At 37.4% G+C, this 144179-nt stretch overlaps 1 protein-coding gene across 4 annotated transcripts; it reads left to right on the top strand.

Moving 5' to 3' along the window:
• Window positions 1-218: 218 nt before the first annotated feature.
• Window positions 219-66866, top strand: SNX13 (sorting nexin 13). Of its 4 annotated transcripts, none has more exons than XM_005518855.2 (26): window positions 219-347; window positions 21943-22055; window positions 26595-26697; window positions 31576-31665; window positions 32102-32223; window positions 34565-34686; window positions 34833-34934; window positions 35587-35675; window positions 36123-36206; window positions 38574-38712; window positions 39154-39242; window positions 39904-40003; window positions 41498-41691; window positions 42745-42849; window positions 44432-44564; window positions 45301-45338; window positions 49920-49989; window positions 52546-52685; window positions 55056-55163; window positions 55889-55999; window positions 57305-57466; window positions 58671-58742; window positions 59603-59748; window positions 61502-61570; window positions 62699-62811; window positions 63286-66866. In XM_005518855.2, the coding sequence occupies exons 1-26, from the start codon at window positions 336-338 to the stop codon at window positions 63531-63533; spliced, it is 2874 nt and encodes a 957-aa protein (XP_005518912.1). In that variant the 5' UTR covers window positions 219-335; the 3' UTR covers window positions 63534-66866. The 4 variants fall into 4 exon arrangements, 3 of the variants coding, with proteins under 3 accessions (XP_005518912.1, XP_014104161.1, XP_087913598.1); XM_014248686.2 differs by having other exon boundaries at window positions 228-347; window positions 52513-52685; XM_088057472.1 differs by lacking the exon at window positions 219-347 and adding an exon at window positions 19031-19077 and having other exon boundaries at window positions 52513-52685.
• Window positions 66867-144179: the final 77313 nt, after the last annotated feature.

The following is a 144179-nucleotide window of genomic DNA, read 5'->3' on the forward strand; positions in this document are numbered from 1 at the left end:
TCCGTGCCCTGCGGCCGGAGCCTGCCGAGGGCCGCCGGGCGGGGCGGGGAGCGCAGCGCCGGCCCCGGCAGGGGCGGCCCCGCTGGGCGGGCGGGGCGCGGCGGCGGCTCACGTAGCCGTCCCAAGATGGCGGGCGCTCCGGACCGGGCTGCGAGGGCGGCGGCGGGGCCGGGGCCGGCGGGCGGGCGCTGGGCGGGGCGGCGGGGGGGCCGGGCGGCCCCCGCCCCGCCTCGCCCCCCCGCGGGGTGCGGGGTAGCTTTCCGCGCGGCCGCCAGGCTTCATCATGCTGCGGGGCTAGAGCCGCCGAGGCGCCGCCGCAGCGCAGCGGGGTAATAATGTTAACAGAGGTAAGAGCGCTGCCGGCGAGGTGCGGGAGCGCGGGGAGCGGCTCTCTGTCCGCCCGAGCGGGCAGCGCTCAGTGCCGCGGCTCAGCCCTCAGCCGGGGCCTCCGGGTTGTCTCGGTGGCTGGCAGTTTCCCCCTTGGCCGCGGAGGGCAGAGGCGCTGGCCGGCTCGCCCAGGGCAGCGCCGGGCTCCTCTTATCAGCCTCCCTCCTCTCCCGGCAGGGCGGGACGGGAGCGGGGCGCTCCGTCTCCGCGGCGGAGCCCGGTCCGCCGAGCCCCCTCCGTGCGACAGCTGGGCCCGGCCTCTGTTCCGACGCGGTCCGCAGACGGCCCGGCGAGGGCCCGTGGGGCCGCGCCCCCGCGGCGGGCCCGTGTCTGGAGGAGCGGAGCGCACCTGGTGAGGGGGAACCCGCCTGGGCCCTGAGGCGCGCCGGGAAGATGCCCCCGCCTGGGCCCGCACACCCGCTCCGGCTTCAGCCCCTGTGGCCTCCTTCTCCGCCGTGGCTTCGTAAAGGGAACGTGTTTGTTTTCTTCTTGGAGGATTTAAGCCTAGCAGTTCGGCTGTGCTTGCAGGAGTTTGTGGCACTAGATAATCCTGAGAAGTTGGTTTCCCCGGTTCACCTCTGCCTGGTGAAGGGTTTCTGTTCTGAAGCAGCTCGGCTGTGAGGAAGGCGGCTACTTGAGGATTAGCGTGGGCTATAAAGGTCTGCTGTGTCCAAAGGCATTCTAAAAGGTGGAATCTAGCAGTGCTTTCCAGTTGCTGGAAATTAGACTTTACCCCGTATTTTGTTTTGTCTACAAAGAGCAATTGATTTTCTATTTTTAATGTGAGCAAAGTGTCCTGAGTGCAGGTACTTGTGCAACAGAATGACTGTTACCCGTGTTTTATAATTTGTCATTTTATTCTACAGTGGATGTTATTCATACTAAAGTGAGTTGTCTTAAGTCTTGCAGGCTAAAGTCTTGCTTTACAACACCTGAACATTTCAGCTTTGGTTTCCTGAATGATATTAAACAGTACCTTCCACGTTTTAATTTACATCAGTTCAAAGTTTCAGGACATTAAGAAAGCAGTTCCATCGAGCCATGAGCTCTCAGATTTCCCCAGGACAGTAAAATTTGCAGAATGAGTTAAACCTGTAAAAATATATGACCTATTTTTGTGTTGAGAGTATTTGGTGGGTGGTCAGGATTAATAAGCTGCATTAAAGAGAGTTGGTGAGTGTTATGCCATAAGAATTAGCCATAGTAATTTAGATTATTTTAAGAGTAGCATAGAACGTTCTGGGTCAGTGCCTCCTACTGGACTGTTTGTTCCTTTTGATGGTGGCTGTGTGTGCCCATCCAAGACACTTTATCTTGAAACTGAATTATTTTTTTTTAAACAGTGTTGGAATTCTGTGAATTGCAGTATGGATGACAATACACTGGCTTTTTGAGGTAAAGCTTAGTGATTTCATGTGTGATGATCAGTTATGACACTTATCCTTGGTGTCAGGAGGAGAGGGCTCTAATGTCCCCCACTTCTAGTTCCTGTACATTATTTGTAGACAAGATGCTTCAAGAATAAGTATTCTATCCTTGGTCTTTGCCTAGGAGATGAATTTAAATTTTAAGGGAGTCTAGCAAAATTGCAGGCTTTGCCTGCCTGAAAAGCAATGGTGGGGAGTTCTTCTGGCAGTCAGACAGCTCTAGGCTGTCAGGAGTACCCAACCAAGGTGAACTGGAGGAGTCCTTTCCCAGTGCACTTTTCTGGGTGTCCCAATGGTGACTTGGTAGCTACAGCAGCCTGGGGAAACTGCTCACAGTCGTACCCATGAACCCTTGCCACGCTTTGGAGGAATGTGCAGCTTGTTTCAAGTCTACTGATACATTATTTCTTTGAATATGGAAATAGGGATTGGCTGTATGGTGAACTGACATTAGAAGCAAAAACTGCACTAGTTTTTGGTGCTGGATATTTGTGGCCTTGTCGAGTTTGCTACTGCCTAGAGTGGCCAAAATCACTGCAAATATTTTTTTGGCCATTAAAAATTTAGGTCCATTTTTCCTACCATAGCTGCTAGTTGTATAACTTAAAAACACAGAAAATATTTTTTATTAAATATGTTTAAGAATAAAAGGCAGGTCAAGTTTTATGTGTATTGTTATCATGTAATAACACAGTGTTGAGTTTCTCAAGGTCAGTTTCCTACATCCTCTGACTGTATCCGTATATGCAGACCCCAGCAGATTTGTTTCAGTTTTGTGTGAACGCAGTTAGGATTAGGAGTTCGTAATCAGTAATTTCAGGGGAAGATCATGCTTCCTGTCAGGAAAAAATACTCTGTGTAGTTTTTTTTTGGCCCTTTCTGCCCATCTTATTTTAGTTGTATTAAAAACACATGCTGTTGGATGCCAAGTACATACATTTATTTACCTAGCTGGAAAATGCCATTTCCAAATTTTTCACCATAAAACATATTTCTGCAGTAATGTTGAATACATTCTGTCAAGATGTGTTTATAGTCCTGCTGTGATGATAATTTTCCTAGTCTGTGCCTTTTCACTTGTTCCCCTTTTCTTGTTCATCAGATGTCTCCTCTGCTTTCCAGGCCAGTGTGGCCTGTTCCCGTGTGACTTACTGCCTCAGCACTTTCTCATCTGGCAAGGTCATGATGGACACAAGTTGCAGTGGTCATTCTCTTGTTTTTTTGGACAACTGGCTTTGTCATGCTCGACTCTTGCGCGGTGGTAACTGCACTGCATGGACTATAGGGAAGCAGCTGGTGTTTTACAGCTTTGACTCTTGGTGGTCACTAGTGTCTTAAATTCGTTTGGAACAAACATTCAGTAGGATTTTGACTTAATTTACAAGAAGTTTTAGATGTCTTTCAAATTGATGGCCTGTGCTGTCTGCATTTGCAGCCTGTGTTATCTCTGAAGAAAGCACTTTATCTCAGCTGAAAAGTAGGTTCCTTTTTTTTTCTCCCCAGCTAATCATTAAACTGCTTGGAGATGCTTAGGGAGGACTTCAGAATTTACCAGCAGCTAAATTTTTGGCAACTTAATTCTCAATTTAGCAAGAGTAACTTGTTGCAGTATTAGTGGCAGTTGAGATTTTTTTAAATTTGATGAAGTAGGAAAACTTTTTTTCTTATCCACAACTACAAATGAGCCATACTAAATGAGCTCTGATGTGCTGGTATTTCTTGTTATTGCAACTGGTCAAGATAATTCACTAACTACATGCAGTATTTCCTATCCATTAAACAATCTACATTTTATTTATAAGAGCAGTTTAAAAACTTTTTTTTTTTTGTTAGATTTTGGTAACTACTAGCCATTGAGAACTGTTTCTGGGCAAAACCAAGAAAATTAGCCTGATTTTTAAGAATAAAGGTTGACTCAGCAGCTTAACTTGCTCTAGAATAATAGTGAATTAGCCTTTCTGCAACAGTAGCACATTGTAAAGTATATAAGTACAGCTCTGAAAGATGCAGGACGCAGTTAACTACTTGATGTACTGTAGCATTAACTTTTTCTGTTCCTTGATACAGTGGCAGATTGCTCTGGTGCTTTATGTGTCTGAACTATGTTCTCCTGGTAGAGTCATTTTCAAATGAGTAGATATTTACCAGGGTGCTGAAATAAATTAGTTTCCTGTCCTTTTGTGAAACTTATGTGCTGGGGCTTTCTTTAGTGCCAGTGTTTTGCTAGATGATATGTAGCTGGAGCATTAGTTGCAAGCCCATGAGAGGTAAAAAGCCTCTTTCTCCTTCAGTATTTTCTTTCAATGAGGTTTCCCCTACAGCTGGTCTGTGTTGTGTCCCTAATTGTTCCTATTACAGCTCTTTTAATAACTTCATAGTTTATGAAGTGTCAGTTGAAAGTATATGAGAAATGCCAAAATTAAGAAAACTAATCTTTTGCGAAGAACAGTTATCCTAAGTACTTATAGATTCCTAAGTACTTGTTTTTAAGTATTTTCTGGCTACTAGTAAAAGATAGTATCCAAACACTCAGGACTGTTCTTAGAGTGCATAGTTGGGCCGAAAATGCTGAGATTGAATGCAGAGTTCTGCAGCAACTCTAAAATGTCAGTCTGGACCATTCCCCAAACAGCATGGGAGAAGAAAAGCATGAAGTTCCTTACTTCAACAAAAATAGTAATAGCTTGTCTGGCTAGATAGCTGAAGGAGCTCCAAATGAAGATTTCTCGTCTGGTTACGCTCTAGGGAATTATCTCTCTTTTAAATATGGTTATCTCTTCTTCCCACCCTTACAAAGATGACAAAGCATGTTTTCTTTGGGCTAGCATTGGGAGAATTGCTATTATTATAAAAGAGAAGTAATTGATATTGTATATAAGTTATTTGCAACAGTGAAAGAATTAATATTTAGAAGTCTCACTAGCAATTTTTTTGCCATTTCTTGGTTGTGAATACCAAGGCTGGAATGATAGCAAAATCAATTGCAGTTGGCACTTGCAGTTATGTTGAGTGAGAAACTTTGTGAAGTAGAAGGAATTGTAAGCTTGGGCCTGATGCTTGTTCTTGTGCCCCCAGCATGTAATGTCTGATTTCTGAATTAATAAAACAAGGCATTATTTCATGATGTAAACATATTGACAAATTTGAACAAGAGGCCTTGTTTACATAATTTCTGTGGAATCACACCTCAAAATGATGACGGCATGACTGTGATTTACAAGTTTAAGGTGAAATGGGTGTTTATTTTTACTGTGAGTAAGCATAGATTATAGGTATGCTCAGCCAGGGGGACTACTTTTATAACTGCCATTTGTTTTGGACAAGAGGTCAGTTCCTAGACTGTCACAGTTTGGGAGGACGTGTTAAAGATTATTATTGCTCTGAAACACGAGTAGCTGTAAAATCCTGAGAGAGTGGAGATGGATCTCTGAAGAAGTTGCAATGTTGATTGACTTTGTGTTCTGTGTGGAATGGGATGTGATTTCAGTGTTGCAGTTAAAATACTGTGAGCCAAATTTATTGCTGTATTCTAATGCTGACATTTTAAAAACATTTTAAGAGTCCCACAGATTTTTAACTATTTTTTTTTTAAAGTGGGATGTTATGAAAAATCAGGGATTTCCTAGGATGGAGTTAGTTTATTTTGAAGCTGTTTTACCAGTGACACTGAAATCTTTTCAGTCCTGCTCTTTTGCCTATTTTCTGAGACAGTGAGCACAAGATTAATTTAATTTGAACCTCACCAGTTTGCCAGTCCACTAGTTGCTGGCAGGAGATGGAGATAAAATAATCTCTGTTGGTTTGAATCTCATTAAATCCCTTCATGCATCAGATGGCTTGTATGATGTCCTTTCTTCAATTTCACTTGGAAAGACTTTTTGATAATCAGAAATACTAAATTTCAAGAACTTTTTCTTTGTTTCACAGGTGAAAATAGCACTGTGTTTGTTCATGTGAGGGCTCATATATGCCTAATTAAAAGTTCACAGGTACCACTGATGTCTGAAGTGCTTAATTCATTATCCCATTGTGACAGGAGTTCTGAGTAGGAGGATGAGCTTTGCATGCATTTTCTTTCTGAAAATGTTCATAAGTTTGGGAACATTCTATGAAGAGTATTAACTGTTTAAATGCAGTTGAGCTTTTGTTACAATGTTTTTTTAATCTTTCATGGCTGTCCCTTTGCTGTTCTTCCCTTAATCGCATACTTCTTGGAGGAAAGAGGTGATCCTGGTTCTATTTGAATCAAATCTGTTTGTGTCAGAATGTTTTGATTTCAGAAATGTCACTATTGTAAAATCATGTATTCTTGTTCATCAGTATATTTTTGGAATTCTAGGGAATGACTACTCAGCACTTCTGCTTGAGCCTCTAAGGCAGTGCAGGTTAGTTTATGATGTAAGGCAATGAACTTGAGCAGGAAGTTTGAATTGCTACATATCCTGTAGGGCTCCCTGCATTTCCACGCTTCCAGTCAGCGCTGTTATACAAGACCAAGCAGAAAATAATCTAGAATAGCAAAATTTTTGCAGCAGCTGTCCAGTTAGTTATGAAACAGTGCCTCAGACCTGGGATGATTTCTCATATACCTCTTAAATGATACTAAAAGCAATGGGAAACAAATGTGTATGTTTTCTGAGTCACCCTTTATTCAGGATTTGGCATTCCATACTGCATGAGTGAGTTGAAAATCTGGTGACGTACATGCCTGGGGAAACAAGTGTCCAACATGTGTTACTGTAGAAGGAGTGATTGCTTTGAAATCTTGCTGATTGTCAGAATGGTCCTGGAACTGTCTGACTTGGGGAGATCAGGGAGCCTTGCTTGTTGCCCTGCTGCTGTTCTAAGAGCTGATGCAGGCTGAGATATCACTGAGTCTTGAGTCTTTTCTCCTGTGTGAGGCCCACTTAAACCTTTACATTCCATCTCTGTTATAATAAATCAAAACTTTGTTTAGGTTGGGTTTCCACAAAGGCTATGGTGTTTCATACTGTTGTATCAGCTTACTTTTCTGAAGCCTATGGAATGATTTTTTGTGATACCATGAAAATAATGGGAACAGTAATATATATATATATTTGTTATTCATTGAGGGAACTCTTTGTGCTTGAAATTGCATCTATATTTATCTGTATTTGTGTGATTTTTTTTTCCTAAAAATAAATGCAAGTGGTTTTGATTCCATTCCCCACACTTCCCCTCCCAGTATATCTTGGTGTATTTGTTACTGATAGCTATCTTAATTTTTAATGAAGCCTATTGGGGATTGAGGTATCCAACCTCTTTTAACATACTTGGAAGAAAAATGCTTTTTTTTTTATAGTTCATATACTCAAACTAGTATTTTTGAACACAATGGTAGCAAATGGAATTTTTTGTTTTTCTTTGTAAAGTAGAATCATATACTGTGGAAGTCTTAAATCTTGTGATTTAATGCCTGAATTAAAAATTTAATTTAATGGTACATATAATGAAATGGTAATTACTTTTTATGCTTGTTTATTTCTTCTATAAAATTAAAAAATTCTTCTGGAGAACAAATTGGTTTATGTGAATATAATTTTTTTATTTTTTTGATAAGAAGTTATTTATTGGGCTAGGAGAATAAGGTTTTATTTAAAATTTCCACACTTACCAAAGTTTTTCTCTTCACAGTCAGCATTTTTTCTAAATTGTGTGTAGTAGGTGTGTTAAAAATAATTTAATCCTAAATAATTTTTAATCCTTACTTTGTGTATGAGCACATTATACTGTTACCTTGCTTTATGGTCTTAAAACTGTGTACTTAATTTCTTCTTTTGTGCTTTGTGCTTGACTTGCACGTGTGCTTAAACTTTGAAATAAATTTTATATTTATTTCTTTATGTTGTTTTTAAGATCTGGGCTTTAAATGGTACCAGTCTTCTGTCTTTCAGTTGGCAGTTGCCCTACTGCAGCTTCCTAGAAATTGTTATGAATATTATGAATTAGCAGTAGTGATACCAACAGCAAACAATATGTCTATGAATGTTTCTAAGCTCTTCAATTACTTTATTGGATATTTTCCTTTATTGAATTGTCCAATTAATGATGGTTGGCTGTTGCCAATCACTGTTTCTTTTAATTGTGCTTTATTTATTGGCATCTTTTTTGTTTGAAATATTTTTTCTATTTTAACAATCTCTGTATGATGCTTGTAGTCTTCTTATTTTTTCTCTCTAGATTTGCCCATAACTTTTATTTCCTTTATTCTCTGTTTTTTGATGCATTATGCCAAATGTTTTTTTGTTTTCCAGTGATAAAAGTAGCTGCATTATTCCTGTGGAGAGTTGTGTACCTGGGTTGGTCTATGAATGCTTCCACCTTGCTGTCTGTGTGGTTCTTCTTTTGTTCGTTCTTTGTTTCTCTCCTGTATTGCCCTCTTCTTTATTATTTTCTTTATATATTTTTCCTTTCTTGCTCCTGTCACTGGAATGGCCATATATTTTTCTTTAGATGTCATCCATGCATAAAGGCATTTAAGATGCTAGGAATGCCATTTAATGTTTGACTTCACTGGATCTAGTTTGGCTGCTACTAAAGTGGTTTTCTTCCCTCCACCAGACACAAGCTGGTCTGACAGCTTCTTGTTTCAGGTCTAGCAGCTAAGTAGCAACTGCATGAAGAATTCTTTTGCCTTGGTGAACCAGTCTTGTGGAGGGATATGAGGGTGGGAACACAGGATAAGTTGCCAAATCAACAGCTGCATGGTTTGGTGCTGGGAAAGTGCATAGTGTTAGTCTGCATTTCCTTCTGTGTAGATCTAAAATGAGTCAGTATCCAAAATAATTCCTATACTTTTGAAAACAGGGAATGTCACTATTCCTTCTGTCACTTCTCAATGCATCTCTGCCTTTAGAAAAAAATACAAGTAAGGTTTGGTAGTTCCAGTTAGGTTTCTTTTTTTGTTCTTGGCCATGTGGCAATGATTGAAGTTTTTACATATCTTCTTTAAACTTGCCCTCGGAGCCGGATATTCAAATGACTCAATTAGTTTAATCTATAATTAGTTTCAGTCTATAATCTTGAAGTGGTAAGAGTTGATGCACCGTTTCTGTGGTTTCCTTCCTCCCTGAATTCATTGAAATCTGTTGGAAATATTCCATGCCGTTATATGAGAATGAACTATTCCACCAAGTTCAAAGAAGTGTCCCTTTATGTAAATGTTATTTGTAGGTATTTACACTTACTTTCCCTCTTCTGTGTCTTCATGAGAGAGGTAGTATGTGAACCTGGGAGATACCCAGGAACTAGTTGACGTGCTGATTCTGGGCCCAGGTTTTGTATGAGGAAGGAGAGGACTACTTGAGGCTAAAAGATTCATCTAGAATACTCAACAGCCTCTTTGCTTCCATAGAGATGGACAGAGGTCATGGAGCAGAATCTTGGAAGAAGTTGTAGGAGGCTTTACTTTACTTACACTTACCTGCAGTGCTGTCCACAGTGTTCTGTAGCAAACCATTCAGTGAAACTTACGGAGTTTCTCAGGGTTGTGCAAGCAGCAGACAGCAGTTTTCTCAGTAATGGTGTTCAGGAAAAGGCGAAAGTGCAGAAAGGATTGTGAAAAAGATGCACAGAGCAAGCGAGCCTTCCCAAAAGGAATGGGGAGCCAAACATCTCTGGAAAGCAAGCATGTAAAGCACACAAGCAGTAAGGACTGTTGAAGGTATTGGAAAAGGGAGATATTAAATACATGAAGGGGAAAGGTTTTATTTGTTTCTGTTACATTCCCATTACATTTGTCCCATTGGAAAAGGACAATGATATTTAAGCAATTTCTCCCCCTCTTAAGCAGGGGCTTTTTTGCTGATTAAAAGCTAAATCAGAGTTCTGATTTTCTGTGTTGGCACTGTCCACTCTGTGAAGAGTTAGGCACATCAGCTGCTTATTAAAGAGATCACAATATATAAAAATTTCGCAGACTATTGAAAAACTTGTTGACCCTGAACCAATCTCTTTCTCTTGCTTTACTTTGTGCAACTGGGTGATATTTTGTCCAGAAAAACAGTTGAGAGGAACAGGAACTTTTTATGCTTACTCTAGCTTTGTAAAGGTTTGTGTCACTTTGTGTAACAGCTGTTTCCATGGTTATTTTGTCTTCATCCAGAAAGCATGCTTCATATGAAATTTGGCCCTGTAGGAGTTCAGATGTACTTTCTGAGACCACTGGTAATTTGTAGGGAAATAGTAGTTGTATCAGAGTTTGTATTTTGTAACTAGAGAAAACCTGTGGCACTCAGAGAACTGCATAAAAATTGAACTTTTGAAGAAAACATTGGAAAAACATCACGATCTCCAGAGGAAGGTGCTGGTATTCTGTCAGTGGTTTTAAGTTTCTTAAAAATGGGCTATATTTGCAGCTTGGGATCCTACTTGTTATTTGTGTACTGACAACAAATTCTTTGTGGTGCATACTCTGATCTTTGGAGTTCTATTTTTGATATCCATTCCATTTTCCAGTTTGTAAATTATGATGCTGATTAAAAAGCACTACATAGTTTTAAGAACTGTTGTGAAACTATCAGTACATTTTTGACAAGAAATCAGATCTAGTGAAGGGGTGATCATTGCAAGCACAAGTCCAAACTGAAACTAGTTCATGATACTGGCACTGAGGTCTTGGAATTAAAAGAACAAAACAAATCTGCCAAAATCAGTGAATACAGTGTTGGTAGCTGTTTCTTCAGTATTCAGTGTTTAGGCAGTAGATGCCCTTTATTACTTGGTGGTAAGAGTGTAGAGACTATTACCCTTCTTTATTTTTGAAGACAGAGGTGAGCGCCAGGGAGAGGAGGAAGGGGGTAATACTTGAAAAATTGTGTTACTCCTCAGTCATATAAAAGGGGGTCAGAATGTTGATTGGGAGTACCAAGAAGATTTCTAAATCTACCCTTGGTGGCAAGTGTAGCCAGTGTGTTCCTTCATAATATGGATACATTTTATTTTATCACAAAAACCTTTGTGGTGGAACTGAATATTGTACATCGGTTTCCAGATAGATTTGTATTGTAACAGGAAGACCAGAACTGGACACCCGACTTCAGGGATGTCCAGATGGACAGGATGGTTCACTTTGCTGTCTCTGCTGGTGACACCTCTGCTGATTGAGGGTATAATACCACCTTTGGTATTATTACCAGGGCATGCTGCTGACTTGTGTTCACCTTACAGCCCACAAAGAGTGGGCCCCACACTTCGTTGTGGCCCAGGGTTAGTCCACCCCAGATGCAAACCTGTGCTTGTTTTTGTTGAACTTGATGAGGTTCCTGTCAACCCCTTTCTCCAGCCAGTTGACACACGTCAAAACCCTGTGGTGTAATGAGCCCTGCTTTAGGATTCTGTGCACCCATTTACTGAGAGTTCAATGTGTCACATTGCTCAGGCATCATCAGTCCTGTATTCATCGGTGAAGGTTCCCACCTAGTCACTGTCTGTATGCTGAACTCTATACCACTGATCATGTCTTTGCATCCAGCATTTTTCACTTATCTTTTCATCTACTCATCCAGCCCATACCTCACCAATTTAGTGATAAGGAAGCTGTGGGATATTGTGTTAAAGGCAAAGTGCTGATCACCTAAGGCCTTGCCCTTGTCCTCTGCATCATGGCCTCACTATAGAAAGCCACTGGATTGGCCAGACGCGATTTGCACTTGGTAAATCTCTTTTCGTTGCTCACAACCTTCTTAGGGACTGAGGTGATGCTGATATACTGATATGCTGGTATATATTTTTCCTTGCTCCTTGGCCCGAACCTGCTTTCATGCTGATGGTCTTATGCTGCTAATACAGTAGATGAGAAATCATTTGTAGTGGCTTTCTGTTAGGTTTTGTTTTTTTTTGGATTCCATGATAGCAGTTACAGCACTGTATTGAATCAAGGTGACATTTTACGTTACAGATGAGAAAGTCAGTGTGGTTTTCCTTTCCACTACATTATTGCTTACAGCTTTTTTCCTCCTTTCTAGTAAATTAAAAAAACAAACAAAAAACCCAAACAAACAAACACCCTCCCCCCCCTTTTTTTTTTAGGAAAAAGGATATGTATGTTTTAACCACATTATTTCATTTGCCAAAATAATTCTACAAGGATAGATGGCATGACTGACTGCATTTAGAGACAACAGCCTTTATCACTAGGGACAATGAGAAAATAAATTTTTAGTCTGGTTGAGTATGTGTCAATTATGATAAATAATGTGAATTGGCTTCTTCCACTTGTATTCCTTCAGATTTGTAACCCAGCCTAATAAGGCAAGTAGAGTCAATCTTTATATTTAGTACAGTCCTTGATAAAAAGATTCTAAAGTTATGTTTTTAGTATAGTATTTTTAAAGTAACTCTTTCATCTAGATGAGGAATGTTGCTTATTTGGGATCTGTTAGATTGTGGTATGCACTATTCAAAGAATACTGCATCCAAAGCAGTTGCATCTTAACCTCAGTGGAATAATGCTGAAACTTTTGCTGCAAGTAGCAAATAGCAACATAATATTACCAGTGGATTAAAGAACTATGCAAAACTCTTGGATGACAAATTTTATAGCCTGAGGAATCCAGAGTACTAAAAAGTTGATCAGAAGTTAATGACTAAATCTTTCTGCAATAAACTTAAGTACAGGATTTTGTGGTTATATATTATATTTATGTATATGTGAAATTGGTATAAACACACAAAATCCTGCAGATATATATTTAAATATATGTTTATCTGCCTGTTTAGAAGTAACTACTGATTTTAAGGAATTTGCTTGAAAATAATTATTTGCTTATTGCTACTTTCAAGCAAGTCATCAAATGATAGAAACAAAAATCTTAGCATTTTATTTGAAGTAGTATAAATATATATCTTATATATTTATATATATAAGATATATATATATATAAAAAAATATATCTTAGTATAAAATTTGAAGGTGTTGTCTGCTGTTTACATGTGATGAGTTGTTTAGCAAAAGCAAACCAATAGAGCTCAATGACTGCTGCTGCAGTGTGCAGTTCCAAAATATTCCAAATTTTATATAATTTATCTTAGCTTATACCTTCATATCTTTGACACTTCTGTATTTGCAAGAACTGTGCTCTTTCACTTAATTTCACTCTTTGTTGTGGGGTTGTTGTTTGAAGTTATCATGATTTTCCAAAGCAGATACTGTATCATTGTGCATCGTTTTTATATTTATTCTTTTTTAAGCCGGTTCTGTCAAATCAAGATTGCACTAACTGTTTTGGACACAGCCACTGCTATGAAATTGTGTGGTATCTCCATAGAAAAATAAATGGATTTATTTTAAGAAAAGTAATCATTGTTTATCAGACAATAACCCATCTTTTTCCACTTTGTCCTCCCTGTAAAGATCGTAGACAATAATGCGTTGTCTTTGAACAGGAGGCTCTTTAAAAAATAGTGTTTATATTAATAAACTTTATATAAATTCTTTTAGTAATGGTATAAGTTGGGCAAGTGTAATGGAGATTTAATTTCCAGGAGTAGGCGGATGCTTATTGCTTGGCAGAAGGGATGCTGAGCTGAAATTACCACTACAATGGAAGAACAGCTTAGTATTAGAGATTTCTTCTCTACCTTCCAAAAGCATAGCTCTTAAGGTATGAAGAAATCTTTTTAAAAACATATCCCATACAACTGTTTCTGTAGTATCCATGAACTCTGCCTGCATGCTTTTATTAGAAACAACATGTATAGAGAGAAATTTCCATACAGATAAATATTAGGAGCTGGGGTGGTAGAAATTGTTCTCAAAGCAAAGGTCATGATTCTTAAAGTTCATTTAGTGGAATCAGGTTTCTTTAGCATTGAAAAAAGAAAAAAAATGGTGTCAAGAACTTTTAGATAAAGTTTTTACTTTCCTGCAGCAAAAAGTTAAGATGCTGCTTGAACAGTAGCCACAAATGACATACACAGTAACAGTTTTTTGACTAAGCACATTCATTAGTTTGAACCATATAGGAGAACAGACCTTTCTTTTCCATGTGCTAAAGATTCTGGAGGCTTCCCCCTCTTTCCCCTTTGCCACAGTTTTACACCAGAAAAACCTGAAATAGATGTAATCTGTTTATCCAGGGGCTGAATGTAGAACAGTCTAGATTATCTCATTGGCTTGAATTCAAGGTAGAGGGATTACTTTATTCTCTCACTTTAGATCACCTTAGGCAATCCTGTCAAGCCTGGCCTTGTTTCAGTCATCTAAGATGATCCAAAATGCTTTTACCTTTTTGTCTTGCTTTCTGTCCAAATAAATAAATTAGCTTGGATACAAGTCAATATGGATTGTTACAAAGGAAAAGGATCACTTCCTTGGACTTTATATTAAAGATGAGTCTGAGTATGTCACTCTTATATTCAAGGAAGTAGTAGAAAGTGGGGCTTGCATCTCTTATTTCCCACTGCTATCCAAGATGCTCAAGCGATTATTTTAATTTTGTCCAGAATTCAGTATCCTTTTATGGATGCTAACTATGAAGTAGGGAGCACAGTGCCTGTGGAATAGCAGGCCACATAACTTTCTCAGTCTTGCCTGAGAAAGTGGCCTGGGAAATCATAAGGAGGAATTAAAACAATCCTCAGAGATAGAAGACAGCCTTGCAGGTGCTGTTTGTCTGTTCCTTGTTTTCTTGCAAGAGAAGGTCGAGGGATGGTGAACCCCACTGACCAATGATGGTGGTTAGTTCACTAACCAGTAAGAGTTTTACTTTTCTGTACTTTCACGTATTGGTCTATAAAAAAGATCTGAGGTAATAAACTGTGAGAAATTCTCCAGTTCGACTCCACGAGAGAGTCTGTGTCGTTCTTCTCACTGTTCCCAATAGAGCGACATCCTTTAACTAGAACATGATTCAGAGTGGGTTTTAATGCAAACATGTTATCAGAAACAACGTGCATCTGTGAAGGTAGCCCCTTTGTTTTTCACAGCAAGTACTTGAGCCATTCAAGAAAAGGTTATATGGAATGAAACTTTGTCCCTTGCTGATACTTCTGCTATATAATAAAGTAGCTGTTAGCAATGGAAATAAAGGTTAGTAAAATGAAGGTCAGTTTAAAATTAAAACGTTTCACTTCCTAATTTCATGTAATGATCAGCAATGGTGGCAAAGCCAGGTGTGAGAGAGGAAGAAAAATAACCTTGACTCTTGACTCTGCTCACTTGAGAAGAAAGTTTGACGCTGAAAATATTTACCATTTCTTATAGAACTGTAAGTGTTAATCAGAAAATTAGTCTTTTCTTTGCAAAAAACCCAGTTGTATCAAAAATATGGAACATAATTTTTTTTATTTTTCATTATATTACAAGTTGTATAATCATATTCTGATTATTGCAAACAGTAAAGTTTTAGTAAGGGAATTTGTTGTTCTCTGGATAAATACTAAAATCGATGTAATGCACATAATAACTAAATCTTTCTAATTACATATAATGTTACATATTTTAAGAAAATGTTAGCATGTATTTTCATTTAAATGTTTGCACTTCTAAAAATGAGTTTCAGGAATAGTCAAAACTGCATTAATAGTGAATACAGGTGAAAAATTTTCACCTATCCCTTAGAGCCTAATCCATTAGACTGCCTTTGTATAGTGGTAGGGGGGAGTAGGGAGGAGAGTATGAGAAAATGATCCCAAAAGCTTTGTTGTTTCATGCAGTGTGAGGAACAGCAGGAAAACCCAAACTCAGTACAGTTAGACTTGGTTGTGTTTGCATTAATGCAACTGTTGAATAATTAAGCCATTTGACATACAGAGTGCGCATTAGCGGAAGGAGATGTGGTAGAGAGGAGACAGATGGACTCTTGCTTGCAGCAGAGTTTCCAGCCTCTGTTACCAGGGGGGATCAGCAGGAATACTGCACATATCTATAAAAAACTTCACTGGCCAGACTTCTTAACTCTTAGCATTAATTAACATTACCGTATTTATTTAAAATATTTTTAGTGTGAATTTATATGCTTTAGTATTTTAAGCCTTCTCTGGGGGAAAAAAACCAACCCAAAACAGTCTAAACTTAGAACAATAAAAACAAAATAGACTGTGTAAATTCCTTTTACATTTTTTTTTAAATCCCAAGAGTTTCCTTGGGAGGACTGCAGTGAATTATCATGTAGATTCACCACAATTATTTTTCCATAGTGTGAAGAAGGGGTGGAGTTTAGGGTGTTTTTTTCCTTTGCCTTTTTGGACTAAGGAAGGAAAAGGGCAAAAGGATAAGAAGAAAGAGATTAAAAAGAGACCTTTAGTGCTGTTAGGAAATCATGATATGCAGAACTCAGAACCCTGTTGACATGTATTTCAGATGACCACTTTAAGTTGAGCAGATAGGAGAGTGTAACTAGAAAGTTGTTAATGTTAAGTTCACAATTGTTAAATATTTCTCTGAGTAGTATAACATAATAATTTCGTTGCACTGAAATTGGCACTCTGGTTATTACAGCTTTCCAATTTTACTTGTCATGCTAGTGAAGAGACAGTAATTTGAAACCTAAAATAATGTTTTTAATCACTTGACAAAAGTGACACTCACCTTAATTATAGAAAGGTTTATATGTGAACATGTTCCATTTGCACTCAAAATGGAAGTCAAATTAAAAGGCAGATGTGTGGAATTAACAAAATTAAACTTGACATCTACTGTAAATGCAGCCCCTGACAATTTTTTTAATGTGAGCCCAGAGGAGGCATTAAAAAAAAAAACCTAATAATTTAAACTACCCAAATAGCAAAAAATAGTTTATCAGTTTCTTTTAGAAACAACTACTGTAACTTTTAAAATATTAATGTAAAGATATAATTTGGTAAGAGTAAAAGAATTGTGAGCAAAGAAACATGGGTTTGTTTTTAAATGCTGCTGTTCTTTCAAAGCTCAGATTATTGTTGTGACCATTAAATTTGAAAATAATCATAAATTTTAGTCTTTCAAGGTGGTATCAGTCTTTTTGATGCTACAGTTAGACTTGACTTAAATTGTCTTCTGCTGCAGCTTTAAGATTGACAAGTACATGATTCCAGAGCCCTGCCTTCCTATATGGATGTTCTTTGTTTCCTCTTGTGCTGTGTCTCCAAACTTGAAACCACAATTGCTGTGAATATGTGTGGGAATTGTGGAGACAAGTGCCTGGAACAGGAGCTTCTCGCTGGAGCAGGAGGGTGGTGGCACTAGAGTCGCATGAGTGGAAACTGTCCTCTGCTCAGTGGCAGAGGGGGGCTAGGAAGAAGCTGTCATCTGGATTTGTGGAATAATGCTTGGTTTGCCCTAAACCAGACACACGTGTTACCTTACTGCCAGTTACCAGCTAAAATTAACAGCACTAGTTTAAATCCAAACAACAAACCTACATTACCTTGGTGAATCATTTTTAGAGAAAGACGTGTCAAGACTGAGGATCTTGCTCAAAAATGAGTGTGGGGCAAAGGTCTGAAAGATTGTCAGATTCAGCAAATAGGAAATCTATTGAAGCTACTGTTCAGTGAGACATAATTGTGTTTGTTTCTGGAATAAATAATTACTGTGGACTGTGGATTTCTAGAAACTTCTGTGTGAATGTTATGTTAAGTCACATAGGCTTAGCTCAGCACTACTAGCTATAATGGCATGCAGCTTGTTGCATTCTGGGGCTGCAGGATCATGTCCAGGGAAGCTACAGTTACTGGTGGCCGACACGGGACTCCAAGAAGACGGGCTTCTGTTTGGTTAAGCTCAGGAAACCATTTATTCAATGCAGGAACAAACTCAGCTTAGATCCAGAGACAGAGAGCCCCGAAAAGAGGCAGGGTGGTGGGCTCTATGGGACAGAACCAGGGTGGAGTTTAAGGTTGGGGTCTAATAGGAACATAGCAAGGGAGAAACCCCAGGGCCTCGAACCTTATCAGAACACCCTGGGCTGGCACCCCACGAGGGTCTGGGGTGGGGCAATTCTTCCCGGACTCTCAGGGCCCATCCCCCGAGGTAGAGGGATGGACTTCACTCTTCCGGAGCTTTAAAGCTATGCCTCTCACTTCATCAGTGCTTATCTGAAACTAAATCTTTGCCTTTGTGAGGGCAGGGGCACCTCACACAGCTTAGACCATCAAAATTCTGCCTTGTTTAGGAAGCAGAAACCAAATGGAAAAAAAGCAAATATGCATAAGAAAGCGAATTCTTTATGTACTACCTTTAATACTTGGCTGTATACTGTGGAAAAACCATTCAGTGTGGAAAATGGACAAAACCTAGTCAAAAATCCCCCAATAAGCAGGTGTCATTGAGATGACAGTTTTTTTATCTGTAAAAGCTGAATCAAGCACATATGAATATTCACCTTTGTGTGTCTTCCCACACCGTATGAGCCTCTGCAGTGTACTGTTGGAACTTACAGACACCCCTGTACTTCAGCTGCCATTTATTTTGCTGAATCAACTCCAGCTGTGGAAAGAAAATTACTGTGAGTGACCACAATGCTACATTAACCCGTTACATATGTATTACCTTATAATATGCTGCAGAAGTCTTTGTAAAATCTTGGACTTGAAAGCTAAGAAGTGATGATTGTGGGACAACCATAGGGTATCTGTAGTGGTGGTGAGCAGAAGTGGCTAAAACTGATGAAGTGGAACAGCTGTTGACATGAAATAAACATTCTTTATCCATGTGTATGCACACAGTGTATACCTGACCATGTCTACTGCAACTCGACGCCCTGTGTATCTCTTCGGCCTTTAGGTAACTGTCCCTAATTCCTTGAAAGTCAGTGAACAGCACTATGCCAGGTCAGCTTGGAAGTTTGCCCTGCCAATGTAGGGCAGGTCAGCTTCTTATAAATGGTCTGGATAGCTGTGGCTGAAAGACCAGCAATTACACCATTTCTTCAGAAGACTGGTTTGTTCTTTGTGTTAAGAGTTGTAAGCATTCACCGTGCAGCTAACTTTAGTAAGGCTAACAGAGCTTCACTAAATCTGTAAATCTTCTAAAAAACTAACATTATAAATGAAATTTGGAAATAAGCTGTAAGGTCTGAATTTAAATACCTGAACTGTTTTCATACTGACCAGCTGTATAGCCATATTTGTGTATGTTTGGACATTCTAGTCAATATCAGTTGGTTTTTATGTATAAAGAACTTAAGGTTTTAAATTTTTTTCCTAGGACTTTTACTGCTGAAGTCCCTTCAAGAAGTGTGGAGTTAAGGAAAGTTTTGTTTACAGTCAGCACAAAGGGTACCATCCTGATGATTTAATCCCTTTGAATGTCTCAAAATCTGTAAGACTATAAACCACTTATTTAGAATATACAAGAATTGGGCCAATATCTGTTGTACTTCCTGTAGAGTACCAAGTTGTACAATTTTTAAGAAATCCTATTAAAATACCAAATGAGATTTGAATCTCTGTACCCATATGCTAAATTGCAGAACTGGAGCATAGGACAAAAGGTCATTGTTTTATTTATTAGAGTTACAGAGCTTTCTTTGTTAATTATGCATTCATCTAACTCTGACTATACATCCATCTAGTTTAATTAAGTCATTTAGAGTGCTTATCCCATATTTAGAACTTAAACTTTTTTGAATGATGTGATTAAGCATAATGGGTTTTTGACATAAAAAGACCATCATTAAATGCTATCTTCTGTGTGCATATCTTCCTTATCATGCTTGTAGTGCTCTGCAGAAGTTTTAAAATGTATTTCTGAGGGTATGAATATGCTGAATCTTCTTTTTGTATTGAAGTGTAGATGTGCAATGGGATCTCATGTTTTAGTTAATTGTTGCACTTGCCAGGATTTTTTTCTTCCTTTTTTTCAACTGGTATGTCTCTCCTTCTGTGTTCCAAAGAGTTTATCATAGAATCTAGAATGGTTTGGATTGGAAAGGGCCTTAAACACCATTTACTTCCAACCCCCCTATCATGGGCAGGGACACTTTCTGCTAGACTAGGTTGCTCAATACCCCAGCCAACCTGGCCTTGAACACTGCCAGGGTTGGGATGCCCACAGCTTCTCTGGGCAGCCTGTTCCAGTGCTTTACCACCCTCTCACCCTCTATCTAATCTAAACTTAGTCTCTGAAGCCATTCCCCCTTATTCTGTCACTACATGTCCTTGTGAATAGTTTCTCTCCATGTACTGGAAGGCCACAATTATCTACCGCATTTACTTATGAATCAACAAAACAACAAAATCTTCTACTCGGTTGTGATTTTAGTACTGCCAATTCAGCATTTTCATTGTGTGGATTTAGTGGTTTATATTATCTATTAAAGCAATTCCTCAGCTTAAAGAGAATTTAATAACTTGCAATGCATTTTTTTTTTTAATTGCGGCACTTCAATTACACTCATCTACATACTTGTATGTTTAATTTTTCCCAGCCTCAAACACTAAGAACAAAGCCAGTACAACTTGTATCTCCTGCTAAGAAAGTTCAACCAGGAAGAAAATAGAATTTCATCTCAATGTTCCATTAAATTTTTAACTAGGAAGAATTAAATAATTCTGATTATTACATTTTAGATCTGTGAAACAGTCTCTCTTCAGAACTGTGATTTTGCTTTTTTTGATCATGCTGTCAAAAAATAATCAAAGCTGCTTTATATAGGAGTCTTAATTTATATTATTTTTTATTGTCTATAGGATTTTAAAAACTTCTTTTGAAAAAGTTGATTTTTTTTTTTAATCCTGTGCCTGAGAGGAAGAGATGACATCCGAATAGTTCCTTGAGAGGAATGAGCTGTAGCTCCTTTGTATTAAAAGCTAAAAAAGGGCTCCCTGCAAATCTGGTGTTCAACCTCTATTTGTTTCCTAAATGTCAAACTGCAAGACGAGTTTATTTAAATACTTTCTTAGTGTCACTTGTTGACACAGTTGTCTGAGTTCCCATCAAGGTGTCATTTGATCACTGTTAAGAAAGGCGTAAATTAGACAAGAACAGCAACCAAGAAAAAAAGAAATTAAAAAAAAATTGAGAACCTTAGAGCTAGAACAGTTCGGGTGGCCTATAAATACTTGTCATCCTTGTATTTCACACTCTTGGGACTTGGATGAAACATGCTTTCCATTTTGAACTAGTGGCTAGATTGAATTAATTTATATAAGCTTTGTTGACTGCATTACAGAATTGTGATGGTCTAAAAACTATTTGAGCTCAGATCAGTCAGGTTTTCCCTTGCCTTGCTTTTTTGGATTACCATGCATGTATGTACAGACCCACTATATAGATAGCCTACATAAATAGTTGGATAGATCAAGTATGTATGTTTATACATGGGTATATATAAATGCAACCTCATATTTACATTACAACCTCTATTGGCAAAAGAACGGGAATCTTGCTGCTTTTTTCATAATTCTGGTAGCTGCCAGTGCAGGTGGAGTTTCACCTGCTGTATTTATGTCAGACATCAAACTTCAAAATCCCACCAGCCCCACGTGTGCTCGTCACTGACTTCATAATGGGCTTTTCGAACAACCCTTGCTTCTCTGCCACTGTCCAAGTATCAGTTTCTGAATTTTCCCTCCCTTTTATTTATGTGGAAGACTAAAATTATACTCATGCCAATTATTTGGTGTCCCTGCTGATCTGCCTGTGACTTTACTGGAGAAAGGGACACTTTTTTAGTCTTGCACCTCCTTTGATCTAGGGAAGAAACAGCATTGTTTGGTTGTAGAAAAGAACATGTTTGGATGTGTAAAATAAGGCTGCATTGTCTCTTCCTATTCTATCATAAAGCCTGCTTTTGCCTAGGAGATGCTGGAGACCTTTTAACAGGGAGGGGATAAGGAAGAGGTGAGGAGGAGGGATCTCAAGAAAAAAAAGTGCGCAAAAGTAGAATAGAAAAAAGTGGCACCTTAAAGTATGATAGGTTTATCTGAAGTGAGAGATGAGCAGTATTTGAAAGAAAAATGCTCTAATGTTGGCTAAACTGGATTACTGGCCCACAATATAATAGGGGACATATTTGATAGCAATGTACTCTTGAAAACAAAGGTAATTTTAAATTCATCAAGCAGAAATTATATCTGGTTAAAATGTGTCAAACATTATAGAAACTACAAGTATTGCTCTGGAGACTTAAATTTGTATGAATGTAATATTAACTATTCCTTTTTTATATGTTCTTGTTTACAGACCAGTCTTTCCATATGGGGATGGGGAAGTCTTGGCCTTGTGCTTTTTCTAGTAACTTTTGGACCCTTCGCTATATTTTACTTTGCATTTTATATCCTCTGCTTTGTGGGTGGGTAAGTATATTACTTAGTGTTTAATTTGCTGTGAAAGTAAAAATTTAATGAGTGTATTAGCAAAGAGGTTGCTCTGAAAATCTGAAGTGGCTTTATATAATTAATATTTTCATATTTGAGCACCTCTTTATGAGCAAATTTTTTGTAATCGAAATCTCAATTTAGCTATTTTTAGTGGATGTTAGAGGATAACTGCTCACATAAAACCAGTGGTAATTTCAGTTCATACTTTTTATTAGTGTCAATTCTTTTCCCAGGTACTTCAAAGTACTTACATTTAATTTTCTATCCCAATTTCATTTTTCTATCTAAGGTTCTTGATTCATGGGAGTAGATGTTGTCCTGTGCGTGTGGAAATAATGTTACACTTTGAACAAGTAGATCAGTTCAGCAGCTATAGACTTTCCATGTTATCTATACAGGCAGGAAGAGAGCAAGCAGGGGCAGTTTAGCACCACTGTTACATTGTATATTGTGATGTTTGCCTTGTAACCATTAAAACATTTTAATGGCAAGTTAGAATGTCTAATAATATCTAAGAATGGGATATTCTTTTTACCTCTTATTGATACCATACAGAATGTATGTTTATTCCTGTATATCTCATCAAAAATGTAATAGAGTTTAGTAGCTAGAATTAGAGCTGCTACATTTGGGTTTCAACTATATTGGGCTTGGTATTTCAGCTCTGAGAAGTCTGTTAGAAAAAGGATTTAGTTAAAGCAAAACTAACTTGAAGTAAATGCTTTTGTCTTGTTAAGTCATGATACAGGTATGGTTGGCATATTTTGCTATCTGTCCAGGGCAAAAGTCAGAGTTCATCCAAAGGACAAGAGTGCATCTGATTGCTGTTTTGTCTTACCACTTTCTTTGTACTTCCATTATGGGAAATAATATGGGATATAATAATTTCTTAAGACGTTATCCTTCATTCTTGCACAGTTTCAGTTGTTTGGCTTTTCAAAGCTATCAATCAGAGCAGGGTCTCAGAGCATGTCTGAAGTCAGCTACAGTTTGGCACTACTAAACTGCAAGTGGTGCCTGAGCTCATTCATTATCAAGTCAGCTCTCATATCTCTTTGCTGTGGTTATTGCGCTGCTTTGATACATTTTTGTAGCTAGTTGGTAAACATTGATCTTGTTAAGGATAAATTCATCTAGTGGCAGTGTATCTGTTAGAGCAGAGTGTTTACTTACATATATAGATGTGAAATCTCAGCCCTTGCAGTAGAATGTCATCACTTCATTACTTGAACATCTTGGCTATGGCTGTGATCTGGCCCTTTTTTACATTGTTAATCTTTTTCAGAGTGACACACTTACTTTAACATTCAGCACATAGAACCAGGAGTGCTAACTAGGCCAAATGGGTTTACATCTAAAGTATTCTTGCCTGCTTTTTTTTTTTTTTAAATTAATTCCCTTGAAGTTTCACAAAATGCTTGGTCATGCTTCTGTTAGAAACAAATTGCTATGAAGTAACTTTTGCACTCATGATTAGCAATTATATGTCTTAACATCATATATATATATATATATATATATATATATATATATATATATATATATTTAGTTTTGGTTCAGGATTATAGTGGTGTCCATGATATTTACTGTGCCCTTCTCTGGAGCAAAATAGCAATATAGCAATTTTGGACATGGATTTTTGAGGTTGAATTTTTTTGTTGAAACTTGGAGTTCTTATCCAATTTGTCACACAGTTTTCTAGGTCTTTATATTTTGTTCAAAAAAAGAAGTGGCCTGTGTCAAATGTTTCTGACTTCCAGTAGCTTCTGTCCTATTTTGCAGTTTTAGCTAAAGAAAATGCTGAATCACAGCTGGTTGCATTGTTAGTATTGACCTAAGCATTTAAATAATATAGCAGTGAGCTGTGCAGGAAGACAATGGTAATGCCAAATCTCTGTCAGTGTAATCAATCTGTTTATCCTGTTTAACTCCTATTAAGTGCTAATTATTTTTTTTTTATTTGCACTCAAATCTATGATTGCGCAGATGTCTTGTAGTAAACATACTATTGTTTTTGGTGTACATGGAAGAATACTGAAACCATTTGTACATATGAATAAAAGTTCAAAATCACAATTTCTCTGTATTTAATTTTATTTTGTTTCAAGACTGATTTATAAAATGTTAGCCTTTTTGGGATCTGGTAACTCAGTCACTTAGGGAACTGAGCTCAAAAGCAGAAGGCTAAAGATAGATACTGTTTACTTAACCTGTATAGAATATTACAGGGTGGTATTCTTCTTTCTTCCTTTCCTTCAAGTACTGGTGTAGACCCCTTTATCTGAGTGCTGAGCCTGTCTGTTACTATCTGCCTTTCCTACTGAGAGTCTTTCTTGTCTTACTCTCTTTCCTTCCCTCTTTCAGCCCTAAGGAAGTGAAATAAAAATTACATGAATGGTGGTTTTGCCAAATACAAAAATTGAAATTTCTTGGATCATCAATTGCTTTGCCATTTAAAAGAATTTGCTCTGTCCTCAAATCTCATAATTATTGATACTCAGTCACATTCATATGTATGTGACTGTCTGGCTCCATTAATGATTGTAACTGCTGACCAAATCAGGAATGGTTCTGGAGCTGCTTTTTGACTTTCACAAAATTTTCAGCTGAGACTGTTACTTTTCAGACTTGAAGGGAAAGTGATAATCTGTGGATTTCTATCTGTTACCTTTGTTCTGTTTTTAATCTGCCCTTGAAAAAGCTGCCCATCCAGTAATCTTTGGAAGAATTTTAAAAAATGAAGCAAAATACAATCTTTTTCTGCTCCATTCATTTAGAAAAGACTAAAATGATTTCTCATTCATGTATTGAAAATCCTCTTGATGAATTAAATAAGCATTTACACTAGAAGATTCAGGTTGGATAACAGATGCCCTGAATGGTCAGACTATGTATCCTTCTCTAATGCTTAGAAGATTTTACATTAGAGAAGAAAATGTATTAAGTTTCTGATAGAGAAGAAGAAGCTCCTAGCATTTCTAGCATAAAACTGAAAATACTTCAAGGTATCTAAGAAGATTAGCATTTTAAGCCATATTGGTAGTATTAGTATTTTTGAAGGAGTCATTAACTTTAAAAGTATCAATATATTTGTGAGAAAACAGAGATACAATCTATAGGTGGTTATTTCCAAGGCTTCAGTCCTTTTGAATAAAAGAAGATAAGCAACTGGCTGATGGATGTTTGAATTTAAAGTTGATTTTAGGCTGAACTTGAGTATACTGTTTTCTTCAAAAGACAACTGAGCTTTCTAATAGAAAAGTCATAGATAATCAAGAGAAAATCCAAATTTAAATAATTAAAAATGAAGCAAAGTATTAGTGAAGCTAATATTGAGATTTTTCTAAGCAAGTTCTTGTCTGTGAACTCTGATTGGTGTTATGATTTTTAAGTTACAGGGAACAGGAGGGCAGTTAAACCTGCTTTTATTTCTTGCTGTCATAGGGCAAGTAAAGATGGCTGTAATGGAGTTAGAGTACCCAGTGAATTCCTCTTTTGTGTTGTCAAGTTACTGATAATTTCTGTAGCTTTTTTTCCCCCCCTCTTTCATGGAATTAACCTCACAGCTTCTGAATTGCTGGGCCTCTGGGGGACTCTAAGAATAAATTTTTTAATTTTGGGAATTAAAACCTTTAAATGGCATATTTTAGCTTGGATAGGATTTTTTCTCTAATCTTGTAAGTGAGAGTATCATATATCAACAGCTATCTACATTAAAAGAATGTATTACTTCAGCACATTTCAAGCCTGGAATAGTTTTGTGACTTCCTGTGGTCACAAATGCTGGTCAGCTGGCCTTTAAATTGAATGCTTTGAAATTTGTCTGAAAAGCTGTGTGTGTTTAGTCTTCCTAAGGCTAATCTATTTTCTTATTTTCATTGCTTGATATTTCAAAGGGTACATGCTCTGCTTACTCTAGAATTGGGGCAGACACTAGTTTTTCATCTATTTCTTAGTAAAACCAGCTTGATGTTCATGTGTTTTTGTGCCCTAGTGTCATAAGCTATAAATAAATTCTTGCTGTTCTAGCAAGGGTAAGCACAATGTCTAAACGTATGCAGTGGTTAGTTATGCTTGCTGCATCAGTTTATTCCTGGACTGTGATTTTGTGGCTTACACTACCGTGGAGCAGTCTACAGAGTTTATTTCTGCATAGTGATGGAGACTCTTCATATAAATGCAACCAAAGCAACTTCTGTACGTACCCCTCTTCCCAAGTGCTAATATTTGTGAGCACAGGCAGTGTGCCATCACAGCAGGCACACTGTAGCATAGACAATGCTGTATAGATCTTCTGTGTGGTAAGAATATATCAAGACAGACAATACAAGACTGGGAAAGTTCATACTTAGGGTTGTGTCAGTTATTTTGAGCAGCATGTTACAGTGTGAAAAAGCATGAGAGTAAACAGTGAGGACTGTCATGTATTGTCATTTTAAAACTTGCTGTTAAATATTTTCTAGATGTGAGAAAATGTGGCTGTTTTTGTACCTGGTCTTTCTTTTTCCATTTTAGGGGTTTTGTGGTTACTCTTTTATTTGGAAAAAGCAATTCAGAAAAATACCTTGAGCAGTGTGAACATTCGTTTCTCCCTTGTACGTCAGTTGGGATCCCTAAGGTAAGGAAAGTTTTCCGGTCTTAACTTCCAGATCAGATTTTATAATTTGGTTAGACATAATCAGTTTTAATATAAGAGTTGTGCCCATTTCTCAAGGTAAAAGGGCCTGCTTTTATCATTCAAATCCTGCAATGTGTAAGTGAAATGTGATATTTTTCTTTTATGAAATACAATTTTTTTAATAGGTTATGGAAAGTTTGATTAAAGTATTGTTTCTTCATTGTGAGAAATGAGTATGATATGACTGGCTAATATCATCTGTTAGGAAATTAATAGCCATTCCTTTCTATACTACTTGTGTGTCTTGGTTTATTTTGGGGACTAGCTCTTGCTTTTCTGTGCAATATTGTCACCACTATTTAGGTGTCTTCCATCACTGGATCTGTAGTCTCTCCACTTTTGATTGTGATCACAAAGTTGCCTAAGAAAGTCAAACTGTTACAAAAGTCTAGATTTGCAGTCCTTCAACGATGTAGAGGTTATCTTTGGCTCTCTTTAAGCAAAAATTCTGGAAAGGCATAGATGAATACAGAGCAGCAGTGGAATCCACTTTTCAGCTCTTTTCTTTTCTGAATACCCAGCAGACACATCATTTTGGTTGATGGACTTAAGTTCAGGGTTCCTAACTGGCTAAATCTGCATCTGTTTACTATAGAAAAGGTTGTTGATAGCCAAGAGGTAGATTTTCTAGGAGTTCCTCAATGCATCTTGTTAGCTCAGAAGTTTAGATATATCTTGGCCTAATCCATTAGCACTCATCAGAATAAACACTTCACGCCAAAGATTGCTAATAATTAAATTATATTAAATTTAATCTCACAGCTATTCTGACTGAAGCATCCTGTTCTTAGCTGTCAGTTCACTACACTTCATGTTTTCTATCGAAGGGGGTGAATGTTCAGCATTATCAGAGGTACATAGGAATTTGCCTTGTGATTCAGCAGTATGTTTTCTAGTCACAGAACTTTTTCTGTGACTGTTTCATAGCTTATTTGGTAAGTGGCCTTTTCACTTAAGTTTTTGAATATTTTAAGATAAATCTTAACATATACCCATAACTTTCAAGCAAGGTCACTGCTCCAGATGGAAAGTACAAAGGTTAAGACTGAAAAAGGAAAAGTCAGCAGTTAGCTAATGTTTCTGTTTTGTTAATGAAACCTCATTTTGGATGGCTAAGATTATTGATGCTATATAGACTTTAGTGCTTCTATTATATAGGTTGTGGAGAATGTCCTGGGTTTTGAGAGCAGATTTAGAGAAGCTTTTCTGGTTTTTAAATTTCCTCTACATGCTGAAACTTTTTTTAATGTTAGTGTTACTTTTTTGGGTTCAGTATGTATGTATGCTCTGGTTGCTTTTTAAAAGAATAAAATCTCAGGAGTTTTTGTGAAATCTTTGCAATCTAGTGTGACATCTGATTTGAATATGGACTATTGACACAGCACTTTCCTCAGCTGACCCGTCTCCACTAATCTCTGGATTTAAGTTTTGTAATATGAAGGTATTTGTTTTTAGCTGACTTATGAAATGCTATTTGAAGCTGTTCACCAAATAAAATCTGTTTGTCTTCTACAATTGTGTTTTCTCTTTTGCCACTGCATTAAAGTAGCATTAACAAGTGCAGGTGAGCTTTTCAGTAGCAGTGCAAGTAGAGATGAGTCCCACCCAAAACCAAACTTGTTGTTTGCTTGTGATTCCTATTTGCTATTTCTGTATTAAATTTCTGCTTACTTGTATGGAAAATAATATTTTTAACTTTACTTCTTCCATGAACCAGGTGCAAGCTGAATTCACCTGAACATGAAATTATTTTGTGGTAGTCTGAGGAATAATCTGGTGATACTTGTTATTTATAAGATGCTCTTTTCATCAGAGTTTTATTGATAGTTTTGGGGTATTTTTGGTACTTAGAGATTTTCTTCAGGCTATGATAAATGTTCAAATCCTTGATTTTACAGAAATCAGTTGTAATACGGAGCATCAAAATTGTGGCTGGATGTAATGTGTAGAATGTACCTTTACATTACAACACCAGATTTGGTGCTGATAGGTTTCCTTGAGTGCTACTGCAGATTATACTTATTACCAAATATATAGTGAATACCTCACATTAAGGAGAATACTTAAGGTACATTTGATGGAGGATAGTATACCTTTCTATGTTTTTTTTGTTTGTTTGTTTACATACATACAGGGAGGCTTAAAAATTAGGCTTAGACCTGCTTTTTCTTTTTGCAAGTCATATATAACTTCTGTCAGGAACCTACAGGATGATGCAATAATGAACTGGCTCTGCAAGATAAACAGTTGTCTGCAGGCTTGTATTAAAACAATGTTGAGTGAAAGGTAAGTTTAGAGCCTTCTGAGCTGTTAACTTGAATGCTGCTTTCAGTTGAAATTACAGTTTCACTCCAACTTCAGCAGAAGTGTGAAATGTTTGGTTATGATAGTTGATGTCTCTAAGCTTCACGCAAAAGACAAATAATTTCTGAAGGCTGCGTACAAGATTGCCAAGGTGCAATAAGAAAGTAGTGATAACTTACAAGCAGTACTTGTATGTTGGATCCCTGAGTAGTCTCTGAGTTTCTTTAAGTCAGTGGGTAATATCCTATGTCACAGATTTGAGGCAGATGTGTAAATACTCCCTGTGTTTTGTCCACCTGTGAAACCCTGTGACTGCAATTGAGGATATAGTAGCACAGTCTAAAAGAGGCATATTTCATATTAGGCAGTTAACTAACAGTTTCAAAAGAGGACTTAAGAAATACCCATTAGTGCAGTGAAACAAAAGTGTGAAATAACTCAGCGCAGTTAGATGCTTGTGGAGTCTGGATTTGTTTGTGCTGCATCTCACTTTGGGGAGTCTGTGCCTTGCATTCCTCCAAGGTGCTTCCTCCCTGCTTAAAATGAAGCAAAAAGTTGACTTGTTATTGTCAAATAATAAGTGATACCCATTTTTCCTAACCAATGATTTAATACTGATAGAGTGCATCAGACTAATTGTGAGTGGAGTGACAGTCAAATGAGATAGTTGTTGTGTGAATTGGGTCCTTCATTTAAGTTTGTGTTTTGTTTCAGTGTCTGAAAGGCAGAAGTAAAACCAACAGTACTTTTCAAGTGAGACTAGTCAGCTGTTGTACCTCTAATAGAATAAAAGCACATACTCTCTATTTTAGATATCTTCAGACATATCAAAAGCAAATTAAATTTAATTCTGCTGGCACAGAAAAATTTCACTGGAGATAAAGAATATGACAAAATGGTCTAATCTTGTAGTTGGCTTTGCTTTGAGCAGAAGGTTGGACAAAATATGAATTCCTGAAATCCTGGTCAAAACCTGGATCCTATGAACATTCTGATTTTTACCAAGTAATCTTGCATATACTCTCTCTCTCTCTCTTTCTTGTGCCTGCTGCTTTTTTTTACTGCCATATTTTCCTCTCTGTTTTCCAAGTGTGGTTTTATGAATGCAGTCCTTCAAAGTTATTTTGACATTCTGTCTGGTAATATGTTCTATGCTGTGCTTAGTAAAAATGTTTCATTATTCAGTTCCATATAATTTTTGGTGTTTTTGACACAATCAGCACAAAAATACTTTGAAAATTCATTAGTCTATGAGTGGAATATACTAATTGTTTGAATATGAACAGTTTTATTTATATCAAAGCAGCATTGAAGGTTCCCTTGTCTTGAAAGAAAAAAATATACAGAATTTTGCAACAAAATATTTTATGTTATGATACAGAGTTGCTTAAATAGGAGGATGATTTTTTTTCTGGCCTCAGGTACTTCACTGCTGTTCACTGTTAACTGATTTGAGTGAGAGATATTTAGGGTGAGTCACATAGAATAAAAACCTTGGATATTTGGTTTATAATTCCTTCATTTATGCTTTTGGCAGTTCTTTTTTTCCAATAGAGTCATAACTTTTTCTCTAGATCAAAGAAGTTACTGGTTTATTTGAACAATAGTGTAAGTTGTTGGGTTGTTATTTATGTGAAAATAGAGGAGTTTATTGCCTGTTTTATTGAAATTTTGTAGAAAGAGTGCATAAGTCCACTGGAGAGAAGCACTGATAAAGGGAGTTCTTTTTTGGTATGTCACTTGCCAAAAGTCATCTCTGATGAGGTCATTCTTGGAGTTAAATGCTTTGAGTTACAAATCCTTCTATAAAGTAATTTCTTTCCCTCCTCATCAATTACTTTCCAAAGGCTTGTCTGTTGAGTAGCAATGGTACAAAAAAGTAATTTATCTTCTGGCATATAGAATAAACTGAGGTGGATAAAGAAACCAAAAACCCAACTGAAAATTATCTGCCTGAGATGGCACAGTCAAGTCAAGACAAACAAGAGGGGAACTGGAGTCTTTCACAAAAACTATATTGTGCTGTTCTTGTGTCTCCCCCTTCCCTCCCTTTCTAACTGTTTGAGTTTTATTTCCTTATTACTTGGTAATTTAGCAAACACTTGTTCCTTTATAGTAAGCAAAAAGTAAGTTTTCAGGAGTTCCTCATCATTAAGTACTATATAGAGAAAGATACAGAAACTTGTTGCCCAGAGAAGTATGTTTCCATCCCTGGAAACATTGTAGGTCAGGTTGAACAGGGCTCTGAGCAACCTGATGTAGTTCAAGATGTCCCTGCTCATTGCAGGTGGGTTGAACTAGACCTTCCAACCCAAATAGCTCTGTGAGTCTATGATTATATCTTCTCTATAAATTATAATAATATAGAAAAGGTTTAAAGTCATTACTGGAAGTGTATATCTATATCTATATCTATCTATATATAAAAAAAAAAAAAAATATATCATAAGCAGTAGAGCTGTTTTTTAATTAGAGCTACACCCTACAAAGTTACATATCCCAATCTCTTTCAAGTGCATAGAAGAAATGAAACGTGAAGCCAGACCTATTAAGATTGACAGAAGACTGACAGGTGCAAACATAATTGATGAGCCTTTGCAACAGGTAAGTTCTAACCAGGACTGTTTAACCTACTTTTATTTTTTTGCAAGTATTGAGTATATATGCAGCTATGTAATACAGAAATGGCTGAGTGACAAATAAAATTTCAAAATTTTACCATATATGAGTGATAAATGAGAAAACCATGGGAGATGAGCCAGCATATTGGGCAATATTTAAGTATGTTTTCAGTATATTTTACTTTCTCAGTGTACTGGTGATAAAAACAGTATGTTCAAACCAGTCTGAAAAAGAAGTTTTAGTGTGTGAATTTTGTTGTTTTACTCCCAGTTTCATAATGACAGAGGAGTATTGTTCACTCTGGTAACCTTTCAGGATAACTGCTACTATGTTATCAGACACAAAAAACTGTTGTACATTTTTTGTCCTTTTTCACTAGTTCTTTTTTTATTTTTTTTTTTTTTCTTTCCAATTTCAGGTAATCCAGTTTTCTCTGAGAGACTATGTGCAGTATTGGTATTACACACTAAGTGATGATGAATCCTTTCTTCTGGAAATTAGGCAGGCTCTTCAATATGCACTTGTTCAGTTTTCTGCCAGGTAAGATTTGTTTTATTTACATTATATACTGTGGGTTGTATGGTAGTAGATAAGTGATTAAGTTTATCTACTAGCATATTTCAGTGCATTTTACGGAAAGAACATATAAAAGTTCAAGATTATAAGAAGTACAGTCTTTTGCTGTATAATGGAGATGATGGCGTTTGAAGTCATGATCTTCCGCAAAATGGCCATTTCAAAATTTAGATCAATGTCTAAAATCACTGAACTGATTTTTTTTCTTTTTTACAACTTAAGCATTAAGTTTGTGAACCATTACGTCTTTGTATTCAGGTCTTTTTCATCTGAAGAGTAGGGCCACTCCCAAGGTCTGAATTCAACATACGTATCATCTCAGATGATTTTTAGAAGTGGTGTGGTTCTTTCATATGTAAGAACAATGGGTATTTTAAAAAGAATAGTAGTCCAGGGAATAAAGTAGAATGTCACATATGCAAACCTTTTTTTAAAACATGATTGATTGAGGACAAATGGATAGTTTGTTCATTACCCCTTGTTCCTACTGCTGTTCCCTGACTTCTTGCTACTTGATTAAACAAGTCATCTGGGAAACTGTCAAAACTGACAAAGTATGGCTGATTTCCCAGCCTGGGTACCACGTGCCTTTATATCCATATACTTGTTTTTATTTCAGGTATTCATCCCACTGTGCTTGTTGTTACATGCTTTGTCTGCAGAGGAGATTGTGGGTCACCTAAATATAAGTAACTTCTTAGCAATTTCAGGTGTTATCCCCTCCCTCTGTTGACTTGAAAACTTAGGTTACTGTGCTTTTCTGACAATGAGGGTCAAAGATGGGAGAGCAGGGTTTAATACTAGGAAGAAATAACTATAATAATAATTATAACTATAATAGAATATTATATAACGTAATATAGTAAAATAATGAAAATCCTAGGAGACAGTGTTGAAATGGTGAAAACTATGCTAAATAAATTGTTACAGCAAACAAACTTATGGTTGCATGAAATGGACCTGACTACCCAGCTTCAGTGTTTTTATGTATTTGGCAGAGTTACTTCATTGGACAGTGTCGAGCACTGAGTTTGTGTCAAAGTAGGTCAAATTCTTGCAAGTTTATTTTTCTTTCCTATGGTACTATAGCTCTTCAAAAATAGACACTGCTCCTGTGCACTTGTGTTCTGCTGTAGAAAGCAAATCAATTTTACAGGCCTAGAGCAGTTCTTCTGCAGAAAAAATGACATAGTGTATTCATAATGCCTGTAGTTGAATATAGCTGAAGTAGTTTAGGTTAGTACCATCTCCTGTACTTTCATATAGCCTGCCAGCTTCTGGGGAGAATGAGTACAGTGGGAATTTCCCAATTCCCTGACAGCTGTAGCTTTGGGAGCCTGGTGTAAGGCTGCCACCCAGAGGTTTTGTGCGGGTCTGGCTTGTGCCGGTGTTAGATCTGGACTGTTTGATCGATGGCCCTTTGGGACAATTCTGCTTCTTATTTACACGTCTAGATTTTGTGGGAGCTCTTCCTTTCTTCCAGAGTTCCTTATCTCTTTCTCTATCCTTGAGAAGAGCAGGTAAGGAACAACACAAAAAAGGAAGTGTTCTAGAAGGACTCCTGCTATAATAAAGTAAGCATCTTGAGGGAGTTTAGGCAATAAAATATTTAGTGCAGGGTAAGAGCTATTACTAGCATCAAGGTTCATTAAACCTATAATGCCCAATCACATTTTCAGGTTGCCTAGTAAGGCACAGATACCATAAAAATGCCTCTATCCTTTTCACACCACTAAGGAAGCAGTTTTATGTAAATCTAACAGTGACTATTTTCTGATCTAAACCTGTGTGTGTTGTTAGAAGAGTATGCTAAGTACCTCATATAAGCTGTGGAATCAATTGTTGATAATATTAGATTGTGTTTAGTTTCAAGTGAAATGTGTGTTTTTTCACTGGTGCATATTCTGCAAATTCAGAAGAAAATGATTTTGATTCGATGCCTTCCAAAATGGTAGCAAGTACGTCTGAAAAAGACGTGGACAGTATTTTAGTTTTACCTTGTGAACTGTTTATACCAGGACTTCTCACAGGTGTTTGATAATGTCAAAAATCAGAACACTATTCTAGATGCAAATGTTGACTTTCAACTAAATCAAGCATAAATATTAATGTGGTGCAAGAGTGGTATTTTACAATATTTGGTTTTTCAGTGGATAGGCAATTAGGAGGCTGATTTATTTCTTTGCTTTTCCATGTTTACTGTCAGTGTGGTTCTTGGCAGGAAGGAAGGAAAAGTAGGAATTTATTATTGTTCTTTGTGTTCACAACAAAATAATTAATTTCCATGGATGTCCTTTACTAATAGGTCAAAGGAAACAGACTGGCAGCCTTATTTCACTACACGACTTGTTGATGACTTTGGCACTCATCTTCGAGTTTTCAGAAAAGCTCAGCAAAGGATAGCAGAGAAAGGTGATCAGATGAAAGGTAATGTGAAGTATTTTTTAATTGGGTCTGAACAGGCTGTTACCTTATGTGTGTGAAATATAGTTAGCTTTATTTTATAACTCAAATTTGCTCTCAAGTTTCTAGTCTTGACAAAAACATGCTTTCTTTTATTTTCTTTTGCATAGATCAAGCTGAGGAACTTGTAGATACATTCTTTGAGGTTGAAGTTGAAATGGAAAAAGAAGTCTGTCGTGATCTAGTCTGCACTTCTCCCAAAGATGAAGAAGGTCTCTCTATTGTTTTCTGAGTAAATATTTTAGTACAGGAGACTAAACTAAAATACTAACAATTTTGTTCACAATATGAAATGAGTTAAAATCTTAGCATATGACTTTCAAAGTGTGGTTATATACCATACGTGTTTATTTCCTCTGGTTTGTACATATTAATGCTATAACTAAAACATAGCATGTGCGTATGTAAGTTGTCCTCCTTTCATTGGAAGAATTTTAAGATAAAAGTACTTTTTCCTGAGAGAGAGGGGATGGTTTTGCAGATTCTTACTGCTTTTTGTTGTATGTGCCTTCCTTATCACTATTCTGTAGTCTTCCTTCAAAAACCACTATAGTTTTAGGCAAGGTGTTGAAGGAGGGGAAAAAAAGCTCTAAATGTTAAGTAAGGAAAATGAATTAGAGTTAGGTTGTTGGGGTTTTTTTAATCTTGCAATTTGGCTTTTGTTGTCTTGGGTTTGAGGTAGGTATTTTTCATCAGTGCTGCTTATATTCCATCTGAAATGTATTCCTGTAATGCTTGGAATAAAAGAGATACATGACTGAATGCTTGAACTCAGAATCAAGTATTTATCTATGGGATTTGGTGATATGAGGTAAGTATCATGATATGCAACTCTGCTGAGGGGGTTTTGTTTTCTTTCTCTAGGATTCCTAAGGGATCTGTGTGAGGTTTTACTGTATATATTGCTACCTCCTGGAGACTTCCAGAACAAGATCATGCGATACTTTGTCAGGGTAAGTACTCTAAAAGCTATCCCAATTCTTTGGTTTAATGTCATAAAAAAAATTTAGATCTAAACTGCTGGTATTATTTTCTAAAATTGATCTAATTTAATATTATTTTAAACTAGAGTCTTGGTAAGTATTTAATAGCAGAGAACAGTTTGTCTGAAATGTTTTTGAAGGGTCTTTTAACTCCATCATGACAAAAGCATGCATGAGAAAATAGATATTGTTTTTCTCGAGGTTGTTTTTTTCTTGAGGAGGTTTGTCTTGTAATTTCTTGCAATTACAAATTACATTTGTAGTGTTAATTGGAAGAGAATGTGGTAGTGCCTATTAAATGTTTTCTGCAAGTAGACTTGTGTGTTTGAAGGTCTACACAGTGATGTTTAAATTGTTGCAGTTATACTAGCTTTATGAATAAACATATGAAATGGTCTATTATCCTTTGTTTTTTAGGAAATCCTCTCCCGAGGAATTCTTCTTCCATTAATAAACCAGCTCAGTGATCCTGATTATATTAATCAGTATGTCATATGGATGGTAAGATTTAAAATGTTTAAAATTATTTGTATTTCCAGAACATTTTCATATAAAGCTTTACTCATGTTCCCTATAATCATGATGGATAAGTGTCTGATATAAAAGTTACCAACGGATGTTGGCAGAGATAGTGAACTTAGGGCTGCTATATTAAATTTTATATTATATTGAGTTACAAATACACATAGACACAGAGACTATATATATCTGCACTCTTCATTTTGATTGTTCAGCAAAAGTTGCCTGAGGACAAATGTATCACAAAATGTAGAGTTCACTCCTCTGAATATTCTGTTTGGCCGTTTGGGAAGTGTGGCAGTAACCGTGGGGGTGTATTCCCCTGACTGTGTTTACAGTTTGGCTCTTCAAGCTTAAGAGGCCTCAAAAATAAAAACTAAGAAACATTTATGCTAAGGAATTTCAGGGCAATTGTTTTAGGACCATTTGTGTTAACCCTAAATAATTCAACTGAATAGGCAGAAACAATTTTTTTACTTTGATAACTCTTCTAATGCACTTGCAAGAAAAGCCCCCAAACTATTTAAAGTAGTATTATAGTAAAGCTAACATAAATAGAATATTTGTGCTTTAATTAACAATATTGATTCTTTGCAAAGCAAGTTAACACTTTTAAATGTTATTATCCTTTATAGTTCATGAATCAGGTTTAATATTTTTCCCCCAACTTCTCTCTTTTTATTCATATATTTTAGTCTTATAGTATACACAAGTTCTATGCTGAAAACACCCTTGAATTTCAAAGTTCTTATTACAAATGGAATTATGGAATGGCTTCAAGTGTGTGTGTACAGTGTTTCCTTCACTCCAGCCTCCGCCATTTCATGTAAAAGTTTGCATGCATTCTACAGGTACCTGGCTTTAGCAAGAAAAAATACTGCTCATCTGGACTAGAATTTGCAATTTTCAATTCCCCCTTCCTCCTACGTGTGTTCTTTACTTGTAACTTGGCCTCGTTCTTTATTTACTGAGCACTGCCCCCAGCTGCATCCAGAGATAGGATTCTGAATTTTTTATAAAGCTTTCTGTTATGATAGTGATGTCCCAAATAACTAATTTTCAAAATTGGTTTCTGAGATAGAGAAGCAAATGTGCTGGGCAAAAGATAAGGAAAAAATTTAATACAAGTCTTATGAAATAGAGATTGTTGCAGAAATTAAGGTCAGAAGTAGAGATGACTGAAATAAATCCTGGCTGCTTTTGGAACCTTTGACATAAAGTCAGACTTGAATGAAAAGATCAGTTTCTGGAAAAGAGAAGTTTAAATCCAGGTTTCTAGGCATACCACAGTCTGATACTAATTCTGCTGCAATAAAATACAAAGCTTCAATATAAAATTAGAAGTTAAGTCAAACTTCTCTCTTCACAGTGAAATTCACAGATTTACAAAATGTTTTAAGTTCGAGTGTTGCCTGTATTATTGCTTTTAAAAGCAGATTTCTAGGGAGATTTTTCTATTTACTTTGATCAATGGTATCCAGTCTTCATTCTTTCTGCTTTGTGCAGCTCATGTCAATGCACTTGCTCAGTATGGACCAAGTATTACATTTCCATATCAAAGTGAGCATCTAGAAGAGATGTGTGTGAAGTGACTTTTTTAGCTTCAGATGGTAAAACAGCATTAGAACTCAACCCTCAGCACCTGCGTGCACGTGTTGTAAAGCTGCCAGCCTTTCCCTGATCTCTATGCTGCATTCACAGCACAGTTTCCAGTGATCTTGGCAACACAGCAGGCTTCCTTCACTTGCACAAATTCCTTTGAGTCCCTAGAGCAGGTTCACTCTATGCTAATAGTGGTAAAATAGTATATATTTAAATAGCTTAATAGTATTTGCCAGGGTATCTTAATTAGGGTTACAGAGTGGAGTCATTTGCTGTTTTTTTCCTCTCTGTAGGTTATGATTACATTGTAGAATGTTTTAATTATTTTTGTAATTTTGTATCTCAAGAAGCCATTACTCTGGGAGCATGTATACTTGCTGGGGATCTTGGTAAAGCTGAACCTATTCAGTTGTCTCATCATTTTCTGCCTGCTTAGCTAAGGAGGTAAAAGCAGAAGAAGGTGGATTGGATTTTGGAGATCTTCATTAAGGAGGTTGATGGACTTTCCATGTGTCTGTATGTACTTCTTGAAAACAGGAAGTGATGGTGTGAAATAAGTTTTGACTATGCATGCTTTTTTCTGTCCTATTCAATGTAAAATTTCAGTACCAAAAGGAAGATTTAGAAGTGTCAAAGAATTTTCAAAATGCCACTTTGCAATGCTGTATCAAACTAATTCACTTGAAGAAAATGTCTTGTACTTTTAGCTGTTTTGCATTGTTTACACTATAAAACTTTGTGTTTCAGATTCGTGATTCCAACTGTAACTATGAGGCCTTTATGAATATTATTAAATTAAGTGATAATATAGGAGAGTTGGAAGCAGTGAAAGATAAAGCAAGTGAAGAACTGCAATATCTTCGATCTCTAGATACAGCAGGAGATGGTTAGTGCTGGATTGTTTTCGAAATTTGAAATGCATTTACCTGCATGATCTCTGTAGAATATTGCAACAATTAAAAAATAAAACCTCTGATGCAGCGTAGTATAAAGTATTTTATTTTTAAAGAAATTGCATAAGAAGTGATAAAACTCAAGCTTTCATTTTCATAAGTGTTTTATTGGTTGGTGTGTGTCTGATTCCTTTTTGTAAATATAGAGAATTTGATTAGCTAAGTGTATTTCTGTTAAAACTGCTTGAATGGTGGTTCTGAATTTCAGTAATATTTAAGGTATTATTGGTAGTCATTTAACCATTAATCTGAAAAAGGAGAAAGAAAAATATTTCTTCTTGTTCACTTTCATTAGCAAAGTATTTCAACTGAAAAAACACCCCAAGACTTTGGGACTTCCTGCATTGCTGAATTGTCTTTGTTTTTGCTTTCAGATATCAATACTATAAAAAATCAAATAAACAGTTTATTATATGTTATTAAAGTATGTGATTCAAGAATTCAGAGGTTGCAGTCAGGAAAAGTAAGTGTTTTAAAACTTTTTTTAGTTTTAAAAGAGTGAGGTTACAAATGACTGACTAGTTGTTCATTTTGCTTGTTTTATAATTAAGGGTCGATAGAGTTAGTGTATTTGGCTTTACTTAGTTTCTTGACTCTCTTAAGTTGACCTAGATATGGTTCCAAGATAATATAATATTCTGTATGTATTGACTACTAAAATGATTAAGCATTCTATAGCTGGACCTGAAGGCATTGCTGTAATGGCAAGAAATGCCATATAGACAGAAGAAAATGTGACAGAGGTGAATTTAAGTTGTGGTGACCTGGGCTCATCAAATACTGAAATTAATTCTTGTTAATTAATTTTCTACTGCTGTCATTCTTGATGAGGTATTTGGGGTTAATTTGACCTGTAGAATATTACATGAACAGCAATATTAAAATCCAGTTTACTATGCAGCAGAATAGCTGCAGCCTGTTTTGAAGGCAAATAATTAAGGAAACCTGACCTTCTAATCTAGATCTTCCTTTACTAGTGTTCGTGAAAATAGCTAATCATTGAGATGCTACTTTATTTTATGTAATGTAATATTTTTTAACTATATGCTTTGTGGTAAGTAGAAGTTTTAAAAGTTAATTTTAAAAAAAAAAAGGTTATAAACACACTGAGCTGTGTCTTACAGGAAATAGATACTGTGAAACTGGCAGCAAACTTTGGAAAACTTTGCACAGTCCCTCTGGACCATATTCTGGTAGACAATGTTGCACTACAGTTTTTTATGGGTGAGTGTTAATTTATCTGGTCTGTTTTACTTATAAAGAATATGCTAACTCACAGCTCTGTATAGTTAGAATTGCTTAATGTCAGTACTAAGAATATCCATCAGTTTTGTTGATGATTTTTTAATGCAGTGGCTGGAAACATTCCAGGAAGTTCCTGGAGTGCATGGGAGGTACTTCCTGACACAGTTGATGAGGCAGCCAACCTAGGAAAGCACCTGTCTGAACTTGTTTGCAAACAGGGTGATGTGATAGTTGGAGGCTGCCTTGGGCATAAAGTGAACACCCTCAATCAATTTACAAATGACACTTAAGTTGGGCAGGAGTGTCCATCTGCTGGAAGGAAGGAAGGCTCTTTGGAGGGAGGAAGGCTGGATTTATGGTCCAAGAAAATTTGTATGAGATTCAATGAAGCCAAGTGCCTGCAATTGTGTCAGCCCCAGGCAGTGCTGCAGGCTGGGGGCAGAGTAACTGGAAACTGTCTCTCAGAAAAGCACCTGGGAGTGCTGATTGACAGCAGCTGAACATGAGCCAGGAATGAGTCCAGTTGACCAGGAAGGCCATTGGTATCTTGGCTTGAATCAGCAATAGTGTGGCCAGCAGGATTAGGGCAATGATTGTCCCCCTGTACTCGGCACTGGTGAGGCCACACCTCAAATCCTGTGTTGAATTTTTGGGACTTTCACTACAAGAAAGACATTGAGGTGCTGGAGCATGTCCAGAGAAGGGCAACAAAGCTGGAAAGGGTCTGGAGCACAAGTCTTACGTGGAGTGGCCCAGGGAACTGGGGTTGCTTATGCTGGAGAAAAGGGTGCTTGGGGGGACATTATCACTCTCTACACTGCCTGAAAGGAGGCTGTGGTGAGGTGAAGGCTGCTTTCTTCTCCTAGACAGCTAGCAACAGGTTGAGAGGAAATTGCCTCAAGATGTGCCAGATGAGGTTTAGATTGGGTATTAGGAAATATTTCTTCACCAAAGGGGTGAAGCATTGACTTGACAGGCTGCCCAGGGAAGTGGTTGGGTCGCCATCCCTGGAGGTATTTAAAAGACATGTAAATGTGGTGCTTCGGAACATGGTTTACTGGTGGGCTTGGACGTATTAGATTGGTAATCTCGAACATCTTTTCCAGTCTAAATGATCCTGTGAGTCAATGAACGTGAAATTCAGTTTGAACTTCATTTGTATCATGCTGTACAAGCCTGTTATATTCACACGGTAACAGTGGATTCACTTTCTACATGTCCATTTGAGGATTCAGTGCTTAGTTCCTAGACTTTGCTATCTGTCTTTTTTACTGATTATCACCAACATGTAGATATGTATACATATATACACATATATATCACCAATATGTATATGTATTTTTGTAATTGACTCTATGTGACAAGTTTTCTAGATGCATGACCAGATCCTGTTGTTCCATATGTAGTCAGCATCATAGAGAATTCCAAGATGCACAACAGTAACTAAGGTCATGTGGTGTCTGTTTTCTGTAGATTACATGCAGCAAACTGGTGGCCAAGCACATTTGTTTTTCTGGATGACAGTGGAAGGATACAGGGTTACAGCACAGCAACAGCTAGAGGTACTTCAAAGCCGGCAGAAAGATGGAAAACATCAGACTAATCAGACCAAGGGTCTATTAAGAGCAGCTGCATTTGGAGTTTATGAGCAATATTTATCAGAAAAGGTAGGAATAATTTAATTCTGCAGTGTGGTGTTTATTCTTTGTACTGATACTTCTTTGAATAGTTATGGCTCGATTAATATGACATGGTTATTATGTAGCACAGTTGCTTACATGTTGACATCTAAGCTATTGCTTGTGTATCTTATCTCTCTCTCATCTTAAGCAGTAAAAAAGTCTTCTTTTTGTGTTCCCCCTCATTTAAAAAGGCTTATATTGCCACTGACTGCCCTGTCAGAGCACTGAATATGTTCTTCAGAAGCTGACTTTCTAGAGTTAACAAACTAGAGACAATGTAAAGACAGAATAAAAAAGTGTCTCTCTGCTTATTGTCTGCTTGCTGTCCTTGTCCTTCCTTTTATTCTGCCCTTCACCCTTGCCTGCCCCCTTAAGAAGTGTTATTAAAAAAATGGAACTAAGTATTTGTCTAAACTTGAATTAAGATTGAGTTATCAGGTGAAATAGCTTCCTGTGCCTCTCTACCACTGTCCGTGTAAATTGCTCAAGTGTCACCATTGGGTATTTTTCAATAGACAGTAAGGATTCCTCTGTGGAAGAAACTGCACATCAAATGGCATTGACAAAGCATCTTGGTTCTGAATTTGTTTGTGGATAAAAATCTCTCACTCAGAAATGGGCAGTTGACAAACTGTTAACCTTTCCTCAGATGTTTCAGGACTTCATCCTATTACTTTTTTATTGACCTGTTCTTGATTTCTGAATCTTAATATTTTTCATAAATAAATAAAAACTGTTTATAAGTCTGAGTAAATCTTATTTAGGTACTGCTTCAAAATATATGTATAAATTGTTTTTGAGGCAGTTTCTATTGTTTAATAGTGAAACATCCAAGTTTTAATACAAACTCTGAATTGAGTTTAGTTTTGTGGGTGGGTTGATCTGACTCCTGTTGCATGTTCTAGACAGTTACAGAGATATTTGTGAAGAAGAAATTTAGTTTACTTAGAGAGTTGCAGCATTGCATTGGATTTTATTTGTTAAAGTACAACTTTCTTATTTTTATGCTGCAAAAGTTGATTTAGATCTCTATGACAGGCATCTCCAAGAGTTAATATTGATGACAACTTAGTAGCAAAACTTGCAGAAACACTGAACCATGAGGATCCGACACCGGAAATCTTTGATGACATTCAGAGAAAGGTATACTCTATTTGTCCCTTATTTCATAAGAACTGTTAATGCTATAAAGTGTAAAACATAGTTGCAGACACTAAAAAAGAAGGAAGTCAAATATCTAAACCCTAAAACCAGTACTACCATTTGCGTGTTCTGTGAAAATCACACTCTAAAATTGTCAACTTTTGCTTTGCCATTTTTTAGCTCATGGTTTTCAAAGCAGTAGACAGCAGTAGGTGTCCTTCCTGTATTAATCTAAATACAAAACACAGTTTAGAATGATCATGTTTTCATTTCTGTTAATGCACTAATTTAAGAAAAATGTCATGAGTAGACTAAGACATACAGTTTTTGTTCAGTTATACTTCTCTTTTTCAGAGAGGTGGAATGTAATGGTCCTATATGAAGTCCAGTAGCTGTTTCTAAAAATTAGTTTGACTGGTCTGTTTCTGCAAACTTGCACAGTGAAGCACTCAGAAGCAGCAAGTGCTGAAGAAAAAACCAGTATATTTATTACCTGCCTATGTAGACTTTATCACTCAAGTCTAATATATGTATTTAAAAAGGAAAAGTGAATGATTAATATTCTGGCAATAACTTACATACCCAATCTGAAATATTTTTATATTAGGTTGTTACTTTGATGTTCTCGTTCATGCTACAAATTAGTGATATGAGCTGTAGAATTTAGAATCACACTGTTGTACTTGGGACTCCCATTTAAGACTAATTAAAGCATGTTGTGAAATCTGGGCCATGCTTGTGAATTCTGCTGAAGAGCATAAATTCCCCTATATTACAAAAGAAATGAACCTCCTTTAACCCAGATGGATTGGGTTTTTTTCTGTTCTTACTAGATAATAGTACTTGAACAGTGGTCCATTAAAAAAAATAATTAAAATATTCTAGAGTTGACATGAGTATTAAACATTATGAATTAATTCCTGCTATGTATAGATACTAGTTTGTATGTATATATATACTGTATAGGCTGAATACCTATGAAGGTATAGTGAATACCTGTGAAGGTAAATTGTATGAGGTGGTGTGGTTAAATCTTTGTGAGGTATGGCTACATTGTATTGGCTAAACTAGAAATTGTCAGAAAGGTCACATATGATGTCTTCCGTCCCCTTCTTTCCCTCTTTTTACCTGTTGCCCTAAGTGTTTGCAGGTCAACATTTATAGTTTGTCCACAAGGAGGGACTGAGATAACCCTTTATGAAATGGATAAAGACCAAATAGGTTTATACTGCAATTGCAAGGATTAAGAGCAGAGGACAGAAGCATTTACAGCTGTTGTGCTACTTCCCTTCCTAGATATGCACGTCTGACTAGTTAGTTATTTTCTGATAACCTTTCCATTAAGAGTAAGTCAGAGACATATATGCACAGGTACCACAGCAGTTGAGTTCCTAAAGTTTCTATTATAAAATAAATTGTATGCAGTTCATACTTTCACTGGAAGAATTTGGAAGAGAGGCTCAAAACTTTTTTTGAGGAGAAGTTGCTTTACAAAAATTCAAGTAGAATTTATGAAAACTGCTTGGATTAATTAACAAATGCAATAAGTATTCCTGAAGTGGGCATTTTTGTTTCAATGAAGGTGTATGAGTTGATGCTGCGAGATGAGAGGTTCTACCCTTCGTTCAAGCAGAATGTGTTGTATGTGCGTATGTTAGCTGAGCTGGATATGCTGAAGGATCCCAGTTTCAGAGGATCAGATGACGGTGAAGGAGGTGAGCTATGTACCTCTAAGGAGTATTTCCTGGGACCATTCTTTTCTCTGCTTTAAAATGAAAATTAAAAAATTATCCTCACTGTTTTTAGGAAATTAAATACTCCTGTGGTGTTTCTGATATTTAAATTTATTTTCCTCCTTGTGCTTTTGTGTGTAAATTGTTTTGGGATTCACGTAAGGTTTTCAATGTTATAAGTATATTAATCTTATACAAATTCTTGTCAGGTCTTGGTAACTAGTTTGTCACTAAAATAAATATGTGATTCTTCCATTCTACGTTTTTCTTGAGAATATTTAAAACTCTTCAATATGTTGGGTTCTTTTAATATATAACTCTATACTCCTCTCTGGAAATAGAAATTGAAAATACATAGGAGATGTGGCTTTTTAAAGCAAATAAAGTCATCATTCTTGTTACCTGAAGTACAAATCCAGTGGAAATTGTTTTTACTGTTAAACTAGCTCCTTAACAAAGCAGTACCATGTGGGGATATAAACTTAAAAAAATGTTATCTGAAGCATTTATTTAGTGTCTTTATAAACTTACATTTCTTTAAGTGTCTTTACTGGAAATTTGAAACACTTGCGTGTTGCATGCAGCATTTTGCCCAGTGCCACAGTTCTCCCTCATTTTCCATAATGTTTTGTGGATGCGTATTTATTTATATCTTGCCCTACAATGGGGGAAAGTCTTCTAACCTGTTTTTTCCTTTCCTTTTCCTCACTGCTCCCAGAATCTTTTAATGGGTCTCCTACTAGCAGCATAAATCTGGTAAGTGCTTGGATTTTTTTAAAATTTTTTTTCTTGCCCTCAACCATAGGGAAAGCGTGATAAAATAATTTAATGTCAATGTACATTACAGGTTTCACTTCACTGCAGTTGAATTTCTGAAAAAGTTTTTGAATCAAATTGAAACACACAAGCCATTAATTACTCTGTAAGATAAAACTTCTTTGTATTTTCTCAAGTTTAATGAAATTTTACATTGTTTTTCACAGAAACAGTTAATTTATAGAAAGCATACTTTCTCATCCCTATTTGTTTTCTTTAAATAGGTATAAATTTGGAGTTATATAATAATAGGTGAAAACAAATTCTTTGAAACAGAAATCTCAAATAATTAAATTCAAATAGACTGAAAAATGAGGCATTTAATTACATTTTTGTTGGTTCATTATTTTTTTTTCATTAGGACTTGATTTGGAAACAATAAAGTATCTGGAGTTTGTTCCAGCCATGAGTCTTTATTTTTTTAATCTATCCAATTTCAAGTTCAATTTTTTTTTAAGTGATTCTTGACCTGCGTCAGTTTGTCAAAACTTTTTCTTTTTTAAATGAGTGTACCTAAACCAAAAATGCAAATACAGTTATTTAAAAAGTAAAAATCATTAAAAAGTTTGATATATATCCCATGTTTCTCCAGACAGTAGCTGAACCACAAGGTATGCAAGATTCAGTTGGGCATATGAGAGTATGTTTCCAAACCTTTTAGCTTCATGAGGGTTTACCTAGAGATTTACAGTCTGCATGCAATTTCCTGGGTTATGTGATGCCTGGGCCCTTCTAGTTTGTTCTTGGAAGGTGCTGGTCATGTTTGCATGCAAAGGAATGAGTGTTCTCTAAGGGAATACACGTAACATTAATGTAAATATGTTTCAGTTTGGGGGTTGGTTGTTTATGGAGTTCGGTTTTTTGGTTTTTGTGGGTTTTGGATTTTTTTTTAATTTAAACTGGAATTTTCTTTCCTATTATTATCTTGTTGTTGACATTTTGAAATGTAAAGAAAAGGGGAAGTGTTTATCTGATACAATATATGCAAACTCCTGGTAGATGTAGAAGAAAAACTTAATTTAGCCATGTTTTTTTCACATGAGCCTTTTAACTGACTAATCTCTGTAAAAGAACTTTCAAATGTCTTTTATGTATTCTTTCAAATACCAGAGTTGTGTTTTATGGATGAGGATTTGTCATTGTGGTGGCTTATCTGGCTAGTGGTTATCTGCTGCTTTGTTTCAAATGACTTTATGAGCTAAGTTAGAAAGTCCTAAAGTCTTTACCAAGTACTTTTGCAGTACAAACAGGTATTTGCATGGGACTCCTCAAAGACTTGATTTTTGTTTTTATTGTTACAAGGGTATTTGTGGAATACTACATTGATTACAAAGAGTTAAGAACATTCTAGGAGAAATACACAAGTAAATTTCTCTTTATGGAGAACTAGTTTTACTTTTCTGTAGTCCATATTGTTCAGGGTGTTCAGTGCTTTTGCAGGTGTTTGAATACTAGTAGATTAGTTTTTGCTGGCTGAATTCCATGTCAAGAGTAAATTTCTGGACACATAGTTTAGCTCCCTTGTGTTAGTCTGTTACATGAGAAAAATAGATGTTGGAAAGGTTACTTCAAAGGTCAGGGAATTTCTGTACTTGCAGCTAATGACAATGTATTAAATAAGATCGGGTTGTGATGTGATGTGATATTTTTAGGTTTTTAATTAACTTGTGTTCCTGTGAATATATCTAATGGCAGAGATATTAGCTCATATTAAATGTCTCTCTGTTGTGTTATCTGTTCAGGTTTCAAACTTTTAATTTACTTGTATTAATAGTAGCTGTATAGTGCCTTGCCACAGCAGTTGAGTTCCTAAAGTTTCTATTATAAAATAAATTGTCTGCAGTTCATACTTTCACTGGAAGAATTTGGAAGAGGCTCAAAACTTTTTTTGAGGAAAAATTGCTTTACAAAAATATCTTAATTTCTGCCTTTTGATTTGACACATTTGTCGCCCTGAAAACTCAGCTTCTGGGCTTGCTGACATAGTTTTCTAAAGACTTTCCCAGGACAGTAACTATAAACATAGATATGTGTACATTCTTTCTGTTACACGTCTTGTGATGGGTATCTCTCATGGCCAGTGCAGTGAGAAAGTGTTATCCTGACCATCCAATCCCTGGCCATGGTCAGGAGCCTATAAATCCTGGGGGGAAAAATAAACCTTTTTATTCTTTCCACCGCACCTCGACTTGTGTCCGCGTGATCTATTCATCTTCAGCGGTAACACACATTAATCTACTGTATTAAATCAGTGGGTCACATTTTGGGAGTATAAAATAATTTTAAATATTTACAGACTCCTGCAGGTTTCCTCTAAAGGATCCATAATGGGAGCTTTGCATTGAGTAAATAGGAGTTACACAGGTGTTCCAAGACCTTGAAGGGCAGCAAAAGTGGCTGGGTTGAACTTCTGGCAGTCATTAGCATATGTCAGCTTGAACCCCACTCAGTAATCACAAAGAAATCTGAACTTGAGTGACAGTGAAGGGAAGCAGAAAAAGAAGAAATAATTATGTCTTTAAAATAATAGTACTTTAGTGTCAGTATTTTGTAGCAAACAAAACATTTGAGCAGTTGACACTTACTTGTCTTCTCTTATAACATCATATCCCTTCCATCTTACTGATAATCAAATCCTAGAGCTTTCCCAACATCAAGCACCTTATCCAAACTTTCACAATTGTCTTCCGTTAGCCAGTCTCAGGCGGTACTCTGCTCCCAAATTGAACACTGCTGTGCAGAGCAGCACGCCTGACAGTGTCACGGCTGTCCAAGGGACTTGCTCAAGAATGGAGTAAGTTGGAGTCCTGTGTCCAGCAGTGACTGAAAGCAAGCACAAAGATTAAAGGAACACTCACTTATGGTGATACTTTACCAGAATAACTCCCCAGCATCCAGTAACTTATAGATTCTTGAGGTAAAGATGATGTCTGCTGTCAAAATATTTTTACATAAATTCATCTGTTCTACTGTTCAACAGACATAAACTTCTGGCACTATAGCATGTAGTGGCAAAACAGATTTCCCCAAAAGGGCTTTTCTTTCTTTTACCTTTTCTCAGTCTGGGACCTTAGTACTGTAAGTCTACAAGCATATTATAAAGATATTCAGGAGACGCCCTACTGCAACATGTGTTATTCAGACACTTTTAAGCTGCCTTTTATTCGGTATCTAGACTTTATAACAGAAATGTTATTTCCCTCACCTTCAGTAGCAGACATTTAGGCAGAGACTGGTTGAGGTGGTTGAAGCAGAAAAGAGCCATTCCTTGTAGAGAACTAGAGGAGGAAAGAATGTTATGTTGGAAATTGTGGAGTTTAGATAAAGATTCATTTGAAGAAGGGACAAGAGCAGAGTCTTTGAATAATTCATGTTCAAGTCCTGCCTATTTTTTGATTGTATTATATTTGTTTATATATTGATATATATATATGTTGATATATTGTTTTATATTTAAGGAAACAGAGGAGATTTAGAAACTGAATTGATGTAGGTAGAGGTTTTAGTTTGATATGGGTTTGGCACTGCTGACCAGTAAGTCCCATTACAGGTAACTTTTTGTGGTAAATCACTATTAAACTGGCTTGGTTAAATTATAAAAGATAGCAGATAGCTGTATTCATTCTGAATGTGTTTCTTTGGAGAATTTTAGAATTCTGGGGTAAAACATATAATGGTATCCCATTGTCTGTGAATTCTACTTAGGTATCTCCAACTCCTTTTTTTTTTTTTTAACCTGGTAATTTAAGATTAGGATGCATAGTGGCCCATCCTCTATTACTTTCAGTTGCATATGCAAGCCTTTCAACAGTTTCAGAGAGCTTTATTATGTTAAATCATAGTAATCAAATGTATTAATTTTAACTAAAAACAAAGCTTCTCTAAAACACCCATTAGGGTTCTTTTGATCCCAGTAATTATTAAATATGGAGACAGAGCATTAACCAGCTGAAGATATACCTGCTCATTTTTTATGTCAGAAAATATTCCTGAGAAAAATCTTGGCTGTTTTTTTTTTACATAAAGCAGAACTTCCAGTTTCTACTGCTGTGTAACATTTGTGTAGTGCTAAAGACATTTGAAAGAAAACAGAAAGCTATGAAAGCAAAAGCCAAAAGACCTGTTACATAACATCTGTATCTCCCCAGTTGTTCTGGAGATTTTCTGGTTTGGATTTGGGTTCTTTTTCCCAATGCTCAGTAAAAGACCATTTTTAGCTGTGTTTCCACTAGAGTTGAGATATCAAATTGAAGTGGCAAATATGTTTGATCAAATGTGAGTTGTCACAAAAGTATGTGTGAAATTGATGGGGGAAATGAAGGGCCCAATACTGTGCAAAAGAAGGGCTTTGGTAGCTGGGTAGTACAAACACCTGCATTGTTACAGGGCACTAAGCTTTTAGTATAGTGAACTGAAAGTTTGAAAATTAAATAGATTAATCAAAACACATCTCAAAACCAATGTATTTCTGATATTCTTTTTTTCTCATTTTTTCCTCCTGCATTCTCTCCCCTGCTGCAGTCCTTAGATGACCTTTCAAATGTCCCTTCTGATGAGACAGTTCAGCTCCACGCATACATCTCAGATACTGGTAAGTGAATCTGTTATGATATCTGCTTACTTTTTTCCCAGCATTTTGAGTTTTGCAGTATTTATGGACCCTTGAAATCCTAATTGTCTCATTTTTTTGGCCTCACAGATCATCTGAATTCATATTTTCCATTAAATCCTTTTGGAGATCTTCACAGTATTTGTTGTGTAGGTCACAGACAATGTATCTGTACTTAAAAAGGGATTTAATTTTTATTGCTTATTTATTACTACTTCTGCCTCTGGAGAGTCATTCATTGAACTTACTATTGAGTATGATTTATTTTAGCAATTATTTAAAGAAATTCTGAAAGCCATTTCTCTTTCTAGTCATAGAATTATAATTCTTGACTGTTTTATTGTTTTACTATAATATTTTACCCTTATTCTTTGTGCTTCCTTACTGATTTAGCTTAGTTTAGGGAACTGGCTTCTGTCCTTATCATGGTGTCATTTTTGGTTATCTTTTAAAAAAATCTTTGCCTAGAAAGAAATTATTTTTCTTTATTAAATGAGAGTAAATTAAAAAAAATCTCAGGTATTATTTGCAAATACTCTAGTTAAATGAGATTACATTGGTTAATTAAATTGTGAAGTGGTCTTCAGATACTTTTTTTGGTAGATTTTACTATGCAATATGCTTTTAAATCTGTGCATTTATGTAGTGGACACCTGCTGTCAGCAAGCATTCAGCTATTTTACATTTTAATTAAACCTATTCCAACTCATTGTGAGGGCAATGTGCAGTCCAAGTGTCATGGTAGTCAGTCCTCAGGGAAAGGGGAAAATGAGTTGAAATAATCAAATTCTGCTTTTTTATTAAAATGATGTGGTACTTTTTTTTCTGAATTAAACGTAGAAGTTTTTTCATTCTGACCTAGAAAAAAAGGAAAACTTAAAACCACATAAATTGTAAATTTTATAATCTTGAGGGCAGCATGTATTGATAACTACCAGTCTGATTACATAATGCTCCAGTTGAAGCAGGATATCTGTACAGGTTTGTATTGCAAGATTAAACTGCATTTGTGAGCAGGTTCTTTTCCTCACTCGGTCACTATCCTTTACTGTGCCTGAGGGTTATTTACAGACAGGATTATCTCTGTGTGTTTCAGTATTCACACTGTCTTGGGTTGCAGAACAAATACTAATTAAGAGGCTATGACATAAGGGGCAGCAGGACAACTTCTTTCTTTTTCTGCCTGAAGTGGTTCTGAAGATGCCACTTAGCAGTGTGCCTGGGATGTGGTCTGGTGGCTGCAGGGCCAAGTGGTCAATGTGAGTGTGGAGGACAGGGCTTGTGCAGCATCTGTGGGGCTGGAAGTTCCTGTCTCCACTCTCTGGCCAGTCTTTTGGCACCATCCTGACTGTCTGCTCATTCGCCTGGGGGCTCAGCATTCAACATTCTTCTTTTAGAGGGTGGAATGGCAAAGACAAGTTGCTCTATGCCCACTCTTCACCTTTCTAGTGTGTAATTCTTGCATTGGCAGAAGCTGCCACTATCCTACAGGTGCTCCCTGGCTGCTTAGACAAAATCATTGTAATTCAGAGAAATCAAGACTTAAAGTACTACAGAGGATGGAATTGATGATTTCTCAGGAAAATTGTATTTTATTTGGTGTGGGTGCATAGAAAAATTCAGAGACCTTGATTAATAATATTTCCATCTAGCCACTGGAAAACTGTAGATAGTGGATATTCGCTCAGTACTTAGAAATACAGTATGTTGCCAATTTAAACAGTGTGCTGTGTAAACAATATTGGTTCTAGGTTATTCTCTAAGTAAAATGAAAGGTTTTGAAACAAACTGTACTGGGAAAATTCTGTGAGGGAAGAATGTCCAAGAAGACTTAAATATTTAACAGAGATCAAAAAGATGTTTGCTTCTATTTCATGTAGCTGTATGTGTTCATTTCATGTATGAATTGACTTTTCCAAACAATGTGTGTGCACACACAGCAAATGCATTATATATATGTACACACGTCTGTATATATAGTTGACTAAAATAGCATGGGGAGTGTTTTTTATCTTAGAGGTAATAACAAACTGCTGAGTTAATAACAAACTACTGATGCCAATAACAAAACTGGATGCTTGCAGCTTGCAATCATTCTCTAGTATTTATAGACTTTTTTCATGAGCTGACTTTTGCAATGTGGTTAGACTACTTTGCAGACTAGAATTTCTTCTGGTTTCACAATTCTCTTTCACTTGAATTCTTTAGGTTAAAATATCTATTTGCTATTTAAAAGTTGAAAATTTTTCTGTTTGTTTATGTTTTGCATGTCATTGAAACCTGTCTAACTTTAAAAGCTGCTTAATCTCTATTTAAGTTTATGTAGTAAGTTTTGGATGGTATCATACCATGTTTAAGTTAAAGGGATAGTTTAGTCTTCTGCTTGCATGCCCATTTTTGTCCTTCAAGTCTGTCATTCCAGACATTTCTCCACTTCACATTTGTGTCCTTTCGTCTTCCTTCTTTTGTTTGTTCCTTTTTTATTTTTGTTTTTAAAACTACTAGTCTATGCTGACTCTGACCCATATGCTGTGGCAGGAGTGTGTAATGACCATGGCAAGACATATGCCCTGTATGCCATCACTGTCCACCGGCGAAACGCAAACAGTGAGGAGATGTGGAAGACATACCGGCGTTACAGTGACTTCCATGACTTTCACATGAGGATCACTGAGCAGGTAACCAATCTCATGAAAATCTTTATAGGTGCACATTTCTATAGCTTAATAACCAATGACTGTATGATTTCTCTATAAAAAAGAAGTGGAACTTAGAAAGTCTCCCCCTCTTCCCATACGGCTTAATTTTACTTTAAATCTTTGTATGGAAGTGCTGTTGGTCTCGGAGAGAGTTAGTTATATTTGTCACAGAGATTAAGAAATAAAAGCTGAAGTTGGGAAATAGGTATTTAGGTTTTAAGTGAATGTTAAGAATTGGTGGGGTCCCAAAAGGGAGAACTGGTAGCACTTCACTGTACTACTAGTAATCTGCCTTTTACTGCTGTACTTGATTTCTCAGACTCTTAACCCTCCTAAAATGAAGGAAGAAATAGAGAGTTGTAATTCACCAGCTGGTACAAAATAGAATCTACTGACATGAAAGAATGAGGAAAACATGGTGCTTTTAAACCAAGCCTTTGGAGAAGTCAGATTTGACTGCATAACCTTTGAACTAGTCAGAAGTGTCAGTTTATATCCCTTTACTCTGTTATTAAGTGAGAGTCATAGAGAACAAATTCTGTGCAGGTAAGTTAGCATTTTAAAGTTACAGCAGTAATAAAAATTGAAAAGGCTTTTATTAAAAAAGCAAACATGTTGAATATTTGGATTACTTACAAATGAAGTCTGACTTTCCTTTGAATTTCTTATGATCTTAGTGTGCTGTCAATAAATTCGAAATACCAATTTTTATACTCCTTCAAATTGATTTTTTTAAATTAATTCAGTGTTTTGAAGAATTCCAGATCTTAGAGTGAATTAACGTTCTGCTGATATGGAACAATCCTTTAAAATTAACATAACTCTAAATGAGTAGAAATAAATGGCAAAAGCAAAGATGTTCAAAATATGAAAGCTCAACATTTCTGGTTGCTAAGTCTGATTGAATTTGCAGAGACTAGAAATATTACCCTAGAGCACTAAGATTGCAAAAAGCAAACAGATTTCTGTGATTCACTGTGGCATCTCAGATGCTCCCAACAGTTTTGCTTTGTCTTGTCAATAAAATAGACATTCTTACTGTCTTGTATGCTTGTCTGAGACATTTTTATTTACATGTTAAAGGTAAAAGTTAGAATCATTGATTTAAAATTAATAAGAAGGGCAGGGATTGTTTTTCAGAGAAAATAGGTGATCCAAAATGGAATTGAAGTTAGCAATTCAAAGTATTTGAATTCTTTTTTCCTTAGAGCGCTGAATAGATTCACACCAGTTCCTTTAGTCAGTCATGTAATGAATACCATTTGAAGTAGATACCTATATTTGAAATCGAGGCTGTTAGTGGCTTACATTGCTTCTGCTTAGATAGGAGAGTCCAAATGAAAACTAGACCATCTTCAGTTAAGTTATTTTCCCATATGACCTACTTGCAAGGGAGTGGGATTTGTGAAGTTGTAAAGAGCTATTCTTTGGTGCTTCCTACAGACCGTAAATTATATATGAGCTTTGTGGCCTTCCAAAGTTTAATGATGCAAAAAGAGATCTTGCAGGGACTGAATGGAATCCATATCTCTAAATTTGTAATGTTGTGGTCTTTTATAAAGGAAAAGGATGCAACCTGTTTCCAGATTGTTTCTTAAAGCCTAGAATACTGTATGTTTTTCTCTTTACCACCTTAAGGATATTATTTACAGGAAGTCTGGATTCTATATGGGGATAGTCCTGATTTTTCAAGATTTGTTCTTGTTGTTTATTTTGGTTTTTGTGCATTTTACCAAATATATTCAGCCTTATTAAGTCTTAAGGCCTCTTCTTTTCCTTCTGCTTCCCTGGCACTGCCATTCTTCCTGCAAAACTAGATGAGAATACATGTCAACAAGTGCCAATCACTGTCATTACGTGGAGAAAGGGCACAGGTCTCATGACATACAGAGTGTATTGTGTTAACATATGTGTAAACTGGGTCCTGCCATCTAATTATTTCCTTAATATGCTTGATCAGGATAGGAAAGGAAAGAGATTTTAGAAAGATTTACATGTTCTCTTGAAAATCTTTACTCTTTATATAGTCTCATAATCCTAGTAACTTCATTCCAAATAGTAATGATAAATTTTGAGCCTAAGCCTTTTACACACTCTATTGGTTTGTATTTCAAAAGAGAATTTCACAAGAAATTAAATTTTACCCTTGATAGTGTCCTGGGAATTCTCATGCATTTTTTTCTTGACAGCTCTCACTTTGGCTTCTCTGAGGATTCTGAGTTCCAGGCATGACGCAGAATTATTTTTGTCAGGTGTTAGATGATATACAAGAATAGGCGAATAGAATGTCCTTATATGAAGATTTGAAACTCTTGAAAACAGAACAAAAAATCTTCTCTTTTTTCCTAGTTTGAAAACCTTGCAAATATACTAAAACTTCCTGGCAAAAAAACATTTAACAATATGGACAGAGAATTTTTGGAAAAGAGGAAAAAAGATTTAAATGCTTATTTACAGGTAAGCTGTTGCTGTTTTATTTTAGCTCTGTGCTTGGAATTATTTTTTCAGAGGTAGCTTGCCTTTGTGGTTTTTGCTTTTTTTTTAAAAAAAAGCTGTGTTGTAGTTGAAGCTAAATAATATACCATAAAAACTTGATACTATCTCATAAGTTTGAATTTTTTTGGTGCTTTGGTTTATTCTCAGCCAGTTCTGTCACAGCTTTTCTAAGCTGATGAGGTTCCAGGTATCTTGATTTTGAGCTTTAGGCCTTTGACCTTCTCCTGCTGATATGTTTGTGGTCACTTTCTCTTGTGCTGCTGCATAAGGATTTCTGTGGCACCGAATCTAGCAGAGTAGCAAACCACACAGTTCCTCTGTTTAGATAAGGCCTGTATCAGCCCAAACGAAAAAATTCAGTTGTCTTTCTTCATAGGGACTTTCTGGTCATTTAGCACTAAAATATATTGACCAAGTCAATGAACATGTTAACAGTAAATAATGAAGATGAGTAAAACACTGTGTAATGACAGTTTGATGATAAAGATGTATATTTTTCTGTGAGATGCTATAATTATCATAGTGGTTAAAATTATGCTAATTACTAAGAAGCCAAATGTTTCTGTCTTGAGATTAGTGTAATGTTGGAATAAAATTTGGGAATGAAAAAATGCATTGCTAGATGTGATGCCTTTGATTGTGTCTTGTTCATTATATATTAAAATAACTTTAACCATTTTACTCAGCTCTTGTTAAATCCTGAAATGATGAAAGCTTCTCCAGCTTTAGCCCATTATGTGTATGACTTCCTGGAGAATAAAGCCTACAGCAAAGGTAAAGGTGATTTTGCACGGAAGGTAAGAATGTTTTGTACAGTCAAGGGAACTTCAGAGCATTCATTCATGCAATGGTTACATTAAACAGATGTGTTGAACTGATATTAAAGAGCTATGTAGCTCTTTGAAATCAACTTGCAAGTGAGTTGCTTTTAAAACTTTCAGTGGCAAATTATCTCAGGACATACAGAACCAAATAACCATTTTTATAATAGGTAAATCTGTTTGTAAGACAAGGAAATTAAATTTTGAAATTGTACACAGTGAATTGCACTGAGACTATTACTCTAGAAGTGTGTTTGTTCCAAGTCGCTTTCTGTTAGACATCTGTGGTTTGGTTTTTTTTTATGGTCTTATTCTTTCTGATTTCTTTTTTCAGTTCTTTACTCTGTATTTGCTGCTGTTACCATGCTTTCCACTCTTCAGCTCAAAAACACAATATGTATTTCCCTTCAAAAGCACCTGTTATGTGTTTAGGTGTAACTATCCAGAGTCATTGGTCAAATTCAGAGCTCAGGGCTCTGCATCCTTTTTTTTAAGCCACCAGAACTGTTTTCAGACAAGTGGTTCTTTGTTCAGTTGACCATTTTGTGTGAGCATCTGCTTTGCAAAAGTAGCCATTTCTAAAGTTTAGAGACTTAGATATAAAGAGCATCTGCAGCTCTATTGTCACCTTAAATTACTGTCCTGCCTATTCTCCTTAAATAATTAACAGTGAAATAGTTAAATATTTATCAAGGTTTATATAATGACTAAGATGTGTTTTCCGGCTTAGAAGATTCTTTATAAGCATAACTTTTCAAAGGGCATCACACTGGTATTTGTGCCTCTGTTTGGACTGAATTTAAAATATATAGTGACAGAAAAATTGTAACAGTTTCTGTGGAGCTACTTTGTCTTTAATTATTCTTGCCATGATACATACTATTCCAGTGCTGTTTAGAAGAGGCATGTTGAAAAGATGAAGAGTTGAAAGCAGAATTGAAACATCTGGAAGTAGAAAGCTTGGAAGGGAGAAATGGTATTGAATGGAGAAGAAAAGGAAAATAAATTTAAGCTAAGAAAAGCCAAGAGATTGGAAATGAAAATGACTCAGGAAAACATCTGTTGAAAGATGTAAATAGCTGCAGTAGGGCTGTAACAAATGAGAAATATAAATAGAAATAAAATTAAAACTGTATTTTGCATTCTGTAATGAAGTTAAGTAATTTTAGTTATTCTTTTATATTATTTTTTTTCTGGAACAGTGCCATACTTCTCATAGTGTATTAATATGCTGGTGTCCTCATAGATTATACAATTCTGGTTAAACATCTTCCCCTTCAGATGGACACGTTTGTAAATCCACTGCGTAACTCTATGAGAAATGTATCAAATGCAGTCAAGTCTATCCCTGACAGCCTGGCAGAGGGAATGACTAAAATGTCAGACAACATGGGTAAAATGTCAGAGAGATTGGGACAAGACATAAAGCAATCATTTTTCAAGGTAAGAAAATACTGGTGGTTAATACATACTAGTAAATTAACAGAAGAGTCACTACTGACTCGCTTAAACTAATGTTCTATAGAAGAGTCAAGTCATTAAACAGAAGACCAATCATTTTTGTACCTGCACCTTTTTAATAAAGTTCAGCAGGTGTTTTATTACAAAAATGGAGGTGTTTGCTATTAAGTAATGTGTTTTAAGATGGCATCTGCAGACTGTTACAGTTCTCCTTCACTTAATTCAGTGAAGTAACTTGAGAACAACATGAGATTCATGGCTTTTCTTATATTTTAACCAACCATTCTTAATCAGCTAATTTCCTGTATCTGCTGTTTTTGTTAGGAAAAAAACCAAAAACATATATTTTGAAGCTCTGGATAAGGAGAAAGCCTCTTCTGCTTGTTCCTGGCTGAATTCTGGTTTAATTTTTTTTTCCCTTGTATTTCCTACCATCTTCCCTCATCTCTTACATTCATAAAATATAATACTTTAGAGATGGGGAATGATAGCATGACATACAAGCTGGGAGTCCTATGAAAATAGTTGTGTTCAGAACACTTTCATCTTCCCTTTGTTTCTCTGGTCTTCTGTGTGTAGCTGTAAGGTCTGTGGTCAGGGGTTGTTCCATTTTGTTCTGCCAAAGCAGTTATATATGGCAGATGTAGAACAGCAACTGAGATGGGTGAATTAACTCTTAAATCACAAAAGGGAATAACAATTTGGGGCCTGGGGGAATATATGAGGTGTTTTAATTACTTGCATGGTAAAATGAGTGTCTCTGGACTTTCTCATTGCTAGTAAGTTCCCTGGTGTGTGACTAACAATATATTGCAGTTGTAGTCACTGGGAAGCCTGTGACTAGGCAGAACTTAAGATCAGGAAGAAATACCAAAACAAATACCAGTCCCACAAGAGTTTTTAGGTGTTTCTCAGTTGAAGAATTAGGCACTTGATAAATTACATGTGGATTGTCTTAAACATGTTTCTAATTTTGGTAGCTAAAATAAAATGTGTATGAGCTTGGTTTTTGGTTTTGGAAGGTGAAAGGGCTACTGTGTATTTATCTGCATTAGTTTGAAGTTACTTTTGACCAAAGGTTGTTGTTTTAGATTTTCATAACCAAACTTTTTATGATACTTTTTTTCTGATTTATTCATACTCTAAAGTATTTTTTCTGCAATTAACACAGCCTTTTCTATTGTAGGTGCCGCCTCTGATGCAGAAAACCTATTCAGATCCTGACCACTGCCGTGTTGCAGCACCAATTGATGACAACGTGAGTCTGACATTTGTCCTTTCAAAGTTGACACCTCTAAAAACCAAACAAATGAGTTACTTATTCTTCATTGATCTACACTTTTATTGTTTTCTGACACTATACCAGGCACTTCAAAACAATTCTAAGCTTTTTAAAAAGAAATTTGCACACTTCCTTTTAAAAATAACATTTTTGCTAGCACTGAAATGGTTTGCATAACACTGGAATAACTGTGGAGTGTGCATGTACTGTTTCTGTTTTATGGGTGGGGTTTCCTTTTTTTGGTTTTCTGCTCCACTACGTCCAGCATGTTTTTTGTTGGCCAATCTGTGTAACATTATCTTCTAAAAAAGTAAAATTATGATCCTTTTCATAATCTTCAAGCATAAAAGCACTGGATAGTTATGCAAGCTACAGTGATGTCTAAATGAAAAGCAGTTCATTGCAGTGAAATGTCACTGGTTTTAGCATCCATAAGAAAATGGTGCCCAAGAAAAGCTCCTTCCTGAGTTCTTGTAAGGTAGTTGGAAGCACAGCAACCAAGGAAGAGGTCAGGGATGAGGTCTCTCTTTATGACATATTTACATGTATTAATTTTATTCAGCTTCTGTAATAACTGTTGACTTTTGAAATAGCTGCTACTTCTTGTCTTGCCTTAAAAATTCAGTGTATCTGGTTTTATATTTAATTTTCAGTCCTTCTTTGCTACTAATCGTGTTACAGAAGACTTAGGGAAGATTTCATATTACAGTAAAATACAGAGTGAAGTGTTCGTCATTGTTGTGCTTATACTGAAGACACATAAAGTGGCTTCTAAAAGTGTAGCTTTCTTGAACTAAAATAGAAGTTTACTGTTTATTCTTTTACTTGGTGGTCAGGTGGATGACAATATTCCGCTGAGGGTAATGCTCCTACTTATGGATGAAGTCTTTGATTTAAAGGAGAGAAATCAATGGTTAAGAAGAAATATAAAAAATCTGCTTCAGCAACTTATTAGAGCAACATATGGTGACACAATTAATAGGTACTGTTTTTCATATATAGAGAAATCACATGAATGACCCTTTATAGTCTCTGTCAATACATCCTTCTTGGTATTACTAAATTAATGTGGTTTAAATCTGCATGCATTCCTCTTAGAAGAACATCAATAAACTGAGTGCAAATGTGGTGTAAAATGGAGATAAACACAAAGCGTTACTGAAAGAAAAATACCAGTAACTCTAACATGCCAGAGCACTTAAAAGAGTTTTCACATATAAGAGTTCACATTTCTGTGAATGTAACTTAATATTTATGCTTTTTGCCCTGTTTTACCACTGTATCTATTTTTATTATTGCTTTCTGCACTATTTCTGCTTCCATCTCTTTGATGCCACAAATGATACACTGGTACTTTCAAATCAGGTGAACTATACTGAGTTGCTGTGTTAAGTTTTTGCTCTCACACTTTAAAGATGGAGGTGGGAAAGGAAAAGGACTCAAGGGATCTGTTTTGGCTGCTCCTTGTTCTTTGTAATTCATATGTACACTTATACACACAAATAGAAAGCCAGTTAGTAGTCCTAATTAAGTAATGTTTCTTACCCTCGGCTTAGAAATATATAGTTTCCAGGCTTGCCTTCTAATAATTTGTTTTTGAAATGTGAACAAATATAAGAACCAACAACAAATTCTAGATACAGGTTTAGAATTGCATTGTTATTTTCAGTTTAGTGCCATGAATCAAAAACTAAATTTCTAGATGGTGACAAGTAGCCTAATACCTTTTTTCAGGACATTCCTCACTGTATCATTTTTTTTTTACTCTTCACAATTATATTTGTGATGTTTTCATCATCACTGTTAAACATACAGACTTGTGGTAGCAGTAATGATGTGACCATGGGATAAAGTAGAACTGGGTTTTTCTCAATTCCTTATGGCCACTGTCTTAAGAACTGTACTTCCAAGAATATGCTGGCCTATTGAACAACTCTGAATACTTTTTGCTGTTTCCAGATTACAGTATAAGCATCAGAGCTTGTTCACAGGCTGCTGCTTCCTTATTGCAGAGATGTCTGTAGTGTAGTAATAGTTTGCTTCTGCATGTAGAGCCATTTCAGGTACTCATGGGTCCTCTGGTCAGCAGTCATACCTTGTCCTGGCAAGTTCTTGGGATTTAATGGCATTCTGCAGAAAAAAATTGTCTTTTCCTGTTTCTTAGAAAACTAAATTCAAATTGTGGTTAGGGAAACAGTCCTGGGATTGTGCTGATACGCAGATGTATGTATCATCCTAAAACAGGATCCTAGATTTGGATATAGATTTTGGATATAGATTTGGATATAGAGCTGAATGATGAATGATCAGTCTGTATCTCCTGTTAAGGACTGTGAAGTAAGTGTACATATTGCAGCAAGTATTTTGAGATTCTGAGCAGGTCCTGAGCTTACAGAAGCAGAACTTAAGGGTGCTGCATGAAGAGGAGTGCTCTACAAACCAACCAGTTATCTAATGCTGATCGGAGATGCAACAGCAGCTTTGCAGCCAACTTCATTATCATCCATTTACCTAAAAAGAAAAAAGCTTTAGCTTTTGGGAGTGATCAGTGAGCTTAGATTTCTATCTTGAGAATCAGTGTTTGCCTTCCTATTATGCAATATTATAGAACCTACTTACAGAGTAGGAGAAAGTTGAAATTATACTTTGTTGGCCCTAGAATGCACTTTAAAATGCTTCACTTATGGGTTCTCTGCTTTAAAAATTAAACAAGAGATTTGTTGCTTTGATTTTAGAAAAATAGTTGATCATGTTGACTGGATGACATCTCCTGAGCAAGTAGCAGATGCAGTGAAACGCTTCAGGTATGTCTTTTATCACAGATGTTAAATACGAAGCACTCACCAATTGGTGTCTCATATCTGTGTCCTCCTATTCTCCTTACATAAGGAAATTATTATTCTCCAGAATACAACTGGATTATATACTGCTTTTTATGCATGTTAAGTGAGAGAAAGCAATTGTCACATAGCAAAGCATATTTTAAAGTTTTCTACTCTACCTTAAAAACTTCTTTGTTAACCAGTCTAGAAGAGCTAGAGTACAGGTAAATTAGAAATTTCATCATTTACCACTTTGGTGATGTAGTGTCTTGTTTGCCTTGATGAAGGCATGCATGTACGTGCCTTGCTTTTAAAGGCAAACAATTGGTGCTAAAAGAGCCCTGGTTCTGAGATTGTTTCACTTTGGACAGATACAATGGCACTGAAATCTGAATTTGAAACTATCAATTTCCTAAAAGTTTTAATGGCTTCTACATTGGTATTGAGAAAGTGTTGCACACCTTTTTTCTTTCTTTATAGTTTGGGGGTTTTTTTGTTGGGGTGAAAGTCAAAGTAGGGTAATGTATTCCCCAAAGGGTTTTACTTGGCAAGTGTACTTTTATTCTTAGATTAAACTGTAAGAATGCATGCTTTTTATTCAGAAAAAAATTGTCTTTCACTGAGGCAAAATATTATTAGAAGGATGTCTTTTGCATTGGACTTTCTACTACATTGAAACTATTTCTTCTCAGCTCTATCTTGTTGAAAGGCTAACTGCTACTGTCAAAATTCTAATGAAGCAATTAATAGATCTGGAGTCTCCGTAGCAGGAAAGCCTGGTAAAAGCAAGGCTTAGGTCTATTTTATGTAAGAATTATGTGGTATTTGAATGGTATTGGTTTGCATTGTTTTATTAAAATTTCATTTCTTCTGTTTCCTGTACTAAAAAAAATACGGTAGCTACTGATAGGTTGACTGTATTGTACTACTTACTTTTGATTTCTTCATCATTCTTCTCTTTTTTTACCTCTTCTGATATTTGACCTGTGTGTTAGGTTGTGTGCAAATTACTTTCTTGTACTTATTTTATGAGATAGCCTTGAGAGATTTAAAAGAGCTTTTCACTTGATAAAATGTTAATGTATTTTGACAGATTTGCTTTTGTTACAGAGACGCTTTTTGGCCCAACGGCATTTTAGCAGAAACTGTTCCACGAAGGGACAAAGCTATTAGAATGAGAACAAGAGTGGCAGGGAAAACCAAACTGCTGGAGGTAATGCCAGGTGAGTCTGGGATTAAAGCCTAATAGTCCATACCATATATTATTAGTGAAATTAATGTCTGTATTCTTGTTGATTGTTTTAAGTACTGAGAAGAAATGTTGATATATGAACTGTATTTAAATAAAAAGGTTTCTAATTATTAAAGTATTGGACATTTTCATGTGTACTGTCAGTAATTCTCTTACAGCCAACCCAGTATTAAGTTTCTAGAGGATTTAAATTGTGCCTGAAATAGATATATTCCAAAACAGTACAATTTCTTATAAACATGGTTTACACATATATAGAGTAAGAGTGAAGTGATTTTCAGAAACAATCTCATCTGTAAGAGAACTTTTAGTTTGGTCATGTTGTGTAGAGGCACTGTTACCTCAAATTTCAGGCTACATAGTTTGAAAGACTTAATATTCAGTTTAAGTTTGTTAACATGGAAGTAGAATTTAGCTTAAACTTCTGTGTGACTTGTTTTTGTAGATGAACTGAAGCACATCATAGGCGCTGAGACTACGCGGAAAGGCATTCTTCGGGTCTTTGAAATGTTCCAGCATAGTCAGCTGAATAAGAGAATGGTGTATGTGTTTCTGGAGAGATTCCTAGAAACCTTATTTCCACAAAATAAGTTCCCTGAGCTGTTCCACAAACTGCATTCAAGGTCAAAGCAAATGCAGAGATATAAGCAGAGACTACACTCTACTCAAGCGCCTTCCTTACAGAAAAGGTGACACTTCAAATCCATTAAGCTGGTGTTTGTTTGCCCAGGATTAATTACTTGGGCAGATTCTCTGGGGCTTCAAACTCACATGCTGTCATTTCTGCACCAGTCTTCTAGTGTCACATATTAGATTATTAATGCATCTGTAAGACCTGTGGATCTTCTCATCTTCACTTGTAATTCAACCACTACCAGAATGGTTTGTGTGTCTTAAATGATTTGGTGCATCTTCATGCAACATTGAGAAGAAAACTGGCCCAGTATATCAGAATGCTGATCCCTTCCGTTCCCGAGTCGATGTTTTGCCAGCACTGAAAAGTGCCAGACTGTTCAAGTAAAGCACAACTATGGTCATACAATTGAAGAAAAGGGTGTTTTGGCACTGGGAGATAGTGCAATGTGTGTGAGTCAGGTGAAATTGTTCAACGTTACAAGTGTTGAGGCACTGTAGGGCTATTTCAACATTCCTGTAAAGGCTGAGTTAACCAGAAGAGCAGTCTGTGCAATAGCAGGTTCATAGGAGCAGGGAGAAATAGCTATAGCCCCATCATAAAAGTACATTTATTGAATAAAAGTGGAGGTAAGGTGGCTTTTAGGCCACATTTGCATCACCTTTCATATTTTGAAAATTAAACTAACCTTATATCTAATGGAGGTTTTAGTAAAAGCAGAGGTGCAGTAGAAACAAACCCTTTATTCTGGTCATTCTGTAGCTTTAAGGGCTGTATGCTGCTCTTATAGCACCTGGCATACATTTTGCATGTAACTTCAGTGGAGAAGGAGCATCAAATTTACGTTCAGTTGGTCAATTGGAACATAAGTCAAATTGATTGTTGTAGAAGGAAAGGGATATGTGTTTCTAAGAGGATAGATATTGTGTTACAAGATGAGGAAGTTGCACTAAGACACAGTTTACACACACCTCCCCACTAAAATCTGGAGCTTTTTTGAGATGTGAAAGAACTATGTCCTACTTAATTGAAAGATTCCTTACCTTTTAGTGTGTAAGCCTCATATGGAAAAACGTTAGAATTACTTGGTTCCTCACAGGTAAAAGATTTCATTAGTCATATGCAAACACTTGGAAATTTCTGAATGCATCTCAGTGTATATATGAAAATAAAAAGGAAATAAAACGACAATATTTTTTTAAATAATTTTTTTATTTTTTTGCATAGTGTAAGATTTTAATAAAAATTTGACATCAAGGCCCCACATCCATCTGTTTAGTTTCACTGAAGAAGTTCTGTCTGATTAAAAATGCAGTAACATCTGAATAATCCTGTTTGGCCACAGCATATCTCAGTTTGTGTTTTCTTTTTCATAGTCCCTGACTGTTTGAGCACTAATATCTCGAGTGAGTAGAAGGTAATCTTTTAGAGTCCCTTTTTTTTCTGAACGCTAAGCACAGGGTAAAATACAGTTATGGATCAAGGTTCCCAATGATCCTTGTTGTAATTTGTGTCTTAATGAGAACAAACGGTCCTTTTATGCAAGAGAGAAACATAGACCTTTGATGAAAGCGTTCTGAGACAAGATAGAAGGCTCTCAAAGGACCTTGTTAAATTGACTGACACCTCTATATAGATAATTTTTCTCATGGACTCTATTAATGAAATGTAGCCTTTTATCATACTACTTAATGATGATCATATTGTACTGTTAACATTCTCATACAGTATGCATGGGCTCAAGTGCACTTGTTTTTTTCTTTATTGCAGAACTAAATGCTGTAAATTAAATCCCTCTCTTTTGTAATCCCTAGGAAGACAACTTAGTAAATATAGAACCCCTCACCCTTCCTCTCTGCAGGTTCTGTAGAAGTGTGACGGTTAAATGCTTTTGAATTTAACAAAATTTTTTGAGTTCTGTGTGAAATAATCAGCATAGCCAGCTCCTATTGTTTACATGCCTGTATCTTCCTCTGATGTCAGAGTGCTCAAGCGTAACTGATATCTGACTGATGAAATATCATTCAGCAGTTGTTCTTGGTGATACAGTAAATATCTCATTAATCCTATAAAATCTAATTTATGTCTTTTAAGTCACTGAATTCGTTAAGCAGTATGAAAGTGGGAAGTTCAAATACTGTTTTGTCAAATCAGTGGAACCTTTTAACTATCTGTAGGTACCATGAAAAATTTCAAGAGAATAGTGATAATATACAAATTTGGCTTTTTTTTTTTTTTTTTTTAGTTATCTGGTACATTTCTGTACAAAAATAAAATAATATTTCTAGGAATGTGAACTGAACATTATACACTGTGTGTCTTAGTAGTTTTACTTAATGAATTTATTACATATACCTATACACACATTTATATACGCATGTGTGCATATGTATATATATATTGAAGTTTTGTCTTCTGTATTTAATTACAGAATGTGGCTTCCTAATTCAGTGATGCCTGTTAGCTGGCAAGAACCATCAGAAATGAGTACTTTTAGTTAAAGCGAGTTTGTATGTATCTTTATTTAAAAGGTTTTCCTATCGACAGTTTGAAATACCCACCCTGTGAACCCATGCAGCCTATTATCCTAGGAAGTCTCTAAAACTGAATGTTAATATACAGCACTTAAGTGTCTGAGTGTATCTTCTGGCCTTTAGGTGCTGTGACTGGCCACTGAAAATTGTGCCACTGTCAACAAATGCACTTGTTTTAGCCTTAATTATTTTTAAGAGAAAAAGAGCAATTGAATTTTTCATTTGGTTCATCCTCAAGCTTGTGCTGCTGGTGTTTGCTAGAACTAAACAGTAAATTTTAAGTGCTACCAGAATGTGTACCAAAATGAAACTATATAAATTCCACAATCTAAATTTTAATTTTGTGCAATATTTTAATTTAATGCATGTGTATTTGAAAGGCTGTAAAATAAATGAATTTTTAGTGTTCTGAAGTCTAAGTTAAAAATGTCTTCTCAGCTGAACAATTCTGCATTCTGTTGTTCCATTAGTTTATTTAAGGACTTGTTTTAAAAGTCTTACGTGTTACTCCTTTGTTAATTCCTTTGTTCTCAATGATCCTTGCTCTCCTGAGCAAAGCTCATATATTACAAGGGAAGAATCTGAAGAACACATCTCATAAGCTCATAGAGCTGTTATAAATTACTTGTGCATATCATTGTACAGTAAGTGTCAGCTGTGTGCCTAATTGTTCTATTGATGCTTTTCCCCTCCCTTCCCCCTCCTCTCGTTTCTGTAACAAAGAATGAACATGAAACGTGCTGCCATGGTCACTTCTACTGAATGGCAGAGGACTCTGAATTTTTTTTGGAGTTTGCATTTATGTTCTGTCCAATAGAAAGCTAAAAAATTACACTAATAAAGTATTAACAGAATTACTATGAGTCTCCATTTGTTTTTCAAATAACTTTCTCACCAGCAGGTACAAAAGGTCGCTAAATATGAAACTATTCCTGTTTAAATAAAAACAACTGTTCTTTGATTTATTTTTTTTTTAACATTTTATAAACTTGGTTTGCTTCTAACAAATTAATCTTTACATTCAGTTTTGACCAGTGTTTTAGAGAGTCTTGTATTTTAAAAAGAAGCAGAAACAATGGGATTGTATGATGTAGGAGGGGTTTATATCACCGTTTTTTAAAATCTTTGGCTTTTTCCCCCTGGGTTTATTTTTGCAGCAGCTGGGTCTACCACGGGTTCACAATTGTTACCCTTGATATGTTTATTCCAGCTGTTTCACATTCATCAAAAAGATATCCTGAGCTAGACTGATGTTAGTTCTTTGACCCTTGAGTAAAGTATTTACCACTTTCTCTTGCTACAGGATATAGACACATATCAGGAATTTTACTAGCTAATTGGAAGTTCTTATTTGTTGAACCTGTTATCCTAGGGTAATTTCATGGCAAAAATAAGCTTCTTTTTCAAAAAGTCTTTAAAATACCTACCCTTTGCTAACTGAGAGTTTTGTGTGTCTATGTTTATTTAAATCTTCAGTCTTTCAGATTATTTAGTTTTGGTATTGATGTCTAATGTAGTGTGATTGCTAAAGTTTTTGTGGAGTTCAGTAGTCTGCATCAGACATGACTACTTGTAGTCTTCCTTGACATGACTACAAATTCCATAATTTATCTCACAGAAGAAGGGAAATTATATCATGAAAACAATTAGTTCACTTTTGTTATGTATTTCAAAAGAAATTACACTTTAGTAAACACTTGAAATATGTACACCACTACAGTGTGTCCCTCCCCAAAAGATGTTTGACAACTTTTGTATTCAGATGTCTCAAATAACTGTTTCCCAGTTATTTGAGATATTTGCCATGTCTCTGAATTACTATGGCATGTTGGGCTTGGGATAATCTACATGGGTCAGTTGAATAATTTGATACCTGGTTCAGCAAGGGCTAACCAGAATTCTTATTTGGTGCATTAGAATTGGATTAGTCTGCAAATTAATCCTGAGGTTGGGTTTAAGTGGAGAACAAGATTATATTGAATTTGTTGGCAATCAAGATGTAATAAAAGGAAATAAGGAATGTAGATTTCAAAAACTATATTTTTCTTTCTTACTGTAACACTTTTAAGCATGAGTTCAGAGTAGTCCTTAGAGGTTTTTGTGCTGAATTTTCTCAGCTTGAGCTCTGGAAACATATTAATTTTGAACTAAATTGAGAGATAATGATGAAATTTTGCTGTTACCAACTTTTGGGCGTTTTAGGTAAGAGATTATCAAAATTGTTTTATTTGGGAACATTCTTCATTTGGAGCATGTGGAATATGGTTCTGCAAGTTACTTGAGAATTCCATGCACAGAATAGCCAGAACTTCCACTTTTTTTGTTCTTTTTCTTAAAATAGCCAACCTTTATTAGGGTAAGTACGAAACTTTGCAAATGTCATCTCCCCTACAGGTTATTTTTCAGTGTGATGGTGAAGTTGGAATTTGATTATCAAAGGCAATGTTTTTGTTATTAAGAGCTTCATACAAAGCATTCCTTTATAGTACGTTTAAAAAATTGGTTTCACATCTTACTCAATTTTATGTTATCTATGTTGATTTAAAACAATGGTTTGCTGTTTATCCTGAACACCATTTCTGCAAACAAACAAGCTTATGCTGCTTCTGTCTAAAAACATGGGTATCTGGGGGAAGAAAGGGATAGGACCTCCATGAGATGTTCTTCTGTCTTGTGGGATTGTATCAGTGCAAAAGTGAACCCGGGATGTCAGGCATTTGGAAATTCACCAGTTTTGCTGACTGTGCATTGCCATGTGAAGGAAACATGGATTCGTGGTTCTCCTGTGGATCTCAAGGAAAAGCATTTTAGTTTTGTTTTTACTGCATGTGGGTTCTGAGTGTTGCTGAGGCTAGAGGTGAGTAGTTGTGGTAAGTGCCTCTGAATGGCTTGGAGCCTCACTGTCCTGCTCGTGAGGAAAGTACAGCCTGTAGAAATGTGTCACTGACGGGGCTTCTCTAGAGCCAACACATGGGCCTGTCACCACTGAAAAACCTTGAAGCACGTGAGTGATTCCACACAGAAATATTTGTGCTGTTCTACTTGCTATAAAATCCATACTTTTTTACTTTCTGTCAATGGTATTGCTATTGCCAAGAATATTGTGGTCTCTAGAGGGTGTGTCGTCCTGAGCCTAAGGAGTGTAGTAATACTGGATAGTGGGCTGTTTGTGTGGGTGGACTCTTGGCTTGACAGTCATAATACCTTTCTTCTGGTATTCTGGACTACAGCTTAAAAGAATCCATAAGAAGCAATAATAAGATAAATTTTAAATAATAATTAAGATTAATTATTAAGAATAATAATTTAAAAATTATTTCAACTGGAAACTTTTTTACTGATGATTTGTTCATTTGATAGCAAGTCAAGTGATGACTAACTAAACAGAGAGATGTGGCTCTCATAATAACCCATTTCTTAGAAAACAAACGGTAAAATTTTGTACTCATTTAGCAACAGCATATGAAGTACAGTATTCTCAGTTCATTAACTTGAGAGAGAACTGAATAATCTGGAAAGAGAGGACTGCAGGAGAAAAATTGGTAGGTCAGAAATATCTCTCAACTTCAGATTTATTTTGAAAACTTAAACCTTTATGGATATCCCATTTCAATACTTTAACCTTTTACATTCTTAATACAAATTGGACAAAAATGGATTGAAATTAGCAGGGTAATTTTTTTTTTTTGTGCATCTGTAATATTGTGTGCATTTACACTTTGGCTACACAGAGTGTTTTCAGTACTTGAAATGTTTTTCATGAAGGTGCTCCTAAAATAAAGACAAATGTAAACACATTTATGGTGAATGATGCCACAGTGCATCCACACACTGCTTAAACAGGGATTAGCTTAAAGGCAAAGGGGTTGGGTCTGTAGAGGAGATGTGTGCAAAGAATTGTATTTTGTGGGCATTACAGATGTTCAGAGAGTGGAAACACCAGAGATGTTTACTTTCAAAGCAGAGGAGGACACAGAGTGAAATCTTGGCTAGCAGAAGGTGATTACAAAACAGTAATGCACATCCTGGTCGAGCATGGGAAGGGGCTCCCCAGGGAATGGTCACAGCACCAAGTCTGTCTGAGATCAAGGAGCATCTGGACAACACTTGGGCACATGGTGTGATTTTTGGTGGTGTCCTGTGCAGGGATCCAGGAGTTGGACACGATGATTGTTACGGTCCCTTCCAGCTCAGGAATACTCTGTTGTGTGATTCATGAATTGCTGTCTGAGCCTGTTTGGACCACATATGCTTTTGCCTTCTACATGGTGGCAATTCCATTAAGTTAAATAAGAAAGAAACCACAGTTAGGAATCCTCTCTCTCCTCTTAACAGTTCCACATGTAAGCTAAATTCCATTCTTTACAACCTGATTATCTTTTAGGTAATTTCAGTTCACAAGTCCTAATAAAAAGTATTGCAAGAATAATTACCTGAGATTTTCCATACTTGCACAGTGTATTACCTTCACACATCAAGTTAAAAATACTCTTGATTTTTAAATTTAATTATGTTTGAAATAAATCAGACAATTCTAGTATTGTTTGTACTCAGTAGGTTTTACGGCAACAACTGTTTACTCAGCGTAGGAATAAGTTTGAAAGACTGTTTTTTGTTAAACTAACATAAACTTACAAAACAAAAGTAAAATATTTCCAAATACAATTAAACCCGGTAAAACACGTTTTAAAATTTGCTCTTTTTCAACTCTATAGTCAAAAATTAACATTTTTGTTATTGTTGCTCCTCAAGTTGTTTTGTTGTAAGTACAAGCACAGCATAGTATGTTTCTAAGAGCAGATGTATTTTGAAGGAGGTTACATAGTGCATATGTAGAGTTGAATGATACATGTGACAAGGTACTCGTGGACTGTGAAGTTACTGAGCTCAGTTAAGAACTGCAGTAGAGGAGCTGAAACTCCTCTTGAACTGTAGAGGTTAAAAAGAGGTCAGGCACTGAAGTTCTTGGATCTCTACCCCTTCCTCTTGTCCATCCTTCCCACTCCCTGCAGTGTTTTGGTTATACTTTATGGCTTGAAAATTCAAGAAGCTTGTCTCCTGGCGTGATTTGGGGATGACATTTCGTAAGAATAATTGGTTGTATGAGATGAAAATAAATACTTCAGAAATATTTATGAATGTTCATCCAAAGCTTCATGGCAGCTAGTTCCAGGCCTTTGTTCTCATTTATCCTAACCCTGAGCCATGTTCCTGGTCTACATTTCTCTCTCTTCACCAAGTGTTTTATGTTCTGTGGTTTTTATCAGTGTGTGTGTGATGGTCCAATAGTGCCTGAGATCTGCTTGGAATAAAGAAAGGGGTTGTGTGTGTCAGTATGATCAGTGCATGCAGTAAGGGGGCTCCACTGGGGGAAAACTGACACACAGCAGGTGTGTAAGGAATAAGCAAAACATTTTACTATGATAAAGATCATGAAACTGAAGGCCAGAGAATGTCAACTATTTCTAAGACCCCTGACATTTTCATAAAATGGTCTTATGCTACAAGCTTGCCATCATCTGTTCAGCTGTGGAGGGTTTTAGAAAAAAAATGTTAATTCAATGCTGCTGTCCTTGACAGAATCACAAAACTTCATGTTATTGCACAAAAGTCTGTAATCTTAAAAAATTAGTGGAGGGTGTAATTTAAAGTATTATCTTACAAAGCACTTGGTCTTTGTGCATTGTAGTATGTTTTGGGTTGTTTGTGGGTGTGATCATGCTTTGAACTTTGGTTTGAGGAGCACTGGAGTTTGTGTTTCTGTGCCCCACAGGATAGGGCTGAATATTTGCTATAGCCAGATGTGATGCAAGATGGGCACAGCCTCACACAGACAGAGGTGAGCTCCACCAAAGACATTTGTTCTGATAATTCTGGTGCTTTTGGGAAGAAGGAAAGGTCTACTTTGAAAGCTGCACTTGTTCTCTGTTCCCACAGACCTGCTGATCCTTTTGCGTCAAATGAGACTTTTCTGAAATTACACGCGCTGTGATGTACAAGGAGGTTAGAAATGGCATATCTTCTATTTAACCTTATCCTACCAAAAGTCAGGGATCTCCTTGGCACCTGAGTGTGAGGCACACCTCAAGAAAGGTGTGTTTGCAGGTCGACTTGCTGAAAATCTGCCATAGTTTCCCTCCTAGGAAAGAAGCGTTGAGTAGGACCAGGTTGTGTGGAGAATGCACTGAGCAGAGGCCTTGAGGAGCCTCTGCAGAGTTCCTCAGCTGAGAGTGGGCCAGTGCTGAGCCCATGGGAGCCTCTGTGTCTGAGCAGGAGAGACTGCCCAGGCAGTGGAAGAAGAGTTTTGCACCCCAACATGTGGTGTGACTGGAGGAATGGCATTCAGTGTAGCGGTATCAGGGTGATCTGCACCCTCACAAGTAAAGCCTTCCTTTCATGGGCCCCAAATGGAGCTTATACAAAATCATGGTTCTGCTTTCAGGGGCACAGAAAGAGCACAAGGCTCTGGAAGGAGCAATCTGGTCCTGTGCTTTTCATTTTAGTTTTTCCCCGGAGCTTTGGAATGGTGCTTATGGGTTTCAGTTTATTTTCTGAACAAGAACTATTGGGATAGCCTTGAATGATGTAGATAAATAAATCCATGACTTTTCCAGCCTAGTGCTACTTTAAAGTCCTGTCTTTAGTGTTTAGTTTTTTTAAAAATATAATGTAACTGGTTGCATCATTATATTTTTGCTTTGGTGTATCATCTGGCCAGCCCAGCTTCACAGTAGCTGGCATTTTAACCCTCTTGGAAAAAAACCTTGCTACAGGTGGTTGATTTTTTTTTTCTGTAAGAGGGTTCTAGAAGGTCACAGAAGCATGAAATCTATCCTAATTCAGCTTAGCTGCTAATCACAGAGAGAGAAAGGAAAGTGTGACTGAGTATTGAGTAAATGTCAGTTGGCACCTGTTTTCACAATCTCAATTTGTTTTTCTTCTCACACCATATTACACCTCTTAATTTAATTTGTGACCAGCCTTTTCTCCTTCCAGCTGTCCAGGGCTGCAGGACACACGTTCCAGCTGGTGTTATCGGGGGCTTTGCTTAGCCCGAGGACTGAGCTGAGCAAATAACCCAAGTCCCGCAGCCGCCCAGGGTCTGGGTACTCTCTTGCTGCCTTATCTCACTTACAGGCTGGTAACTTGATTCCCTGGACCTGAAATGGAATATGCATATTTCAAATACCTTTAAAAAGTCTTTCCCATCCTAACTATGTTGTTTTGGGATTAAAATGGACTTTAGGTAACAGAGTGGCCCATTCATCAGCTTTGCAATAATTATGGTGCTAATGTTGATTTAAGTTTGTTTTTTTGAAGAGAAAGGTTCCTAATGGCATTTGCAGAAGGGTAGGCTGCCTGGCAGTTGTACTCTGAGTGTGTCACATGAAAGGGCTGCATTCTCCCTCTCTCCTGTGTGAAAGCACATGAAAAACAGCCGGGCTGGAGAAATCCAACATCCCACCCCCATGCCCCAGTAAAGTTTAAGACAGTCCCAGAGTGACGTTCAGAGAAGTAGCAAATTTAATTTCTTGGACCTCAGGCTATGATAGCTTAATCCTTCCTCTCCAGAACAGCTATCTTCAAAAATAAGATGCATGAGTGTCTGGCAAGATTAACAGACAGACTGAGAGATGATGAATTTGTAAGATACAGAAGCCAGTGTTATCGCCAGAGCTTCTCTTTGTGTAGATCTTGGCATCTAGGTCAAGAAAGAAGGAAATTGCCCAGCCCTGTTCTCCCTGAGCAAATGGTTCTTGTCTTCTGTCAACTCTCTGAATTTCTAAAAATTATACTGTGTGTATGTTGTAGTGCATATTATTAAATAGCCTGTTAATTTGCTGTACAGAAGCTATTTTTTTTCCCAGCTCTGACTACCACTGAAATCTGATAGCTAAGGATACTTCCATTCTGATAAACTAATTTTTTTTACAAAATCATTGTCACAATTTCTCCGACTACTGTTAGCAATTTCTCCCATTTTAATTTGGAAAAAATCCTGTAAAGTAGTATGGTCCCTATATTAAATGATACTGCTTCTTTTCCTCTCCAGAAGTTGTTCCAGAGTGAATATGTCAGCAGTTGTCTTTGAGGAAGTAGTCAGATTGAAAATGTATTTCTGAAAATGGGCTCTGAACTGAAGAGCTGAGTGAAGAGTTTTTTGTTGACAGTTTTTTTGTTTGTTTAATTTGCTCATTGTTGATTTTTTTGGGGGTGGGGGAGTTGATGGCTTGGGATGGAAAAAAGAATTGAAAAAAATTTAATGTAGATGCAGTTTTGGTCAGCACAAGTTGTGGTTACAGGTGGTATTGGCAGGGCAGGCATCAGACACATGGCCTTGGAGGTGGAAAGGGCAAAGACCTTGATGGGCATGGCTGGCAGCCTCCCAGAGGCTGTTTAAGGGGGTTCTAGATAGCCTTTCTCATTTTCCCAAACCCCAAACAATTGCATTGTTTGTATCAAGGATGACCCAGTATTGAATTTCATTTCAGCAGGTCATTCTCTCTTGCCCTTCTCTACCATTTTCTTGGCTTTGTGTAAAAGCTCCTTGTGGACAAAAGGTCTGACATCTATTGAAATGTTACCCCCATTCTGCATGTATTTCATGGATGTGGGATGGATATCTGAGAAGAAACAACCTTTCAGTCTTCAGGTTTTGATTTTTAGTAAGTCTCTGCCGGCACATGATGACTAAAGAGGAATTTTCAGAAAAGTCACTCTTGTCACAGCTGGTGACTGCTTGAAGCTTGAAACTTAACACATGTTGAGGCTATCATCATATAGGTTATTGCAGCTTGCTTTCTGCCCCAGCCTTGGCAAGGGCAATCTTACCTCTGCAGAGTACTGCCACAGAGACTGCATTTTTAACAGGAGCTATTATAATTTTCTTCTTTTCCCACTACAGAGTACACAATCTTTTTAGTCCCCCAGAACCTGTAGAAACAGTAACAGGAAAAATTAAGCTGCAGAGAGATCCCATAACAAAGTCAGAAAAGTACACTTTGGCAGTTTTTGGCAAATGATATTTAAAAAAACCCTCCACATGCTCATTTTGATTTGCAGTAGTCCTTTTTTTCCCCTCCCCCAAGAAACTGTCCCAGCTGTACAACTTTATAGTTCTCATAGATCTGCTTCCTGTGTACAGCAAACACACTTTGAGCAAATGTGAAAAGTCTGGTGCCCAGGTGCAGTGTGGTGGCTGATCCTGCAACTGGTAGGAGACCTGGGTCTGCTCATAGCATCATCTTCCAAATCACCCTGGTGCAATGCATGAGATAGATACATCCACTGAGTAGTATAGTGATTAATTTTTCTTGATTTTTCTGATGTTTCCTCTTATTGTCATGCTTGATAATTGGCAAAATTAGGCCATAGAAATAGGAAGCTTCTCTGTTTTGAATTTCCATATTTCTTTTTCGTCTCTCCCAGTGTTGCAGGTTTGCCATGATGAAATTATTAGGCTGATTTTTTTTTGGCCTATATTTACTTATATTTTGTGCTGATTGCCACTACTTTGAGTCAAAAATGTGCAGATGGCAACATTTGATTTTCACAGATATCCAGCTAAACTCAAAAAGTAGAAGGTTTGTATAAAATGTTGGAAGAGATTTCTGACTTTCTGGCAGACTTCCCTCTCTCTTGCCTCACTTTTCCATCTTTATTTTAACCCTTACATTGAACCCTGCCCTTTCAAGAAGGTATCATAGGGCTGATATGATTTAATAATTTTACTTGCATGCTTATGTTGATGACAGAAATGTCAGGTTAAACTTGAGCATGTGCAGGTTAGACTGTAGAGGCTGCTGAGTTTCTCTTCCAGTCTCTCTAATGAAGGATTACTGCTGCCTAAGATTGTTACACTGAGATAGGGAAAAATGAAGCATGGAAGAGAAGTAAACACTGGGAAAATTTATTTGCCTAATTATACCTTGTGGGAGCAGGCTGGATTGAACTTCCTACTGTGTTCTGGTGACCTTTTATTTTTCTAAGTGCAGAGAAATTCCCTAACAATAAAACAAAGACTAAGGCACTTGGCTTTAAAGTAGGACCACTTAAAAATAAGTATTCCACTTTTCCTGCAGTAAAAGTTGCTATTCTGAGTATTTCAGGCCCAGCACATCTTAAAAAGTAATGAGGAGCAACATCCAAACAAAGTCTGTGAGAAGTGGTGTATCCTTTTCCTGCAAGGAGGAAGAGGCTTCTCTTGAAAGGAGCCACATGTTCAGTCAAGAGAAGCAAGGTTCCCTAGAGAAGAAAATATAGAGATTTATTTTATCAGCTCAGAATAATTGACTCAAATCTATGAAATGAAACTTCTAAAATAATTACCTGCTTTAGAAGGTCCCTATTATATGGATTCTGTAGTGTCTATATTACTTTTCTGTCAGACCTGAACAACTCTTGTCCTGTGTCTCTTAAATTGTTCACATACAGCTCCACTCCCAGCCCAGCATGGTGGGAAGAAGGCAGTAAACCTGTCAGTGTGTGGCAAAAGAAGAGCTACAGAGCTGGGGAAGGGTCTGCAGCACAAGTCTTATGAGGAGGGAGCTAGGATTGTTTACCCTGGAGAAAAGGAGGCTCAGGGGAGACCTTATGGCTCTCAACAAATGCCTGAAAGGAGGCTGTAGAGAGGTGGAGGTCAGTCTTTTCTTCCAGGTAGCAAGTGACAGGACAAGAGGAGATGACCTCAAGTTGCATCAGAGGAGGTTCAGACTGGAAACAGGAAAAATTTATTATCTGAGCACATGGTCAGGCACTGAGGCAGGCTGCCCAGGGAAGCCATGGAGATGCCATTCCTGTGGGTGTTTAAGAGATGTGTAGATGTGGCACTTAGGGACTTGATTTAGTGATGAACTTGGTTAATGGTTGAACTCTATGATGTTAAAGATATTTTTCTATTGATTCCATGAGTTCCTGAAATTTGTCTGAAGCCTCTGCTGCTGGAAGGACATGGCCAGGGCACCTCCTCGTTGGTCTCTGCCTGAAGGACTCCAGTCCTGCAGCATTTCACTGATTCAGCCATCTGCGTTCACCTGGATCTTTTTGCATGAGAATTAAAATTGATGTTTAAGGTCTTTTGATAGCAGTATCTAATAACTGAGAGCTGCTGTTTGTTCAAGCTGCCTTTGTTAATTGTGTGCCCTTGTCTCTTTCTGTTCAGGTTTTGTAAACATGCATTTTTAGGTTAGACATGCTTCACTACCAATCTACTTGTTAAAGGAAACTTTCCTGCCTCTGGTTTTAATGGCTGACTACCCTGACTTAAACACAGATGCAGGTTTCCCTGAAAGATCATCTTTTCCAGGGTAATTGTGACTTTGCTTTTGGCTGCTGACTCCTGTGCCAGTATCATGGTGTATGACTAAGGCAGGAAATACGTGACTATAGTTATTACCTGTCTTGTACTTCCCTAGTTACTGGCAAACTCTCAGACAAATGAAATGTTCAGAGCAGAATGTTCCTCCCAAAGTTCACTGGCAAATCAGGGTTTAATAACTGGTAATATTTGGGTGCCTTTAGACAGAATTATGTCTCTGTTGAGCTAAAAGTACAATTAATAACTGTAACTGCATTTATTTAAAAAGTTAATCTTTTATGTAAAAAACTTAAGTAATACTCAAACTGATTGATATCAGGCATTTTTTGAAAGGTGACCTAAACTTTTCATGTGCAACTATGCTAATCTGAGCACAATGAAATATAACAATATTATCTAAATTCAAGGGGAGAAATTTTATTGGGTTTTTTTTGCAAGGTTTAGCGCAGTGGTGGTGCCTCCCCCAACATTTCCCCTCACAGAGGGATGGCTGCAGGGCTTTCTGGCAATGCAGAGAGAAGTATGCTGCTGCTTTTTTCTTTTCTTATATTTACCAAGAAGGAGGGGTGCTATCAGCAACCGTAACAAACTTGAGCAGAGGGCATTTCCCAATGACCTGATGACTGACTGGTTTTAATGACCCTCAGCTTTTCTCTGGGTCATTAACTCTCCTAGGTAGTTATTAATCTCCAGGAAATGTCCTGTTCAACTCAATGTTCAGTGTTTAAAGACATGACAGTCTCTTGCAGATATTTTTCCTACAAAGCATCCAAAACACATATTCAACAAAATTTATTTTTTTTCTTTCCAGATGTTCCAGTGTTTTTCAGTCTCCAGGAGGAATCTTCTCTTATCTTAGTGATTTATTTTGGCCTTATGTTGCATTGGTATGCAGCTAGTGTACATCTGTGAATTGAAGGTTTCCACACCCTCTGGTCTTGGGGCCTTTAGTCTCATTTCATTAAATGAACTGCAAACGTCTGTGCACAACACAATGATGGCTGTGCTTTGAGACATAGAATTTACTGACCTAATTCTTGCTTTCTGTCTTTTGCAGTCACTGTGCTGTAGTGATGCCCAGAACAGCAGCCTCTTGCAGAGGACAGAGGGATTGATGCTGTAACAGGCACAAACCCATCCATTAACTATTGGAGCCAGGAATGAGGAACCCTGGGCCCCAGCAGCCACAGCACGGCTTGAATGGATGGTGTCTCAAAGCACCAGAAGTTCTTTGAGTCTACTCTTGTGTCCTCTTATTTCCTTTAATATAGGACTGCTCAGAGTTTTCAGGACGATCCTTTGAAAAAATTTACCTGGGGATGAAAAAGCATCTGCTGCAAGGCACAGCTGAGTCCCAGAGAAAACAGCCCATTTCAGGTGCTGTTTTGGGAGGTACAGCCATGCACTGGTGCACCAAACCCTGACTTGGCAGTGGTGGGGGTGCTGACTCTGAGCATGTCTTGGGACACTGCTGAGAAGCCTCAGCTCCTGCTGCTGTCTGTGAACAAGCTCTTGTTCAGTGTTGAATGTTTTGGAATCTGCAACATCTGGAATGAAATGGTTTGTTACTAATGGTAGACCTCTGTAGAGGCTGATCTCTTAATTTTACACACAGCTTGCAAGATGAAGTTCTTTTCTCCAAACACAGAACTTCTTGAAGCATTTCTGGGGTGAAAAATACCAAGTTATGTTGTGTTTCCCATGTTACAGTAATCTCTCTGGCGAGTGGAAGCACAGCTGTGATGCCTGTGGAAGTTCCCAGTGAATCTGTTCTCTGTGATACATCTCTGTCTCTTGGTGCATCTCTGTCTACACCCAGGACCTTGAAAAGGCAGAATGGCCAAACTTTCCCAAAATGCACAGAAATGCTGTGGCAGAAGGGTAGAGTTCAGGGAATGAAATATCATCCCAGACTTGTGTTTCCTCCAGTTCAATAGGGGTCACAGAATTTCTTGTGGTAAATCTCCCATTTCCTTCACTGGATAAGGTGCTGCAGGTGGGATCAGGCCCTGTGTAAGAAATAGCTCCTTCTTTATTTGTAGGAAATTATTTTTCTTTTTTTTTTTTTTTTTCCTGCAAACCAGGGCTGAATTACTTTGTAGTGTATGCATATTTTTTTTTTTTTAGTACATATTCAAATAACGTTTTTGTATGTTCAGACACCTATTAATTTTTTATTTTACTCCAGGTTCTTTCAGGAAGCAAAATTTACAGCATCTGTCCCACACTGAGCTCCTCTGTGCTCATTTTGTGAGGAAGGCAAAAATCCCACCTCCTGTAAAGAAAGAACAGCTTTCAATTGAACCTACTTCCACTTTAAAAGTTCTGCTTATAAAATAAGCCCATGATCAGTTTCTCAGCCCTAAATGTAATTATAAATAAGAGACCTGTTGCGAAATAATTCTGCTTACCAAGAACAACTTTTAAAAACTGTTATTTCCAGTTGGAATGCTCAACTTTAATATTATCTTTATTTCTAGAGATGAGGAGATTTTTTTTCTCTTTTGATGTTGTGCCTATAATACGATGTAGCTGCCAATTTAAAATTGAGTTGGTTTCATTATTTATTCTGCAAGCTCGCACAGGTCAAAGCCCCGATGCTGGAGTCTGGCTGAAAACAGCACAAGCATGAAACAAGATTGCCACCTCCTGGTTGGAAACCGAGCTGAACTGGGTGGATTGCAACATATTTAAACAGGTTTTATATGACAATATTAATGCCTCTTTTCTGGCTCTGTGCTAGCTAACTGCATGCCTGATCAATGACTGCGATGAGTTGGGATTGCTGGGAGAGGGTGTCACGCAGGGAAGCCACCACAGTCATGTTTATTACTTTTAGTCAGCTCAGTGGCCCCTTTCAAACCCCAGAATCCAGGGGGACATACATAAAGAAAAATTTAGAGATATTAAGTAATTATAGCTGTGGGATATCCAACCAGTGGGAGCTGTATTTTCTACATTAAAAATGGGAAAATAATTGTAGTGCCTGAAATATTCCTGTAGTGATAAGGCAAGGCCAATACTTAAATATTAGACCTCTTTAAAGTATCTCCTTAAAATAACAGTGGCAGGCAGTGCAGATTTTACCAAAGTATTACTTTGTTTTCTGAATTTTTGTACTAATTCCCCAATTTGATGTCTGGAAATAAAGTTAACAAATACTGTTTCAAGCACTGTGATAATATCTCCGTATTCAAAGTACAGTGGTATGAGTAAACATTTGCAGTCCTATTCAGCTCCAAACCAAGGGTCCTCAACAAGTAAGAACTGCAATATCAAACCTGAATCACTTCACTGATTGGTATTTTTCTAGTGGAACAAGCAACCTTACATTTATGTTCCTACTGCATGTACTATTTTTAAAGACATATATTTAACAGTTGGCATGTCAGTCTAAAGAAAGAAATGCTGTAGAGCTTCAGACACAATATTTAATAAACAAACTATATTCCTAATGATTTTAAAGGGAGTATTTATCAAAACTGTCTGGCTTAGACCACTGTGGGTGGAGAGTCTTGCTGCAGGTCCCCCCTCTTGGCCCATGCAGGGGTGGCAGTGGCCAGTTCTGTCCCCAGCTGCCCACTTATGAGTGTGCTATTTCTTGGCTGCTGGTTCTCCCTGTGACTGATGTCTCCCTCTGGACCAGGGACAAGCAACATTTTTGGTTCTTTGCAGCTTTTTCATTAAAACATAACTTGTCTTCTTGCCCTGTCATCTCAAAGGGCCACACTTACTGTCAGCTGTTTTCTGCCACACAAATGGCATCTGAAATGGCATTTTTACTACAACAATATAATTAAAAATATATATATGAAGGTTAAAGTTACTTCCTTGACCTTTTCTCAACTGTAAGAGAAGAACAGACAGGCTGTATGGAAGTTGTAGAAACATACATCCAAACTGAGGATAAATCCAAAGTGGATGAGCAGTGGTTGAATGTTTTGTCATCCAAACAAAACCAGGTAAACTCCATTTGCCTTAATGACCCTCTAAATATGTTAATGTGCTGTATTTTACCTCATGCATTTAATTTGAACAAGTACAAATTATGATATATGGCTGTAGATTACAATACCTCTTTTCAAGGTTAACTTAGCTTGTCTCTACTCCCTACAGCCTACTGAAATTCTCTCACATTGTTACCTGGCCATAAGGACAAGCTGCAGAAGAAAGCTTATGCATGAGAGAAACTTCTTCAGTGTGCACTTTGTTAATGAGGTCCAGAAAATGGATGTAGAAATAATGCTGAGGGTGTTAATTACTTATTATTGCTTATTCCCGAAGTAAAGAATAAAAAAATTCCAAGCTTTTGAAAGCTGGGCCCTTCCAGTGCTTAGAGGTGACTGTTTACGTCCAACTTTTTTTCTGGAAACTGAAATATCCTCTGAAACTGAAACATCCACAATGTGTGAGGTGCCACGAAATGCACTGTCTGAAAGAGCCCTTGGTGTAGAGGAGATTGAGCAGAATACTCTAAACTGTGCTTACACTGGTGGATGTTGGAGGCTGCCAATGCTCTCAGGTAGTTTGTGTGACAGGAACATCCAGTCACTTGCAGCTGCAAGGTCTCAGCTGCGGCGCCAACCTGACACTCGCGCACTGGGGTACAGCTGGTGGTGTGCAGCTACAGCAGGACAAGGCTCACATGCCCTGTTTCCTGCCCAAGCCTGGGTAAAGAGCTGAAGGGGAGATGTGTGGTGCTATTTATCTGCTGGGAGTTGGGCTCAACCCACTGATTCACTTAGCAGAGGTCATTACTTGGAGATCTGCAGCTGTCTCCGCCACATTGCTGGGAGGAAGACTTTAGACTCTCAGCCATGAAGCACTTGCAAAATAATGCATTAACTCCTATTAAATTCAGCACTTGTTCTTCCTTTTTCAGGGTTTGCTTGGTCAAACAGCAAAATGAAAGTGTATGCCTGAAGACAGAGCTATAGCACTAAGCATTACTGTTAAAAATTTGAGGAGAGCTGCCAACTAATTAACACATCCAAGCAAGCTAAGCTTTCCTGCTGAGTTACAGCTGCCAAGGGACCATTCAAGGAGCTGGTTGGGAGCACAGTGGTGCTCTGTGCCTGTTCCTGAACTTTTGATATGTAAGCACATGACAAACTGGAAGAAGAAAAACATTCAAATAAATACTTTTAAAGGACCTCAGGAAATACTCATAAGCACTCTTTCCTGTGAATAGTAATACATTATTTTTTTTTTTTTTTAATATCCTTCTTAGGAACATTTAAAATATGCTTAATACAGAAGGGTTGATTTAGGAGGGATTATCATCTCTCACATTTATGATTCTGACACCTCCTAAGAGTCAGATTTGCCCCATCTCCTATTTCATCACCTGAGATCCAGATTTTCAGAAGCAGTCAAACTGGTAAGTGTATTTGAAAACATAATTCTAAAGGGCTCTTGGTTGTTTGGAAACCCAGTGCATGATTTACTCTCTGAGCAAGGCTGGAATTTGTCCTGTGGGAGGGTTGGGACACACATGTGAATGGGCCCTTCTTTTCTGTGGCACACAAATGAGATATGAATTGTGGACTTCATAAGGCCTTGCAAGAGGCTGTGCACCTCTTCCCTGTGCACTGGGTACCTGTCAGACCTGCCCTGGAATCCTGGCTCTCCTTTCCATGTCTCACATGCAGCACTGTCTGCCATTAGCTCTGTTCAGTAGCTAGACCACAGACCACTTAAAACTGTTCCTCATGAGGAACATGACCTTTACATCAGGGAAAAGACACCAAGGGGATGGGGCTCTGGCCTTTCTTGGGCAAACATTGGGTCTTCGCTTTGACAGAGCACTTTATTATTTTGGCTTTACTTTGATTTTTCTTCGCTTTTCCTCTCCATGGGCTGATGCTGGATAGAGACCATGTCAGCTCCTGGCTGCACCCACTGCATCCACAGCCCATGGACAGACAAGCTGGATGGGCCTTCAGGAAAAGTAACCCACCAAGAGTGCTGGAGAAACGGCAGAGGCAAACAGCAGGGCCTTTCCTTTACTATTGAAACAAAATTGGCTTTTCTTTCCACCTTTCTCTTGGTAACCAGCCTTGTGAAACATTGGCTTGCTGGCCAAACCAATGCTGGAGATCAGAGCAGGTTTCAGTGTGTTTTCCTGTACCATCAGTCCTGCTGCAGGCTTTGGTGAGAAACCCTTGGGCTGGCACATCCACCCTCCCTGAAAGGGTGTTTGTCTTCAGTGGAAAGCACTGGATGTTGTGTCCCAAGTTATTAGCTCTTCAGGTTAATAAAAGTCTATTCCCATAATTTTCACATATTTTTCTTAATAAAGATCAGCAAACCTACTATATGGGCTATTACCTTATGTTTTAGCAATCAGGAAGTAAATAGATACAAATAAAGTAAGTACCACATATTATTGGTATTATTGCAGCTCAGATTATCATTAAACATCTAGGATATCAAGCTTAAGGTACAAATTTGTTGTTTCTTCCTCCCCCCCATGCTGGATCTTTCAGTTTATGAAGTTTTATCACCATTCAGAGTAATATAAATATAAAGTGATTTATATGCTGCATTTTCTGGATTTAATTTCTAATGGAAAAATTGCTTTCCTGCTCAACATGACAAAACATGTCAAGGTAAACCCCAGAAGAGCTCTTAAATAACGCTTAAAAAAGATAATGTTGTTTCTTCAGCCAGACATCTGTAACAATTATAGTAGAAAATACTGATGAGCCTTAAATTCACTGCTGGACTCATAGTGCCACCTAGTGAATAGGAAAGAATTAGCCACCATACACAATCCTCTACTAAATTAATGTATTTTATACAAATACATCATAAAGTTTGAAAGAGTAGCTTTGAGAGTAAATATACTTTCATTGGATTTCAAGCTTGAAATGCTCGTACATTAAATACAGGTTGTATTTAGCCCTGTGAAAAGGCTTGTCTACTTGATAAAGTGTTGCCACAGGGCGATATATATCATGTTATGGACTTTTTTCCCAGATATGCAATTTCACAGAAAGCCTGTGCAGTTTTTTTTTTTTTTTTCTTTGTGGACTTTTAAAAATTTTCCTATTCTGTTCCTGTGTAAACTTGTTTTATGCTCAGTCCTGATCACAGGGGTAGCTTGTACATTTAATATTGCTCCTAAGTGACAAATTCACTGGTGGGATTTAAGGGTATTTTTTAAGGAAATCAAGAGCAGATTAGGTGTTTTTCTGTTTATTTAGTTGGGTGAGTTTGTTTTGTTTTGGGGTTTATTTTTTTAATTTGATTTTTTTTGTTCTTTGCTTTTGGGGGGGTGTTTTTTGTTCTTGTTTTTTTTGGTTTTTGTGGTGCAGGTTTGGTTGTTTCTCTGGATTATTATTTTAGAAAGGGAACTCTCAGATGTCAGATTTTGATTTTCATTATTAATCCATATTTTGTGTCTGTTGTTCCCAAGGTGACTGCTTTCTGCTTTGTGTAGCTTTTCACAGAGATATGCATTGTAAATATTTGGTCTTACACACAGAGAAAGCATATATAGGATACACAGTGTTTTGCCTTTCTTGTATATCACAACTTGGTGGAATGCAAACAGGTTTTAAAAGGTATTTCCTTTAAAATATGGAAAGGAAAAAAAGAGCAATTCAAGTAACATGGAAGGAAAAGCAAGAAAAAAAGATTGCCTCTGTATTTCGCAGAAGTATTTTCTGTATTTTTCTACTTCTATTTAAGCCATCCAACACACTAAATTCTTACAGGAAACAAGAACATTTACCATCAATAACCTTGATGTGTCACAGTGTTTGCTTCCTGCTTTGAGCTATTTATCTTTTACAAGAAAAGAGACCCTTAAAGAAGAAATTTTTTTTGTAGTTTTCATCCACTTGTTTGAATTATTTGGGGAAAAAAAGTCTGTATTTTATTCCTGCAGTTTTGACAATAATTTTTTATTTTGGTAATAATTGTTGTCATTTCCCTTCTTATACTGTTGTCCATATACTACGAGTTCTCTGCCTGTAGCCGATTGCAAATAAAAGCTCCCTTGTGGCTCCCTTGTATCTTGCTGCTGTGGAATAGCTCTGATTAAGTTTTATATTATTTGGGTTTTTTTCCTCCCTTCCCTGCTCTGAATAGATCCCTTTGGTTAATTTTACTGGGATGTAAAGGTTTGTGGTTGCTCTGCTTGGCAGCTCTTTTTCAGCCAGAAATAATGGAGCAGACCCTGTCCCCGAGTGCCTCAAAATGCACTTCCAGGTTGAAGTGATGAACCCCTTTTTGAATGGGGCCATGGCAAATTGTTGTAGAAAGGAAATGCAATTAGGGAAACATCAGCCCGAGCTCTTAGATATGAGTCTTCAGGAAAACCAACCAACAACAGATGCACAGTCTATTGCTGACCTCGAAGGTCAAAAAACTGGCACATTTAAGAGAAAAATGCTTTGGTGACTAATGGAACCCTTGCAGTAACATCCTTTCCCAGCCCTGGAGAGTGGCCATTTCAGCTTCGTCAGAAAACTGCCTCTGAATTGTATCACAGCCCTGATAACTAACTCTTTCAAAGTAGAAACAAATTCTAAAGCATTCAAAAGTGTCTCTGATCTTTTACCTTTATCCATACTGTGGTGAAAAGAGCGTGTGGACTCTGGGCAGGCTATGAAGAGGGGTGCAATAAGTATGTTGGCAGGTGTTTTTTTCAAGGAGGCCATTCTATTTAATACACTGAATCAAACTCCTATGAGGTTAGATTTCAGATATAAAACTAGAAAGTGGAAACTTAGAGTTTAGCTTGTAGTTTAGTTTTTTCTTTTCTGTAATAACTCCCTTGTGGATTATGTGCACTTGTTTTAATGTCAGAGTCTTTCATGCCATAATTATTTAACACTGACTAGCCTCACCTGCTAATATATTTGATGATATTGATCATCATGTAATAACTAAATCAGTTATACTGAAGTTATAGATATAAATCAGTTAAATGAAGTTAAGTTAATGTGTTTGAAGTGCTGTGTGGTGTTTTGCCAGTTTTGCTGCTTTTGGTGCTAGCAGTAGCTTCAGAGACACTTCAGCTTTCTGTGTACTCTGTCAGCTGCTGCTTGGTTAGCTGTGTGAGGACTTTCTGAAAACAAAGGAAGGAGACTGTCAATAAGATTTCAAGGCCATTTAATTTTTGTCTTTGACAGCTGAGATAGCTATCTTTAGTCTTAAATAACTGCAGTCAAATGGCAACTAGGGACTGAAATAATATTTATTATGAAAAATATACTGAGGGTCATGTATATTCACCACTGGTTTCAGGCTACTGTAGGCAGCTTGCTTCAGTACTCTTCAGAGGGCCAAAATCGGAAGCCTAGACTTTTAAATGCAATGCAGATGGATATAGATATTAACTATGCATAGCCACAATCACTAGTGCTGATGGGACTCCAGGGAAAATTTGTCTTGCTTCCTTAATTTTGACTTGTATGCCAGCTAGAGCCAAAATTTGTGTGTCTTTCTTGTTTACACGCACTCTGTGTTTCTATTCTGGGTGAAGGAACGGGATTATGTTTTTGTAGTACTGCAGTTGTTTGCCGTGCTGAAGCTGGTGCTAATGGTGGAAGCAGGTAAAGTTTAGACTGACTTTCCTGAGCTGCTCCTATCAAGCAATGCTTCTGCTTTGGCATCCAGTAAGTGCCTTGATACATGGCTTTCATAATAAATCTCAGTGACTCTTGCTGAGAGACTCTCAAGAGGTATTCCTACGGGACCAGGATTTGCAGACAGATGTTTGGAACATCAGCCACTGGCTGATACTGTTATCCTGTGGATGCATGTCTGTGCATGCCTACACTAGCTGATGGCTGAAAGATAGCTCCTTTTCCACTGCTAGATGGCATTGTGTCTTAGGGCAGATAATTCTGCACAACTCTATGCTCAGTTTTATCAGCACAACTTTTAAGTTTGTTTTAGCAGCTGGTTTTGTTATTGTTGTTTTTTCCAAACTGGAACAAGCTTTTGTATTCTGATGCAAAATACCTATTCAATTAAAAATGTGCTATTACTATGGTTCCTAGTATGGGGAAACCATATCTCAGACGTTTTATTTATAATCACTACTTTTTAAAGGTAACTTGCAGCCTTAGGCTTGAAATGTGGCTATCTAATGATGTGCTGATTGTGCTTTTGGAAAGCTTTCATTTTGCTGCAGAACGATTCAAAAAGGATGGCTTTTTGAGAAGTTTACTGGGTAGAAAAGATGATTTGGGTACTTGAACATCAAATTTAAGTCACCCAATCACATCTTGTATGATTTGGCAGGCTAATATAGAAATGCATCTAGCTCAAATCTAACCTTGCCTCATTGAAGGCTGGGGTGGGGAGAGAAAGGAAAAGTTACACAAGGAGTAAAGCAGAAAATTTATGGCTTCAGCTGACAGAGGCTTGGCAAAATAAGCTGACTTCAAAGTGTACTAATACTCTGCAGAGATCAGTAAACATGATTAATATATAGTCTGTGGGGTATTATTTTCTCTGTGTGTGAAGTTACATAAAAACAAAAACAGCTTTTATATTTAATGTCTAATGTGTTCCATATGAGGGAGTGTGTATCAATAAGCTCCTGCTAAGGGACAGACTGGGGACAAAGTGCACATGCTGAATAGTAACTTAGTCTGCAAACAGTGCAACAGCACTCTTCTAATGAGAAAGTAATTAGCATATGAGTTTAAATCTCCCATATCAATATGTTTAGAAAACCAGCAACACGTTTCTCCAAGTTTTCTCCTCTGTGGTCTCCTATTGGTCTCCTATACTGGTTTTCTATGTATTTTTCTCTCTGGGGTCTCCTGTTGGTCCCCTTTAACAGGCAGCCTGGGGAACCATGTAGCTCTGATACTAATTTTTATCCTGTGGTGGGTCTGCTGTGTCTGACTATGTGGTCTGTGCTACTCATGCCGGTGCAGCTTTACTGGAAATTCTTTCCCATAGCCCACTCTTCCTTTGTGCATCTTTTCCTAGTTTAATGGGTGATACATGTTCTCATCAGCGGATGCTGTGGGCCTAGAGCAGTGCACTGCTGGGTCCTGTGTCTCACATGGTAATCATGCTCTGATTCTGGTGTCCTGAGTCATCTCTTCATCTTCCATTGCTTTCTTCAAATGTCAAAATTTTGTGAATTTTTATTTTGCAGACTTAGAATGGTCTCCTTCAGATATTTCTATTAGATATTATTAGAGCAGTTAAACTCCAGCCTTTCTCCTACCTAGCTAAGGGTATAATCTGTTCTGTTCTGTTCTGTTCTGTTATCACTGGAGTTTCAGCTGATACAGGAATTTGGTGTCTGTAAATGGCCATGTCATTTCCCTGCAATTCTCTTACTTCCTTTCAAAATGGTGGAGGCAAGGGGCAGAATATATGTTTAATGTCTTTGCTTTCTTCTTCCATTTCTCCTTAAAATTACTTGTACCAAAGCTATATGATGTTAAATTGTAAAATTTCCCTGTTTCTCCTCCTTTCCTCTGCAGCTGCTAAACAGTTGGCAGCCAGCTGCAGCTTAAAAGGAGAGCTTTGATGGCATTTGTGATTTTCTGCTGGCATCATGGCCAGCTCTGCCCACAGCAGAAATCCACAAAATGTCTGTATGCAATGTGCAAAGAATTGCCCAGTTGTGCAGTATGGATTATCCCCTTCTCAAAAGGCAAGGTAAATTTCCATTCTTTCTAACAGGAGCAATGTGGCACAACTGATGTTTATAACTGCAATAAACAAAAGACCCTTTCCTTTTTGGGACTATTATTTAAAACAAAGCATTTTGAGGTGTAAATCTACTGTTGCAGGTGTCCAAGAGAAGGAATTCCACTCTCTGAACTTCATCTGTCCATTTAGAGATGAGCCATGGGTATTCTGGTTGTTGGAGCTCTCCCATTCTGACTTTCACACTAACACTGATGAGGGAAGACATCCAGGGTGGAGTTTCTGAAGACTCTTCTTCATCAGGCTTCATCAGGCATGGATGATGATGGAGAGAAATTACTGAGGGTATTTCCATTGCTGCGGAGCTAGCAGGAATGGTGAGGATTTAACTGATGCTGGTGAGGCATTATGTAGGGATTTTTATTTCTGGTCCATGACATGAAGTTAGAACTACAAAAACAGTAAGCACTTGCAAGGATTTGGGTTTGCTAGAGTTGTTTTCATTTTGTGTGAATTACTGAAACTTGTAACTACAATTTTTAAATGGATTTTTATTGCCTTTAATTTGACCATAGATCAAAAGAATTAGACCTATTGTACCATGTGCTTGACATCATGTTTGGACTGGAAATCTCAATGTTCAAGATCCATTCAGTATGCTAAAATCTTATCACAGGTGCTTTACTCAATGGCAACAGTCAATTAACCTAGAAACTAAATATATGCAACTTTTTCAATGGGTTTCTGCTGGGGAGAGTGAGCTCTGGGAGGGAAATATTAACCATATTCCATCAAAACCAAAGTGATTAGACATACAGTATTAGTGTGATAAGTATCTGCTTTCTCAATGGAGTAGTTACTTGTTCAATGGAATTCTTCTTTTGAAGGTGGAATTAAAGGCCCACAACATTGGATGGAGAGAGATTAGAAGTTTTCCACAATCTGCAGGAATCTATCTAAAAGATTGAAATCCATTCCCCTTTGCCATTTGTTATACTAATCTTGATTTGTAAATTATCCCAGGTTGCAAAGAGTTAAACATTAAGATGTTTTAATTAAGGATTTCATCGCTCTGGATTGCACAGCATTCTATCAAAGAGAAATACCATGATGAAATAAATATTTTGAAAGATATTTCTCCTCTGGGACAGAGACATTTACAGAAATTCCGTACATGAAAATGTCAAAAGTTACTCATCCTCTCTGAGGCTTTTTTTTTTTCCTTTCTGAAGTATATTTACTTCCATTTGCTAGCTGAGGGTGTCACTGCTTGTTATTTGATATGTGGAACTGGGGCACACAAAAGGATGACTAATCCCATTTACTGGAATTTTACAGTTTTCACCAAGGCCACAGTTTCCATTTCAAGCTTTCTAGTAAAAGCAAAACATCAACTGGCAAACTGACTTCTGGTTATTGTTGTAGCAAATTAACATGGGTTACTATTAAATGGTTCTTTTTGAAGGTTGTTTCTTGAATTGAAAAGAACTTACATTTAAATATTTTCTCAGGGGCAGTTTATAGTAACCACATTGACAGTACAGAAAGCTCCCAGTCCTTCACCCGGCAGAAACAGGCAGCATATTGTGTCTTTTTGCAAATACACAGGCTCTCTCTTTCTGTGTCTCAGTCTCCCTCTCTCCTTCTCTCCTTCATTCCATGGTTTCAAGACCAATGGTTTGCATCCAGGCTGAAATAAACCTCTTTTTACAGCTATGTGACTCTCATAGTTGTCAATGAAAAATGCATGTACCCCTTGTATCTTGAATAATTTTTCCCTGTAATTCAGCAGATTTTGAGGAAAAAGAAAACCTCATAGTCACCATCTTAAGCATCAAAAGCCTCTTCCAATTTCTCAATGCTTTTGTTGCAGTGGTGTTTCTGGAGCCTCAGTGGTGGCAGCTATTGTAAGCTGTTCTGAGCTTATTGTGACAAATTTGACTCCCCTTGTCTAAAAAAAGAAATCAAATTTTAAGAGCCACCAGTTTGCATTCCAGCACTAAGCCCCTTTAAATCACATCACTGTGGTGAAGTGCCTTCACTAGGCATAGATTATACCTGCTTCTTTCCCTTTCTTCTCCCATGAGTTCCAGTGAGTCCACGTTTTGTTTCCTTCCATCTTGCCATATTGCACATACAAGTTTAGAGACTTCATGGGTTCTAAACCAAATCTGTTTGCATTGATCCATCCTGAATATATGACATCTTTTTTTATTGCTCAGTGCATTTTTCTCCTGTTTTCCTCTGGAAATTAGCGAAGTCTCCTTTTTGTGATGTTATATGCAATTTATTTTTGGGAATGGTTAAGTGCCCTTTCTGATGTAATCAAATAAAGAAACTACCAACGCAAAAAGGATAACAGAAATCTTTGGAAAGAAATGGAAAGTTGGGAAAGATCTCTGTTGTAAAGTTCTCTGACTCCTGAAGACTGAAGTCCTCTCTTGCTGGCAGCACTGGGACAATTTTCCATCTCTTGAGACTGAATGCAGGTTTTGGCCACATGCTGGTACCACGCGGGGACCAGACAGACGAATTGTGAAGGCTGACTTGCCCTGAGATGGGAAATGTGGGCTGTCTCCCTGCCAGGTCCATGGGGTACAGCCTGCCTGTCTGGGCAGGTGGCGGGTCCCACCGCCCTGCCAGCCTGCCCCATCTCTCAGGGCTGAGAGCTTGGCAGCTGCAGCACCCAGATGTGTTTTGCTCTGGGCTGAGACAGTGCCAGCCAGCCCTGGTGGATTTGGGCACAAGTCTCCTGTGAGTACAGCTGAGCTCACCTGACTAATGCCTTATTTTGATAGCTGTAGTGACTCTTTCCCACGTAATACAATTTCCTCTCCCACACGATCCTGTGTCTAAATTAAAGGTCAACACTCATCTGGTTTAAATCATCATGGCTGTGCTGAGTTCATGCTTGCAATCATAACTAATGAGCTGGAAATTTACAGCTAGCACTGTTTTACAAGTGGATGGAGACTCATGGCACAAGGGTCATCAATGACAACGTGAGTAAGGATGTTGAGACATTTTGGACTTGGTTCTTGTGACGTCAATAGTTGCGGATTTGAAAAACCACCCTGCCATATTTTTGTGGGGGGCTAACAGTTCCGTTTTATGTTAGAGTTCATCTTTGTATAATAAACTGTCTCTACTCCTACACCATCCTTGCACAAGCAGCTCATCAACGTAACTCTGCTAATTAACCAAACGTGGCCATCCCCAGATCCCAGACCTTCCTTGTAAAACTTTCATTTGCTTAAATGGCAGCCAATCTCAAAGTCTTCCTTTTCTCTAAGTCTGGTGAGACACAACAGAGCCACTCTTGTGACAGTGTATTGAGAGTGGTCTCAGAGACTGCTGCTGATGCCAGGGTAACTCCTTTGTGTGTTAAACATTGAGGGAGCCTCCCAGAAACTGGGAGCCCTGCCATGACAGTAGGTTGTCAGCAGCTGAACTACTCTCTAGAAGCGGAAACTGTGTTTCCATGTCTTCTGCTAGTTTTCTCTAAGGAACTTTGAGGGGTTTTTTCCCTTTTTTTTTTTCTGATCAAGCAAGTTGTCCAATCAGCTAAACCTGTGTACTGAAGCTACTGTTGTCCCTTAAAGATTTAGTATTAACACAGATTTCTCTCTTAACATATAGAAATATTTTTAGACAATATTTCAAAGAGAATAAGTGTTAATCCAGCAAAAATAACTGCTTCTAGTTTTATTTTTTTCTATCTCTGTGAAATGCTAAAAAGAATGACATTATGACTACCCTACACTTTAACACCATTTTATGGAAGAAAACAAATGCGAGCAGATTAATGACGCAGCAATAGATTTGTTTTTTTGGAGAGAGCTGAACTGTAGGGTGTCTGTAATAGCACTGTACATGTATTTGAACATCAAAAGTCTACCAGGAATAAGTGCTCCAAAGCTGATCTGTATTGATTCACATCTGTCCCCTAAACACTCTCCCTTTATGGAGCAGCTTTGCCTCTCCTCCTAGATTTTCCAGAAGGTGTCACTGTAAGGCAGTGATGGTCAAAAGTCTGTAGATTTAAAACTAAATGAGTGAGAAGTACTTAATGGCTCTAATTTTCTTGCAATGATTATTTAACTCCTAATATATCAACAAGAACAGTTTAAAACATTAGAATAAGAACAAGAATTGGGAGTATCAAAGTTTCTTCATAGTTTGAATTTACAGCCTGTCTGAAAACATGTCATCTCAAACAAAATTCAGCTGCTCAGGCCATTAATTCAATAGCTGAGAGTGCAAAACTACCAAAATGACTGAGCAGTTTAAAAGCCTACTCTTCTAGTGCTGATATTGTGTGTGCACACAGGGGTACATCTGAGAAACATATGTGCACACCAGTGGATGCAACTTCATAAGGAAAAGCTGGAAACATAAATATCTGTTTTTCCAGGTACTCAATGAGGTTTTTTGCTGGCAGATTTCAGCTTCCACTGATCTTGGAGGCTCAGCACAACACACTGGAGGCCCTTACAGAATAAGTGGGTGACACAGATTGGGAAATGATGCTGTTGTGGTAGAAGAATTGGAGGGAAGCACTACAAGAGTAAACGAGCATGAGAGAGCTCCAGCCATCTGAAGGTGATACCATTAAAAGGGAATGCAAAGGCTCAGACTGAGGAAGAATAAGCCAAAAGTTTGTCTGTAGGCTACAAGTGAAGAGATGAGTAGGCTCAAGTCACATTGGAATCTAATGCTCCTGATATAATCTGTCATGAAAAGTAAGTTTGCTGTAGAATCAAGGGGAAGAGTTTCCAGTGAAGCTGGAGGAGCTTTAGCACCTCTGACCTGAGGCTGGCTGAGCACTCACCTAAAAATGTTGCATCCAGATCTTGTCCTTTGCCTTGGGAGGTGGTGAGTGTGGGCTGAAATGGAAAGAGCACTGGCATGCCTGGGAAGCCAACTGTAGCATGCCAGAAACACAACCTAGGGTGCAGCAAAGTGGCAGCACTGCCTGATTGGTGCATAGTGGCCATTTGAGATGTAAAATAGAGAAATAAATAGATTTTGTGGACAGCACCCTTTGATTAATGTAAAATTGACTATAGATTATATGATGTCCATAATTATAACCCAAGACTAAAGTTAGCAGTTCTGGAGTCTCCCGTGTCCTTCCTGTTTTTTCATGAAATAATAACATACAAATGCTGGATTCCTCTTCCTCCTAGCAGGGGGTGGGTGCAGCCCCAGAAGCGATGCTATCTCACCTATCATCTGTTTCATGCTATCCCAAGCATAAACCTCTATGGACTGTTCTTGGGGAGGAGGAGAGCAGCCTTTTGTGCACGCCCTGTGCAGATATTGGTGCTGTGCTGGTTTACCAGCACAGAGACGAGCCCTCCAGGCTTCCACCACTCTCCTCCACCTTGCTTGTTTAAAATAAAATCCATAAGATAGGACAGCCACTTTATTCTGTTCTTGGCAGTTTTCCTGGAGGAGCTCTGTCTTGGGAAGAAACCCTGTGGCAGGAACAGTTTTAGGGCAGGGGCGGATTGGTGAACTCCTGGGGCTTCACTGAGTGGGAACGGGATCCCTGCAAAAAAACCCCAATAGATACCACAACAGTCCTGGTTGCACTTTGTGCAGACTTGGTTTGCGGGTCCTTTGCAGTAAAAAGCTGACCTGAAGGGTGAGCATAAAGTCATAATGCTCCTGTGATTTCTGCTTCCCAAGGACAGTCATCAGAGTGGAGAGAGGAAGGGAGAGCAGGAGAGAGCTGGGGGGAGACAAGGCAAATATTGGAGTTATGTCCCTGAAGGACCCTACTGGGTCATACTTTCAAGCATTCATTTTTACAGCACATTCTTTAGCAACAAATTTTCTATTTAACCAATGTGTTGACAAATAAATCCTGGTTTGAATTTGTACGTTGCTTTGATTCTTCAGGCAACTCTTGGATATGTAGCCAGATTCTTAATATAGAAGCAACTGGAAGTAGGTCATTTCCGCCCTTCAAATACCATTAAAAAGTTTCTCTCTGCTATGGAAGAGAGGGAAAGGTTTTCCCTGTCTTTTCATCTTCCTAGATTTCTGCTGTGCAAAGCAGCCTATGAAAATAAATTGGCATCAAATAAAAGTTGTTATTTCCTTTTTCCTTCGATTTTACTCTTCATCAGGACAGTTTTAATGAAATTCATCTATTTAGTTTGTGGGATTCTAGTAACGTACCTTCTCATTATACCATAAATAATGGCGAAGTAAGAATCTTACGACTATTACTTTTAAATCAAAGTTATGGGTTTCCTAATGGATTCCATAATACAGATTTCAAAGTTTACAGTAGTTTAACCATACACAAACATTGTATCCTCCCCTCCTTTGTAATCCAGCTGCTCTTTATTTTCTTCTGCAGCCTCATATGGTTTAAACATCTGGGCTTTCGGAGCTGTTCCATGCCTGCTCGCCTTGTTAGAGGGTTTGGTGCTGGAGCCTCCGACCGAATGCCAGAATCCTTCCCTTTGTGCTCCTCTGTGACGTACACAAGAACTTTGAGGTGGTGTAAGAACAGAAGGATTCGTGGCTAATAAATACTTCATCTAAATGGGTGAGTGTTCGAGCTAGGCTGTTAGCTTAATTCTAACCAGAAGGAGAAATAACCACAGCATACTTAGGGTGGGAGAAGATATCAATCACTGTCACTTTTCAGCAGAGGAAAATGAGCAGAGAGAGAAGAAGCTGGGGTAGATTTTAGCTTTTGGAAACCAGGATGTAAGCTTCACATCCAGGCTAATTTTCTTCTGGATTATTGGTGTTCCTAATGTTTCATTTCAGTAGTAACATTTCTCCTGTTACTAGGTAAAACAAGCTGATTAATACATGTAATATGACCAAGGCTGGCTACAGCTACATTATTCAATTGTCTTGGATCTTAGAAGGACCATATTTGTACCTTTTTACAGAGGTTTTCAAAGTAATTCCCTTGACATACCAGAACTGACATACCTCTGCTGTGCTCTGAAGTTTATTCCAAATTATTCAGCCTGGGAGAAGTCTTGTGAATCTTGTCACAAATTAACATGCTGCCATATCAGGTATTCAACAGTTTTAGAAGCTTCTTTCTCATGGTCATTTTAAGCTTAATTATATCTCCATTTGTAGGCAATGTAAAGGTTTACTTTTAAATCATCATGGTATGTTTACCAGGGGGAGTGATTCCCTAACAGAATTATTTCTGAGGTGAAAATTATTCATTCCCTTTAGTAAGCTTCGCATTCACTATTTTACATACAGAGGATGAGCTCCTGGACTTGTAGGTGCCAGGAGAAGTTTTGTCTTTGATTCCAGAATTTCAAGACATCACCTTCAGTCTTCAGTGCAGTCTGTCTTCTCATAACCCTCATTTCCCTGACAATCTCCTCAGAATTCCTATGAGTAATAAAAAAGCTCATTGGCACTGTCCCTTCCTATTTGGTTTTCATACACTGTGTGCACCCAGGGAAATCTCATTTTCATCAGCAGCATCAGTGCTGTCACTGGCGTGGGGAGAGGGGCAGCTGTGGCACTGCATCGCTGTCTGTGCCCATTACCAGCAGAGGAAAGAGATCTCCCACACATCTCATTCATTTAGAAGGGAGCCTTTTACCACTGCAGAACTTCAGTCTCCTAACTGTAATCACCATGGAGGTTTTCTTCTCTCAGACATATTCTGCCACGTTGAAGCGGTTGAGATTTTGTAAAGAAAATGCATTTTCCTCCTCCTTCTGGAAAACTGCTGGCATTCAGATGAGTTGCTGCTTCTCTTAAATCTCTCCCTCTGCCCAGGTTGAGTGCCAGCTGAATAACATAACGATACATAAATGAGAATTAAGTGAGAAGGGCTTTTGCTTTATATTTTCCCCTTATCATTATTACTCTATCCATGTCATCTTCAGATTCACAACAGATTAAATTCTGAATAGGAGGAAAGATGACATAATCCACCAGGATCTCCTAATTAAACTCTTTCAATCAGTTGTATTTTTCCCTTTTGGTAACTTTTCAAGTTTAGTGGCCTGATCAGGTTGGAAATGAGCTAAGAACGTTTTTTTGCATCAACAGATTTACTGTAATGCCCATTGATAAAGGTAGAAGGAAAATAAACACTTAATGCATTTTAAGTGTGACAAAAATTAAGTTTTGTCATGTATTTTTTTTTCCCTAATAATAGCATTTTCTAAACGGATTTTTTAATTGAAAAGGTTGGGTTTTTTCACATTTAATTACAGCCTGGCTGATAAAAATATCAGTTGATTGAAGGTTTTTTTTTATACTTTGTTGCTTCTTTTTCTCTTTTCCACCACCATTTCTTAGCATCTTCCTTCTATTGCAGTTTGTTTTATCTTCATATTGGTTCCCATTTTTATTTGCTTATGTATATCTGTATGTATGCATATGTTTTTTTTCTTTTGCTCTTTCCTTCCCTCCCTTATCATCTTTCTTGTCCATGTTTCTGCTCCTTCGTACCGAGGAAGTGACTGGAACCTCAAACCTATGTTTAAGATCATAATTTTACTCCTCTCATTTGAAAAACTGAGTTCCTTAGTACCTACATCTATCATGCAGCTGCTATGGAAGGAAGGTAACTCAACAGATAGTAGTATCTCTAAAATGGAAATGGACAGTGTAAAGCACCATTCCTGAGCAGTATGTAAGTATTTGTATATATAGTATATATAGTATATATAGTATATATAGTATATATAGTATATGTAGTGTATGTAGTGTATGTAGTGTATATAGTGTATACATATATATATAGTGTGTGTGTATATATATATATATATATATATACTATATATATATACTAATGTGAGTATCAGAGGAAGAGAAGACCACCAAACATTGTACTTGGCCTCAGTTGTGGAGAGACTCAGTGTAAGGTGGAACTCCAGTGGACACCTGGGGTGTGGAAATCTAGCAGAAGCCTGGGAGGGTATGGAATGGTTACACTGGGCCTTTCTGAACACATCTGTGCATGGAGATACTGGTAATTTGTTTTGAAAATTTCAAAGCTGTAAATAACTACATGGTGAGCAAGATCTGCATTAGTAGGGAAGATGCAATTTTGGTGCATATGTAGGTGATGGAGAACTAGAAATATGATGCAGCTCCTGAGAGCAAACCTGATGCAACAGCACCCAGAAAGGACTGGCAAAAGACAGTCTCAGTCTCTTGAGCTGATGACTGGAGTGTGCACCAGAAGCTCATCTGGTTTGAGTAAATTCCTGTCAGTAGCTTGCCTTCTGCTTAATAAGGTTTGGGGTCAAGAAATTAGACTTCCTCTTGCCTTAGTTCTCTGAAGGTTTTGTTTCTAGTTGTGTGATTTCTGAGGCTCCTAATACATAGTGTATATATAGTGTATATATACATAGTGATCACATAAGATTCATCTTAACACATTGGGGTGTGTGTTGAGCAGTCTTGTGAATAACAGCCAGAGATCAGAAAGTGGGAAATTTAGATTTCAACTCTAAAGGTTTTTAACAGCACTCTACACATAAGAGTGCTCTAGTGGTCTTGTCTAAGTATCCTGATAAAGTCTGACCCATTTTATCAGTGGGGTTTTGCTTTATGCAAGTTATCTGAATAGTTTTTTGGAGCACAGAAAAAAATTACTTTCCAGCCTCATAATTTGGTTCGTTGCCTTGGGAGACCAGAAAGCGAATTTCAAACCTGTGATTATTTCCAATTATCATTTTGGGGTTTAATATGAAGTGAGGAAAAGGAATAGGAGTTTGAGGGTACCTTCAAAACCATATATATCTGGTTATCCATATATCTATATATATCTATAACCTGGTTGTTCAGACATTTATTCAGAAACTAGATTATGTTGTTTTAAAACTCCTTAATAAATGGAACCAAAATCCCTATAGTTTTAAACATTATTTATTTATTTATTTATTTGGCTATTAGGAGAAAACCTTAAGCATTTTAAAATGTAGTTTTTTTGTTTCTCAGACTCTTACTACAGGGACTTCAGGGGATGTACTCTCTAAATCCAAATTTTCTTTCTGTCTTTGACTCCTTCTTTGAAAAGCTTTTTTTTCTTTAAGCCAAAATGGTATTTTTATTTCTCATCATTCTGTTCTGTTTTGTTTTATTCAAATCAGTCGTAAAACTCGTCTAATAATCTGCTTAAATCATTCACTTTGCGGACATAAGTGAAACAAAGACTGACTGCTTTGAAAAAAATCTGTTCCCTTCTTCTGGTACACAAAATAGAGGGGGCTAACCAGACAGAGTCTGCTCTTATTCTTGAAATAGTTCTCAATTGGGAACATTCAGCACCGTGGTTGATGTGTCAATGTGTTTGCAACTGAAGAATAAACATCTCCATGCTTACACTGTAAATAAAACACTCCCTCTCCCCCAACTATCCAGGTCCCCTCTGGATCTTCCCTAGTGACCAGACATAGAAAAAACATGTTAGCACTGGGAGATGAAGCTGATTATGTCAAAGGGAGAATCCAAACCACATACCTAAAAGTTGTCTGGAAACAGTTTTGACATATCACTAAACCTGAAAGACTACTTGTCTTTGAATCTCTCCCGTAAGTGACCACCCCTCATCCCTTCCAACTAAATTATTAAAAATATTTTGCAGTATAATCTTGTCACTCTTTTAATTCATTTGTTTTGGAAGCATAAGCTCTCTTACAATAATAAGGAAATTGATTTTGGCATCCACATTACTTCTGCCTATTCCACACTGGATCTCTTCAAATGACTACTGCCACTAATGCTCTTGTAATTCATGTGAGTTACTATATATCTTTTAATCCTGTTAAGAAGAGAATAGTGATTATTTAGTGATGATTAGATTATTAAGGAGCTCATTGGAAAAATTATCTAAATTCTGCTCTGAATCCTCAAACAAAGCCCATAATTAAATTTTGTAACACTGCGGAAAAACTTCCGTGATTAATTCAGTGGGTCAGCAGTGAAGATCAGTTTCAAACGTATTAAACTTTGAATACAAGCATGAAGAAGGATGTTATTCTCTGCCACATTTCTTATTTTTATCCATCTCACTTCTGAATTAATTTAAAAATTTGGGATTGGATAGGTTCTAAAAAAAATATTGTCACCCAGTGGTAATTCTTCTGAGCAAATGGAAGCATCTGCCAACTCAGAGAGATGACAGTGTGATTATTCACCTGCTCATAGATGTAGTCCAGTTCTTAAAGCATTCAAACTTTATTTGTATCTTTATTTCAAATACATTAACTCCATTACTTTTTAATACAGAAACTGATGTAATTTGCTCTCTGGAACCCCATTGCCCCCAGTTCCCTTGTGGTTTTTCTACTGAAAATCCTGTATCTGTCTTCACCAAGCATCCAGCGAAAGTCAAGACACTTGAGGACCATTTAAGAGGAATGGTGAAAATCTGAAGTGCAGTGGTGAGTGTGTCTCTTGAGAAGATCTGACTGGTCTTGCAGGAAGAATTATTTATCTATTTACCTGGTACCAAATGATGAATCAAATCCTGCTTCTAACTTTCCTCTTCTACTAATATTACAGCACCAAGTAACAGAACAGACCATGACAATTGATTCTTTAAGCAACTATTTTCAGCATTATAGAAGTTATAGGAATTTCTTTTTACCTGTTTCTTAAACTGAAAAATCTTTCTGGAATGCTTAGCCCTCTACTGAACCTATGTTGTTAGGTAAAAGGGAATTTCAAACTCAATATTAATGCTATTGTTAATGCTTAGCCATACATCTTCAGTAACATTATATTAGGCATATCAAAGCAAAAGAGTGTTCAAGCTAGAAAAAAATGTAAAAAACAGCTTCACATTTCTCCTCTCTTAGTGCTTTGAAAGAGCAGTTTCATAAAGCTGAAAACAATTAAGAGCTGAGTCTTTGGGGAAAAAGCTTTTAAACAGTAAAATGTGAATGATAATTGGGAGCTGTTTAGGAATATTTTACCAAACGCTTCAAAAACCACAAATGAGAGAGAAGGCCATGTTGGTTTAAAAAAAAATACCACCCAAACAAAACAAAACGAAACAAAATGAAACCCTGGCTCAAAGGGAAAGTGGAAACAGATATGAAACAAACAAACAAAATAAACCCAGGAAAAATTTAAATTTATATAAAAATGGAAGAAAGGCAAATTTGATAATGGTACAAGTCAGAATCATAGAATGGTTTGGGCTGGAAGGGACCTTAAGGAAGGTAGAAATTATTCAACAGCTGTTAAGGGATAAAAAACCCGAAACCCCACAGAGACAGAACATGTAGAATATAAGAGGGAAGTTTTCAAATATGTTAAGAAACGTTGCAATTATACTGTTCCATTGCTAAAAACAAGTGCTATTATTGTCTATAATGACCCAGAGAGGCAGAACTGCTCTGTAAGTAATCATGTCATCCAGTATTTAAGGACATCAAACACATACCATCCAAGTTACATATTTTAAAATAAACTGGTATGATAAAAGCCCCCTGTAAACATTTATTCTAATCTAGAGCTGGGAAAAATTAATACCGTACTAATGTTTTAAAGGAACAAGATGGTGACTGCAGTAGATGGAGGATTTGTGGGAAGCTGCTGAAGAACTTCCACGTGAAAAATGAAAGGAAGGTCCTAGTGTCAGCATCAGTTGACACAGTTTCGCAGCAAACAGCTTTTAATATCTTGTTTTGAATAAATTGAGGTAAGTTTGGTTCTTAATGACAATGGCACTTGTTTTTTCATTTGGCATTCTGGTTAAGACATGAAAAGTTGGTAATATAGCATAGACTGAAACCCCATCATGATAGCTCACATTTTAACCATTTCTGGCAGCTGTCAGAGGACCGGTGGGTCCTGTCTGATGTATCGATGCAGAAAGAGAGAGAATAATTAATTTTTATGTGGGATGGTTATTCACCAAATTATGCAACATTGCAGCAATGTAACAGAGGAGATAATGACTGAGGGAAGGTGGTGACAATCCTGTGAACAGGATCAGAGGACGGCTCTCCTGAGACGTTTGGTTTCTGCCTTTCTTTCTATCTACAAAAAAAATCATTAGTATGGCTAGCAACTATTGTCATAGTTTGTCCACTGCTGCAATTCATGGCAAGTTTTTTTTAAGACTTAATTGTGGGAAGTCCTGCAGCCTGTGAGAGGGTCAGGCTAGATGGTTCCTTACAATCTGTGAAGCGACAAAGGAAGAAAAAACCATCCAAACCAGGAAACCCGCAGTGGGAAGGGGAGAGAACTACCCAGGTTTGAAAATACTGCTGCAGATGTCACAACTCACAGAGCATTTGGAGAGTTTTATGCTAATGTAATCCATCTCCTTAAAAATGACACATCTGTTTCCACTTTCTGTTTCTTATATTATCTTTGTAACATCACTGTAGACTCCATCTGGAACTGAAATTCTCTTTAATTTTTTTAAAGCAGCGTTCCTGATAGAATCTGGCATTGCAATGATTTAAAGGCAAGGATAAGCTTGGAAAATGGAACATTTTCTGTTTCCTGCCCATGTAACTATGGTCCTTCCCTCTCTGCAGGCACACATGGTAAAGATATACAGAAATATGAATGCATTTACACTGCATGTATACTGTGAAGGGAAAACCAACACAGTTAGACTGAGAAGACAGATCCTTGCTTTTGTATTGATAATATTGTACTAATCCTAAAGACAAATTAAAATGTGTAATTGGAGGAGTGTTTTAAATATTAAAAGGCATGATTCCTAATTTCTTAGTATTCGTAATCTTTGTACAGTTCCCTCTTCTTATTACTTATGTTTTAAAATCTCCCTTGGCTTTGTAGTCAATCCAGGCTGCTGGGGCTTGTTCTTGTCTTACTGCAGTTTAAAGGAATTTTGTCACTGACTTCAGAAAGGGCCAGCTCTACTTCTCCTTTTGCTTTGCAGCCTCTTTTAATTTCCTTTACTGTACTCATTAGCCCAGAGGTAATATTCCCAATCCTGTTATGGAAAGATCCTTTTAAAATATCAGCATTCAACTATTTCAGTGGAAGTGTGAATAATATTTGTGTGTGTGTGTGTGTGTTTTGATCATTAATACTGAGAGGAACTATTAAACTGTATCCTCAAGCTGTTTATCTATGCACTTAGCAGCGCAAAATATACTTGGAAATCTAACAATGTTCTTGGTTAATACAGAGTAACTTTGGGTGTATCTTATTGCACCAGGAAGAATGAATAAATGCGATTACTGGAAAACCTGTTTAGTCTCATATTATATTTCCCCTAGAGGTCCCAGTACAGTCTCCTGGAGTCAATGAAAGCTTGGAGTGCAAGCATTCCTCCACTGCCTTTGATTTAGCAATAATGGTGACTTATTAATCTTCAGTTGCTAGACTAGGGTGGATCTCTTTCCAGGAAAAAGTGAAATATTTTGCTCAGGGAAAAGAAAAGCAATTAAAAAAAAATAACAAGGTTATGTTTTTAAGCAATACTCCATTTATCCCCTGAGAGGGAAATAATCAGGAGGATTTTCTGGTAACTTAGTAGTTTCTCTGTGTCTTTTTCCTGGCTGACTAGTCAGGCACTTAAAACTTTTTGCTGGGCAGGAAAGGAAAGAATAATGTCAATCGTGACATAATTTAAACATGGAGTAAAAGAGGGCAATTTCAAGGAGGACTGAAGACCAATTCTTGTCCAGGTTCATAGCTCAGTTTAATTTAGTTTTATTTTGTTTTTTTTTTATGGAGGAGAGGAAGTATTTTGCAGTGTCACATGTGGTTATAATGGAACTATCTCTGGACTTCTCTTTCTTCTTTTGTTTCCTTGCCCTCCTGTTTCCTGCCTTAGGTTTTGGAAGGAAATGCACTGCAGCCCCAACACAATGCCTTAGTCCTTCACAGCATGCAGGAAAGGTCTGAGAACTTGTTAATGGTGGTGGCCTGGCAACATCCTTTCTCTCTTTATGAGAGTTGGCACGACATAACTCATCCTTATGACTTCACTCCTGCTTTTTCCCAGCAGTTTATCTATGTGTCAACAACACTCAAAAAGTATTTTGCCTAGTAAGAGTCAAGTAGCACCTTGAAGCTGTGTGCATTCTTCAATTTTCCCATTCAAGACAGAGAGGGGTTTGAAGTGTTATCCTGTGCCCCAGATAAACAGTTATCCAAAAATTATGCCATCAATACACTCTATCCACCTAGAACTGGTAATTTCACTTGCTCCCTCCCTCTGTCCTAGGCATGTACTTGTGTAATTTGGATGGTTGTCTATCACTCTAACCTAGTGTGTGCTTTGATGGATCCAAGTGTAGCCAAGGCCACCACGACGCACAGCTGAAGTGCAAAGAGGAGATTTATTCCATCACCCTGCTGGCCAGAGGATTCCAAACACAAGAGGGGACACATGCACTCCTAAGCTTAGCCCATGTCAGCAGGGGCAAAAAGTTGGGAGCACATTCCCACCCTTCAGCATCTCCAAGGGCCTGGGGCATGTGCAGTGCTTCACACACTTTGCTTTCCATAACCCCCAGCTCCTTATCTCTCTAACAAGCCTGTCCATGAAGAATACCTCAGGCCTTTGACAGCTTTCTGTTATCCTTTACAAAAACTCCACCTCTCAAGATAGACAGAAAACAACCCAAAGCAAGCACAATACACAAAATTTTCCACACTGGATATTCTTAGCATCCCCAAGTCTGCAAGTTGAGAGAAGACAACTCTACTTTCCCACCTTGCCAAATCTTCTGCTTTCAATCCCTTCCCTGCAACACCTAGATAGATAGATTGATAGATATTGATTGATGTTATTTTAGCAGCTTTCAAAACATCCCAGACAGCCATCCATGTTGCAGTTCATGGGGTATTCAACCTTTAAAATTCTTTCAATGAAGACTAAGAACATTAAATGAAGTTCCAAATACTTTACAAAGAAAAAAGAAACAAGAAGTAATCCTTCAAAGAGTGGGAAGATTTCTCTTGACTGTGGAGGAGACTACATCAGCTCTTGGGCCACATCATGCAGTATAGACTGTCAAGTGATACTGATAAATATTCATAATAGTGTTGAAGATTACACAAGGCAAACTGGGAATAAATGCATACATGTCTTGTTTTTAAAAATCTTGGTTGGGAAAAAGCCAGCAGTTTAATTTTGTTAGCAGTTCAAATCAGGCTTAGACCGAAAAGCTCTGAAAGTTGTCAACACTGAATAAAAACGCTGAGTTTGCAGTAGTAAGGCAGTTGCAGTGAGGGACCCATCACAAAACCTGCCCTGATAGCCAACACAGTTTTCAGTAGAGGCATCTGTTGCTCTATTAGGAACGGAGAGAGGAACGACACAGACTCTCTCAGGAGTTAATCAGGATAATTTCTCCCAGTTTATTGCTTCAGATCTTTTTTATAGACCGATACGTGGAAAGTACAGAAAAGAAACTCTTATTGGTTAGTGAACTAACATATCACCATCATTGGTCAGTGGGGTACACCACCCCTCGACCTTCTCCTGCAAGAAAACAAGGAACAGACAAACAGCACCTGCAAGGCTGTTTTCTGTCTCTGAGGATTGTTTTAATTCCTCCTTATGATTTCCCAGGCCACTTTCTCAGGCAAGACAGAGAAAGCTATGTGGCCTGCAGTTTCACATGCTCTCTGTTTCAGAGTTAGCATCCATAGGCATCTGCTGTTCTTGAGTAAAGAAGAGCCATTTGTCATTCCAAATTACAAGGAGTTAGCTCAAGGATTGCCATTTTAACTCCTTTTGGCCAGATGTGAGACAGTAGGTGGTGTCAAAGCTGGAGCCAATAGGGTCTTGCTGAGTGCTCTGAACTCTGCTGCAAAACTATCATTACCATATTATTGAAGGAAGTTTTATGTCAGTTTTATGCCAGATTTACAGTTTATGTTAAGACCCTTTAGAGCCTTTCTAGGATGGACATGAAAAATTAGAGTGAAGATAAACTGGAATGAACTGAGTACACCTTACAATGCTTCTTTTTTTCAAGCAGTGAACAGAGTAATCACTGCAAGTGGGAATCTGTTGTCTTTAATCAGGGCTCAGGAGTATAAATTTTCTGTAAAGCTCCTTGAAATCTCATCTGTTTACATGCAAGAAATCTTTAAGGAACTGATCAAATTTTTCTGGACACCATTACAAATCTGTAATGAAGCAGTCTTAAAGTTTTTATTTATTTTAGTGTTTGAGCAGAACTGACCCATGGAAGGAGAGTGCATTATTACTTTTTATACTGTCACGTATTGAATTCACTTGGGCACTATATTAATCTGATCACTTATAAGCTAAAGATGCAAAACTGTTTGCCTTTATTTTTTTCATCACAAAAGTGGAACTGACAACTTCATGTAAGACTTTCCCATTTGCAGAAAGGACAAAGGCATAATCTATAATTTTTAAGTTTGCTTTTGATTTAATGAACACATCTTTATGTTAAAAAAACTAGTTTCAAAATTTAAATAGTTTCTCATCAAAATGCCAAAAATACTTTCCTATTGGAAGTGTTTGGCCATGCTAAACACAAATTCACAAAAGCCTTGGGTTTTCCAGAAACTTTCATACAACTTCTGCAGCATGTCAAAAAAACTAATCCAGTGTTAGACTTAGTTTGCTGTGGTAAGAGTGTGAGAGTTAGGCCACATGTTTCCATTTTCTCATTCTAAACCCTTTTATGAAGTGCTCAGTTTCAGTACAATCATACCAGATTCAAGATACCCACAGATATACTCTGAGATCAGCAAGCTAGAAACATTTTGAAAGGTGGTGATACATAGGCGTGTGCGCACACAAGCACGCCTTTGGACGTTTCCTTTGAGGCTATGAATTATGATTTCATCCAATTTTAGACAAGCCATTTAGTTTTAATGGGAGCTTTGAGCACTGATAGAAGAAAATAGTTTTCATTACTCAAATTTAGAATGCAAAGGATGACTTAACAGTGAAGTGTGAGCTTAATGCTCACATCCCTGCTTCAGCCCCAGTGTGCTGTTTCCTTGTGCTTTTCCTCTCAACCCAAGAAGATCACGTTCTGTTCTAAAGACTGAAGTTGACAAGATGTTAAGACATGTCTTTCAGTAGATATTGAACCTAAAAGTTCACTGTGTTTGTTTCTTAATCCTACTTTGGATATTTTCAGAAGTCATCAGTTATGGAAATGATCAAAAGCAAGAGCTGTGACATTACGGAGAAAGATTTCTTATCTAAAATGAAGGAGAACGGTCATTCAAGGATTGCCAAGGGCCAGGGAACCATGATACAATTTCATAGGCAATGCAAAATGGATTTTTGCTAACGTAATATTTACAATAATAATAAATAGGTCCTCTTAAAATTAAGAATTTTATGATAATGAATCTCATGCTAGTTAAAGCATATTAGACACTAGCAACAGAGTCAAACAGCAAGATATTGGCACAAGAAGATAGAAAGAAAATGCTATCAAAGTATAAAAAGCAAGAAAGACCTAGTCTTGTTCCCTGCTCTGCTGCTTGACCAGTGGATAAGCTCAGTTCCAATAAAATCAATGTGGTTTCATATAAATTCATATTAATTCAGTTGATCCTTTTTTGGGTTTTTTTTCCTTTCCCTATTTTTTTACTCCCAGTGAGTGATGCATGAAGAATTAAATCTGTATTTTCATGCATTCAGTGAAGAAATTATGACAGTAGAAAATCCCCTGATGTTTGTTAATCAGGTGATAATCTGAGCAAAAGAAAACTCACTCAAAAATTAAATTTAAAACACCTGTAACTGCAGGAGTTTTCTCAATAGGGAAATGCAGGTTTAGATGGATTTCTTATCATTAACTGAGTCTACATATTCCTAAATATATAAATATCCCTGTCTTTTCACAGAAGTCTTTAAGTATGAATTGATGCTGGAGTTTCAGCCATAATTCTTGATTTCTACTACCTGTATATATACAAGAAAGAACAATAACATTGGGTTTTGTAACTTTTCTGTCTTTGACTATGTTCTTTACAGCATGTAGTCAAACAGCCAGGTCAGAGTGTAAGATCAGCCTCATTTCATTTTTGTTTCATATATGGCATGTGTCAGCAGAATGGGCACAATGTGAGGGTTACCAAGTTGTATGTCCATGTTTCTTCCAAAAAGCACTGCTTCTCCTGTAGTCTTCTGAAGACAAATCACTTGCACTTCCAAAGGTTTGTGCTTATTTCTGTGTAGCAGTGGTTAGAAGACACTGTTGCATTTTCTTCACAGTGTCTTTCTGAGCTCTTCAAAGTGTTTCTTTGGGAGCCTGCTGCTAACCCAGAGGAAGCCGGGCAGCCAACCAAGAGCTGATTCAGTATCCTTCAACCACCTTGTGCAACCAAGTGTTGTTCTGCATACAGCCATAATTAGCTCTGAAAAAGAAAAGGAACTGGAAGACTTATCTGAAAGACTTAACTGAAAGAGTTATCACCTGCTCCAAATGTGATATTCTTGTCTGGCTAAATTTTTTTAGCCTTCATTCGTAAGCAACTTCAAAAAGCTTGTAAAAGTGTTGGATAGGAGAGACTTTCAAGGGAGATTTATCATGTGGTTAAACAGTAGACCCTCTCACACAGGTGGTTTTGGTTGTAATGGAGAACTTTGTGTTATGCTGTAGCTGCTTGAGCATTCTCAGCAGTGAATCTGCTGTGATCTCAGAACGCCTGACCAGAAGTCATCCCTCTGATGTGACCCCAGGGGGAGAGATAGGATCTGTCCTTCCAAGGATCATTGCTGGTAATTCCATTCCATATCCTTTCTGTTATCAGGATGTTGATCTCACAAATCATTCACTAGTGGAGCAGAGGAAAACCAGCTGCTGCAGGACTGCTACTGAAACAAGTCTCTTGTTATGCCCACTTTCTGCAGTTTGTTCGCTCCAAGACATTACAGACTACCAACCTGGAGAGCTTTTGGTGAGAAGAGATCCAGCCGGCTCCTCATGTGCTTACACCCTTTCTGACCAGCTGGGCCAGACTAGAACTAATCTGCTGTAAAATCCTCTCTACTGAGCAAATTGGGAAGCTGGCTTTTCAAGAACAACTTTATCTCACTAAAGGTCAGCTCCTATTAAAATCCATCACCTGCCAAGGCATACACAGACAGATCTCAGTTTCTTGTTGTGAACATAGACATATATTGGCATTTGCTGTAAACTGATGACAGAGCAGCTTTGCTTGATAGTGTTTCTTTTGCACAGCTTTCCTCCAGAGCTTGACCCTGACACATCCACCATCTAAGCATGGATGTTTCCCTCCTTGGCTGCTTCTCGTGACTCAAAGCGAAGGCTACGGCTTCCTTCCTGCAAGACAGCAGACTGACCAGCTGCCACACCTCTCTGCTGATGGACTGAAGTGTTTTCAGGCCTGACCTTGCATTCCCTCCAACTACTACTATGTATACAATTTTTACTAGGCAAGAATAAAGAGATTTAAGGGAAGAAGGAATAAAAGTGAATTTTCAAAGGAAATCCTGCTATTGGTTTCCACTATTTCCATCTATTGTTCAATGTTGCAGGTGCTGAAGTAAATGTCTACTGAGATGGGAATCCCACATTAACTATTGTCATCCAAGTTTGGTCATGGGCAGCAGTTAAATCATTCTTCCTTCTCATTTGAACAGCTGGAGTCTACAGTGGTATTTCAGATATTTTTCTGAGTAAGCATGCATAATGTTTCCCACAGGTCACTGTCCTCTGAAATGAGCCAAAAAGATTGAAATAAAAATGTTGAACCTTCCATAAACTCTCTGGTGCTTTCTATGGAACTGCATAGAGCAGGATGCCTGCCAAAACAAACAACTTTTAAGTGCCATGTTTTTTATTTTTCTTTTTTTTTTTTCTTTTTTTTTTTTTTTCTTTCTCTTCCCTATACTTTTAGCTTAATTTATATGGAACACAACTGAATCCCTCAGTGATGCTGTTGATTTTCTCCCTGATGAGATGGCTAGGAAATTTCTAAGAATCCTTTCCAATTCTAAAATGCTCAAATCACTCTCCTTTGAAGGCATATATTCAGTGTATGGGGGCAATCTCTGTTTTTACATGCTGTGCTTAAGATCTAGAAAACTCATTGTGCATCACTTCTAATGGGGTTATGAGTGTAAGGGGAGTGCATGGGCCTCCTCCACCGACCAGATGTGACATTATCCTGGCAGACCTGATTGTGTTTTCTCTCCTTCAACATGAATACACTTTCCTAGGGAATGTGGATTATAAGTATGCGCTGTGGTCTGCAGTTCTGCTCAAAAAAGACACAAAAATGATCCCGGTGAGAAATCACCCAAAGAAAGAATCCAAGCAATAGGGTTAGCTATAATTCTTGTTAAAACTTATTACCTATTTAATGCTTGTTAATACTGAAGATGCAAAGGGTGGAAGAGTAAAAAGACAAGCAGCAACCCAATTTGCAAAGTGATGTAACAGGCAGTGTATTTAATAACTATTTTACCTGAAAGAGGGTAAGAATTTAAAAGCTGTGAATATGGCCTGTAGATGTTTCCTTCAGGGAGCAGACTCATAGTTGTGTTAAATCTGCTGATTCTCTGCTTCCCACCCCTCCCTCCCCTATAGTAGTCAGCACAGGGACTGAGGGGGCCCAGATGTGCCAGGACATGCTGTGAGCACAGGCTCCATCTATGCCAATCTCAGTCAGCCCTGTGGCTAAAATTACTCAAGACATTGGCATTGCTGGAGAGGTTGGCTTTAGAAGTTTCCAGCCACCCCCTCTGCCCTGGTGCCTTGTATCCTCCATGCTGGTGTTTACCATACCCTCAGGTCGCACTTCTGTGACAAATTAAACAGAGCTGAGTCAGAACAGTCATGGGCCCATCTTCATACTTTGCTCTGTGTCTCTCCCCTCCTCTCTTGTGCTACTCCTGGCATCAGAGTGCCAGGCTACAGAAATTGTTGGTAGCTTTCTGTTAAGCCCTTTGAGCCAGCTCTGAGCCACTGGGAACTGCCAGTGCCAGCAGCAGAGGGGTGGAGATCGCAAGGGAAAGACAGGGATGCTGGTGGCAAAGTTGATTTAAGCTGTTGAGAAACCTCATCCCCATTGCACAAGAGCAGCATATGGGGCTACTCAGTGAGCTGAATTACTGAAATGAACAAAACAAAACAGACCCCCCAGAAAAACCCAATCTAAATCCCCCTTCCCGTAAAGGGCTGTTTTGGTGTGGCTGAAGTAGAGAACTACTGCAGAGTTCCTTTAGGGTCACTTAGGCTCTCATTTCACCCCATAAATTTCATCCCATAAATTGCTCCAGAACTAAGAAGATCATCAAAAATGAAAGTTAAAAATCCTTTTGTAAACTGAAAGTGGTAGATTTTGATATGAATTGGAGTTGCTTAATTAGAATCCCGTCGCTCTAATTAGGAACGGCGAAAAGAACGACACAGACTCTCAAGGGAGTCAGAACAGGAGAATATCTCTAGTTTATTACTTCAGGCCTGTTTTACAGACAGATACATGGAAAGTACAGAAAGGAAACTTTTATTGGTTAGTAAACTGCTACATCACTATCATTGGTCAGTGGGGCTCACCACCCCCCTGACTTTCTCCTGCAAGGAAAACAAGGAATAGAAAACAATACCGGCAAGGCTGTTTTGTGTCCCTGAGAATTGCTTTAATTCCTCCTCATGTTTTTCCCAGACTACTTTCTCAGGCAAGCCTGAGGAGCTATGCGGCCTGTAATTTGTACAGGCACTCTGGTTCAGATTTAGCATCCATAATCCCCAATTTTAACAGCCTGTTCAAAGTTATTGAATTTATATGTTGATGTTCTGCACCACACTTGAATCAATGAAAACCTGTTGTGACTTTCAGAAAAGATAATTGACTCTCCTAAATATGTTTGCCAGAAATATTGGGATATAAATCATCCCAACAGAGTGGTTTGAACAAATTAAAACCAGTCTGTTAGAGTGACAACATGCTTACTTAACTCAAGATACAGTAATAAGCTCTTTGATGTTTTTCTAACTGAACCAGATTCCCAAAATTATTTTCTACATTTAATGTCTTTAATTATGCTTCTATGTCTCATTGAAATAAAATCCCATGTGTTCTGTATTTTTAGATGTAACACCACCCATTTTGAAATATTTTTTGAATATTTAAAATTTTGACAGAATTTTAGGTGGTGGATCATTAGGCTTATTTATTTATATATGTGAAAGATAGAAGACCTTTCTTCCTTATCAAGTATTCACATAATCTCAGTGGCTGAACTTCAGATTTCTGATTCAAAGATTTTTCAGATTCAAAGATGCAAGTTTCCTTCTTCTTTGTTTTTGGACATCTCTATGTAAGTATAACATCTTGTCTTAAGAAGCTGTGTTAATAAGTTAGTAAGTTAAGTGGGTCTTTAAACATTGTACACTTCCACTTCCCAGGATATGCAACTCAGCAGGATTGTCCTCAGTAATGTGCTGTACCTTTTGCTGTTTATTAAAGAACATTATGACATACCGCCTGGCTTGCTGGGTGCTTAATTTTGGATTCTACCCTGCTTGCTCAAGGGTCTGTGCATCTCTCCCAGTCTCATTGATTCTGTTCCATTAGTACCCATATCATGAGATGTTTTATTTTCCAGAGGAATTTTCAAGTGAATTTCCAGAAGATGAAAATGCTCCATGGTACCTGTTGAAGAATGCTGATTTGGTTTGACTGTATGACATTATTTCTTTAGTACAGTCATGCTTTTATGTTTCTGTATCTTGACATTAAAGCAGAGTTGCCTGTCTTTTATATAACAGAGGATAGGACATCTGCATTCCCACTGGAGATGACAGCAGCCCTGTATAATAGGTGTGGGCATCAAAATTCAGATAATTTCATGCCTTGCACCTTTTCCTTTAGGAAAAATAATAGATGGTCAAGATATCAGTAGCATCTTTAAAAGAAAGAGCATCATCTGAAATGAATGGAAGAGGGGTGTGCCTGGTTCTCACGCTCTGCGAGGAAACCTTCAGAGATCTAAAAAAACGGGATTCATCACAGAGCACAGCTATGTCCAAACCACTTTCCTACTCAGATGATTTCAAAGAAACAAATGAAATGCAAAAACCAGCCTTGTGTCACAGTGATCTGGAATGGCCTTCTACTGAGATTTATGCTTATATCTGGGTAAAAAGACTTTCTGTTCTCTGTCCTAAAAGAAACAACAGCTACACTTACAGACAGGCTGTAGGTGCTGGCTCCAGTGCATTTCTTTCTTGAGTGAGGCAAAAAAACAAAGACAAAACCCTTAGTGGAGGTGAGAGAGAATGTGAGCATTTTTAGTGCTTTGTATTAAATACTTCTGCTAATTGTTAAACAGTCCTCATTCTTGTTCTATTCATAGACTACTTTGCCGAAAACAAACTGTAATAGCATCTGAGAAATCCATAAGCAAAACAGAGTTTAAAGGCTCTTTTAACCACAAAACATACTATTTATTATGTTAATTTGAATTAATGCACTTTGAAAACAAAATTCATAGTTGCAACACTTTCAGTGGAATAAATAACAGAGGCTTGTTTTCACTGTTTCTGAACTTCTGCTGTTCCCAGTAAATTCAGCAAGAAAATGGAGCACTAGAGAAGAAAAGACTTTTACCACACCCATTCCCAGTTCATGCTTCAGAGTAAAAAAATCTCCCCAAGATAACTCACAGTCTGTGCTTCAGCTAAATATATAATAAAAATCACGCTCGATAAGCTAAACTACCAAAGTCTCAGGAAAAGAGTTTATGGTGCTGTTGGCTAGATCCCAAACCAGGGAATTAATTTATTTTGTAGGTGTCTGAGGTTGGTAGCTGTGCTCTTCCGTGTTCCATTGAGGTAGTTTGTCAGATGACAAAGGTTTTTTTCTGTAGAATTATGCTGTGGGAAGACAAAGCCTGTCCAGAAGAAATGGAGAGTCACTGATTTACTTTATCTTCTCTTATTATAGTAATATTGAACATGTTCCTCATTAATTCTTTAATGTGTGTTTTCTCTGGCAAATATGGCTTCTCTAGAACTAATGCAGAGGTGCCAGTTACTACAGTTGTCTTCAAATGCATACATGTCCTAGGAGCTATCCTTCTCCTATTTGACATAATATTGTCATTTCTAATCTTCATTTGTCATCTTTTTATTATTGTAGTTATGAATTACTAAGATTACAAATAATATATTTTTTACAAGTTTCTGCCATCCTAAAGTATAGAAGAACATTAAAAAACTTACTGATGGAAAGTTACCTTAAAACACAGCAAAACATACTTAATTTCCTTTTATATCATTGCTTTTATACATTTTGTTTTTCAATTGTCCTTGCTGGCAGTTTTCTGAGATTTATTCTGGTAATTTTTTGGTTTGAAGAAACCAAGACAAGATGGTAGCACTGAGCCTTGCAGTGCAGAGCCAAAGGTGTGCCAGGCACAGCTGCATGAGCCTTTCCAAATTTAATTTTTAAAGGGCTTGAGAACAGGCAGAGGAAAATGTAGTCTCCAAAGTTCAGCAAGACAGGCAGGTGCCTGAATCAAGATTCTTTATGCTGTTTGTGACATCTGAGGTTAAACTGTTGTTCTCTAATCTGCCAGAAGTGTCAGTAAGGCTCTTTGTTCCTTAAGTAAACTGTCTTTGGTCTGACTGATCTGAAATCTGAAAAAAAAAAAAAAAATGAATAAAGGTGTTCCAAATAGAAGAAGGAGCTTTGCAGGAGGACCCTGTGAGTCTGTGCTGTGGATCATGGCACACAGGCATATGTTGTGTGAGCTTATGCCTGCCTGTGCTATGAAATGGAGAGGAGTTTGGAAATAATCCTCAGGCAAAACACTTTTTATGATGCTTAAATATTAATGTAAAGTGAGGCTGACTGTGTTTTCTACCTGCAGTTATAGCACAGCAGGGTTACAAGGGTAAAAAAACACGATAGCTGTCTATTTTCCATGGTGTTTTGACCCATGGGCCTCTGTTGGCTGCAGCAGCTTTCACCAATACTGAGTCAACCTCACTGAAAATTCTGATTATAAGCTTGAATAAAGGGGTCAGAATCTCACCCCTAAAGGCTAAAAGATAAAACTCACAGACTGGACTGTTCAGTTCTTTATTGAACTTGAGCTGCACTGACATTTTTCTAAAACATATTTGCCAGAGTATGCATATAGGAAAATGTATGCATACGTATTTCACATCCTGAATTTCGTTCTCCAAAGAATGGCATACTTTTTCTCCAACAACAGAGGAAAATAATTGATGGGGTTTAGATGTTTACAAGATTAGCTGCCAAAGTCTGCTTTTAGTTAAACTGCTAATAAAGCAAATAGTTTTATATTTTCCATGCAAGCATTTTGGTGTGGGTGCCCAGAAGGTACAGTGATGCATTTTTTTTTCTTTTTTTTTTCAAAGAAAAGAAAAGATTTTCCCCTAAAACTGCAAAACCTAACAGCTGCTATTAAAAGATAATATAAAACAACACTTAACATTCAGTGAAATACTCTTAGTACCAAAAGAACTCTTGTTAACATTAGCACTGACTATGTGAAAGATCAAGAGAGCAAGGACATTCGGACATTCCACCTATCAAAAAAATCACAGGTATGTGAATCTAATGAATGCTCATCTCAAATCCGGGAAAAAACCCCATGTATTAAGAAATGGTGTTGAGAAGCTTAATTTTTACTTTAATTTTTATTTGAAAAATATAATTAGTTTGATGCTTGAGTCCTGAATAGAATGTCTATATTTTCAACATGATTTTTTTGCATTTTATTGGGCAATTTTCTGCTTTTTTTCACGTGGCCTAATACTGTACGCCTTGTTTCAGGGAGTGGTGTTTAGCCATATAAATAGCTGGGATTAAGTGCATGCCTAAATACTGAAGTTGAACTACTTGCATAAGGAGCTACCACTCAGTGGGAATAAAACAGAATTGGGTGTAGAATTATTCGTTTATTACTCATCAGACAGAATTACTTGACCACCCAAATGGAGTCCCTGAGGCTGTATCTGAAAGCCAGTAGTTAAGAAAAACCAACCAGATTACTCTCTTATAAGTGGTCTTTACAGTGGATTTTTAATTTAGTTTTGTTCTGGAGAGATTTTTTTACAGTTTATTAATGACAGGGTTAGGAAAAGAACATTTGAACTTAATTAGTGATGTAAGATAATACATATAATTACAGTATGAAGAGAAGCTAAATTATCTTGGTACATACAGTGTTTATTCCCACAGTAATTAGCCCACATATAAAAGGACATTTCAGACCAAATTCTTCAAGTTAGTGACAAATTTGGATAGCTTTCTAAAGCTACGAGAACCTCACTGGCGCCATCCGACTTCCTCTGAAGTCAGTGAAGTTTTGTCCAGAACTTCACTGGAAGTAAACAACAAGATAGTTTGGAAAACAAGATGAAAACGTTGCCATTAGTGAGTCATGAAATCCGAAATCAAACTCCTAGAGAGTCTCCATGTCCTTCAATCTCCATGTAAGTGTACAAAGCACAACTTCTGAATTCTCTCTTTTCTAGGAGTGCTGTGATAGCGAGCAGTTGTGTAGTACATTCATGTATGTGAACCATTAAGCAAAGGCCCATGCTGCTGTACCCAAGCCTCTGATCCTGCATTCCTGCCTTTTTGAGCCTGATGTATCTCATGTATGGCCAGAGATACTATTCAAAGCCTAGAATTGTGCAGAAGTCTGGTAAAACTATGGTTGACCAAATTTATTTCTCTTGTATTGAAAGAACTAGAAACAAAAGTCACAGTTTTTATACTCAAAATGTTCTCCTAAGTAGCTTTCAGTAACCTGAACTAAGAAAAGCTGTGGTCCATAAAATTTTGAGAGTATTCCTTGGGATAAGCATAGACACAGGACATGGGATTAATGCAATTAATTACACAAGTTTTCAGAGTAAAAGGACTTTTCTTTGTAAGGTATAAAGGGAAAACATTTTCCCACACAAGATCCCTTGTTACTCAGAGAGTGAAAAATGCTCACGTCAGGACAGAAGACAGGAGAAAACATGACTGGCATGGAGTTAAACCCCCTGTGAAAGTACTTTGGGAAAGGCCACTTCAATAAGTGCACAATTGTGCAAATAAGAATTTCATCCACTAGTCTGCCATGGTTTCTCTGAATACGACAGTGGTTCAGCTGAATGTATTGTTCATATATCTGAGTTCTGCACACTGGATGTCAAGGCTCTCTCTTCAGACAAAGCCTTATTGTTTATTAAAATGCTTCATAAGTCCTCATTGTGGGAGCAACAAACCTCTCCTCGCCACCAAAGCCAGATCCCCTTCAGAGCATGACTTGGAATGCATGTCCTTTTTAATTTAAAGTACAGAATAGCCTCTCTGTGGTCTGTGCTAAAAATCCATCTGAATGCAGTATCTTTCTCCTAAGCTGGAACGGGCCATGATGTTTTGTGTCAAAATAAAAGCATAAACTGACTCTGATGTTCTGCTCTGGCCAAACCACTTTCTGTCTAAAAGTGGAGGATGATTTAGAAAAAGAGAATATTGTCTACTTCTTATTCTATCTTATTTTGACCATAGTATAAGTAACTACTCAGTACTCTGCTAAATTTTGCTTCACTGTGCTTTCTCCAGAGGACACTGAGGCAGGGGAATCTCCCCAAACACTGGATCTACCATAATCATCATCATTTCAGGCCTTCTATGCTGGGTCTCTCAAGTGGACAGCACAGAGGTATTGTGCTCCTTCTTCTTTGTCTGGGATTTTGTTCCTTTGCAGCACCAGAGATGCTACAGAAGCTGTAGTATAGCAGTTTAAACCCTCACATTTTCTTCGTTTTAATCTTTTAAGTAGAAACGTGAAGCATTTGATGGAGATGTTATTTCATCATAAATCTCTTGTAATTACTTAGCAATGACTCTTAAGACTATTTTCATTGTTCTGGTGGTCTAAAATCTAAAAACATTTTTACTTATTGTAGCTGGATAAACTAATTCATGAGTATTAGACAAAATCTTGTTTTCATTGGTAAATGGAATTTATTTATGGATAAAATTATTACACAGGGAGTCAGAAGCAGTGCAGTGTATAAAAAGTCTTTTATTGATGTTGATACACAATATCCCACATTTGTATTGAATCACAGCCCACTGACTCCCTTCCTACTTACTAAGAGACCTAAAATTAACACTGCAGTCCATGGGTTAAACAGCTCCCTTACTGCTGCTGTTCCCTTACTCCTGGAGAAGTGGGATGTATAAACTCCTGGGTAAATGGCATTGTAATTTTAAATGTTATAAACATTTTCATGGCATTCAAAATAACTTATTTTACCTAAGAAAATTATTTAGATTATTGATTTCACTGCTTTCCAAAATATTTTGATCCAAACCAATTCTGTAGGTGGCTGGGACTTTATCCTATTACCCCATCATTTCCTTGAGATTAGGACCTTTACTCAAGACAAAATAACTTGCCTTTTATTTATTTGGCAAGGGGTACAAGGGCAGCAGAAGGTGAGGTAGGAAAAGGACAAATAAAATCCCTCAGTGGCCCATATGTTTTAGGTCAAAGACTTCAACAAAAATGTATAGGACAGCAGGATAAGGAATTAAAAATTTAACAGTAAAGTGCATCTTGAATAAATGTATGAAACAAAGGATTCTGCCCTTTCTTCCTCAGAAGTATATTTTAAACATAAATATAAACCAGCATTTTTCTTCTGAAAAACCTCAAACCTCAATGCAAGCACATTCCAAAATAACTCCTGGAGTGAACAGCCCAACATAAACAACAATGGCCCACAAAAAGCATTTTTGGGCCATTGATGAACTTCCCATTTTTCTTTAAAATGACAGCTCAGAAGAGCTTCCAGTTGTGTAGGTATGTGGAGCTTATCAGCTGGAGAAGGAACGCTGTCATGTATCCCATCAAAATGGGAATGCATCAACCTCAGCTCCCCAAAGTCACTTATGGGCTGCATGGAAAATGTCCATCCCTGAAAGCCTGCACATTTCAGCACATTTCAACACATTTCAGCATAGATTGCTGCCTCTCTGGCAGCGCTCTGTGGCCTTCCAGTACAACAAATGTGCAAGGCACTGCTTGTGGGAAAGCAACATGCTGTGCTCGCTGCTGAACTGCCACATGGCAAAAGGGAAGATTAATTACAAGTTAGCTTTGCTTTTATTATTTTTTTTTTTTTAATTTCCCGTATCTCGGCTGTAGAATCACTGTCTGCTGTTTGCTTTTATCCCAAGAATTATATAGGTTTTGATTGAAATTAATAGTTTGCACCAAAACCTTTTCCTTGTGCCTTGCAGGAGGCTGTGATAGGAACTCCTGTTCTACTTTGATGGCTTAATCACCTGAGTGTTAAACACTTGCTGCTTTGTTAAACTGGGATTTGTCTGGCTGTCTGTTTTTTTCATCCTTCTATTATCTAAAGATATCACGGGACAGACACAAACGTGTACGTGTATGATTAAGTACCTGGGCAACCTGGGTGTGGGAATGACGCATTCTCCCAGTCTCAGTGGGAAAATGGTGTTTTACTATTAGTAGCTTTTTTTCTTGAAAGTGAATAAACTTCTTCTTAGTGAAATATGTGCCCTTCCTGCCCTGCAAACCATGGCTGGACAACACTCCTCACGCTCTTAGCATGGACGGCGCTGGAGGACACATATCTGAGGGGGAGTTGACTTTATTTTGGGCTTTTGAAGCCAATTCCAGTGTTTCTGGCTTTGTTTGAGGATCCAGCCAATACTGTCACAGTTCCTTCTTCCACTACATGCCTGCTTCCCTCCTGACCTTTGCCTGACCAGAGGAAGGAGAGGAAGGGAGTGGCAAGAGATCTACATACCCAGAAAACATTTAATAAATCACCACAGATTTGTTTTCTGCATTGTGTCCACGGAAACACCCATAAAATGAGAATCCGCTCACTACAAAACACCATGGGAATCGCCTGTTCCTGTACAGTGTGTATAAATTTGGTGTCTTTACTTAAAAGAAAATTAAGGGCTCCTAAACAGACTGTTTCACAATCACTTAACAGCTCCCCCTGAAAAATCTTACACTATATTGTTTTTTCCTTTTTAGTAAGACATACGACATTCGATGAACAAAGAAAACTTTTGTGCAGGTTTGATTTAAAACTTTTTGTGAGCCCTTTCAATCACTTTACTTGTATTTAGGAAGGCTCATGAAAATACAAAAAGAAATTAATATTTACCATAGCGTTTATTAAATGAAATGCATTCAGGGAAGTTTCAGCCTAAAAAGTATTTGAGATTATAAAGCTGAGGTTCCAAACTGAGCATAACTTTAACTGATGTACTGAAAGAGCCACGTGCGTGTCCAAAACACACGGCACAGAAAGCCTTCATGCTGCCTCTTCTCTTTTCCGCTCCCCAGTTCTTTCCTGATGACTGACACCGTTGCAACATCCCCGCTTTGCCCTGCCAGGTACCAGTCCCCACCTTTCACGTCAGGGGCCGTGCCCATTCAAACAGAATGTGCTCCGCTGTAATTAATGATGACAGCTTTTCAAAGAGAAGGAGGGCCTGGAGGATGGGCTGGTCTAAAGCCCTTGACTCTAAAGCCTTTTGACTTATTTACACAGGACATTTTTTTCCCACCTACTTCTCTATCAGAGGGGTGAGTCATGCTCATATGCATGTCTGTAACATTGCTTAGGTAAGCTGCCTCATTAAGTTCAGTGTGGCGACACACACACAAACATTTTCAGACTATGAACACAGGACTGCAGGCCTTGACTGTGATGTGAATATATCCTTTTCAACATCTAACTCTATGTCTTGATCTGGAGTGAGACTCCTGTGTTATTTGGGCTTCTAAAAGTAACTAAAAATACCTCCAGACAGTAAAGAACATGGCTATCTCTCCTGGTTCCTGTCAAAATAAAGAGAACTCACTGCTCTACCAACTCAGAGTTAATCTTGTATTTCCAGGAAGCAAAAATGGCTAAATATGAGCCCACCAAGGCCATATGTTCCTAACACATGTGCTGCTTCTCCATCTAGCTGCCAAAAATCGTGTCTGTGTTTGACTCTAAAGGTGCTGAATAGTTTCTTCAAAGACTGAAGCATCTCATACGACGTCTTGAGGATAACAGTTTTGCCAGGTCTCAAGATAAGAGACAATCAAGTCAGGATAGCTGGGCCCTTCTTCCTTCAGAGTCACTTGGATAACAAATTCTGATTCTGGTAACAGGAATAAGTTGAAAATTTGCCATCTCTCTAAACCAGATAATTTCACCCTTGTGACACTATGTTAGGCACACATAACTTTTAACTTATCTCAACAACGGTACTTTTGATTTCTGGTTTGAAACTTGAGGTTGCCAAGGTTTTGTGCATTGTACAGAGCTATGGCAAGGGAGTTAAAGAACATTGCAAATATTTACTATAGGCTTTACCAGCAACTAAACTTTATGTTAGTTCCCCCCCTTTCTGAGTAGTGTCAGATTATAAAGGGCCTGAAGTTACATTCTAGCACTGCAAAAGGCACAGAGCATGGGTCTTTGTCAGCCATATATGTTTTATGCATATGCAGGCTAGGACTTAGATAGAAGTGGTGAAACCAGACAGATGGAATACTTTTTGGTTTTGTTTCTTTGGAATATTATCCAATATATCCATGTTGCAATGCCTGCCTTACAGAGAGCCTTTCTGCTTTAAGAATTAAATTCCTATTGCAGGAATGAAAGCAGAAAGCAAGCTTCCCTTTATACAATGGCCTTTCTAAAGTCTAGCATCCCAAAGTACAAACCACAAACAGAGCAGCATTTCTTCACGGACTGGAATCAAGACCATGCACCAGAAGCAAAAATAAACTATGATTTTTTGTAATATATTTAATGATGCCATTAGGTCAACCTAACATTAAGATAATTGTGTTCAAGACTTCATTTTTCTTTGTATTTTTATATTTTAGATTTAATAAATTTAGGTGTTTTTTAAATCAGAAGTTATCTAGACTCTGGAGGTGTAAAGGGGAAAGTGAACAGTTTTTTGAGCAAGATGAAATTTATGTTCATCACCTCTGAGAACACAGCTCTATCATAGTGACTGATTAGGGTGAGGAAGGGAGAAAAACCTGGCAGAAATGAGGTGATTTCTAAACTATTTGTAAAAGAAATGGAAATGCAAGGGCAAAGGAGTTCTTTGCCGGCCCATCACACCACAAATCCAGGTCCAGAGCACTCCTGGCTCCCCTTCTCTGATGTCAAAGGCAAATAGATTTGAACAGGCAATGACCACACCAGGCAACAGCAAGTGCTTGTACAGAAAAACCCGCTGCCCTTCCCTCCCCACTGCTCTGGCACAACACTGTCCCAATGCCTCTACGTTTCCACCTTGTAAGCAAACTTAGGCACCATCCTCCCTATCCTAACTATTTACAATGTTCAGAACACTGAAACTAAGAGTAGTCAGGGTGGCAAAGGTTTTGCATTAGCCAAAGAAATCAGTGTATTTTTCATGTCATCTGTCAGCTTAATTCTACTCTTTCCACTACAAAAACACATTTGTTAAAGGACAGCTTGTCTGTTTACTCTCTTTAGATTTACTCTCAGCTATCAGTGACAGCAAACCTAAATTATTTTTCGCCTAATGAAATTAAAGCTGCTGCCTAAGGCATTAATATACAGATGGCTTGACTACTCAGAAGAGAAATGCCATATCAGCTGCTGAGAGATCTTACTATATATATAGTTAGAGCAAATTATCTGTAAAAAGAACATATATGACAGAGGAACATTATTTTAAACTTTTACTACAGTTTCTTTACTTAAAATCCGATTTGATAAAATCTTGCTTTATGATACAAAAATTTCCTGTGATACCAGCAATGGGATGAAACAAATCTTTTCTCAGAAACTTCTCAGGACTAGTATTCTTCTGTTTACAGGCCCAGCAAACACCTCTACTTATTCTGCTTTGAATACTTGTATAGGGACCTCAAAGAAAGGACTTTGTGTTGATAATTATGATGTGATCTGTCCAGCAAGAGGAGAATATTGTACAGTGGCATTAGCACAGCCTGGTCATAGTGGTTGCACACAGTTCTTCCCCCATTACAGATACAGGGCTGATGTTTTCTGTGCTGTGCACTGCATAGCTCTCTCTCTTCTGCTTTTCTACACACTTATCTTCTTGAACTCACTACTGGCCTTCCTTTTGTGGTGCTGCAGCCTAACAATAGGAGCTAAAATTTAATGTTTTCAATGGCATGCCGTATACTCCCAGTTTACATGACTTTAAAACCAATGACTTGAAACATGAAAGCTCCTGACAGAACAGTGTGTTTCCAATGAGTGCTCTCTCTGTAAAAGAGGTTTTTTCCACTTAGCCTGGTCCCATCCTCTCCCTGTTTTTCCAAAATCTGTTTCTCCTCATGAAATCTGTCCTCATTTATGCTCACATTCTCTATTATATCCAATTATAATAATATAACCACATAATATAATAATAGCTAGCTACAGTTCAACATCAAATAGAGAGTTTTTTGTAAAAGAATACAAATTTTCAGTGCAATAGGGAAATGAAAACACACTTGAAAGAAAGTAACATTTTTGATTTGTTAGCTACACATATCTACTTGTATATTTAACAACTTATTTTTTATAGTTTGGCATTAGATTGAGCTGTTTAGCAAGCAAGTTTTTGTTTCCAAAGTTCAACCAAAGCTATACCAAAGTTAGTTAAAATAACATTGGGCACTATAGAAATTCAATAGAAAAGTTGAAAGCACTTAATCAATGACACATCTTGGCTGAGAAAAAAATAAATTTTGAATAAATATCTATTTCCTGCTTACTTTCTCCTTGATTCTGTCTAAAAAAGAATTGTTACTGTGCTGAAGGGGAAAATTATAAGTTTGTAATTTAAGTTTGATAAACTTGAAAGATATAAAAATAAGGGGGGAAAAAGAAAAAAAAAGATTAATTTGAATAGGGTTTTTTTTGGTGAATGCGAGTTTTCAATCTAAATTTAGCATTTTCTTCAGAAGCATCCTGCTCTTCTATAAATGACTAAGACTGTGTATACACAGGCCTTCCTGAATGTGATGTTTACTTGCAGATGCCAAGATGTCCTTCAGACAAATACCTAACACAATATTATAGAAAGTCGATGCAAGACTAACTCTTGCTGTCAAGGACAGCCAGCTGGCCCCCATGTGTCCGAGCCAGAGAGAGATTCAAACTTGAGAGAGGCTGATGGGAGGTCCATCCTTCCCAAACTGCTAAGGCTGTGAACATCTTAAAAATTCCTCTGAGAGTGGTTTTGTTTAGAAATTCAAGAGTTTAAGATTTGTGCTTTTACTATGTCCACAAAGTAACTGCGCCCAGAGTGTCAGCACAGAGTGAAGGCATTCCGTAGCAGCCAAATTAGATAGTGGTTTTAAGCACAAAAGCTAGCAGCTGTTTCTTGAGTGGTGACAGCACAAAGCAGTGAAGGAAATCAGGTCACAGAGAGCCAAGATAAGGTTTTGGTATGGAAGACTCCCTATTCAAGGCACAAAATTTAGATCCGTTTCTGGGAGTGGCTGAGAACCCAGAACTGCAGCTCCAGGAAACAGCAGGGCAGCCTTTGAGGAGGAAAGACCCATAAAGTACCATGCATTGTGCTGATGTGTTTTGCTTCAATAGCAGCAGAAATCTAAAAATACCTTTTTGTTATCACTGAAGTTTTCTGCCAACACAATTAATTAAATCTCTGTCTCTCACTTTCCAATGCAAAACCAGAAGCACCAAATTTTTAAGGCGCAGAGATACCAAGCTTGGTTGTAAATGCTACAATATTTGTCAGAGAGCATTTTGTTGAGACACTATTGAACAAGTGTCCTCTCAGAAAATGTAAGGTGGCAGAGTTGATCAGACCTTATAATTCATTTGCTTCTCCTTCGAGCAAACTTTCTTTACCTTTTCAGAGATCTATAAGTGAGGTGAAAATTAACAAGATAAAAGCTGTATTTCAAAAAGGAGATAACTTCCTGCAAGCTCTTGTCAATATCACTGACAGTGTCAGTCATGTTAATATTTTTAATATAGACACTTTGCAGCTGCAAAGAGAACCTTGGAAAGCAATCCCCAAATGTGTTGGATTTGGATGTCAGAAATAACCTGATCATAATCTCAACCACTGGATCTAAATATTTCTTGGAGATGATCTCCTAAAAGAGGTTATGTGTAGTATCTGATCCGGTTACAATAAACTCCAGGAATAGCCAACATTTCTGTCTACAAATAGCTATTGAAACATAGATATGTAGTGTTTCATCTTCATGCAGTTATTTTACATTTTAAATCATTGCTTCTGTGTCAAAATAACTAAATTTTTACTGGAAGTGTGTTTAAATTTGATGCTCCCAATTTTTATTTAACATTACACTTTATATTCTTAATAGTTACTATTATAATAATAATCATTAACACGTTACTTATATCTTTCCTTTTTGCAAATTTCCATGTTTTCAAAACCTCAGTGACTTAAAAAAAAAAAGGTAAAAAAATTCCCCCACAAATGGGGAGGGAACTATCTTCTATTACATTAGCAATAATATATTTTAGTTTTTTATATACTGTATTGTTTATAGTAAGCTGAAGCAGGCTTGTTTCACTATATCACAGCTAACTGTTTTTAGTCTACAGCTTTTCTCTTGCCTTACAAATCTATTTCTTTTTAAATTGCACCTTTTAAACACCTAGTGAGAACTAGTGGTGTTTGACTCATCTGCATATACATCCCTCAAAGCAAAGAGTAATTGCTTCCTTTGCTTCTCCATCCTCTTCATCTAGCTCTGTGCCTTCTAGGATTACTCTTCCTTCCAGCTGCTCTTCTGAATATTCTCTCCATTTCTAACATTAGCCTTACCCCCATTCCTGATTTACATAGTGTTCTTTGGGCTCCTGCATGCCGTTCTAATTTTCTGCTACATGCTATCCACTCACTTTCCCTCTGTCTGAAAAGCCAGGTTTAGAGAGCTTTGTGAGATCTATTTAATCACTAAAAAAACTGTGCAGTCCAGCAGTAAATGTAATATGTATTCCAGAAGACCTACAAACAAGTTTTACTTGGCACTCACAGCAATGAGGTAAGAGGATAAAATGAGTTTGTGGTCACATTACCAGACCACCAGCAGAGAGTTATGAGAAAGCTAGGCCCATTTTAATTAGGAAAAATATAAAAAGTTTACATGAGAGCCATCATTCTGGTCTTCTATGAACCACAAGTTGTAATTATAAACCCCAAGTATGAATTTTCTTAGCTTTATTCTTGGATTTTAATATCACTGTGTGAAACGAAAGTTGAATTCCTTTAGGTTGTTCAAAGTATGCCTTTATTAAAAAAAACATTTTTTCCAAAAAACCCTTCAGGAGATTAGACTTCATAATCTGCATGGTCTCCTTTAACTCAAAAACTGGTCCACGCCACGCTATAAATCTGTGTAGTATAGGTTTTTAAGGCAGATTTCTATGTAAGTAGAACTGTATCTCTTAAAAATAGAACCCTTTGTCTTTGGTTAAGGGGCAAATTAAAATCTTAAGCATTTCTGTAAAACAGCTGTGTCCTGAGAAGTTATATGATTTTTACTGTGATCGTATGACAGCGTGGACTTGACGCAGCACTGCACCGGAGCTCCGGCTAGCTCTATGGCGTTCTTTTGCAGTCTGATGCAGTCAAGAGCCAAGAGTGGGGAATCACTGCGGATTAGGCTTTTCCCTCAGTGGAACCTCCAGAGTCTTGGGCCGCCCCAAACTCTGTGGTGCACGGCATCAGGGGTGGAGGCAAGAAAGTAGAGGAGTCTCTCTTAGACTGAAGTTCCCAGCAATGGTTTTATTAGGCCGGGGAAAATGCTGGAAGGGGTCAGGCCCGAGACAACCCCAAACACGGCCATGCAGGGAGTTAAGTACAGCCCGACCTCCAGGGGCGGGTACAAACCATGGATCAATGGGGAATCTCGAGGGGAGGAGTAAGGGGAGGGGATCACAGATTCAGGGCCAATAGGAATACACAGAGGGAGGGAGCAAGATACACTAACCAGTGGGGCCCCGAGGGACAAATGATTGACACAGAATGGTCTGGAAGAAGGGGTGGGGTCTGGAAGAAGGGGTGGGATAGGGAGTAGGGGCAGGGCTAAAGTGACTGGCAGGGAACATTCCGGAAAAATAGGAGGGGTTAACATAACTGACAACTGGGGCCAAACCAATACAATCAATGGGGGGAAACAAGAACACACCAACAAGCTTTAACGAACTTTAGCAAAATTAAATAAACATACTACAATATGGACTGTTGCTTATTCTGAGTGAAGGTGATTTCTTACGCTGTAGGAGTTAAATGCAGTTTTTTAGTCTGGTATTGCAATGACAGGATCAGACTTTTGCTTTGGGGACTTGCTTAAAAGATGATGAATTTTATAAAAATATTAAAAGTAACACAGTCTCTGGTATTTGTTTATATCAGCCAGGATATGGTTAGATGGAAATAATTCAATGCCATGTTAGAAAGCTGAAACTATCACCAATCTAGTTGGTATAAGTCTGTGGCACAGTGCCATACTTTGCTCAATCTTTAATAACTGGCTTGGTTTCCAGTAGGAATGTAGCTCAATAAACATGATGTGGTATCTGAATTATTTAGCCTCAAAACTGGGTTTTCTGATAGTGGGCCTGTCTTTGCTTTCTTTGAAGCTATAACTGTTTAGGCATCTTCTACTTAGCAAAAACATGGACCTATATTTTCTAAGAGATGTGAAGTCCCTCCACCAAGTACATGTACACCATATTCTATAGGAAAATATAAAAGAAAACCTGAAAAATCATTACTATGGTAGATTTAACATCTGAAGCAGTGGAACTGTGTGACCTGGAGTAAACTTGGAGTGGAAAACTGGCTATTATGTGTAGGGGAAAACTCCCTTGAGGGTGAGGGGGCATCACTATTGGATAGCCTTTCTCATGTACCCCTTCCTTATGTAGTGGCTGTCATGATACTACACTGCCCATCTTTAATTCAGTAATTCAGTGATTTGAACACTTATGCAAATGTAAGATAACCAAACTCATTTCCTCCTACTGCTTGCTGAATTTCAAGTCTCTGCCAGCTTCCAAGCAAATGCAATGAGCTTGTGATAATTCTATCAATATACATAGCTGCAGAGGAATGGACAGGCAATGACTGAAAGGAATATAAATCTCTTGTTGAGGCTGTTTTACTTCAATTAGACATTTGTGGTCTCACAAAAGTGACTGCTATAAAGACACAAAATTCAGAGAACTAATCTGGATTTCCTTATGTGAAAAATAATTTAGGTTATTCTGCAAGATGGCACAGGTTTAGGAACAGGGACTGGGAACCATGTGAGGAAGACTTCTATTCAGGATGCTCCAGTGCTTGCTCAGAAATAATGCCTCTATGTACTTGGTCTTCTGTGATGGATGTCCTGAAAAGCTGTCGGTACAAGGCTCTGGATGACCTTCTTAGTCTGGTGCCATCAGCACGTTCCATTGTTATAGCATTTCTCCTCTGGCTTCTCCCACTGGTGCTTTCCCTGCCCTCGATGGGTAGGATTTTTTAAAGTAACCTGTGAAGTTCATTCATTCAGTGTGACTGAGAACTCAATAAAGCCCTAGGTGCACAAATGGAAAAAAATGGAATTTTTCTAAATTATGTTTCAAAATAAGATTTTTTTGGTCTTTCTCATGTAAATTCATTTCTCTTCACAACCAAGATAAACTGCTAAAAGCTAAGGGACTGGTTTAAATTGCTTTTCTTGAAGAAAACAGAAGAATGCATTGTGTAAGGTAAAGAAATGGAATCCTAAAACTTACTGTTTAAAAAGTTCATCCTGGTCATGACTAATAATTAATTTCAATTGCTTATCTGGAAGACAAGACCAGTAATTCTGAAAATGTGGGATAGTCAAATGGCTGTCTCCTTCCTTAATATTTTTATCTGCTTCAGGCTAAGGAATTAATATTTATTTTGAAAATAGATCTTGCTTCCTTGAGTTGTCCTTGGAATAGTCCCTGGAAGAATTAGTTTTGCATATTATAATGTTTCTTAAATCATTAATTATTTTCTTATGCTTCTGTCCCCATATGTGATCTGTGGTTTTACCTCTCTTTTTTACATTAGCCAGAGAACAGATTTTATTTTCTGAGTCCATTTGGTTATGTAGTTTTGGATAAATTTAGCTGGAGAGAAGCAGACTGACTGTAGGAAACACCATGGAAATTATTAGTCTAAAATTCAGTAGTCCTTATCTGCTCATTGAAAGATTAGTGAGTAATCTCATCAAAGTCCAGAAACTAAATGCTATTGAAAACCTTACTTATAGGAGTAAAGTTTGCTGATTCCTTATATTCATTTCTGAAGGTGGTGTTTCCTCTTCTTAATATTAGAGCTTGGATCTCATCTGGTCCAAACTGAAATCCTTCTATAAATTCAGTTAGACTGATTTAGACCAGCTGAGCCACTCCACCTCCTTTAACATCCAGACTTTCTGCTTTCCCTCTGTGCTTCCAGCTGTGTGCTCCTGTGTATGATGGCCTCCAACAGCTCACTAAATCTATTTAAATTTTTGTGCTTTCCTCCCATAAAAATCCTCATGGATGGATGTCTTTAACATAATGTAGAGAATTCTGAGCCTTCCCGACTAGAAGAAAAACCTTTGCATCAAGTTTCAAGCAGGGCATTGTGTACTAAAGTTGTGTCCACCTTGTAAACTCATGGGGTCTGCCAATGATCTCAGTTTTTACCAGACCATGATTCTGTGGTCAGTAACATGAACTTTTACTCTTTTGGATTGCTTATTATTATAAATTTGATAGAGATGTGTCAGACAAATTCCAGACTCTACTGGCCCTCCTGGCAGACTCTGGGATGTCCACTTTGTCATACCATGGGGCTGTTTTGGGATGGCTTACATGGAGTTGAAAATATTTTTGACAAAGGAATTAGTGAACATTTCCAATAGTTATGAAGAGGTTTATGTGCTATACATATAGATATATATATATATTTATAAAATCATATGTCCATATCTATATATACCTCATGAGCTATATTATAAAGATACATATTACTGTCTTTGTGAAACACTTCACTTTGAATTATACAACCATACATAGTTTTGGGACAGAAACCAGTGCTGAAGAATTTTCTGACAGATTTAATACTCTTGTAATTTAGAGAATGCAGAAAATGCACCTCCTTTGTGTGCTTTATGTGTAATATTTCAGGAATAGTCAAATTGGGTAGTTAACTTTGTCACTTGGCCAACATTTTCATTCCTTGTATGTGCTGTAGGTAATGGTTGCTTATGGACTCCTTTCCCACACAACTTCACACAGACTTACACAATGTAATTTCCTTTTTATGGGCCAACCCTTGATTGCAAAGACTTACTGACTGGTTTAATGGCCCACAAGGTATGGTTTAGCATAGAGGCAAAATGAATACTAAAATTTTGCTCATCATTATTCGTCTCTTTCCATCCATTTGATATATGCTTAAAAACAGTAGCAATTTTAATATTAAATGTCTTTTCCAAAATTCTCTATAAAAAGAAGGTTTGTTGGCTGGTTATCAGCTCAAGATATCCTAGAGAATTCAGAAATATTTTCATAAAAATAAGCAATTATTATATTTGGTTTGGTTAGATTTTTATATCTTATAATTGCAGTTTATGAATAGTTTGATGACTCAATTGTTCATTAAAAACACCATGAAGACTGAAAGTATGATGAATATCAATAAAAATTCTCTAAATTTTTATGGCACACTGTCAATTTCCTAGTTCTGTTGCTCTAAGGGCCCATGCTGTTTTTCAGTCCCATTAACTCTTTTATCCAAACATTTTTTCTTCATGATACACACAAGGGTGAATTCTCATATGCATACTTCCTCCCTGCTGAAACCAATTAATCCCAATTAACTCTGTAGCTAAATTTAGTAATAAAATACTTTAAAAAAACCCCTTACATACAGATCTAGATTGGTCAGGTAATAATAGATAGTCCAAAGAAATATCAAAGTGTGTTGGGTAAATCATTCATGTCTTTGAATATGAAATGGAAAATGCTGGGTTGTGGTAATGTAACTATGAGCAGCTGCCTTGGCTTGTCAGAAATGCCTCTAATCTATCTTCTTAAACTCCATCTGTTTTTCTCCCCAAAAATGAGGCTTGAGAAACAGATAAACTTTAAAGCACTTTACAGGAAAAAAACTTCTGATCATTAGCAGCAGACATACCTAGTTTAAAGAAGGTCAAAGACTTCTAGAACTGGAATGTATCTTGTCCTGTAGGGAGAGAGAATACCTTTAGCCTTTTGCTATATAACTTTTCTCTTATCAGTTTGAAAAACCCCAGCCACAGGGTGGATGATAATTTCCAAATTGTGTCTCTTTCTTGCAGCTGTACATAGACAAATTCTGAAACTTTTCAGTCATGATGATAGTTTCTTCTGTATGAAATAACAAGCAAGCTCATTTACTGGACACTAGAAATAAAATTCCCTTGCTGTGGCCAGATTTCAGAGCAATTTACCTGCTTTTCAAAATTGTATCCATTGATCTTTTTCCAGATTTTATCAAGCCCTTAAAAACCAAACTAGCCCATTACCTGCTCTAAGGGTAAATAGCCACAGAGAATCACATGTCCTGTTCCATCCTTTAATGTCTGCTGACATGAGCCAGTCTCAGGTAAGTCAGAGGGACATTTTCCTGCCATTTAACTGCATTCATGTATTTAAATATGGGGTTTTGTTTGATCTCACTTTGGATGTCCAGAAGTTGGATATTCTGAACTTCACATCTAGATGTCATGTCTAGGTAGGTGGTGGAGAAAAAGAGTAGATTGACTTTGCCTCTGGAACTAGTGATTTATGGCTCCTACTCTGAGATTAAATCAATATTTCGGGGGTAAGGAGCTCTTTATTAATTAGACCAGAGAATTTGGCTAAAAGTTAGTTTTTAAATAGTTAAAAATATGTAAGATAAATCCTGTTCTCCATATCAAGCTCTGAAGGCAAAAGCTGTGCAAGAATTGTTTTCTATGAAGAAAATATTAAAGGAATTGTAATCCCAGAGCACCACACTTTAAGTCTTTGCTCTCATGGATCATTTTCATATTTGTCCCTGACCATGGCATTGCCTTTGGTAATGTTTTTAAACATTCGCTTTCTGAAATTATAACAGAATATGTAAAAAGAACTTGTGATAATTTGACTTAATGTACTATTCAATTGATCCTATACTGCTAATATGACCTTTCACGAGATAGAGATGTAGAAGTAAAATAAAGTTGCATAGTACCCTAGAAATTCAAAAGAACAGGGAGGAAGAGAACTATTCTAAACATTTACTTGAAGCACTCAAAAGCTAACTTATAACATTTAGATGGGCTATTTTATAATCATACTCAATGGCTGGCTGCTTCCTCTTATTTCTTCCCAGTGATGCACAGTTCCCTGTCTTCTATGCTGAGGACAAGCTATACAGACAGGCATGGCAAGTCTACTGCACTTTTGACCTGCTGGTTCCCTTTGTTTCCTGTCTACCTGCATTAATTTTGGTTCATTTGCACAAGTCTTCATGCACAATAGAATACATACAGTCTTACAGTGTATCTTCTGCCTGCAATTAAGTTGAATAATTAACAAATATTTCTCCTTCATTTCTTTATATAGCTTTTACATGCAGAATATATACAAAAAGCAAGAACAATGCCAGAGGTCTCACTGTTATAGGTCATTTGGCTTTCTGAGTCTGAAGCTGGCCTCTCTTGGGAAGATCTGATGTCTTCCAGTGGAAGGCAGGAGGAAATGAAAACAACCCTGTGGAAAAAGAAGAGAGGAATATTTTTCCTTCCTTGCTGGATTATATTCCCTTAGGGCTCAGAAAAAGTCTGTGCTGCATACTGAATATGCAATAGATGGTTTTTCTGTTGCTAATTCTGTGCTAATAACCTAGCAAGATAAAAAGCTAATAGGCTACTCATGTGTCTAAAATAGACTTCCAAAAACACATTTTAAAAATAGATGTATTCCAGAAGATGAACTGGAAAGAGACACTTTTTTATATGCTAATTAGAAAAAAAGGCCAAAACCTACATTAAAATTGATGTGAGTTTCTCTACTGAATTCAGTTAGAGTAGAATTTTCAGGAGCAATTCTTGAAAACTTTGCAGGAGATTTCAAACATTAATGCAGAAGCAGATTTATGGCAAATCCAGACACCTGTGGACTATTTGTTTTTTCACAAGCGTAGCAGAACCTAATAAATAACTACTGAATAATACATAGTTTAGGATTATAACATAGGATTAATAATACATAATTCTGTTTTTGAACTTCATTCATCTGAATGTAGTAAAAGGTTTGATGGATTTTCTACCTAAAAGCCCCTGTATTGATATGTCTGCTGCCTGTCTATACCAACAAATATCAGTGGTACCATCTTCTCCTTTGGCAGCTTCCATTCACTTCTGTGCTGTTACAGCTTCTTCAGCAGTTTTTGCATTCCTTCTGTGTTTTCCCTTCCCCACAATCCATGTGTTCCTTGTAAATGTTTCTGTTAGCTTTTTCTTGATGCTTTCTTCTTGTGCTTTTGTGTGGCAACATATGGACTACTCCCTGCTACTTTTTACCCTTCAGTAACAAATATCTCTACCTTCCCTTTTTATTAAGTCCTTCCATACCTCTGCCTGCAGTCTTTAAATGTGTTTTTTTTTTCCTTTTTTTTCTCTTTAGACCACACTTTCCATATTTTTTATTGTGCAAGACATTGTGTACAACAAAAATACTAATTATGGTTGGCTAAATATAATCCACCATCTGTGGAATTGCTTTCAAAAAGGCTTAGCAATGGCTGACAATTAAGCATAAAGGTGTTTAGTAGTTACATAAAGGGCATTTAAGTAAAGGTATTGTCTGTGTGTCTATGCAGTTATGATTTTTTAGGAAGTATTTTAGACTTTCATACATAAACAAGCGGGAAGCCATCCACCATTGTTCATTGCTGGGGTCCTAAGTGAGCATTTTTACATGTGAATCACTCTACCTTTTGTATAATTTCTTTATTAATATTTTTGTTGTTACTGTTCATTTTCTTATTTCATTGCTGTTTCCAGTGATTTGTTCTTATCTCAACCCATAATCTTTACCTTTTGTGCCTCCAATTCTGAGTTCCATCCCACTGCAGCAGGAAGTGGGGAGTGGGAGACCAGTGTGTGGTATGGGAGAGTCCTGCTGGGGACACTGGCTTGGGAAGTACAATTCCTAGACCCCAATACCTGACTGCATAAACTAATGATAGGTTCATATTTAAGCAACAAAACTTGCAGATGATATTATTCTGTGAACAATTTATCATAATATTTGAGACACTTTGGGATGTACAAGAGCTGAAGGGTTACTATTAATGGATATATTAAAACCAAATCTTTATAAATACACCTATATTTTGACAGACTTTTTGTCGAGTCATTAGTCTGTATGAATTACCATCACATGGCCAGATTGCTCATGGTCTTGCCAGTTCAACAAATGAATATGATTTAATTTTAATTTGAACCATTCTAACATTTTGTTTTAAATAACAGCTTTTTGATCTCTGAGTACATTCATAGCATGCTAACAAAAAGAAAACTGTTACTCTAGAAAAATGAAATGCGGTTAGCTTTTCTCATACGGATGCAATAAAGACAACTTCTGGTGGCTTGACATTGCACAGCTGAATAGGTTTTGACAGGGAAAATAACTACAGTTTAGTCTGAGCTTTGGCAGTACTACAAGTTATTAAATATTTGCAGTAATCCAGTAAGTGAAACTTTATTATAGGCAGGTTGCTTCAAAGTGTATTATCTCCATAGTTACAGACATTTTCATTATGTTGGCCTTTTTCTATATGGAGGCACTCTTTGTTTTTTTATTTTTTCATTGTTTCATGGACTGATCAATGGTCTTTTGGAAATTTTCAGCTTTCCCTATTTCTCTTCTTTTATAAGTAGGTTGAAGTTTTTCTGAAATACACAGAACAGAATAGTCTGGCAAACAAAAACCCCAAAGCTCAGAGATGCTGTTCAAATCAAGTTCACTTGTGAAGTTCTTTTTTTTCAATATTGAGTTTTATCGAGTTCTTTCATGACTTTATTTCACAAAATTAGTACAGTATCACTCTGAATGTGTTACCTTAGCTGTCCTTTGGCCTTCCACTTTCACACATGATAGTTCATCAATGTTAATGTACACCTCTGCTGCTGCAGTTGGGAATCTGCCTCCAAGTGCAGATATGGGAATGGGGATGTGTGGGAGCACACAGCACCCAGCGCAGACGTGGGGACACCCTGGAGCAGTCTGAACAGCAGAAATGGGAATGGCTCCAGTACCACATGCCAGAACTGTTCTACCACATTCAGGATCTCAGGGAACATCCCTGCTGAGAGCTGTGTGGTGTCTTGCAGGTGCACCATCTGCTCAAAGGGCTGCTCTGCACTCCAGCTCCACATCGGTAAACCCCATCTCCTAGCAGACAAGCACAGCCTATGCTGGATCCCTTCTGACCAGAAATTACCTGAGATGAAGGTCACTAAAATACGTGAAAGGAGCCTTTTGGTTTTGACCAATGTCTGTTCAGGCCTGTTGCAGAGACCTGATCCAGTGAATCTTACAGGTAAGATCTAGGTAATCTTAGTGGATTACCTAATCCACTAGGTAAGCTCTATTCTTGTTCCAGGGTCATGTCTCAGGATTTGAAACAAATGCCTTCACACTTTGTAGAGGGAAAAATGAAACGCTGTTCCTTGGGATGGTTGCACAGATAATGTGAAAAAGGAAAGAGGAAAGGATTCACATGATGGGACTATCTTGCTAAAGCAGGAGAAATCTGTGAATGAAGGTGAGACAACTGTGGTTGATGTACAAATATGATAAGAGTAATGAAGCATATTAAATGTGAAATGTCCAAATCATGGTGCCAACATATTTTACCAAGTTCTTCCCCATATAGCCATGTGTTTCCGTAAGTAAAATTCTTATAATTAATGTATTTTTGTAGTGATGATCAATAAACCAAATTCACATGTAGAGTGATTTTTTTCTATAGATGTTTTTTCATTAGTACTTGCAGTTATTTTCTGTCATACATAAATGTGATATGAGGTGTTATTGAAGGAAAAAGAATGAAAGGTGAGGAATGATCAGTTTAAAATTCCAGCAATGTTAGGTGCAGGAAATAGACTAAAATGGTGGAACAATTTCCATAATATTATTATTTTTCATAAACAAAAGAAATTCCTCCATTAGGTATTTTCCTCATGTTTCATAGAATCTGATTTGTTTTATACTACAGAGCAGTATCTTCTGTAAAAACAGTAATGGAAAAAAAAATCAATAAATTGGAGGGTATGCAGTGAAATAACCAATGCTGAAAAAGTTACTGAAAGACACTAAACTACTGTGAGCCATCTTATAAATTTGGCAAGTTAAATGTGAGAAGGTATGTGATCTTATAAATGGCAATTTTTTAATAAGGTAATTCATTCTATATAGTATTTTAAAATAATGCAAAAAAAAAAAATCATTCTGTTTCCTGTGATAAGAAATTTTTTTCTTGAGTCATAATACTTTTTACCTTTAGCCACATAGCGATGGACATGAGAGGCATTTTTCACAATCATCTATGAAATAGATAATGTTAAACTTTTTGTTCATTAGAAAAGTCAAATATTTTTCATACAGTGTATAAGCCTAAGGACTCCTGTAGTGAAAAACAACATGTAATTTTATGCTGTTGGGGCTTATTTTAAAATGAATTATCATGCTTCTGGCGCAAAGTTTTCTTGGTATTCAAAAGAGGACAATATTAGCTTTCCAGAGTGAAGTTAAAAGGGTTTCTATTTAGTTGTAATTGTTATAATTTTACAAAAGTCAATTAAATATTTAGTAGAGCTGCAGAAAATTTTACAATGGTGTCTAAATTTTAAGACAGTTGCTTATGTTTTCTGTTATTTTTAACAAATACTCATAAGAAAAATACTTATTAGTTTTGTAAATCCTTAATGGATCTAATGAGGGAACTTAGTTCTCATAGTACCACAAATCTAAGGCTTGAATATTACAAAGGAAGGCACCACTGCAAGTAACACTTCTGCCAGGTACCTGGCAGGTGATAAATTGAGAGACTTGTTAGAAGAGGACAGGGCTAAGCTTTATGGCAGTCATGATCAGACTTGAGGGATGCTGGTCTCAGTCATGCAGAGCAGGGTGAGGGAGGGGAAGGTGAACCTTTGTACTGTGCTGAGAGACTGGTGCCAGGTTGCAAAGGTCAAATGCTTAATAACACTCTTTTATCTTACAGCTCTATTCCATGGGTGAAGGCAGTCTAGGAATCCAGGTTTGATAAGGAAAAGGCAGAAACACATATTTTGCTGTGCTTTGATTTTGGATGTTTTGTGTTTCTTGACTGTAATACTACAGCCTCGAGGAGTGCCATGTTCCTGACTCAACAACCGAACATAGAATTGTGATCAGTAGTGCTGTGCGCTGCATTGAGGGAAAAAAGGAAAAATCAATTCCAGCTACTGCAGTTGTTCTGGACTCCCTGGTGGTGGTGGGCACAGAGCCATTTTTTCTATTCTGATTAGAAAAATTGCTTAAATCTTCAGGAATTTCAGTGCTCTGTAGACACGCTTCTGCACATTCATATAATGTCTAGTTGTAAAAAGCACAGCTCTCCATCAAACATTATTGAACTAATATAATTAATTGTATTTGGTTTGGCTGAGGTGGAGTTAATTTTCTCACAGCAGCCCTCACAGTGCTGTGCTTTGTATTGATAGCTAGAGAGGTGTAGATAGCACACCAGTGTTATGGCTGTTGTGGAGAAGGGCTCACACAGTCTCAGCATGGTCTCTTCTACATTTTCCTCTCAGCAATTGGTAGGTTGTAGAGGCTGGACATTTTTGGAGGCAACATATCCAGGACAGCAGACCAAAACTGCCCACAGGGATATTCCATACCATGTGATGTCTGCTCTCCTCTTTCTCTCTAAGAGAAAGAGGAGAGGAGCATTTTTTTATTATGACATTTGTCTTCTAGAGCAGTTGCTACATGTACTGTAGATCTGCTTCCTAGGGAATGGCTGGATATTATCTGCTGATTGGGAGTAGACAATAAATCTTTTGGTTTTCTTTGCTTCTGCATGGGCAGTGTTTTCTTTTGCTTTATTAAACTGCCTTTTATCTTGACCCATATATTTTCTTCCACCTCATTTTCTCTCTGCCATGTCCTAATGAGGAAGAGAGTGACACAGCAGCTTGGTGGGCAACAGGTGTCCAGTCAAGGTCAACCCAACACAGGATCTAAAAATGTGTTACATATGTTTATGGGCTTCTACCCATTTCTCTCCAGCTCAGAGAAAAGTCACCTAGCAAAAGTTGCATCCAGACTAGAGAAAGGAAATAATTATTTAAATCCTCAACTCACATCTAGTAAACAGAGTTCTATGACAGGCAATGCTTCTTTGAAGGTCGTGATGGAATATATGAACACAGGAAGAAGCAGAAAAAAACCTGCACAGAAGTTTTGTCCTTCTTGGAATTGCAGCAAAACCTTGTTAGCTGCAGCAGGACCTACAGTTTTTTGTGGATTTTTTTTAAGCTCCTCAGCAGTAGATTGGTGCTCCTACGGAAGATGTATACAAGGAAATCTGTATTGTATCACCTTGAAATCAAAAGAGGATGTGTGGGGTCTGGGTTTGTATCATGTAGATCTCATCTCCACTGACACAGTGAGTACCTTGAGATTAGTAACTGAATTCAAGATTTCTTTTAATTTTTTGAAATGGAGTTACCATGAAAACCCCAAATGCTGCAGTCACCCTCCATTCCCTCGCTGGAATAACAGTGGTCCCATCATTTAAAAATAGATTGCATGTTCATATGGGCCAGAACCAACAATTCCTTTGCATATTTTACATGGCCTAGCTCAGTGGATCTCCATGTCAGCTGATTCTTTTCAAGATTAATGAAATATAAATATTTAGCCACAAGTAAAATAACTCTAGCATGTTAGGATGTTCAATTGCATGTGTCTTTTTATCAGTTTCTTAAAAAATGGCAACATGGGATCAATATCATGAGTCACATCTGTAAACAGGACACAGCTCTGTGAAAATTCTTGTGCAAATCAGCAAAACTGGGAGTTTTTGTTCTATATGAGTATTATTAATCCATATTTCAAATTTAATTTACATTTTGTCCCAATAAGTTTATCAACACATTCTATAACTATAGTTAGTGTTCTACACTGACCTAACCTGTAACAATAAATTTACTCTAAGAAATGAATCCTTGTTTAATCTTACCATAGATCAGCCTGCTTACGGAGAATAGAGGGAGAAAAGGAGAGAGGAAACTGCATCTGTCTTTGTGGCCAAGGGCTCCATTTGCTGTTGAGGTTGGCACCATGTACTTTTATTTGCTTAAAGGTCTTTGACCTGCAGACTAGGGCATGTCTGTTAATAAAAGGTCATGGAACACATCTGAAATGGTAATAAAATGAGTGAGCAGAAATTGCAAACCTTTTGTGAGAATCCTTTTTTTCCTTGATAAGAATAGACTGCTTTAGAAAAGCTAATGCTGAGAAATATAATCATGTGAAAGAAATGCATGTTTTAAGGCAAAAGCTTGTTCACTAACTAGATTTCCATGTCTTGAATCTTGACTAGATTTAAACTTTCTCAGGGGTCTACAGAAACAAGTAATTTATGTTTATGTAAAGAGGAAGGGATTCTTTGCACAAGCACAGTGGTAATGGCTTTGGTATGTACTTCGAGGTCTGCAAAATTGTTTTTTCTGGGGAAAGCAGTTTATGAAATTTCCATAGCTAAGGCCAATTTGCACAATCCAAGTAAATGTCTTGGGTTATTCTCTGAGGTCTAAAGGGCTGAGTACACCCAACATACCTCATCCCACCAGCAAGAAGTCATGGAGGCCCAGGGTAATCAGTGTCTGCTCTTACACATCCTCTGAAGTCATTTCACTTCTGAGCCCATATTCATGCCCCGTTTCCACAGAATTATAATTAGTAATAATAATTCTATTTAATAATATTGTATCACTCAATAACACAAAGGCTGAATTCAGGCTGAATTCCAGGGAATCAAATTAAAATCTGCATAATCTTTAGTGCAGCAAGTTCTTACACGATGGTGTGGACATTTTTTTCAGGATTTCGTGTTATGTTCCTTGCATTCAGTACACATGAGGAAAGGATGGGAATACAACTACAAAGTACATTATACAACTTCTCTCCCCACTATACAGTGTTTAAAGACAAATATATCTTCTTTTTTTAGCTTTGCATTAAGTGTTCAGCTTTCACCTTCCATATTGTCCAACAATCTGCTAAAATTTCCAGCAGCTACGTTTTCCAGTGAAGCCAAGTACAGGATGAGGTTTTCCAAAAGGTGAATGAAACAATCCATTGAAAATGTCAGTCAGAAGCCAGAACATAATTTTATTTGGTTTTTTTGATCCTAGTTCAAAATTCATATGATTAGCATGTGGCGAACTGTAAAATGAAGTGGAACAAAAGTGCCTGAAATAAATTTCACCTTGACCTGATTTCCACTTGACTGAATTTGTTGTAGTAAACTGGTGACACATAGTGGATAAACAGTAACACATGTCTGCATTCAGAAAAGGAGAACAGATGGCAAACACACTGATATAAGGGCTGTTACACAAGTGCTCTGTATATAATTCAGAAAGGTCAAATCCCCTGAAAGACAAGTTTGATAAGGGAAAGGGATACATTGACACGAAGGAGTCAAGTGGGCACAACTGAAGCAGATAAGGCTTTCAGCTCCTCAGTGGGTTTCACTCAGAAAAGGCAGCTGGCCACATCTGTCTTCTTATGTAAAACCACTGTAAGAGGTGTTACTCACTTGCTGTGAAAGGCTCTTCCTCAGAGGATAGCACTGCCAGTCCACTTTGTGGAATTTGTGCCACTGTCCTAAAACCCACCTCTTCTGAAATAGTAAAAAACTATACTTTTTATGGTTTGGGAATATATTTTGACTTTCCAAAGACATTGATTCCCTAGATCTTGTCTTCTGCAGCATGAGTTATCTGTTCCCACTTGTAACCACAGCAGGCTGTGACTATCTTGGGTAAAGGACTTTAAGCTAGGTTTGGGTAGGCAGTTGTCATTGAATATCTTCCCTGCCTGCATGCCCACTGGTATACAAGAAGGGTTACTGTCCTTGTTTTTCATGCTGGGAACAATTTTTCCAGTGGCCACCTGGTGTAGAGTAATGAGTAGAGCAGAGATCTCCCAGATCCTAAGTAAATTCTCTGCACATTCAATGGCTTTCTGTCAGATTGATGTTGAAGGATTTGGTCAAGATGGACTTGAATGTGAATGGAGCTACTCAGCCTCACATATATGAGCTGAAGTATTCATGGCCAGCAAGACCATAGAGGGAGACAAAGGAAAGATGAAAACCCAAATAAGGGGTCACCAGCCAATGGTGGTGGTGGTGTTCAGCTCCCTGCCTGTGCTCCAGCAGAAATTCAAGGTACCTAAATTTAAAAATTATGTACAGGCAAATATAACTTTATTTGCAAGTACTTATATTTTATCTTGTATGGTTCTAAAATTGGTATTTCTGCTGCTCAGAAAGCATCAAAATTTATCTAATAGGAGAAAGAGATAATAAGTGATTTAGGAGACAACGATTTCCACAGATTATGAAGATGTTAGTTTTCAAAAATATTCAGAGGAATTCTATTAAAATGTATTTCATGTTATAATAATTGCTCTACTTTAAAGATACTTTCTCCTGTTAAAAATATACCTAGAGAGCATTATTTTTAAACCATATTTTTTCAATCAATTCTTGGCAGGAGACTATAGATTTAAAATTGAAGTTGTTCTGTTTAAAGACTCACAGAAAACAGAGATGGAGTGAAAAATTAGGTGCTGAAGTCAGGCATGTTGAATGTTCAGCTTGTATCTGTTTTCAAGAGTTAACGATTCCAAAGTCATTTCACTTGTGACTTATTTAACAGCTGTCTGCAATTGAGGATCCAAATTTAGTCTCTTATCGTATCTTTTACTCGAGGGGCTACTTGTTCCCTTAGAACAAAAGCAGTCCAGGCCAGAAATTTTTACAAACAATACAAATTTTTCTGTTCAGCTAAAGCAGGGACTTTGCTGATGTTCCTGCCAAACAAAAGCATTTCTTTACACTTCACCAATGTGTCTGAAATTTCTTTCATGGTTATAGCTCCAGGCCGAAAGGATTTGTGGCCTTGAATTTGTAGAACATAAGATGGGTAGAGTGGCTGTTCTCTTCCCCAGAAGAGCTGTTTTCTTCCCCAGAAAATGTTGGAAAAATCCCTTTATATACCCTACATCTCCATCACCGGCTTCCATTTGGCATGTTTTGTGGTGACTTTTATATATTAATTGGAGGATCCAAGAGAAGGCCAAAGTGTCCAGTATATGGCACATGTCTATACTTCCTGGAAAATTTGAAAAGGAAAAATAAAAAGTGCCTCTCTGTGTACTACTCATGCTACAGCCAGCCTGCATTTCCTGTGCATCTGCATCAACTTCTAATTTAGCTTCATTAAAAAACACCCCACCTCAGGTACTCTGAGCCCAATTTGGTCTGTGAGCCAAAGCACAAAAATAAAAAATATAAAACTGTATGAGTAATTTTATAAGTGGTTTGTAATCTAAACTGAACTAGATCATCATTAGCCATAGCTTTAGTCACAAGTACAACCTTCAAATAATGAATATTCAAGAGTTTATTCTTTTCACAATTATTTTCACAATTCTTTGACTGAAATATATTTATGCAGAGAAGGTCCTAAATGGAAAAGCAAATCAATACAAATCTAGGTCTGCTTCTGAAGGATTTAAGGATACAAGGACTACTAACTTCATAGTTTAAGCCCAGATTGAAATAAAGCACCACTCAGTGTGGGTGTTATGTACATGAGAAATCAATTCATTGTCATTGGCAGAGCAGTCAGCACATCATAAAAATTCAAATTTCACTTTCTGATTCCCCTGGGCGATACAGGTGAATATTTAGACTGTTAATGTAAAAGTCATATAACTCAAATATATCAAATCTACAAGCAGTTGCTAAAAACTGGCCGTCTGGGAATCAAATCAACATTTTTATACAAAGAAGAAATTAAATAACATTTCTCCAAGATAGAATCAGTTGCTCTGAGTGAGTGTATATAGAAGAGGATGCCTCTAAGTTAGAAAATATAGAGGGAATCAGACATGTATGTAACAATAGCAATATGGTGTCATATCTCTGTAACAACAAATTAACCAGAACATAGTACTAGAGGTAGCTTTATCCTATAAACCTGGAAATATACTGTGATTTTTTTTTTTTGCCTCAAATGACATTTAAGAGAGAGGATCACTGAGGTTACCTGAGTGCTGCTTTTTCAGAACTGCTTATTAGTTCTGTCTTTAAAGGTCACCAGTAAAGGGTAAAGTTCCTGGCTTTTTGCTTTTAAGAGTATTTTTCCCTTATTTTTTACTTAATGGAGGATATTTAAAGTGTCTGTATACCAACACAGGGATTTAAAAAAACATGGCAAGGTAAATGGTTGTCAAGTTTGCCATGTGTTTCACAGAGAGACCATGTTATCAGTGTATCACATAGATTGTTATCAGTTTCCCAAAGAGGACATGTCATTGAATGGCACATTTTTTCTGTTCAGCACTGGTGTGTTCCATCTGTGCATTATGCATCTCTATGGCTAGGTTGAATTAATTATAATTTCAGGCATAAGCTTGTAGTAGGGAATATTACTGAATTCCTGTTAGGCCGCATGAGGACCACATTTACTTATCAAGTAGTTACTTTATCTCTAAAATTTGTTAATTTTTAATAGGAATTCAGCCTGGACAGAGGGAGAAGACAGAGCTCTCAAAAAATTGCAGTGCAGTATGCAGCCATATCTGGCATGCAAGAATAGTAACCCATTTGTAGAGTATCCCAGGCAAAAGTCAGAACAGCATGAAATGGTTCCATTAGAGATTCCAAAAATTTAGGACAATGCAATAATCTATGGCTGAGAAAGGAACTGGGATAATTCTGGAGGTTTGTCAAGCGCAGCAACTCTCCATGTCTGTACACTTCACTCCAGCTCCCATCTGCATGGAATTGCTCCTTCCTGACCAATTTAAGCAGCTGCTTGTGACTCAAATTTACATTTTTTAGTACCTAGAGTTAAGGTAAGAAAATTT

The sequence above is a fragment of the Pseudopodoces humilis genome, chromosome 1 (genome assembly GCF_049639895.1).
Source record: "Pseudopodoces humilis isolate 2021_Gansu_Grassland_sample_001 chromosome 1, ASM4963989v1, whole genome shotgun sequence".
NCBI lineage: Eukaryota > Metazoa > Chordata > Aves > Passeriformes > Paridae > Pseudopodoces > Pseudopodoces humilis.

Excerpts from the sequence above, each read along its gene's own strand:
- SNX13 (XM_014248686.2), top strand. Across the intron at positions 49,990-52,512 it reads CGCATACATCTCAGATACTG|TCTATGCTGACTCTGACCCA; the intron begins GTAAGTGAATCT and ends TAAAACTACTAG. Across the intron at positions 61,571-62,698 it reads GATGCAGTGAAACGCTTCAG|AGACGCTTTTTGGCCCAACG; the intron begins GTATGTCTTTTA and ends CTTTTGTTACAG.